General features: G+C 41.7%; 1 protein-coding gene and 1 long non-coding RNA gene across 2 annotated transcripts; one reads left to right on the forward strand and one right to left on the reverse strand.

The window, feature by feature from the left end:
* Positions 1 to 1202: 1202 nt before the first annotated feature.
* Positions 1203 to 47177, reverse strand: CHST15 (carbohydrate sulfotransferase 15). The gene is made up of 8 exons (XM_065843880.2): positions 47057 to 47177; positions 19926 to 21025; positions 18829 to 19168; positions 14785 to 14931; positions 10106 to 10262; positions 6035 to 6191; positions 2976 to 3123; positions 1203 to 1827 (listed from the first exon to the last, which is right to left on the reverse strand). Exons 2-8 carry the CDS (start codon positions 20511 to 20513, stop codon positions 1637 to 1639), a joined length of 1728 nt encoding a protein of 575 aa, XP_065699952.1. The 5' UTR covers positions 20514 to 21025; positions 47057 to 47177; the 3' UTR covers positions 1203 to 1636.
* A 2334-nt stretch (positions 47178 to 49511) lies between these two features.
* LOC139828580 (uncharacterized) lies at positions 49512 to 76411 on the forward strand. The gene is made up of 3 exons (XR_011740361.1): positions 49512 to 49881; positions 74056 to 74189; positions 75804 to 76411. It is a non-coding gene; the product is annotated as an uncharacterized lncRNA (long non-coding RNA).
* Positions 76412 to 144179: the final 67768 nt, after the last annotated feature.

A 144179-nucleotide genomic window follows, 5' to 3' on the forward strand; every position in this document is an offset into this window, starting at 1 on the left:
TAAATGGAAATATTAATATTTGACCTTGGCAGATCAGGTTAGCAAATATTCTGTACAGAGTTATCCTGATCACAGAGTGGTGAGTCTAATTCAGGGCACAACTGGCAGAAATCTTAGGAGTAACTAAATTGTTGACTGAAAAATCTACGTTTGCGAGCAGCGGTGAATTCGTTCTTATTTTCTGATTCCTGCTGCTGTGATGCTTTTCAATATACTGGTAAAATAGTCCATTCTCAGGACTCTATTTTTGGTCTGTAAGCATTTCTGAACTACAGCTAATCCATTCTGGTTGTCTAGAGCTGCTTCCCTAAAATACTTGTTTTAGGCTTTCCAAACAGGAGACTAAATGCTTTAAAGCCCTTGAAAGGAAATTATCAACAGGAAGCATTTGCATTGGTCTCTTAAAAACCTCTCTTGCTTAGGCAGACTCTGCTGACCAGTTCCACCCACACCAAGGCTACAGACTGTGGCTGACAGCAACCCTAACCAGGTGTGTTTGCAACCAAATAGTGAATTATTACACATTTATATAGAAATCTGGCCATTTTAGTCAAATAAAAACTTCCAGATAGTCTGAAGTTTCTTTATATCTACTTTTTTTCCCTTGAGTTTCCGTATCTCAACCTTTTAAACTAGATGTAGACATATTTCCTGAAGGGGGCAATGAAAAATGTGCGACTGATTCATTAGTTAATGTACCCTTTCCATGAGGATGCAAGCTACTGTGCACCCTGTCCATATATACATTTAACAACATGATTTAATAATATTTTTTAAATGCATATTTCTTTGGAATGAAGAGTAATTGTGTAGGACCAAACAGAAAACACCATCAAAGTTCTCCATTGCCAACAATGGACTTCACATCAAGCCCACTAAAGGTTTCCTGGGAAAGTATGTGGGTGATGTGAACAGATGATTTGTGTTTACATGAACATAATACCAAAGACAATGGATTTGTTATGCTAAACACTGAATGTGGCCGGTTATTTAGATTTCAGCATTCATTCTTACCTGGAATATAAAATTTTCTTTTACAAGAACCATGGCTAGGAAAGTCTGTTTATCTTGAAGATATAAATTAGCCTTGGAAATTTATGCAAATGCAATTATCCTTTATCTTTGTTTCAGAATTAAGGACACATAAAAACCTTAGTGTGAGTGAAGGCTATTTGTGAATATGCAGACAAAAATAAACAAAATTTTAGGTTGAATTCAATTAAAAACTTTAATGACTAAATTACATTGATAGTTTGAAAAAAATGAATGAATATCATATATTGAAAATGAGATTATAAGCGTAATTGTATTCTGTGTTGTAGCATCTTGGAGAAGGTTAAACTTCAGCATCCCCGTGGAGAGTGTAAGATATCATCTTCATACTGATGCTTTTCCACTTTACTCTTTTGCGGGGGTTAAAGAAGTTGCAATAAACTGATAAGCAAGATGCTTTACATTCTCACAAGGAAAATGTGGTATAGGTGTCGTGACGTGTGCTGACTGAAGGTGGGAGTCTCAGCTCATCAATCGGCTTCTCTTTGGAATGGCAAAAATGTCAATGTCCACGCACAAAAATAGAATTTAAAAAAATAAAAACTTCTTTAAGCACTGTTATTTGTGGCACTAAATTTACATATTATGTCCTCTTCCATAAAAAAGCATCATCAAAAAGAACTTGTGCCAGTTTTGTATTAAAAGGCCTATAGAAATCTCTTAAAATTGCCTTTGTTGTTGGTAGCATAGGTCCAAGACTTCTGTCTTCGGGTCGTCTAGTGTTTGATGCGGGACTCTTTGTAATCAGAGCTTCTTGCTTCTCACTTAGAGGTCCTGTGGATAAATAGAATATTATCTTTAAAATATGTCACAAAAAATGCCCATGCTAAAGAAGACAAATGACTAACTCACAAGGTCTGCCAAGGGAAGACAAATGGAATTTGTGTTAGCAGAGATGATGTTTCAGAATGTTGAATACAAGCTTAGATTAGTAAAATAAATCACTGTTAGTAAATATGGAAATAATACTTTTTCCTTTCTCATGAATTAATCATGTCTACAACAAGCAGCATAAATCATTTCTGAAGGAAAAAAGATTGTTTTCAGAAAACAGCTATGACATTGAATACAACTCCCTGTCCATTTTGTAGCCGCAATTATTTTAGATTATTTCATTTTATGAGGAGTTGTCTAACACCTTCACTCATGTGAGCCCTTTTTTTGTCTGTTTTTGAGCTTATCAGCAGGATTGAAGTGGTAACAAAGGTATAGCGATGCCCCTATTCCAAGAATAAGCCTCAGCCCTTGACGATGTACTTCAGCAGGATAAAATCCCACAGACTTTTCCAGTGTAAACCATATTCAGGAAGAAGATGCCAAGCTCTTCATCTGCTCAATCTGCCGCATTCAAACTTTCTCATCGTCTAGACCAGCGTTTGGACCAGCCAGACTATTTTGCAGCCACATTTCCATCCTCTTGCTACTGTCAAATCAACATTGGGCAACATTTTGTCTGCCAGCGTTTCTCCAAGGATTAGCAACAGATGTCTTAATCAACATAGCAAAAACACAGTTTCCCCCTTCTCCCCAGCTAGAATTGCAATCTTTCGTCATACTTAGAGTCTGGATTGGTGCGTGTTGGCAAGAGCACGCACACCACAGTAACACTGAAAGTTGTCTAAATTGCACTGGACAGGTCTTGCACCTCTGTAAGTCCATGACAAACAAGCCCTGACTGCCTTCAGAAGCAAGACTGGCTTCCCTGTGCTAAGACGTAGCCCTAGATTCTGAATAGTCTTATTAAGATCTTCTAACACCAGCCTTCCTATGGGAATTTGGGAATCTGGGCAACAAGATCAATGCATCCTTCAAGACAGACTCCCATACTTCTGGTTTGTCTCTTTATAAAGCAAAAAATGACTGAGGAGGGGGATAATAATGATTTTTTTGTACTTCTCTTAAAACAGGCAGAAGGCACCTACCCAGATCCAGAAACTGGAACACCATGTGCATGGTGTATTTCACATTTGATGCGTGATCTTCCAAGCGAAGAACGAGTATCTGATCTTTGTCAAAAACTGTCAGCCAGTCCAAAAGATACACAACATAGAGGCCAACCTGTAACCTTACCTGTAAGTACAACAACAAAAAGAAGGATTTAATTCACCTTGCAACATTTCTAGCAGTAAGAAACCAACACTCACCTCTATCTCCTGGGCAAAAATCCCAAACACGTTATTGAGGAAGCATAGAAAGGCAATATCCGAACTTTTTTTTTTAATCTTCCTCTTGTTTTCAGTGCAGCTGAAGGGAATATTTGCAGATGGCTTTTCTACTTGTTAGAGATGTCACTTTACTAAGGGCTTGGCTGTGCCCTTGCTGCATCAGCCACAGGTCCGTGTAAAAGCACGGAGACAGCCAGATGCAGAAGGATGCTCAGCCACCTTGTCTCCATGGTCCTCTGCCCCTGGGATGACCCATCCTTCATGGAAACAATGAGGCCTTCCAGCCCCTGGATGAACAGCAGGGGAAGGGAAGATGCTTAGTCCTTCTCCAGACCCTAAATCTATTTATTTCACCCTAATTATCAGCTGCACCAGATCACGCTGTGAATAGTACAAATATTCGGATTCAGTGGCAAGAATTAGACTCAGGTGTATTTGCTTTATCCTCTGATTGCAATAATTAGGTTTAGATCTAAGCTGCAGTAGCAGTGGCTGCTAGACAGTGTTAATGGTGCAATGTCTGAGTATGCACCGAGCGTGCCAGATTGTGTTAGACCAAAGATGCAAAAAGGCAGTTTTTCAGCCTGTCCTGACCTAATCTCTGTTTTTCTTCCCTCCTCAATTTTACATAACAAGTTGAAACATAAAAAGGGCAGTCTGCTGTTCTTAAAAGTCCAACCTCCAACTGTGCTTATAAATATTTTTCTAAATCCCTTCAGGCTCAGAAGAGAGAAACATGAATCCCAAGTCATAAGCATCTTTCATAAAAGAGACTTAACATCTTCAAGTCGCATTACCGCAGAAACAATGAAGTCAGATAACAATAGTCTCTTTCACTTCAATACCTAATTTCCAGTCAAAAGAGGAATATTTTAAATTATTGCTAAGTCATTATTATCCTAATTATCATTTTGATGTATGTCTAATAACAATAAGCCTCCATATTTAGCAGACATCTTTATATATGTGCTACACAAGGATTTTAAACATCTTATTTGATTGAAACATCAGCCTAACATGTAATAATACTGGCAGGACAGCACTCCAGGCCTCAGTTAATACCCCAGTTCACTGAACACTGGGGCAACGGGTGGCCCAGTGATGGGGTTTGCTTTTCTTGCTCCTGAGCGATGGGGATTAGTGAAAGGAAAACATCAGCTACATGGTATAATTTGGGATCACAGTGCTTTCCCACATAGGCTTAGAATCTTTTTTAAAGCTTTCCACTAGAAAGAGGAATTTTAATTACTACATCCCCATAATTTTCAGTTTTCCTGGGATCAGCAAGATTTTCCTCCCTATACAGTGTGTGGTACTGACTTCTTTTTCATCCGTGTTCTTCTGAACCAGATTGTCTCCTTCCACAAAGCTCTAGTGCTTCCCATTGTACATCAAAGGCATCAGTAGGGTTTCCCAAGCCATTCTCCCCTCCATAATATCCATATCTGCACTTTGATCACCCTGGCTCAGCTTGGTTTACTCTGGGTAATAAGCTCCTCACTAATTCTATGTGAGGATAAGCTGAGAAATGCCTGTTTCTTTACAGGTTAGCATCTCTCCGCAGTGGCAATGTCTACGACAACTCTCTCATTTCAGGAATATATTAACAAATAGCAAAACGAAATTAATCTGTCATAGTTGCACAATTAGCAATCTGATGAGCTTGCCAGGGAAAAGATTCCTTACTTTTTCAAGATATAGCAAACCATGCAGAAAACAGGCATAACGTGGCTGAAGAAGCAGCTAAAAAAGCCCATTGAGGAGCACAGTTAGCATTTGTGTTTATTTATGAACACCTGCTTGTGGCTCCCTGGAACGAGGCATCCTCCATTCCTTTCCAAAATATCTTCTTCAGAGGGCTGCCTAAGACAACAAAGGAAGATCAGTTCTGCACCCTGAGGATGAAGATAAGAGGAAAAATATTTCCTTCTGGTTCCCTCTCTGCTTTTCTCTCCCCACACTGGATAAAAAAGCATTTATACAAGCAGATGGTTGGAAGGTACCATGACTGGTGTCTGTGGAGGTCCTGGAGGCCACCACCAAAGACCAGCAGCTCCAGTCCTACCTGCCAAGGAACATAAGAGGAGTGTCCTGTTTGTCCTGCTGCTGTGGAGCTCAAGCCTGTGCAATACACTCCTTTATGGTTATTGTAGCAAACAGAGGAGGCACTTCACCCCCAATACAAAGAAGTATTCCCTCTAAGTCCTTCCCAGCCTGAGCAAATGGGATTGAATGACAAATGGGCCAGACATGATACTTCAAGTCAATCTCCTCCATATTATTTTGCAAAGGCTTTTTTCTCCCCCCCCCACCCCCAGCAAATTTTGAAGTCAGTTCTACACTAAAAATGTGAATTTTTGAAATACTGAGCCTGTAATACTTATTTAAAAAAAAAAAAAAGTTTTTATCTAGTTACTGGTAGCCTTTTCTTGCGAAAGAATACATAATTTATTCTGATTCTGAAGCAGTTTTGTACCACAAAGATCCTTGCCAGAGCTACTTTTTTGGAAAGGTCTGCAAAAAGCTTACACATTAAACTGTAATCTTCACTAAATGTGCTCTCCATATGCTTGCACAATAGAAAAACTGTATTATTACTGTTGGCATTCATCAGGGAACAGACTGAGGAGACAGCTGAGCCAGTACATCAGCTTTTACATGCTTACATATATATTTATGCCATCCGCTTCACAAATGAAAAGGGAGAAAGTTTTATTTCTCGATGCTGCTTTGCACAGTGCTTTGGTATTTTAATAACCTTGACACAATGTACCATTAAAGCAGCAAGGAATCAAAATATTCTAGGAAATACGTACGGGCATGGCGTTGTTCAGGGTGTTGTTGTAGACGCAGGCTCTCAGGGAGTAATCCAGCATGCAATTTTCAAACAGCTGCAGGGATTCTGCCACTTTTTCATGAAAATCTTCCACGGATTTATTAGCACTCGCAAAGTACAGATAATCAGAGTACAGTCTGCGAATGGGATACGTGTGAGTAAAAGACAGAGGAAATGAAAGCTTTATTTACATGACAATGGCAATCAGAAAGGGTACATGTGTGTAACATCACCCCACCGACAGCAACACGTTTTGTATTCGTTTTGATGGATCTTGGCTCAGAGTAACATCCACCCCAGGGATTTGTTAAGCATCATCCCCACTTTCAAGATCAGCAGCCCTTGAGAACCTGACCCTAGTAATTGTGTAAGCCAATATTTTCTCCTGAAGGCAAACTTTTCAAATCTATAAACTTCAAATTTGTGTTATCTATGAGCAGTAGCACTGGTCTCAGCTGCCATTGGTACCCCTCTATATTTGATGCTCCACACTGCCATGGGTAGGAACAATCCAGCAACAGGAACTTCTCAAAGTTAGAGGAGGATTCCCTCATTGCACATTTTTAGCACAAGTTTTACAATTGCTTAATATCACAGAACAGAGAATCACAGAATCGACTGGGTTGGAAAAGACCTCAGAGATCATCAAGTCCAACCCTTGGTCCAACTCCAGTCCGTTTACTAGATCACGGCACTAAGTGCCGTGTCCAATCTCAGTTTACAAACCTCCAGGGCCGGTGAGTCCAGCACCTCCCTGGGCAGCCATTCCAATGCTGACCACTCTCTCTGCACAGAATTGCTTTCTAATCTCCAGCCTCGATTGCCCCTGGCAGAGTTGAAGCCCATGCCCCCTTGTCCTATTGCTGACTGCCTGGGAGAAGAGCCCAATCCCCCCCTGGCTAGAACTGCCCTTCAGGTCCTTCTATAGAGTGCTGAGCTCAGCTCTAAGCCTCCTCTTCTCCAGACTGAACAAGCCCAGCTCCCTCAGCCTCTCCCCATAGGGCTTGTGTTCAAGTCCCTTCCCCAGCCTTGTTGCTCTTCTCTGGACCCGCTCCAGCACTTCAATCTCTTTCCTGAGCCGAGGGGCCCAGAACTGAACACAATACTCCAGGTGTGGCCTCCCCAGTGCAGAGTACAGGGGAAGGATCACTGCCCTTTTCCTGCTGACCACGCTATTTTTGATACAGGACAGGACACCATTGGCCTTCTTGGCCACCTGGGCACACTGTTGGCTCATGTTGAGCTTCCTGTCAATGAGTCCCCCCAGGTCCCTTTCTGCCTGACTGCTCTCCAGCCACTCTCTCAAAAAAATAAGAACAAAACCAAAATCTAAATTCAAGTCCTTTTGAGGGGTGATGCTGTGGAAACAACCCAAAACCCACAAGCAATAAAATATCTATTCTAGCATTAATCCCTGGAACTTTGATTAAACTTTTTGAAGATAAACGTGACCCAAAGAGACAAAGGAAATGCTCTGACATGGCATAAATATTAGATTGCGAATCATCCACTGAACATATTTTAACTTTCTTTCATATTTATGTTTACAAGTTATGACCAGAACTGCAGTATTTTGGAGACAGTTTTTTAACACTTGAGAAGTCACATCCCTTGGTGTGTTTTCAGCACAAATATTATGCCTCCATAGCATCCACCTCTCAACAGCATTCCAGAAATTCTAGCTACCTTTCAGCCTCTTTCAAAAAGAGACAGGTTTCTAAGAAATGCTCTAAAAAAAGTAAATTTACTTGGGTCTCATTTTATTGCTGCAGTAACCTTTTGTATTGCACTTTATTTATTTTTTCAACTTCCCTAGATTTCCACAGGTACTTAAAAATTCATCATTTAATTTAGGAAGTTTAGGCCCTAATCCAGCAAAGCACTTAAGCACAGGAATAGCCCCTCTGCACATTATTTATGTTAGTGCTCTGCAAGAACAGGATTTTAATTCCCATATGAAACAATGAAGACCCATCAAAAAGCCAACCTGACAGTGCAGGGTATGAGGATGACCTTGGGTAAAGCTAAGGGACAAAAATCCAGCCAACTTCAACTAAGTTAGGCACACAACAGTATATCCTGTTTGCAGAAAAGTGTGTATTAATACATCAACAGGACTCAGGTTTGCCCAGCTTGTCCCATGGGTGGCAGGACCGACCACTCCTGGCAGAGAAGGTGAAAAAGCTTCTTGCTGGGGGAAAAAAATCAGCAGGCAGGCATCATGGACAGCACAGGCCCATCTGCAGATTCATTTAAAAGTTTAATATGACTGCTTAGTATTTCTAATCATCCATTAAAATAAACCCATTATCTTAAGAAAAACCATGTTCATGAAGACAAGTTCTCACTCCACAGGGCAGTTGAGATTTTTCTATATTTCCTTCCATCTGTTTTTAATTCTGGGGACATCTGCCCAGAAATAAAACCTTTGCCAGTCAGGATTTTAGCTGTTCCGGCTACTTGAAGTCATTACCCTCAGTCACCATCCATTACAATGAAATAATGACGCCATTATAGAATCATAGAATCATTTTGGTTGGAAGAGACCCTTAGGATCATCAAGTCCAACCATAACCTAAATCTAGTGTTAACCTACGTCCCTAAGAGCCTCATCTACACATCTGTTCAACCCCTCCAGGGATGGTGACTCCACCACTGTTCTGGGCAGCCTGTTCCAATGCCCAACAACGCTTTCTGTGAACAAATGCTTCCCAATACGCAATCTAAACCTCCACTGGTGCAACTTGAAGCCATTTCCTCTTGTCCTAACTGACACCCACAGCATCACAAACCTGCTGTCCTCCAAATATTCTCCATTAGGGCATGGACCAAGACCCTGTGCAGCACCTACGTCTTCCCAGCAACTGCATCACCGATGGTTCCACCCTGGCTGTCCCTACTGCTTTTGCTCCAGCAGTTCAGGTGAGTGATCAGCAACAAGGGCATAGGGAATCGTAAACAAAAATAAACCAATTTATCATAAATACAGTCAGGGAGATGAAGCTGACATTTTGTCTCGCTCTTACTAAAGCTGGCAGAGAGCTACACCCATGGTACAGAGGGTGGTTAAAGCAGTCAGGGAATTTGTAGTTAATTTACGTGAGGACGCCACTTCAGCCAGCTCTCTCGAATAAAATTACCATCTGTTAAATCCTGAGGTCAGGACATGCTGTTAAAAGTTGAGAGCTGTATTTTCTGACACAGGAGATGGAAGCACTCTCAGCCCCTTTGGACTCTGCCTCCATCTCCTGCACCCTCCCCATTACCCTCCTCATCAGCCACCTTCAGAAGACACAGTGGAAAGAAATGCCCTAGAAATCTGAAGGAAGACTGGAGAGAAAAAATGAAATGCAAGTAGAAAGAAGGGCATTCCTGGCTAACACAACAGAGAACCATTCAAGAACAGCCCACTCCTGTGCAAAAGCAGAGCCCTCATTGCAAACAAAGTCAGGAAGACCAAGGATGTGCTCCCAAGTAGCCGTCGGCTGTGCAAGCCCAAATTGCCTAGTGAGGGTTTCTATGAGCGTTGCACCGCATGCTTTTAAGCTTTAAAAAAAGTTTGTATCATTTGCTGTCTCTGGAGCTAGTTGCAATCTTTTAATCATTCGGAGCAGTGTGCCTCTTGAAGACGCAAACCTTATTATTCGATGTGAAATGAAGCACTTCACAGGAGCACTTATGCTGAGACCTGTAAATGCAGTGCCCTACTCTATCTAGTGAGCCCTGCTGAGAACCAGGGCATATCAGCTCAGGTAATGAAGTTATATTGCATTTGGCAAGGTATAAATTCTCTTTTTTCAGAGTAGCTCAGGTGTTCATGCATGGCATTCACTGTGGCATTTACAATCACATGCCCCTCTTTAAAACACTATCATAATGACCTATGCCAAAATACATAGAAAAAAAGCCCTTGGAAGCTCTCATCAGAAACCAAGTAACTCTGTCAGATACCACGTGCGCATTTTTCTGCATCCAAAAGAGCACGAGCAAATAAAAATTATTCTAGTAAGAATATTTTCTGGTGTACTTTAGCAATGTGATCCTTGCTTACCTTTCAACAGGGTCTCTGAGCATGATGATAAGTTTGGCATTCGGTTGGAAGGCATGGATAAAATCCTGGATTAGGAAGGGAGGTTCTCCTTCAGTACTGTTGTCATAAAAGAAAATCCAAGCGTTGTTGTCCCACATCGTCGAGGCGCTGGCCTCTCCTGGAAATTAAAAACATCTCTTCTAGTAACTCATTTCGTTCTTTGCATTGGAGCGGAAATTGGCTGAATTTTGAACCTGGTAGGCTGATTAAAATTGACTCTATTAATTTCAGCATAGCTTGGTCCTTGCAAATTGATCTGTCTAATGCTCCCCAGAGCCAGAGCAGTCGCGCCGCCTTGTACCTTTGTGAATGTAGAGGTACAGTCTGGCTTTATGTAATTCCACCTGAAATATCACTGTCCACTAATCACACTGCTTCCTCTTAGCGGTTAACACATGCAAATATATTTGATCAGGGCTGGAATGGGCTGCTCCAGCAAGGAGGCAGGAGCTGGTCATTGCCGAAGACCCATTGTGCTCCCAAGGGTTGGGTTTAATGATCTTAAGAGAAGTGACTTGTTAACAAATTGTACAATTTGACACAAACTAAAGAAAAAGAGTGGAAACCACCACTCCGGCAGATCAATAGTGTTTAGAACATAAAGAGGAAAATGGGAAATATTTTAAAAATGGGAAATATTGAATAGAAATGGGAAAAATAAATTGGAAATATATAAACATAAATGGGAAATAGAAATAGGAAATATTTTAAAAGTGCAATGTTAAAAAAATGCACTGATCAGCTGACTTGTGTCACTGCTCTTTGAAATATCCCATTTTGAGAATTATTGATTATCAGAGCTTTCTTATGTAACTACAATTATTCATGCAGGTTAAGTGAAACGTAATTATTTAATAATGATTAGACAAAAGGTCTATAGAATAAATAGCACATTTTGTTAAATGCCAGATTCTGTTATCCTTAGTTCCTGAAGAAGCTCACTCTGAATGTAACGCAACAGGGAGTAACACAATCAGCAATGACTCTGCCAGAACAAGGTATATGATGCTTCAGCTGCTAAATAAATGATCTGATACAATGTTTTGAATTGTGTAATCTTCCCCATCTTCTTAAATAATACTGGCATTTATGTGGCACACTACTGTTTAATAAAACATATACAGCAGCTTTTTGGAAATTTCCACTCTTTGACAGTCTAATGAGAGCTAATTCTTGATAATGAGGTTTTTCAAATCAAAAAGAATGAGCTGAAGAAATAATAATGTTGTAGGCTTATAGACTTGCACATTATTTCCTTTTTTTTTTTTCCTTATTTTTCTCTCCTGGGAAAGTCCAATAAAGATTTTAAAAGATGATGGCCAAAGCACAACATGAAAAAGGAACTGGCTCCCAACTTCAGCTTAACATAATGTGATTCATTATTAAAGTCTGGGAGTTGTTAGAAAACACATTAATCCTCTGTCATGTTTATTTTGCCTCTTTTCAGAAGGAGGAGATGGGGTCCATTGGCTAAAGCTGGGTGTTCACGACAACTCTGCTTTTCCATTCTAAATTAATTAGCCAAAGCTCTGCCTAATCATCGGTGGGCTTTGACTTGTCAATTAAAACTCAATTAGCCCAGCTCCCACACTGGGCGAAGCAGAAACACAAAAGACTAAATATAGGACAAGAGCTGAGAGAGCTGGACCACAACAACATCCTGCAGCTATTCCTGTGCTATCAGAAGATGGTTTAATGCAAATGGGTATGAACAGTTAAAACACACATTGAGTTACAGAATTGTGCACTCCAGGGATGCGAGCGACCTTGGAAAGTCACTGCTACATCTCCAGGACAGGAAAAGCCAGGCTTAACTACTCCCTCAAACATGTTTGCCTAAATCATGCCAAAGTCTATAACCTCATCAAGCCATCTGTTCCTCCCTAGAATAGATATTCTGATCTTTCTTCATACTTCCCTGCTCCATAGACCTCTGATCATACTTGATGCTCTGTTGGATTTATTCCAATTAGCTCACATATAGTGACTAAACCCAAGTGCATCTGCTGACACGTGTGCTATCTGAACTAAGTAAAATCAATGTGTTTACACTTAAATGGGCAGATTCTCTTAACATCACATAAGTTGTTTTAGCTGAATCAGCTGCCACCATCAAAAATCTGCTGGTAGCGCATAAGCAAGGGAAGATCACAGGCATACAACCGGATCATGCTAAAGCATCAGCTGATACTCAAGGTGCTGCTCTAATTTAATCAGACCAGGATAGGCTGGGCTTAAGAAAGCAAATCTTCTCAAAACAGGGTGACTGTCAAGAATCAGGCAGGTGGGACACAAAAAACAGAAACAAAAACGTTCTTCTCTCTACTGACTCTTTTAAATTTCTGAAGCAGCCAAAAATACTCCTGACAATTTGACAGTGTTCCTTTCTGGTTTATAATACAGATGTAGTATCTGCAAAGAGAACAAACCATACTAAACATGAAATAAATTTATCACTGTGATAGTAATTATGTCAAATTGTTGCAGCGCAACCAAAAATATATTATTTTTTTCTTATAGACTTAAAGAACATATTATTTACTAAATTGCCTAAAGATTGGATGTATAACCTCTTCATTCAGTCATTAGTGGATGAACATAATACTGTGTTTTCACAAGGCATTCCTCTGAATTTATCATATTAATGATCACAAATATACAAGTCCCGCTCAGAATGCCTCAGGCTAAATCAGCGCTGTCCTCTCTCTTTGGTTCATCTCTAAGCAGATATTGGGGTTTTTTGGGGAAAATACAATTGTTACCCACTAAATTTAATATCCAAATGAGCTTAGCTTTTCAAAATAATGTAATATGATTAAGTTAGGAAAGGTTTATCATTTTGATTTGATTTTTCTTTCTAGTTATCTGAAATAAGAAAATGGAGGATTCTAGGCAAATCTGATATTCATGCAGATTTATTTTTAGACAAGATAGCTTGTTTTTTTTGTTTGTTTGATTTAGTTTGTGGTTTTTTGTTTTTTGTTTTTTTTTTACCAAGATCATAAAAGACTGACTTAATGAGTATAATCATTCAGGACTTTTCCTGTAAACTTAATAATAAAAGCGAACAGAACCTTAATGAAACAAGAAATGAGACTACAGGAAAAAGAAACACAAAGTGAACTCTAGAAAAGGCAGTAACAGGAGGTAAGTAATCAAAGATGTACGCTGCCAATTTGATTAGTGTATTTAATTAGTATAAGCACTTCACTCATGAAAGGACAGGAGATATTGTAAGTAGAAGGAAAATCTGCAGATGTCCTCGATGGCAATGTTTCTTAAGGCCCCATCCTGCAAATTTTGTCCAATGTTGAATATTTAATAAAGCAAATGATAGGCTTAAATGGAGGCTGAGGAAGTATTGAACAAATGTGGCTAAAGCCAAGTCTCTGGTTTAAACACCGTAAGACAACATCAACATTTCATCAAGCCAACAATAGCTTCAATTTTTTGGTTAGAATGAGGCAAAAAATGATTCTGAGGGCAGGCAGCAAAAATCTTGTCACTATTTTCTGTAGAATAATGACTTCAGGGCTACTTGAAAAGCCTCTTTTCAACAGGGAAGTGTCTCTTACACAACTACTATTACCATGGAATGTGTCTGATTTCCCTGGGTAATTTTGAGGTGACAGAGTAAGATGGGTAAAACTCTCTTCCCTTCAGTTTCCTTGTGTCAGCAGACAGCAAAAGTAGAATTTAGAAATTTCTGCTGATGTTCCTCATGGGCACAGTAAACCAATGGCACCATGGACCACAGTGGATTGACCACTGTGTGTCACATAAAGAAATCCAGGGATGGCTCCCTAGAACCCAGTCCTAACCGTGGACCCCCAGAAGGTACAATACAACAGCATTTCTAAACCATTTTAATGCTATCCAGGTATTTTAGTATCAACTGAAACTGTAAGATTATCTTCAAATAGCATCCTGTTCTGCTCTTCTAGGTTCCACGCCTGAACAGAAATAACACGCAAAATAGTTTTAACTTGCCTCTGTATATTCCTGCTCTTGAAACCGAGATTATCTTTGCTCTTAACAAAGAAGCTCAGGGGTTTAATCATTTTTATTTCAGTCCACTGTAGGGATGATGACACAAAAATTGGTGGTCCTTCCTACATGTGTCTTATGTTGGAGCTTCAGAAGAGCCACTTGGAGCTGTCACTGTCATGGAAACTGTCTCTGGTCAGGTACAGGATTTCTACAGCATCCATTGTATGTTGTAATACCATAATTAGGGTGTTATCCCAGACACACTGACACAGCACTTGAATCTGAAGCTCGAATCCCATCACTACAGGCAAACCCCTTGTAATGAAAACAAAATAAAACAATGTTGGAAGGAGTCACCGACACCATTCTCGCTCCTCTTTTAAAAAAAGATTTAATTAAATGCTGATGTTCATCAAACATTCACTGCTTGGTCAGGCATTTTCTAAACATAATCACAACTTTTCAATGAAGCAAGTAACCACCTTCCAGGGAAAGGCAAGAACTTCTGCACTATCCACACACACCAGAGAAAACCAACATCAGGGGCTCTGAGCTGTGAATCATTCACGTGTGGGAAAATGTCCCTCTTCTGCTCTAGCTATGAAGTCTGACAACCCAGAGACATTTATCAGAGGTTGGATTTGCCATACCAATTATGATGTTGTTGGTCTTGCCACGCTCTTTCACTGCTTCGCTCTGCAGCACTCCCTGAATCTGATGTGCTGCTAAGTCAAACAGATCAAGGTAATCTTCCACTGGGTAGCGATCGTGAAATCCATCCCTCAGACGAATGATTCCTAAAAACAATGAAAAGAGAGAAGTTAAAATAATAACAATAATAATAATAATAATAATAATAATAGCAGGACAAGATGAACCTCTAATGTAAACCAAGATGGCTTCATTGAGATGACTGGCACTGAGCCAGCCAACATCAGCACAAAATTGAACCGATGAAGTGTAACGCTCAGATAAAAGTGCCAATAATGAAGTAGCTGAGGTCCAAGACACTATACAATTAAGCCATAAATTCGAAGTGATAGGAAATATCTCATATGTTCCATTTACAGTTCCTGCATGAATAGCTTGCATTTATTTTCTTCTAAATTTAGCTTTTGGAATGAATATAAAAAAGACCAGATACCGCTTTCACTTGCACCAATATAAACTAAAGTAATACAGGACTCCCACTAGATTTACTGTATTGAGATTGAGAACAGGCTCTGATGCCAAATATGCAAATCAACATGCACTTAACAAAATCAAAAAACTGGTAAATCATTCATGTTTTTGTCTTTTGCAAAATGAAAACTAAGCTGCACGATAGCATCTTGTTTTTCTCCTCTCCTTCCCTACACTCCAGGATGTGTTCAGTATCACCTCCTCCCTGCATTTCCCAGCACCTTAAGCCACAACTGTGATTTTTATCCTCCTTTTCCTACTCTTCTTTCCCACTCTGGTCTCAATTCTCCACTTTCTACGCATGATCCTCATGTCTTTGGAGTCTTTGCTTTCTTGCTCCTTACCATACCACAAGAGACGTTCTCATGTGAGCAGAGGTCAAAGACAGTATTGGGAAGACAAAAGAGTAGGAGCAAAGCTCAGAGATTAGAGCAGGACCTCTCAGATCTCCCTTTCCTGTTCCAGCAAGGCCAATAATTATGAATTATGTGAGAGGAAAGCTCAGCAAGGGAGTTCCTTTGTCCATTCCCTCTGATTTTCCCCTTTAGGAAAGCGGGATGTAATGAGGGTAGAAGAAAGCTCAGCAGTGATTTTTGAGTTGTTTTAAGGCACAAAAAAGGTACAAGCATGGTGCTACCTTGCTTTATTGCCACCCCATTAATGGGAATAAAAATTGTGGCTAAGAGCCAGGAAAGAGACAGTCAAACTGGGACAAAGTCCTGTGGATGGTCAACCATCCCATCGGAGCAGAAAAGCTGTGATTTGCAAAATGGGGCCTCCCCAGGATGGCTGTTTAGCTTCAGCTGAAATTAATCAGTCTGATAAAAATCCACGGAATCGGAGAACGCCATAGAACAAAGAGACTTTCTTCTCCAGATAAGTGCTACAAACTAAACCAAGTTAATAGCCAGGAGCACGAGAGACATACCAACTATTTGGCTTATGAAGCGGGCTGTTTCAGTTTCACTTGTTAATCTATTCGAGTCTATTTGCCATATTTGTTTTATGAGGGTTTTTTTCTCTCTATTAAAAATTAACAAACAAACAAACAACAGCAACCATTAGCTAATGCACTGTTGAAGCAGAATTAAAGAACTGAGCCATCAGGAGAAAAATTTGATCTTTCACTCTCAATGACAGACAGCCTAAGACAATTGGAAGGTCATCTCTACAGATCTCCCTCCCATGAGATCCCAAACTCAGCAAGCTTTCCTCATTCTTGAGCTTTACAAAATAATTTCCAAAATTCTCATTATGCAAAGGAAGTTCTCTTCAAGGATCTGCACTTGGTCCCCACAAGACCGTGCAAGTGGAGGGTCTGTGAATATCAGCACAGAGACAGAAATTCGTCCTTGTTCTCAAGTTATATGCACCCCAGTCTGATTTCTTACGCTGTTCTGCCTGTTTGGTAGATCTGGTTCTGAGCTTTAGTGAGTCCAGTCTTGCCTTAGTGAGGTTGGATGCACTACTTCCTCCAACATTAATTCCAGACATTTATGTTGAGGCTAAAGTAGGTGTAGAGAACTATTTAGTGTAAAGGATTTTAGTTTAACCTATCAAGCTGGTTCAGCCCTTACTGACAGCATTCTCATGGAAGACACGATCTTCCACAGATGGTTTTGCAGACAGTCCTTGCATCTACACACCCAGACACAAGCAGCACGGCATTCGCACTGGAAGGCGTCCAAGTCTAAAATCCCTTTTCTTCACTGATCCGACTTTTCACCTTCAGGTCAGGAGGTAATTCTTCTCATTTGTCTTCAGTCAGCCGCAGACTGTGATGAACGAGGGACTTCTGGTTGGGCTTCAGGGGGCACCACGATGCTTCTCTTGTTTGACTTTGTAGCCAGCTCAGCTCCCCCATTCACACTGCTACCTCCTAAGAGTGCTCCTAAACTGGACCAAATTACCTCAAAAGTGAAACTGTATTTTCATCACATTGCTTTAACCCTTAGTTTACGACAAACATTTAGAAAATATCTAAAATACTAATTTTACCTACTTTCTTAAGGCATCTGCAAAGGAAGGAAATACAAATTCTAAGAACACAACAAAATCATTTCTCTGTGAGAGATATGAAAACCCAGATCTGTGGCTGAGCCTTCTTCCTCACCAAGCAGTGAGGATCAAAGCCCCCATCTGCAGGAACTCAGAGGTTCTTCTGGGCTCTGGGGCATGGGGCAGGTAGATGGAAACGGCAATACCACATGGAGAAGAAAGAAAGAATTGAAGGTACCACCCTGAAATAAAGAACAGAAGCAGCACTGCAGGTGTCCCAGTCCCTCAGAAAGTGTCTGTCCCTTCTGTAGCCATGGCAGTTCATTAGAAGAGATAGTTTCCCATTTCGAGGAAGCTTAGAAAAGCACCAAAGGAAAGCAGTGACGCAAAGATCTCAAACAATTTATCCTACAGTGCTAGGTTTTTCCTTGTTCCAAAGGCAGTGTCTGCAGCAAAGCAACAGTAAATTGGAAGCAGAAGTGAAGGTAGTGTCACTGTAAAATAACCCATATCTTCCTCTTGGAAATAGTAATATCACTGAAAAGCCTGTAGTCTTTGATACCAAAGTCACACAAAGTGAGGCACACCAGCACTTAACAGCTGACCCAGCAGTGGGAAAATCCAGAACTGGGGTGGAATACACATACATCTACATTGAAGAGGAAAGCGCCAAGTACACAGCGGAGTCAGAAATTGAAATTGGATCTTCTGCATCTCATCTAGTCTCTAACCACAAGACTGACCTTCCTTGGCACCCAGGGAAGAGAGAACAAGGAGGACATAAACACTTCAGTTGGATAAAACGACGCGCTCGGCCCCGTCACCCCCAGACACCCTTTGAAGGCGCAATCGCGAGGGCTGGATGCGTCTTGCTCCAGCAGGCCATAACCTCAGCTGTTCAAGGCTGCCTTCAGAGGCGAAGGGTCACTTCATGAAATACGGATGTCACCCGGGAAAAAAGCACTGAAAATACGTGAAGGTTCCCGAGCCTGAGAGCGCTTTCTCATGCAGAGCATCTCTGCTGTTCAGTGCTTGCCTGGAGCTGTAACACTAATGAAGCTCCTACCACAAAGCACAGCTGTATTTATTGAATTGAAGCCCCCTGCATTTCAAATCCTGACCCATCATTTATTCATGTAAGAAAGGCATTACAGAATTTGCAATATGAAACAATCACTGCTATTCTTTAAATCACCCATCACAACCTCTTCCTCCTTTTGCGAATTCACAGGATTGGTTTTATCTAGTGTTTTTGGTTTTTTCCTAGATTTTTCCAAACCACTCCAAACAAACCAAATGAAATGTGCATCATCTTGAAAAGTTCAACCCAAAACACCATTAAACAAAAGCAGGCTGAAACCTATTGAGCATCCATCACCTGCGTTTTCCAAAGCTATTCACTCCAGTAGTTTCAAGATCATCTAATATGGAGCGACTCCATAAATAGCATCCCACGTATATACAAGAAATGTCAAAGTTTAATAGCGACAATTTGTCTGAACACCTTAACTCACCAAATCGCTTTCTTGTCCACCAGTGTGGCTCTTTGATCGCTGAGAACCGAACGTCAGGGTGTAGCCTGAGCCGGTCATACAGGTCCGTTGTCCCACACTTGGGTTGGCCAATGATGTAGAAATGGGGGAGGCAGCGCAGGCGATAGTGTTTGTCCTTATAATGGTACAAGTGGTTCCAAAATACCTTCCTGAGGTAATCAAATATGGTTCGAAAGCGCTTTGAATACAGTGCATAGGAGTTTGTTGCATAAGGATCTGTGGTTGTGTTTCCTCTGTACTCTTCATACCAACAAGGATTCTTGCTATTTGGAAGGAATTTGTTAGGAATTACTGAAAACATCTGCAACATAAAGAACAACAATTTCAGTCAAGGCAGCAAAAAACTGACAGTTATACTTTTCTAGCTTAGCACAGCAAGAGAACACAACAGGAACACCATGTGGCCATTTTTAACCCTTATTTTTTTTTAACTACAAAGTTGACCTAACTTATTTCTTCTGATGACACTGGAACCAAATCCTGCACAAACAGTTGGACTGGAAGAGAAGTGCATTTAGAAATTCTTTGATTTTAAGACCAGGAGGGACCTCAGTAAACCCCCAACTCCCCTGCAAGGATTAATTTTTTAAGTCAAACATGTAATACTCAAACCAAATTAACTTCCAGTTCTTAACTCTGAAATACAACGCTTGCAATGACTGGATTTTCAAGGAGGCACACTGGTAATCAGCTATTAGAAAGGCTCCTTTCCTATTTAGCATTTAAGATGACTGGCAAATCTAAGTTAGAATGATTTTGCATGAGACAAGGTAAAAATCCAATGAGATTGTACAGCTATCAGAAGACTGGCTGATTTTTTTTGTTTTGGGTGTCAAGACCATTTATATAACTCATCTGTTTTGCCCATGACTCAGAAGGGCATGATCTACAATATCAGCTTTTCAGCTGGTGTAAATCAGGAGGTTCTAGATGGTGTAAATCATTATACGAGCATCTGAGCAGTTGCATATTTTTTAATCTCAGTAAAATAATTGAGCCAAAAGTCTTGAAATAAGCAAGTACAGAACAGTTTCAGACACACTTTAATTCATACTTACATGTGGCTCTTGTTTCCTCAGCTCTTCTAAATCAGGGCGCTGTCTTGTTATAAACTCTATCTTCGAAGTAATAGTGTCAATAATTAATTTAATGCTTGGATAATCCTTTACATATGAAATATTCATTTTAGAAGGCTGGTAATGGTCTTTCATGTCACTAAGGCTTTCATTGTCCATTAAGCTTGGATTGCTAGTAAAAGCTCCGTAATGGAAGGGAGATGGTATTAACAACAAGCCATGCTTGGCTCCAGTCAGTATGTAGGATGCCATCACTAGAGTCATTATAATTAACCCAAATATTAAGCTGCATAGCTTCCCCTTCCTCAAGCAGAAAAACCCATTCCAGCTTTCACTGTGATCAGTCCTCACTTCCAGAACCGCGAGCAACTTCATCTGCTTGCTGTCGGTGTACAAAGGGATCTTACTTTCTCCTTTGCAAACAGGACACTTCTGGTTATTATGGCAAGGTCCACGGCATCTGAAACACTGCCTGTGCAAGTCATTTGGCAATAGATGTATGCAACAGTTAATGCAATACCTCATATTACTACTGTTATACTCCTGTATTAGTGAGCCAAGCACAGCCATAAAAATGTTCCTGAAGCTTATGAGTCATCTTCTGTAAATCTGAAGTTATTTAATTCCTTGAGTGATTCTGTGGCTACCAAGGAATGTAAAATGACAGGTTCAAACCAGAATAGTTGAAAGCACTCAAAAAGTGGCATATGCCATATAAAGAAAAAATTTAAAAAAAAAAAACAAGAAAAAAACACACACACACATACACACAAAAATAGATGTACTGTGGACGCGGCTTCCAAGAATTTGGCTCAGTAAGAGGAATGTGGCGAAGTAAGAAACAGCTAGAGAACTCGCTCAGGTTTTTCCCATTGAACAAAATGAGAAGGACGAAAAATTGTTACGTAGCATGAAAATATGCAAAAAATAAAAATAACTCATTGTCCACCGATTTACGCTGGAAAGGCAAATATGGGTAGAAATTCCAAGGTATTCTTAAAACAAGTGGGTTCCAAAACAGACCACTGCTACTGGAAGCTTCATCTTCCCAGAGATGGTTTCAAAGCATTTCATTGCACAACCTAAAGAAACAAAAACATATATGTAGATACACACAGAACACTGGACATCATATATACATTTATCCTCATTCAAAGCCATAGCAAAGTACAATGTACCACACATAATTTCACAACTCTATTTGAAGGATGCCTTCTATTTGCCAAGTATATTAATTATGCCATTCACAATATTAAAACCAGGAAATACTTGGCTTCAAGTTCACAGTGAGCTGCCCTTTCCTGTCAATCACCCATTTTATTCACAGCAACGAACAGTTGCTAGCACAACTTTCCTCCACTGCTCACTAGCCTAAGAGATCTTAATCTGCTCTTTAAATCTGGAAGCATTTTTGAACAGTGTCCAGTAACACAGGTTTAAATATTCTCCCTCTATCTGTCCATGGGAACCTTAAATCAACTGCCCTGAAGTGGGCAGAACCCTAGTTAAGAGGACAATAACAGGTTCTTTTCAAGCACATAACATGAAAAGCCAAACAAAAAATCAAATGCCACAAGTAAAATATTCAGCAAATCGAATGGATTAAATAGTAGACACAAGCAAAGGCTCATTACAGTATCTCTGGTTTCTGGACCAAATGATTCTGGAATGAGAGTAACCACCTGTGACGCACTGCAAAGCCACCAAGATGCTTTCAGCACTATTAGCCAAATACATTTTGAAAACTTCATACTCACTAAAACTGGCAAGATGTGTTATTTAAATGAAAAGTACAATCAAGCACTGCAACTTTTAGGCAAGACCCTGGATCCAGCAGATCCTCTTCATGGTCTGCACTTTGGTATGGGAGAGTAGTGCAGAACCCATGGGAGCAGATATCCCCTTGCTACAAGGCAGCCACCATGGGCGGGGACTTGAGCACTCATGGGTCCCATAAAGGTCTCCACATCCACAGAAACCAGGGGCTGAAGCACAGGCAACATGCCACCCTCCTTTAAACACTTCAACACCATGATTTTTACAGCCAAAAAGTGACCTCGAATTCTTTCTTGAAGTTCTCAGTTGAAAGGAGGTTCCAAATAGTCTTTTGAGTTGAATTTTTCACTCAAAACATTGATTTGAAAAGGAAGGTAAAACATTTTTGAAGCTAATAATTCTTTCACAGAACAATATTTAGCTTTTTAAGTCAGTTTTGGTACAATGCACCACAGAAATTGAGAATAAATGTCTACATAAGTACTTTCATAGTGTTACACTATAATTTCTTTTCAAAACATCTCAGAAACAGTAGGTAGTTGTTTAGCTGTAACAATGGTGATTGTATGGACTTCTGGCAGATATACCTATTTCTGTCCTGTAACAAATAATTCAGTTCTGTACTTGTTAAATATGAAAATACCAGAATTTCTGTGGTTTAACCTTGCCCAGCAGCTCAGACCCACACAGCCGCTCACTCACTCCCCCCCTGTCCCAGTAGGACGATGAAGAGCATTAGAAATGTGAAAGTGAGAAAACTTGTGGGTTGTTTATAAGTATTTATGTCAAACTTTGGTCTTGGTTTGACATAACTCTGCCAACCTCTGGGTATGCAGTACAACAGGCTGCTTAATTACATTATCAGTTTGACAACCTACCACAGGGCAATATGACATACTGCTCAGCTAATAGAGAATAGCTGCTAGTGGCAGACATGCCTTTTTACATGATTTTCCACTGTCGTGTTCATGAAATAAAAAAACCCAGCTGTAATAAACACACAAAAGTCAGGATATAGTTCCCTACGGCCTCTCCTTTCTCTTCACCAAGATATTTTCAATAAAAGTTAATTCTCCAACCTTTTACCAGGCAATGAAGGATGCCCACCAGAAGGCCGGGATCTCTCCCAGCATACACAGTCCTCATTTTCCTCAAAATCAAGACATCTGCAATATCTTTTTGTTTGTTTGTTTCTTCCATTCAACAACTCCAGGAGTCATAACCACAGATACACTTCACCTTTTCTGTATTTCAATGGAGAAGGCAGAAGGATGTGAATTGCAGACAGAATAAAGGTTATGAGATTTGAGTTGGTAATAAACCATTTATAACTTTTTATATTTTAGCTGTAAAGCTGCTGTCAGTTCGCTGGCAGAATATTACTCTCTTTACACATCAAGCAGTGTCTTTGTGTATTGTTGAATAATGTAGCATGTAATTGCCTCCTGTTGAAATGAATGGTGAATTATTTATGATCACGTCTATACAGTATTTGTCTGTTGTACATAAACGTAGACCAGCTCTAACCATAAAACAGAAATCAGCGCAATCCTTTTCAAGCTCCTCGGCCAAAAGCAATCCTACTTACAAAAAAGAGCATCTTCATAAGTAGGAAACGTGGATATAAGAGACGACACACAGTGGAATAGGGAAAAATTGAATAGCTAACTTTGATTTCAATATACTCCTGTGGAACCCAAGGAGACCTGCACCACTGTTTCAAATCGAAGCAGATTCAAGCCAACAATTTTTTTATATGCAACAGAGGACTTAATAGCAAACAGGCAAGAATTTTCTTCTGCTAAGTTGCCTGTGCAAATATTTCTTTATATTAGAAGAGGACCTGTTGGGTGCACAGGCTGCAGGATGCTGGCAACACCTGAGGTACCAGAAAAGCAAACAGCTGCCTATTAGAGCCTTACAAGAAACCACAGAAAATGCAGGATCTACCACATCCTTCTGATTGCCATATGGGAAGCTAAATAGGGTAAAAAGAGAAATTCCTCCAAAAATAAATCATGTAAGATTTTTCATCATTCACATATTTTTTGTCCATGGAATAGAAAATATTTGAAATTCTATTTCTTTTAAATAAACATTTCATAAAATTCCTCCCCTTTCTCTTAAAGGATTACAAGGGAAGACTGTAATCAAAATAGCTATAAAAAGAAATTACTTTCATATGCTCAGTCATATAACTAAAATTCTCCTCCTCTATGAATAAGATAAAACAGATGGAAGAGATTTTACATGCACACACATCTTCTGGACATCTAAGTGTACAGTCTATTTTTCAGGTCACCAGCCTTAATATTTAATGTGCTTTCGTTTTTTCTTAATTCTTTAAAATAAAGAGAAAACAAACTTCTGCTAGTATTCTTAACGCTACATTTTATACTAGCCTTGTTACTTTTAATCATATCCAGCTTTTCCTAGCAGCACATGAAAGAGTGGCAAGCTGTTAACCTATTATAAACACACTTCAAGTCCCCCAGTAACACATTTCTCAGCTTGATGTATAACTGTTTCTCTGTTTGATGTCAGTGGAGCTACAACACTCGGTTTCCTCTGTTCACACAATTTAATTAAAATGTGGAACTCATTGGGGCCAAAAGTATGAATGCTGTTGAAAGGCATTAGACAATTAATGGAAAAGAAATATATTAATGGTTGCGATCCTCAATTCCCAGGAGGTAGAAAGGGTTGGAGTGGGAGAAATCTATTAATACCTGTTCTTATACTCTTTCACTGAGCATTTATTACCAGCCATGGCTGGGGCAGGAGAAAGGGACAGATGTGCCAGTTGAACATCTGAGCTACGATTGACCCATTGGGCAGATCACAGCCTGAAAATATAGATCTGTAGGACAAGGTAGAAAAATCACTAAATCTCAGGTGAGATGGGATGAAGCTCAGCCAAATTGTGCCCCTCAGCTACAGCTCCCACGGACAAGGGTCTCACAAAACACATTTTCTTCTTTCTTTCTGTCTGTTTTCCTATTGCTACTCATGTCAGGCACCACACCAAGGATATGTATGTTGATGTGCTTATTAGAGCTGAGAGAAATGGGCCTTTTCCCAAGGAATCTAATTACTTTTCAGCAAAACTAAAAAACTAAAGCTGTTAAAATGTGGAAACACAAGAGCACTTGACGTTCTTGCTCTGTTGCTTCCTTGTTATGGGAAGACTCAACTGTTGTGATGTCTGTAATTTCTATATGTGATGGGAAGCAGTTGCACCACAAGAAGATGTTTCTGCTGAAGCATCACCCACAGCAGACATGTGGAACATGTCCTCTGCAGCAGGTTGCCCTCACTACCCTTCTTTTTTAAATTAAAGATACAGATGCTATAGAAATATGGATAAGTGTCTTTAGAAAAAAAAAAAGATACTACTGCTGGATGTGATCTGGTTAGTAATTTCTGAAGGAGCACATGGCTCCTAATTTAATGATGATCTCTAATGCCGTTCTTTGAGCAACAACTATGTTGTTTTATCCATAGTTTCTAATCTGGAGAGATATTCTCACTGCCTAAATGCCTTCCCAGTCAAATCAGGGAGATTTGTTTAATTCAAGTCCTCAGTTTGCACTGCTGGTGTTTTTTGGAAGTCTCAGAGCAGAGCTGACCCCACGCCCTCCACAAACACTCCAGAATGAAACTCCCTTTAGTAACAGTTCACCCTCAAGAGTTCCTGTGGAGAACAGGGGTGTGACATGAGTCACAAAAACATGCAGGTCTCGAAGTGAAACGCTGCCTACAACTGTCCCATAATGAACTTCCCATGACTCATAAAGAGAAAAGGAAACATGAAAGGGCAGAGCAAGGCCAGTTGAGTAAAACCTTCGTTATATTTTCATATGAAAAACCCAAAAAAACGACATTTAGCAGCAGTGCAGCACAACCACATAATTCCTCTCCCTTTCCTCCTATTGCAACGTGGCCCATGGCAGCAGGGACCAGCTTTCTCCCTGCACAAAAGCAATTCTTCAGCCCGTGTAAGATATTTTTATGACCTCTAGACACACAAAAAACCTGCAGAACTTCACCTTTATGGATATTTTTTAGCTACCAACCTTACTGGAAGGGATAAGGATTGTATCAGGCTGAGCTGCGCAATGACTTTGCTCCCAGACATGGTTTCTTCAGATCAAGCCAAAGTATTTGTACAAGTGTAGTGAAGTATTTGTACAGCGTGAGGAAGTTCATCCTGATAGTGGACAGGTCGTACGGTTTTAATAAATAAACAGTACAAGTAATAAAAGCCTGACCTCAAAAAATAGAGCTCAGGAAAGGAGGGGAATAATAACTGTAGGTTTTCTCTGTCCTGCTCATTGTACACATTTGGCTGCTCAAGTTCACATTTTGGGAAGTAAACTTTGCCTGAACTCACATTTATTTACCGCAGAGAAATGAACAAGCTCCCAGAAAGAAGACATGTCAATAAAATGAGCATCATGAATCGCTGACCTCTGCAACCTCCTTGCAAAAAAAAACCCAGAAACTACCAAAAAAATAGAAATTAAAAAAAAAAAGGCGCTATTGCAGTGGTTTTGAGAAGCCACAGGACTCATTACAATGCTCAGCAAACTTCTGCAGACCGAAGTTATGTAAAGCTCCTCTATTTGCTTAAGAAAACTAATTAAAGAAAAATCAATCAACAAATACAACTCCCAAGAATGATGTAAACTCACTACAAACATTTTGAATGCAATCACATTTTTAAAACTAGACTATATGGTCATAACCCATGATTATACATTCAACTTGTTGAACAACTGCTGAACACTTGTTCCAGTGTAAAATATTATTTAAAGGACCCAGTTCTAAAGGCTTTTAATGCCAAAGAAAACCTCCTGAATCACCACTGAATCAGCATTCTCGCCTAAATAACAACTGGGGCTTATTCCACAACCCAGCTGGCTTCTCTCTCAAGATCTAATCCAAACACTCTCTGCTCCTTCCTCATCAATAAACTTCCAAAGAAAATGTGAGAATGGAACAAATGACACTCTCCATGTGCAAAAAAAATCAGCAAACTCCCCTAAAATCAGTGTATAAAAGCAGTCATTTCAATCAAGTAAGGACCCACGCTTATTATTTGTGCTGCAATGCTCAGGAAATAGTTACTGAGCTTGAATCACCACTCAATTAGGGTATAAACACTGCCTGAATAAACAGATTATTGGAAGCGAGGAAGAAGAGGGGGTGTGGGAAGGGGAGCAGAAGGTTGTCCTGGATCAGCCACAGCATGGACCTGCATTTCCCCAGAAACCTGTCATTACCTCGGATGTTTTGTGCAGGTTCCTGGGGATAATCCAGTCCAGCTGCTTGTGCTCCTGATGTGCCACATCCACATTCTTGGATGCATTATCACTTGATTTGCCTTGAAAATGTGAAAATAATAATTAAGCTTGCTATTACCTATTTTCGACTTAAACTAGTTTTGGGGGAGGAAAATATCACTAAAAATATTAACCACTTCTTTTTCTTTTTCCTTTGTATTTCAACTGATTTCAATCATTCTAGAACCAGATCCATCACTTATATTTGGGTGACTTGCAGAATAAAAAGTCCAGACAGGAAAATAAAACAGAACCAAAGCCAGCCAGCCTACTGATAAACTCCAAACTATGTCATAGTCTCCCAATTAGATCTAAACTAGCATACGGGTTTCAAAGGTAACCAACTGGTTCCTCCACATTTAGGGTAGGGATGAGATTGTGCCAACAATTCCTCTGCACTGACACCTGCCTTGGATCCACACAAGGTTGTTTTCCAAAAGCTATTCCCGTGCAAGATTTATACTGAAGGTTTTTGGAGAGTGTAGGGATTGGGGACATCAGCACTGTGGTGATTTCTCCTGAAAAACAGGTCCAAAAGCCCTGGAAAAAAGAAATAAATAAAATAAAAAAGCCGCCTGACCTGTAACCTCACACGTCCCAAGCACCGTGAATCTCTCACCCTGCATCAGGTCAGAGCTCACATCAATGTATTTAAACCCTTCCTCTTGTCCAAACGGGAATCAGAATTCTGTTCTCATGTATTTAGAAGGATTCTCAAAGCAGAATTTTGCCTACAGGACACACTTCTCAACTCTTGATCAAAACTTGCTGCCGATGATGTGCAACATCTCCAGCAATTCATCTTTTCACTTCACTGGGTTTCTGTTCATCTCACATAGTGTCGTGCTACAGAAACCCTGACAGATTGATATTGAATATGAAAAAATTGCACACTATAGAAAAAAAACATCTTTACATAGATTACTGTGTATTTTCTCACAGAAAAGCCATTTTAAGCCAGGTTCAAAAAGCATCACACACGGTCAAAGTTCATTAATTTTATTTCTTTAATTCTCATGGTAGCTGCAAACAACCTCCCAATATATCATACATAGTCCTTGAGGTCTTTCCATGAAAACAGAGATAAACCAATGGATCCATCCTGTGGGGCTCACAGATTCCTCTCCCAAAAATCTGGAGCTAGATTTAAAAGATCTGGTATTCAGAAAACAATCAGAAATCCCATCTATAACAGGAAAAAAAAAAACAGTCAGTCCCTCATTAAAATGATCGAATCACTGCGAGCCAGAACACATAAAATACTGATGCTAATGGGATTTAACTTTTACTCCTTGCTAAGAAAAAGTGTATTTTCTTAGATCTCCAGAAAGACACATGATGTCAAAAATAAGATAAAGACGTGCATAGAACAATAAATCACTTATTCAGTGAGAATTCTTCAGGTTGAATTTGCCATATTTATTTTCTTTTGTTACATAGAAAAAAAGAAAATAACCAAAGAGCTCAGTGTAAGGGTAAAGGGATCACCTGAAATACAACTCCAGGTGCAGAGTGGATGTGATAAGGCTGGTTTGCCACAAATGTTTTTATTCCATTTTTAATAAGATCCAACAGCTGTTGAGGTTTCATTTCTAATATAGAATATCACAGTACTTCACAATAATAGAAATTCTTACCTATATGTTCTTTCAAGGAATAAATCACACCATCATCCCACAAATCAGCCAAGTTCCTATTCTAAGTACTAACACAACGGGGAAACACGAAGCATGAAGGCTGAATCCATTATGAAGCATTTCCACTCCGGATATTTTTATTAAACAAATCCAGGGGGTTTGGAGGTGGGCAGGTGGGAAAAAATAGCGTATCTAAAGACAGCTCCCATATGGCCTGCAGTCAGGCTGCAATCGAAAATAAATAAGTGCTTATCTTCAGAAAACTCCAGAGGCAAAGAATCGGTCTAGTATTGACAGGGTTCGCTTATCAAATGCAGCTATTTTTCATTATGCATTTCTTCCTGACAGCTGCCCATCCTGCTTTATTTTCAGGCTTCATTGTTGGAGCCTCTGGACAGATATTGCTGTAATTTACTCAAATAGCTCTTCTGGAGCAACTTGCTCCATAGAGATATGGGGTTTCCCTTCATGCAAAGCTTGGTTTGGTGAGGACAGCATGCTCGTTTTCATCACTTTATCTGAACACGGGGAAATCGCTCTTGGACGGCAAATTTCTCTGTGTTGGCTGCAACGTAAAGTTCGAGTGACTGCCTGAGATTTAGGCATCTGCCATCCACACCTCTAAGGCTGGGTGAGACGAACAGCAGAGCCTCGTTGTGCTGAAGAAAAATAGATCTTGCCATTCAGAGCGCCAGCTGACTCTTATTCGAGGGAGAGATCAGCACAGTTGAATTTGCAGGAAAAAATATCCTTCAGTGATGAAGAGTTATTTTAAACAAGGGTCTTTGTCTCTTCATTGATTACTGGTCCAGAACTGGCACGTGGGAGAAAAATGTTCTGAGACTATTTCCAACAGTCCTGCCAAGCATTTTAAGCCTCGGCACACAGCAAAATAGTGGGCATTCACAGTTATGTTACTCTCATTACCATCTTGTTCTTTATACACATTTGATTTTACTTGATTTTAGCAGCTGCTACCTCAAGTCGATTTAAAGTGAGAAACATATTCTTCCCACCATCTGAAATCTAATACTTATTGCCACTTTGCAAGGGGTACACAGTGTGAACTGCTAAATCTTGTGGGTTGTGAGGGATCAGCTCCTAATTTAATGCTGCTTTTGAGGCATGAATAACATTATATGGAATAAATAGAATATGCGTAACGTAATGCCCTTAGTGCCTTTTTCTCTCCTGGTGTGGTAAAATGTTTTTGCATGCAATAATGCAAACAAATGGTATCTGCTAGGATTCATTTGATATACCTTCACGCTTCATAAATAAGCAGTCTTTCTGAAGTCAACCAGTCCATGTGATACTTAACATTGTTTTAAACACGATATTGTTGTGACTATTCTAGGGTGACAAACACACTAACAGCTGCTCATTTGATTTTTAGTGACTGAGAAGGGATTTTCCTCCACCTCCGAACCAAATTTTCTCCATAAACTTCAGTATCTTAACACAGTCATCTGAAATTTTTTATGATGACTCATAGAAGGTACCTTCTCCATGAGACATGCATTAAAATGGATGGAAAAACATATCTCATCTGTACATAAGTACCATGTAAGTACTTTTTCATGAATAGGGCATTTCATCTTCCATCTAGTGCTGAGTGGGTGAAAGGAAAAATACACAGCTGCATCCTGAAAAGACAAACTCAGTATTTGAGTCTGTCATTAAAGTTTCTTGTCAATTCAAACACAAATTAGTCAACAAAAACTATTCATTGACGCCAAATCACAACTGCGTCTTTGCTTAAAAAAGTGTTCCAAGCTTAGTAGTAACTTTTATAATTGTTCAACAACTTTAATTCTTTAAGCAACAACACAGCAGATAAATCTCAGACCATTAAAGTACCAAGGAACAACACACTTGTACCAAAGTTAAGCAGGTTCGGAGTTCCAAGTCCAGTGGAGAAGCCAAAAAGGTCTAAGCATTCTCAAGAAATTGCAAATTAGTTACCTCCTCAAGAATAACACAGTATCACCAGATACAATTCTTGCAGGTAACTTCTGGTTACAGTTAATTATGCAAAAGCTTTCTGATGGAGTATATTATATTGCTTTCAGCACCTTAAGAAGGTGTTTATTCTGCGTAAGTCAAGCAACATTTGCTTCCAAAGTCTCCTACTATTCATGAGTGTTTCATCGAAGACTTAAACTCCATCACTCATCCGTATCACATGCTCTTTAACCGCACAAAATGCAATATATTTTTACTGACCAGCTTACAAGATACCATCATTCTGAAGAAGTTTCTGTGTGGCTATGCTCTGTTTTCTGTTGATAACAACATATATCTTTATAGGCAGAGCACATACGTGATGTGGAACCGAATGCCATTTAACGACGGATTGAACACTCATTATTGTCCTCTCCTATTTTCAGATCACTACGGCTAAAGAATACCACTTCTATAACAAGCATCAAAGAAATTCCAATATCTTCATTCTGATTTCCACTATTACACGAAAAAGAACACGTTTCATCCTTTCACCAGCCTCTCTACAAAACACAGCTCTCAATACAATTTTCATAACATAGTAAACTCTAGCCTGGGAATCCTGCAACTGCGCAAAGACCCCCATTTACAACAGTAACAACAAGAAAAAGAAGCCATGCTGTGTATGGGACATAGTAAGTAAATACTGCAATATCCAAAACAATAATAAGATAAATCTGTTCCTCAGTCACTGAGTCACTGACTCCCTTCACTTGACTGTGTATCCTGCAGGTTCTGTCCCTGTTTGGCATCAGTATATTTGTTTTCCGCTTGGAAAGAACACAACCGCAAATACCTTTTCATGCTTTACACTGCGTTTAGCTGGACTGCAGATTGTAAACAAACAAGATAAAGATCAGAGAACAAACTTTGCTGAAGGTCCATGGAAAGAAACCAGGAAAAAATAAATCTGCATAATGATGAATGGCCCAAGAAAAACCTGGTCTGTGCTCCCTCACACCCTGTCTCTTCTGCAACATTTTCTGCAACATAAAGGCAACATTTAGCAAAGCAAACTACATGGTCTTTATTTGTGGTGCAGAGGTGATCCCAGGCGAGCTCTGGAAAAGATTTCTTTTTTTTTTTTTCCAATGGAGATGTTAATTACTTAACTCCTGTTGTAGGGAGGCTGTCCCAAACTAACCTTCCACTCTTCCTCTGCTTGAACCGCAGAGGGGTCAAAACTCACTTCTTAAGGTTTTGCACTGAGAAATTAATAGAAACATAGAATCATTCCAGTTGGAAGAGACTCTCAGGATCATTGAGTCCAACCATAACCTAGCCTAATTCTAGCACTAACCCATGTCCCTAAGAACCTCGTCTAAACGCCTTTTAAACCCCTCCAGGGATGGCGACTCCAGCACTGCCCTGGGCAGCCTGTTCCAATGCCTGACAGCCCTTTCCAGGAAGAATTTTTTCCTAATATCCAATCTAAACCTCCCCTGGCACAACCTGAGGCCATTTCCTCTCATCCTAACACTTGCTACTTGGGAGAAGAGTCCAACCCCCTCCATGCTCCAAGCTCCTTTCGGGCAGTTCAGAGATCAGAAGGTCTCCCCTCAGCTCCTGTTCTCCAGGCTGAACAGACCCAGTTCCCTCAGCTGCTCCTCATAAGACTTGGGGGAAAAAAAAGAAATCCCACTTTTGAAAGAGCTCCCAGATGGCATAAATATCCTATTCACAGGTTAGTCCTCATGGACTCCTACATGAACACCTCTTGGGTGCTCTACAGGGATGCTCATGCCAGGAGGGTTGGACTAGGTGACCTTTGAAGAACCGTTCCAAGCCAAACTATTCCATGATTCTACAATTTTACGGCTGGGGTTGGGATGCTCCTCTCACTTGCTCTGTGGGACAGATCGTCTCCTGAGCTGGCTCCCAAAGGACAGAGTTTCAAGGAAGAAGGTTGAGCAACTGTTCTCCAATGCTCTTCTCTGCCAAAAAAGCTCTCACTGCCGAAAAATCCCCGTGTTCCTGGGGGCAGCAGGGCACAACTCAAAGGTGAATAGAGGGAGTTAAAGTGAGGTTGTATTTTTAAACAGCACTGCTTATTGATATAGTTGGTTCTCAACAAATAGAGGAGGGCACAGAGTGGCTTTAGGGCTTTGCAGCTGAAATCAGAGCGGCACTAGTTCTGGAGCTCAGGTTCCACTCCTTGAAATAAACCATTTACTGAAGCAATTCACAGAAGGAATCTGAAGTGACACAAGTTCCATCAAGTGCAGTTGGCAGCCAGCTTTTCAAGAACAGATACATGACTGTTAATAACCCAAAAGCTTAGTTTCTGAGGCAGAAAAAAATGTCATAGAGCATTAACATTATAAAACTTCTCAGAGAACTCAAAATATCTCCAGAATATGCCTCACAAAGTATTTTGCAAGGATCTATACACTCCACCTTTAGCAGAATTAACGTATCTAACCAAAAACCATCTCCAGCAAAAATACCTCCCACATATTCAAATGAATTTCCTCTGAAATTTGTCTGTTGCCAATAGTGTTTACACAACCTTGAGTCAGAGACATGAATCTTTGATTTCACGAGATTAATGTAATAAGTTGGTTTATGCTGTTAATGCAGTCTAAGCTCTCAGACATGCAGGAGACTAAGATGGCATCAAGAGCATACAGATGCATTTGGAAGGGATATTCTTTTTCTGAAATAAACTACAATTTCCTTAACCTATGTTTGCAGCAGGGACTATGCCAAAACAAAGATGGTTCTTTCAGTGACTCAAATCCAGAGAAATGTGAAAAATGGGTCCATATTGACCTGGTCTATCAATAATTCTTATTAAGTTGTGTCTCAGTTTCATTTAATGCCTTCCACCCTCAAGTATGCTGTTAACAAAACACAACATTTTAGCAAAAAGCTATATCAATCACCATCTTCTACAAAGATTACTCCACATCCACATCTAAAGAGAAAAACATGCAATAAAGTGCCACAAAATGCCACGTCTTCCATCAAAGCTTCAGGAATACGACTCAGCAGCTGATGGGAGCAGTTTTGGACACCACGACCCCTCCACCCTGCGTTGCATCCTCTGCAGTGGAGGTACCAGAAGAGCAAAGCTGCCCCATCCCACCTTCTCTGGCTTCAACAGAAACAGTCCCAACATCAATGCAACTGCCTCATCACCCAGATGGGAGAGTCTGGCCAATGAGTTTGGCAGCCAAATTGGCAGCCAAATTGGTTATTTTGGTTGCTTTTTTAAAATCATGAATTGCTGTGGTGCTCTCCCCATGGAAACCCTCCGTCTGCCCTTTGGCAACACAATTGTTCCATGAGCTCCTCTCTTTGCTTTTGCTTTCAAGGGGGAGTTGGCATCTCAACTGTGACAATCCCCTTCAGCATCTCCAAGGTTCTTCAATATAGCAGGTCCCACAGCTGGAACAGGGCTTCAAATCGCATGGAGCCAACAAGGGAATGTGAACAGACATCAGCTCTTTGGCTCTGATGGACAAACTCTTTCCAGTGGACAAAAATGAAAACTACTGTGTGAACAACTGAGTCAGTCCTGCTGCTTTTATAACATTTACTTCACCAATACATGGAGAAATTAGGCATGCTAGAAAACGATTCATCCCAGGTCCTCACCACGGACCATTTGATATAATTTACAACTTTCTTGTATGTTTAAATCCTGAAAAATGCCTTCAGTATTCAAAACATTTATAATCAAGGTGACTGCAGAATTTCAGAATAATATGTAACCTCAGAAAATTTCAGAGTTCTCCTTAAGTGAAAAAATAAATTACGTGCTGATAATAGACCTCAGTTTCTCTATTGCATGGCTCAGTGTTACAAATCAGACTTTGATAACAATAGCAAATCATAATAAAATGTTACAGTTATATGTTTTTTCTTCCTTTACATGTGAACACTTGACTTTGAGGTTATTCTTACTTTTCCTCCTAAAGGTTACAGGGCTAAGCTATGCCAGCAAAGCTGATCTAGAACAGACAAAATGTACTCTCCAAACATGAACATTTAAATACAAAATATATATATTATTTCATTAATCTTCTTATATAGAAGCTTCTGTCCAACCCGAAAAACTGGTTTCAGTTGTAAACATTCGTGCCAGACACAGCAGACTCGGGGGAATCTCAGATTTTAATGTCCATGCGCACCAGACCCTTGGGGCACGGACTGAACTCACTTTCTTGAAGCAAATCGCAATGGCAGGTGTCAGAGTGCTTTTCAAAGGCGCTTTTCAAATTGTGAATGACAAAATGACATGTGTTACCTATACTACCATATGGCACAAAAAGGTAGAAATCCAAGAAAAATTTAGATCTCCTAACATCATGAAGAATCCCATTACATGGGGATTGAGGGACTTTGAACAAAATTCAGATATGTGTTGTACACAATAGAAAATCACCGGCAATCCAATTTCTAAATAAATTCTCTAAGGCAGACAGCATTGAATTTGAATTTCCCCTGTTAACCCTATTAAATAGGGTGAATTTCAGTCCTTCCATAAGCTCAAAAGACACAGAAGGTAATTTTTTCAAGCTCTCCTAAGCTTCCATCACACTCCCCATCCCAGAGCCGTATCAGGTCTTACCAGGGCCAATGCTGGCAGGTGACATTTTCAGGACCAAGGGTGCAAGACCTATAGCAGGGAAGTGAAACCATCAGTCTCATAAACAACTGGAGCCCTCGTTAATATAATTGGTTTCATACTAGCTGCTAAAACACTAAATCACCCCATTTCTGTTAGTTAAGGAGTGCTTTGCTCACCTCTACTTTTGCTCAAGCGTAGAAGAAAAGGTGGGAAAAAAGTCTGTGCCATAGACTTTGCCTGCAGTTAGTGAATGCCACACTAGAGTACATTTGTCACCACAGATGAGGAATGAAGGTAGGCAGTCTTTCAAAACAGCTGCTCCTGAGGACTCAAAAGGAAAACAGTTTGGAGAGCAGCCCTCACATCATTCACTCAAAGAGATGGATTTACATCCTCCAACCTGCATGAGATCCATAGAGCGAGTGTGACTCCATCCCACACTGAAAGCTGAGGTAGAAGACACATTTAAAATGTAAAAACAAACAACAGAGCTACCAGAGGGGGAAAAAAACCCCACAAGAACACTAATCATTACCCATCCAGAAATCACTCAGTTTCCTGTCTTTCTGCTCCAAGTCCAGAAAATTGAATTTCCCCTTCTAACAGTGCTGCCTTTGGGTACAGACCAAAAATAACTGAGCATGAGGTGACCATGGAGCATGAAGAGGGTCTGCACCTGTCAGTTTAGCATCTCTGGTAATGGAAGGAAAAACAACCATTCAATACCAAGACCCAGATCACCAGCCAGTGCGAGCGAGCAATTAGTCATCTCACCCTGCTCGCTGACACTGTTTCTGCTCATTTGGGTTGGGAAAAATAGCTTTGCATTGGGTACCATGTGCTCCTTTCCACTTTAGAGATATATCCCCTTCTATCCATCCATCCAGCCATCTTTCTTTACACTTTTCTTTGAAGCCTTGAAGACCTGAGGATTAACTGCATCATTCTATAAGTGGATAGTCTTCTTTAATTTTAGAAGTGGTCCTTCCCCTCTCTACACATTCTTCCACTTTGCTTTCAGTCCTGCATGACTTTAAGACTCATCTCGTTGCTTTTAACTCAGCTGAAGATGAATACATATATTTAAGCCACTGGTTAAAATGTCTCTAATGATAGTGCAGTTCATAATAATAAAACTGTCCTCCTCATAAAATGTACCTTCATCTTTTTGAATATTTAGTAAGCCTATTAATTATTTTCTTAAAGACTGAATTTCAAAATGTCACTACTGACATTTAAGGCTCTTAAAAAATGCAACTCTATCTTATCTGTGAGAAACAAATCTATACAATCTGTTTTAAGATGAAAATATTTATCAAGGAAGATAGTTGCCAATTCTGAATACAAACAGAAACAAAGCCACTTATAGCAAGTCGTTACATTTTTATCTTTTACACACCATGGGTGTATTTCTCCCCAGCACAGCTGTGCACCAAATGAGTGAGGGACCTGGGAGTCCTGGGGACAGCAGGGTGACCATGAGCCAGCACTGGGCTCTTGTGGCCAGGAAGGCCAATGGTACCTGGGGTGGGTTAGAAGAGGGGTTGGTCAGTAGGTCAGAGAGGTTCTCCTGCCCCTCTGCTCTGCCCTGGGGAGACCACATCTGGAATATTGTGTCCAGTTGTGGCCCCTCAGTTCCAGAAGGACAGGGAACTGCTGGAGAGAGTCCAGCACAGGGCAACAAAGATGATCAAGGGAGAGAAGCATCTCCCTTACGGGGAAAGGCTGAGGGAGCTGGGGCTCTGGAGCTTGGAGGAGACTGAGGGGTGACCTCATTAATGTTTACAAATATATAAAGGGTGAGTGTCAGGAGGATGGAGCCAGGCTCTTCTCGGTGACAACCAATGATAGGACAAGGGGCAATGGGTTCAAACTGGAACACAAAAGGTTCCACTTAAATTTGAGAAGAAACTTCTTCCTGGTGAGGGTGGCAGAGCCTGGCCCAGGCTGCCCAGGGAGGTTGTGGAGTCTCCTTCTCTGCAGACATTCAAACCCGCCTGGACACCTTCCTGTGGAACCTCAGCTGGGTGTTCCTGCTCCATGGGGGGATTGCACTGGATGAGCTTTCCAGGTCCCTTCCCATCCCTGACATTCTGGGGTTCTGTGATTTCAGTGTTGCTAACCAATTCGATTTTTAAGTTTTCTGCTTCTTGGTAAAGCTTCTTAGATGTTTTATTTATTTATTTTGACACAGATACTTCCGAGCCTCCTAGACATTGTGATCTTCATGCATGGTGACAACTGCTGTTATCTAATTAAAGTGGGATTGCCACAGTCACATCAGGAAAAACATGACTCCAAAAAGGAATTAGCAAGGCATAGCAAAACTGTACTGAGGTTTAGCTGGGCAACACCGGTGAGAATCATATAGGTTACAAGAAAAGGCTGCACAGAATTTTGCAAATTAAATCCTTCAAGTGTTCAAGGTAATTAATATCAACTCAGCTTTCTCCGAATTGTTTTTCATTAGATTTTAATTAAACAAAATAAAAGAAATAGCTGTGATTTCCATTCTGAGCTTAGCAGTATCCTTTTACAAACAGAAAACAGCCTTTCCACTGTTCATACCTTATTGATCCTCGATGGCCACATTTAATCCATCCAGACCTCCTGCACCTAAACCTGCACTCCAGACATAAAGCAATTACAGCTCCCCTTCTAACTCCTATAGCCCAAAATAAAGTCCTCTTTTAGAAAGCTATAAACCTCTCTTGGACAATTAATAAATACACTGTCAGTCAGCTACAGTTAAAATTACAAAATTGCTACCACTGCAATTTCAAGGCTTGCAACACCAATTTCTTCAGTAGTAAGTATTTATGGAAAAAAATAATCTGTAAGCACTAACAGAAATCAAATGAAATATAAACAGACTCCAAATATTTATCAGCAGAGGAAGTTCAAAAATATCCCTGCAAAAATAAAGCGGATGGCAGGCTAAATCCAGCGCCATTGAGCATTCTTTGAAGGATGTGCTAGGAGGAACTTCATTTGCAGTTTGACACCGCTAAATCAAATTAATTCCTTCCTCCTATTCAATTGCTGCATAAAAATCCTTGATGCCAAAAAGACAAAACTAAAAACGACGCTAAAACCACGCCTGAATGCTGCACTTGATGCAGAAGTCTGGTCAAACTCCTATCCACACAATGCAGTAACGCAATACTTTATTTAAAGAGTTAGACTTGGAGCTTTTCATTACTTTTAAGGCCTAAATATCCTCAAGAGGAATGTCCACCTGCACGGCCAGCTTCCCTTAGCACATGTCTGCAGCATCTCAATAAAAGGGGACCTCTGGGATACCACAACTACTGATATATTATTTCAAGGAGAAATATTGTTTCCCTCTCGCATACCCCCAGCCCCACCAGACATTATCTACACCTTAAGACTTCCTGGCTGAACTAAAGAACATATGCACAGAGAAGTACAGCTGAACGACTTTAGCTCCGGTAATTCATCAAGAAGAAAACTTTTTAAGACCCCATTTCAATTAATTTTTTAAAATCCTGGCATGCTGAAGTCAGCAGGAAGACATTTCACTGACTTTAATGAAGCCAGAGGTTCATCCTGAGAATTGTTGTTTGGAATGAACGCGGCATTTATATTACCTAATTTGAAACCTTCCATTCTTTTGTTAAATGCGACTTAATGATATTTGCTATTTCAGAATTCTTTGTCGTCTTTAAAAATGCACAAAGTAAGTTACTGAAATGCTGCAGTGTAGCATTTTTAGTGATTAGGGTTGGGATGTTCTTGTCTCAGTAACAGACAAGTATTTTTAATGCACAAATACACATTGTCATGGAGTTTCCATTTATTTTCTAATACTTAAAAGCCTGAGATTCTAGGAATTGTAATAGTCCAACAAAAATCACTGTTACATGTTTACCTGTATTTTCATAGTATACTTTGATATTACATAGTACACTTTTATATTATCCAATTTACTACTACAGCAAGATAAATAATTGGAAAACTGGATAGATTACTACACCCACTTAATGAGCACCATTAAAAGAAAGAGCTATCAAAACTCAGCAGACGCTTTTTATGCATTCCCATGTATTACACCAAAACGAGCTATTGCAACATCGTAACTCTGATATCAAACAACAGGAATATTCCATTTTTAAAGCTGTATGCAGAAAATAACAGCGGGTGATTTGAAGCTGTATAGAGAAGGATATTTTACCCAAAGAGTTACTGATACTGATATCTGGTTTTGTGGGGTTTTGTGTTTGGGTTTTGTTTGTTGGGGGGGCATGTTGTTGTTGCTTTTGAGGTCATTTGGTTAGTTGGTTTTTTCTAATAAATAAGTAAATGAATTAAAATGTAGTGGGGAATTAAGGTAGAACTGCATTCCAGCAGACCACTGCTAAGTTTTACCACTACAGCCACACAATTCATCAAGCAGAGGACTCTGAACTTCCCCAAAACAAACTCAAAACATCTTCAGTGTCTTCAATTTAGAGGAGCCAGATTCTGGTCCCACTTACACGAGTGGAAACCAAGAGCTGAATTACACTTGATTGACCCTAATGCAAGAGAAATCCACGTGGGATTCCCATGGATACCAATATGTATTTCATTTTACTATGCTGTGTATTTTTAATTTTGCAGATCTCCTCGGCAATGTTCAAAAATCTTCTCTGAAGAGTTGAACGCTTCAATATTTAAAATAGCCTGATGTTAGACAAATGAATTTTTCCTCTTTCCTATAATGACAGGGATGAGCTCTGGTTCCTCTGTTCCCTTCTGTTCACCTCTCACATCTCATTTCTTGTTGAAACTGGTTTAAAGCTGGTATAAATAGCTTTGCAAAGTAATTCCAATACTAAATGTCAAGAGCGATAGTGGTTTCATTCTGATTTATCCTTATCTGTTCCTCAGGCAAGTTAATCCTCAACCTGAGAGACTGTTTCCATAGCTCTATAATTTATGAAATTTTTCATCTAAATTATTTACTTTATGAATGGTTCCGATGAGTTGCTCAGGGCATAAAGCTGTAATATTCAATGCTGAAGTGCTCAAGAACATGTTTTTGTCTTTTTAAATGAAGAGACAACCATGTATCTTGTGTTCTAATTGTTACTGGTAACCTTTATTGAACAGGAGTGTTTTTACTCAGCCTTTTTCTCTGACCTCTGCGCTTGCAATAGATGTAGTTATGACCCAGATATCTCAGTGTTACCCCAGGTCAGAGCTCCAGGGAGCCAGAAAACCAGCAAAGAGTCCCTGAGCCTGAAGCACAACCTCAAAGAGTGAACCCACATTCCTTCAGGGACCTGAACTGGCATCTGCACGGGTTCAACACCCAACGTACACAGGCAACCTGCTCCTCTCCCACTTCCACAAAGCAGCATCCAAAATCCCTTCCAGAAATGGCTCCAGGAAGCCTCCTCAGGCCACTGTCTTGAAGGAAACAGCCAGCAGCACCAGAGGAAATTTTGTATTATGACAGTGGTGAGAGCCTGGCCCAGGTTGGCCAGAGAGGTGGTGGATGAACCATCCCTGGAGACATCCCAGGCCAGGCTGGACGGGGCTCTGAGCAACCTGAGCTGGTGAAGATGTCCCTGCTCATGGCAGGGGTGGCACTGGGGGAGCTGGGAAGGTCCCTTCAACCCAAACCATCCTGTGATTCTATGAATTGTGCAGCAGTAGCCCTACACATGCACTGACCAGTGACTGAAGCCAGAAAAGGAGCACAACCACCAGCCTAACGTGGTGAAATACATCTATGAAAAGCTGAGCTTGCAGAGCGTTCCTTGAAAATCCTAGAAATTTCCAATTCATTTTCCATTTAACTTAATTAACATTAAAGATATCTACTTAACATTATCTATTTAATATCTATGTATCTCAGTTGGAAGACAAATTTCTCAACTACCAAGTAGCCAAAATCGAAGAGGCTGAAAAGGAATATTAGATAAGGCATTTGACAGTGTCCAAAAAGTGTTGTTTTTAAGACCCGTTAAAGATTTTTCAGTAGATGAAGCTCCCCTGTGAAGAGTTGGCCCTGCAGGCAAACCCATCTCATTAGGTGATATACACTCCTAATAATCTATTAAATTTCCTCCTCCATTTCCTCCAATTTCCAGCTGAAGTCAAACCTCCTGTCTGCACCAGTCAAACAGAATCCTTTTCCTTCTTCGAATTAATAAATTGTGGCACTCATAGGCCATTATATCTTAGTGTAGGCACAGCAAGGTCAACACCAGGCTCTTAAATCTTCTTCACATCATGTCCAAAACCTTCCAGAATCCTGATTTCTATTGCGCTTTTTTCCCCGAGTTCTCTCCTATTTGTTGGTATCTCACTACTAATTTGATGCTAGATCTAAAGTACTTAAGTGGGTTTTTTTCCCCACAGTGCTCCAAGACCTGAACTTAAACTAGGCATGAAGAACATATAAGGACATCATCATCTTCAGTCATCTGAAATCATCCAATATTGCAAACTCACATCTAAAGCGCCGCCCACTTTCATTGCACTCTTTCAACACCACTGTCTACCAGGCTTCTTCCATCTCCTAAGTACACATGTTGCAGATAAATCTCTATTATTTTTCCTATGTGCCTTACAGAAGTTCGCATTTTTTTCAAAGCAGTCTTATCTTGTTTTCTCGGTACATCTTTGAACCTCACATTTATCTTCACTCTTTTTGTTTGGTCTCACAGTTCTTCCTGGTTAAAACTCACCTGTAACACAATGACTGCTGTTATTTGAAAGAAATGTCCTTCCCTCTATTCCACATAATCCTGAGCAGTTCCTAGGTATAACTTAAACTTGGCAGATTTAAACCATGCACCAATATATTAAAAAAAAATAATGGTGAAAAAGTCTATTTCAATCTCATCAGTTTTTCTAATTTGACGGTAAGATAGCAGGGTACATTCACCCACACTGAACATCAAGGTTTTTTACAGGAAAAATATCTCCTTGTGAAACATCTCTTTCCCCACTGTAAGGCATGAAGCAAATTAAAAATGTCAGTTTGAGTATTTTGCTATTTAGGTACAGGTTTGCACCTTGTACGGTGCGCACTTCACAGGGAGGAATAACCTAGACAGTCGGCGTAAAAAAATCCATGCTTATTTTTAAAATGTGCATATTTCGTGAGTCCAAATGACAGCACAATACATTTTAGAATAAAAAGTATGTATTTAGTAGCACTTGGTATATAGAAGTATATTTATAACACAGTCACTGTAAATTTTAGGAAGTATTGAACCATTAGATCTCTATTCTGCAACCCTGTCAAGCAAGAGCACTGAATGAACTTGCTGCCCTTTAAGGAAAAGCCAGAATTATACCAAAGGTGCACAATTTAGGGGTCTACAGCCCTAGGACCTACCCTGACTTCTGTAGTTCAGATTGTTTTCATAGTTTGTGTTGAAAGCCCAGGCCGGGGCTGCCCAGAGGTTTCAAGGTCTTTCTCTCAAGCGTTTTTAGTGTCTTGTCTTCTCCAGACTGTGGACACCATACCAGATCTGAAATCTTTCTTGCTTTTTGCTTCCATCTTTGCATGAATTTCCAAGGCCTGTGGCACTTCCCTACCTTTCCATCACCACATTTCTCCACATGAATACATTCATTTTAAAGGAAACCCAGTACACAGAAGGCGGGCGCCTTGGCAGCCAAGTGCTCTCCACCATCCACATTGCTTCAGGGGCTTTGGCTGCTTTCTGCAATCCAAAGGATGAAGGCTTGTTGCATCAGGAGCTCCAAAAATATTTCAGGAGCTGGGTTAGCTTATGTGTCCTACCTCATTTTTGGCAAGTTCATAAGGAAAGCAGCAGGCTTTGAAAACCTGTGTTTCAGCCTGTCCAGGTTATTGTGGGAATTTCAAGAAGCTGGATCTGGGAATGGGAAGAAGAAGGGTGATGGACTGGGGCTGGTGTGTCTGTGATTGCTGCAACAGGACAGAGGGACAGCATTGGGACAGAGCCTGGCATGGACCATTCCTGTTCACATTCACCATCACATCTGGTCTCTCATCACCACCACAGCTGCCTCGTCATTGCCAACAGCCACGGGCACCCACGTGGACATCATTTTTCTTCTTCACAAAGTATCACGTGCATCACCTGGTCATCTCCTGTTACAGAGGATGCCACGCTCCTTAAGACCAGTGCTTACAAGCCACATTCAACAGCTGCTGGAAACCAGGTGTAACACAAATTAATAAATATTCCATGGCAAAGCAGCATTAACTGCTTGCCCCTGAAGTGCTGTTTAGTGGCGTGTCAAGCACAGCTGTGTAATCAGAGGATTACAGAGCTCCCATTGCAACGCGCCTGCCGCCCTGCAGCTCCTCGGTAGCTTTCGTGTCTCCCTCGCGTGTAAAAATCAAATTGAGCAACCGGGACGGAATTGTAATCGTATCTTTCAGCCCAGGAAACACAAATGAAAAGGTCACAGGGACAAACAGTGTGACTGTACAACACACTTTCTGTTCAATACACAGACGGCTCTACATATTTTTAAGGGAAGGGGTCAACAGGGCTATATGTATTTAGTTAATTGTAATGAAATTGCAGTAAAGGTGGAGAGATCAGTATAATTCAGGTTGCTTTGAGATAAGAACTTGTAGGAGCTTACAGATCCTGTCCCCTCGTGTGAATAGCAGTATTTAGACTCCAAATCTGGCACCGCACTTCATCGGTAAGAAAAACAGTGCACTTCACTGAAAACCATAAATAAATAAGAAGTACTAATTTGTGGGGGAAAGCAGAAAAAAAATTAAAAAATAATTTTTAAAAAGCTCTCTTATTGGAAATCTACCTTGTTTTTCCACAGCACTTTGGATTCTTCCAGCTGAGCAATATCACTCCAGCCAAGGAGTATGGTGGGAATTCAGAGTTATCCCTCACTGTGTGAGGTACAGAGGAAAATAGGTGGGTTAAGGGAAGAATTGAAGCCTGAAAACAGCAATTAAGAAGTCCAGTTCAAACCAGGATACAGCTCCTGCAAACTCTAGAGGATGTCAGAAATGGGGGGATTTACTGAGATTGTGGGTTTTACAGCCTTTAAGGATACAGTAACTGTAAGTGTAATTAAGACCTAAGAGGGAGAGGGAGCGAATTGACACCTGTTGAAGTCATGGGTCTATTCATCCGAGTGATGTATCTGCACCAAAAGAGAAACACAGGTGGATGTTCTAACTTCCTAAATCAATACATCATTTAGGCAAGATCAGGATGCTGCTGCTGGCTTATCTCTAGAGAACAGTATATCGGAACAACGTTAAAAACACAGAATATAATAGTAACAAAACGCTGAGTTACGACATCTTAAAATTTGCTCCTATGAACATATGAGGAAGCACTCAGCATAGGAAAAACAGTTAATAATAATAAAAAGAATTCTGTTTCTAATCAGCAGAGGAATTTGATAAGAAATCCTCATTGGGGAGTTCATAGTACCATGGTCAGCAATACATCATGAACTTCAGAAGATTTTGCTGTCACCCACCTAATAACTTGATCTTAAATACTAAAAAAATACTTTCGAGAGATACTTTAGTATTGAGACACAGTCCATCTTTAAAAACACATGCGATAACATTGAAATCACCTGGGCCACAAACAATCTTTGCCCACTGAAATGCCTGGTTCTCACAGAGCTCCTGCCACAAGTTGCTTAAAATAACGTCAAAATATAAGCAGTATCTTATTTGCATCTCTATGATTATGCCAACATAATCCCCTCCTTGCTGATGCTGCTAGTGGATTATATAACTTCATCCTTCCACTTCAATCATATGAAATGATAATCCAAATACAAGAGTCTGCTTCAACCTTCTCATTTATTCAGTTTTCAGATATCTACTTTTAGTTTAGCAAAGAAGATAAAATCTATTACTGTCTTCCATTGCATTAGGGGAATTAAGTGTTTTGTCATTTAAATCTCCACTGTTTCATCATGTTCCTGTTACCAACCACCAAATGAAACACTCTGAATTTGTGATTAGTCCTCCTATTACAAAACCTGAAGCATAAATCTATTTTGTTATTGATTTCAGAACTGCGTGATGACTGCACTTAACAGACCCAGGATCTAAGTGCCTTTTTCTTTAAAAAAAAAAAAAAAAAAAAGGTAGTTTCACTACTAAATCTTCATACAACTGGTTTCCTCTTTTCTGCATTCAAATTGATTTTCTTTCTTTTGGCATGTGACGAGCCAGATGAATCCTTTGACTCAATGCCCAAGAGTGAAATGGCACCAGCAGCAGCAGAGAAGCTCTCAAGGCAAGAGATGTGTGAAAACACTTTAATTACTGGCAAAGGAAAAGAAGCTTCAAGACAACTATTCCATCAGTATTTGTAAGTGAGTGTATATAGTGTCTGTATATAAAATACATATATCAATGTATATAAATAGCATAGATGTAAAAACATATATATACCTCATATACATGTTTTGACCTCTTATTGATGGAAATTTCCCTTTTTGCCAAAGATCAAGTAGTCCCCAGTCAGTATCAAGTGCTGTGCTGTTCAATTGGGTGTTTGTTTACGCAAACGAGCGCATATGATTTTCAGTTAAACCTTAAAAATATTTACTCTTGACCAACACTTCCAGCAAACTTCTGAATTTTAAGCTGTAATCCGCTCAGCTGGCTAATCTGCTTTTTTTAGACGCAAAATACAAAAGGCGCATGTTTGTTCTACGGGACATGATCATGATTCTTTTTGTCTGGCTACAAATTCAAGAAGTGAAACCATTCTCATGTCATATGCAAGTAAATCAATATGCAGATGCCTTTAGACCACAGAACTATATAAAAAAATACAAATACATGTGCATATCTAAAAGTTTGGTGGGTGTTTAGATGCACCATCCTAGCAATACTATCCTATCCTACTAACATACAAATCTAGTAGTGTCTGAGAAAGTCAATTCACTGCGGAGTATGGCTGTAGTATTATAATGAAGCAGCACGAAAAAAAGACACTACCAAAGTTCAGCTGGTGAATCGTTGCTTAACAGACTCTAACCATAATAACCCATCCCTGAACCTTGCCTGCATTCTCAGCAAAAGCACGCCGTGAAGCTATTTTTAACAGCCCACAGCTTGCATTCAAGAAATACCCCTCTTCACCTAAAAATATGCATCAGTGAATAGCAACATCCATCCACGGCGTAATTCGAGGTAGGATGCGCTGCCGGAATTAAATTAATCTTTCAGGAAAATAAAAAGCAGTTTCACAAGTGTCTTCTCTCCGCAACCACCGTAAAACAGTGCAAATTAGGGACCGAGCGGTTCCCCGGCAGGCAGCAGGATCTGCCCGGCGAGACGACAGCAATTGCATTATCTTTGTCATCGTTCCGTCCTCCCCGGAGCACTAACCTGTTCAGGGGCACGTTTTAAACAAGTGTGTCCCCCCCTGCTCACTCTGCTGCGAAGCACCGGGGGATGCTGCACCGGGGGGTGCCCCAGCCCGCACCCCCGGGACCCGCTGCGGTGCAGGGGACACTCCCGACCCCGCTTTTGCTGGGAAGGCACCGTCAGGCTTCACAATGGACTCAGGCTGGGGAGCAGCCGGAGGTGTCCCCGCACCTCCAGAGCCGGCTGCTCTGGGCGGGGGGGTTTAGAGCACCATGCGCCCCAGGGCTCCGCTCCGCCGTGCCGAGCCGCACCGCCCGCCGGTGCCGGCTGCCTGCCCAACTTCCCGCAAAGTCCCACCACCTACAAACTTGGGGAGCAGCAGCCTGGGGACCCCATCCCCGACCCCATCCCCGCGGTGCCCTCTCTCCCACCGCACCGACCTCCACCGGCTCCGCTCCGCTCGTCCGCCCATCCGCGCCCGCCGCCTCCGCCGGCTCTGCCCTGCGGGGGGGCGGAGGAGGAGGAGGAAGAAGGAGGAGAGAGGGAGGGAGCAGCCCCGCGCCGCTCCCCGGCCGCGCTGCGCAGCCCGAGAGGCGGCGTGCTGCCGCTCGGCTCAGCCCCGCCGGCTCCGCGGGGGCGGGGGGGTCCCCAGCGGCTCCCCCGGGAGGGTTTGGGGGGGGATTTGGCAGAGCCGCTTGGCTGCTCGGCTCGGTTCGGCGAGGGAAGGGGCGTGGAGCCCCCCCGCGGCTCCGGTGGGGAGGGATGCGGGGGTCCCGCCGGGTATCACCCCCGCGGGTCGCCGGTCCTGGCAGCACCAGCTGCGGGCTGGGGTTGCTTTGGGATGGAGATGGGCCTCGAATTCGAGCTGTGCCAAGCAAACGGCATCCCAAAACCAGCATCCCAAATTGCGGCGGGGGCAGTCAGAGGTCACCCCGAGGAGACACATCGCTCAGACGCTGCCAGGTCTCCATCGCTTGAGTCAGTCAGACTTTGGTGCTGCGTAGCTCGCAGACACGCTGCCATGGTCCGGTTTTGAAACAGCAGCAGCACAAACATTGGCTAAGAAGCCAAAATCTTCCCCTCAATCAGTTCATTCTTAACCAAGAGAATCCTACCATGTATACATAAATATAATGTATATGTAAACGTATAGTCTGCTTATTAAGTCAGCCATGTGATATATGCACATACGTCCTGTGACGTAGCGCACACAGTTTCACATGAAAGTTTAATGCAGCGCTTGCAAAGCTAATGGCATCAGAAGTGGTTGTGCAGCTGTGAGTGCCTGCAGCTGGCCAAGGTTTGTGTGTGCATGCTGGAGGAGGAAAGCGCTGCCTGTTTCCTTCCTTACACTAAGTGAACCCACTGTTGGGCTTAAATCTGCATGTTTAATATGTAGCAACCTTATTTCTAAGAAGCTGGGGTGATGAAGCATTAGCTAAATATAAAAGAACAGGGAATACCGTGTTTTAGTATTTCCTTTTGTGATCAAGTCCACCTTTGGCTGTAACTTTCAGAAGCATCTGAAACTTACACAAATTCGTGGGAATCTGTTTTGAAGCAAAACCATATGTAACTTCATAGTAAAATGCAAAACAGAAGCTTCCAGATTATACAGCTATGATTGGGAGCCAAACAGTTTAAGGGTTTCAAATGGGTGATTATATACCTGTAAGACCATATAAATAAGAGACCAACTTTAAAAACATGTACAAGTTTCCTACAGCGCAATGTATCTCTGTTTAGGTGACATCTGCTTCTCACCTAATCCTTTGTTTAAGAAAAACTCGCAGAATAAAACACCTGACTAGCTGAATCCTGTGATTTATAAAATATTCATGCATATTCAGTGTTCCTGGTCTGGGTTAAACATGCTGCCCTGCAAGGCCTTTTTAGGCCTCCTGGGATGCTCTGAATAGCAATTATGTTCAGCCAGATTTCTTCATAATTATACTCCCTTCCTTTTTATGTATTTTTGAAAAAAAAAAGAATGGAAGAAACTGTCATGAAAACCAGATCTTCATTCCCTGGGGAAGTCTCTGTTCTTGCTGTTCCTCACCAAATATCAGCTGGAGTATCTTGGTGGTATCTACACACAGTAGCTCAAACTACCAGGCACTCCATAAAGGTTGTGCCTGCCCGTCTCAGGGACACTTAGGAGCTATCATCTTCAACACGAACCGGTAAGATGGGGAGAGAAATACAATATTTTATGACACAGGAATTGATTGTGTTACCATGAACAAGGACAGTCAGAAAAAGAACAGTCAGAGTAAATAAACTAAAAAATCTAAAAGTTAAGAGTGGACTTGAATTCTCCTGACTCAGGATGTTCAGAAAGGGAAGAAATGAAGAGATTTCATTATAGGAATTATAGTAGAACTGTCTCAAACTAGATTTGTTTTCATAAAATGAAAGCTCCTGACCTTCACCTCTGTAAACAATTTCTGCTGATTGCCGTACTTACTCTGCAATATGTAGGGGATCATCTTCCTTTTAAAACAAGTTTGTGCACGTTTCTTAGCTCTGCTTATCTGGTAAAAAAGATGAGAGAGCCGTTTAGCAGTGTTGGAAAGCAGGCACATAACTCATAGTGCAAGCATGTGAATTTTAAAGGTGATTTATTTCACACAGGGGAATCGCTACTGACGGTGGTTTGGGGCAGAATCCTGGCCAAGAGGTCCGGTGGCTGGGTTTGACAGCAGCAGAACTGTGCATTTATAGCCAGATTTAAGTCTGGGATAAGCAAATCAGATTGTGTCCTCAGAGCACCGCTGTAATGGGATGCTAATCCGGGGTCACAGCCTGCTCTTCCTCCATGTGCCTGCTACAGCTTCAGCATCTTTTGGTTATTCTCATGAAGAGGGGTCAGAAAGGCAGATGTTTCTGCTTTTTTGCTTCATCTCTCCCAAATCCAAAAAGCAGGGGAAGTTCATTGCCCGCAAGCACTCGGGAAACTTTTGCTTCCCACTCCTGCTGTTTTTGGGGAGCCCTTTTCCCATGACCTCCCATCACTAGGCGCCGCTTCCCAAAGCTCTGCTCAAGGGATGTTGCTACAGGGCATCAGCAGAAACCGATACCCTTACGTCAAATTGTAATCTCCCCAGAAACGGATGTGGGTTGTGACAGGAAAAGACAAAAAACTTCCCCAAAATGTCTCTGTCACCCTTCTGCCGCAAGCTGCGAGGAGCAAATGGACACACTGAGTTCCCCAAGAGAGCTGAGAAGCTTCAGGATGCCCCTCCTTGGTCAGAAAAGCAAAGGGGTAAGTGGAACTGGAAGCAAATAATTTACTGGGTGGGGATCTCTAAATTCAGCGTGGAGTTTCCATGCAGTAAGTCTGAAAAACCACAAGGTGATATATATGTTGTACCTCGCGGTTTTAGGACTTACACGGCTCTGCCGCTGAGCCGCTCTGCTGAGCGGAGGCGCAGCAAAGCCCAGTTTCACGCAGACTTTCGATCCTGTTGCACACTCAGTTACTTCCTAACACAAACTGGGGTTGGGACGTGCAGCCACAGCTCCCCAGCACCCATGGAGAAGAGTATTTCATCTCTTCTTCCAGCTGGGTTCTGCACTGTAAGTTGGTGCTATGAGAAAACGGCAGAAAGATTTATTCTTCGTAGTGGTCTGTCCTCTCATTTAAATATTCGTACGATTCTCACTGAAATGAATGGAATGTTATGTTTTAAAGAAATGCATTGTTACTTTTATTTTCCCCATGGTATCCTGGCAACGAGGCACAGTCCTAAAATACAGATCGCTAATTTCATATCTTATACATCCTTTGGCTCTCGGTAAAGGGTATATCAACCTTCAAATACTCAGAATTCTTTTTTGCTGTTTTCCCAGCTTGGATTGGGAATTATTCTTCTGGGTGTGCACATCCCTGGACTGCATCTAGGAGTTCTTGCTCAGTCTTTAGTTGAAGACAATGCCTTTTTTCCTAGAATAGGCAAAAATTATTACTGAGAGATGATTAGATAAACGTATCACAATTTGGTTTCCCAGAAATGGTCTGTTAGATTGCAACGACATATGTCCAGAGACAGGTTCCTTTTGCCTAATGCCATCCTTTTATCCCAAGCTGTATGTCCTTCAGCACCCTAAAGAATTCCTTTTTATTTGTAATATTTATGCCCTCCAAGTACTTGTTGAAGGGTATAATTTCCCTCTTAGTCATCATTTAGCTGAGCGATACATATTAAGTTCCTTTAATCTTCACTCATAACTCAGTCTCTTCAGACCCTTAATCATTTTTATTGCTCTTCTATGAATTTCTTCCAATTTGTCTGCATCTCTCTGGCAATGAGGTACCCAGAATTTAATGCCTTATTTTAGGTGTGCTCTCCCTGCAGCAATACAAAAGAAGTTACCTCCTGCTACTTTTATCTGCCACTGATTTAACAATATGCTGGAATCACGAAGTAGCTGCGAATCAATTAAAATAGGTTTTAAATGGTTCAGCGCTCAGAATTACCATAATGCTTTTGCGGCACCACATGCAACAAGAAAGCTTGAAGCTGGGTGAATCCTGCTGCTTTTGGAAATACGTGTGTGTGACTTCAAGGGCAGGGAAAGCTTTTGAACCTGATGCATGCACAGCACTGGGATTCTCTATAATACGCATAAGGAGTTACGACTGAGAAGGCAAATGGAGATGGGTTCAAGTTGGCACCAGAAATAGCTCAGAAGTGCCGATGGCTGGAGGGTTTCATGCTGCTCCTCCTGTAATTCTTAGATATGTGTCCTTTTAGTACTTAAAAGGAGCCTATAAGAAGGATGGGGACAGACTTTTTAGAAGGGCATGTTATGACAGGACAAGGGGTGCTGGTTTTAAACTGAAAGAGGAGAGATTCAGGCTGGACATGAGGAAGAAATCTTTGCCCCTGAGGGTGGTGGGAGCCTGGCCCAGGTTGGCCAGAGAGGTGGTGGATGAACCATCCCTGGAGACATCCCAGGCCAGGCTGGACGGGGCTCTGAGCAACCTGAGCTGGTGAAGATGTCCCTGCTCATGGCAGGGGTGGAACTGGATGAGCTTGGAAGGTCCTTTCCAACCAAAACTGTTCCATGGTTCTGTGACACCAACCAAGGGCTCATCACAGCAACAGTAAAACCAGGCAAGCCAGCAGCCAAGGAGCTTGACATTAGGTTGGTTCAGGCTCTTATATAAACTATTTGCTTTAATTAAAAAGTTTTTTAAAAGTCTTTAGAAATCTGTAACACATCATGAGCTTTGATTAAAGTGTTTGTGATAGCTAAAAAGCAGAGTAAATGGGGAAAGATGCTCTAAGATTTCTCTGGTCTCTGCTAAAATGATCAGGTGGCCTCTCTGTCACCGTTGCGTGTGACTCCTGATTAAAGACATGGGTCGTTGCGTCTGAAGCCAATGGGAACTTTGCTTCTGGCTTCTCCTCTCTCACATGAACAATCCTGTTGTTTCCTATTGCTCTTGTGAATTAGGAGGGAAGAGCATTACCCTTGGAGCCATTGCATTTCTGCTATAGCATAATCTTTTCCTTTTCCCCTCTGTGTCATATATTTAAACTGTCACTCTCCAGATCTATTATGCATGTTAAAGTATTTCGTCACTGAGCCACTGGTCGGGAATTGTAGCTCACTGGGCCACATTTTGTGCACTCCACTGCCCGGAGTTTTAACTTCCATGTCATTTATTGCCTTTCCTCCAGCTTCTGAATTCAAAATGAAACATTTAAAATTTGATCAGGGATGTGTTTTAATGAGTGCTTGGATTACATGTGTGCCTTATTTCCTTAACTAATTTTGACCTCAAGAAAAAACAGATTAACTGCATTTTATAATCTCTTTCCCCTGCATACTCTAATCTTTCCTCTTTCCCATCTGTTGCTTCTCATTCGTGCCTAACCTTGAAGTCCCTTTCAAACCCCAGACTTCAGCAGAGGCTTCAGAGTTGAAAAAAAACACAGATTGTGGCATGAAGCAAATATACATATAATATATGTGCATGGATGTGCCTTCACATATGAATCTTTCTTTGTGAATTATTTACATTCTGGCTAAACACCCCAGATTGCTGAACAAAAAAAAAATTACTGTCTTTTTTAGCTATAATGTATAAATATTTCAAGTACCAAGGCTGATTTGTTAACGTTGAGCTCATGGGATAAGTGCTTACCGTATGGACTTGTCATTTGTTGCAATAGAAATTCCTGTATAAAGAGCAAACCCTATATGATAGGAGACCCAAGGGGGACACCAGTGTCCCTCAAACCTGATGAGAAGTTGCTACCTGGCCAGTGTTGGGGTAGGAGGGACGAAATGTGGAGCGCAGCTATGGGGTCTCACTCTGCCACGCTTTTGCACACTCGGTTTTGGCTCAGATGATACCTGGCTCAGTCAGTGACTGTTCCCGTAGGTAGGATGTCACCAATGACGTCAACGCATGAGATCAGCCTGCTTTTAAAAGCAGAGATGGCCATGACATGCTCCTTTCCCTCTGGACCAAAGGATGGGTCCTGACCCTGTACAGCTGCAAAGAGATGAATTCCCAAGCACACTTATGCTAGCTTAGCCTTTGGTTTAGATTTGCAAATAAAGTCATTTAACTTGCTGGATGTTGTGTGAAAAATATCAAGATAGATCAACTGTCTTTACCTTCAAAGTTGTGAAAAACATTATTACAAAGATAAATCGCGTACCTCTTTGCTGACGTAAAGTGTTTTCTCCAAGAGTTATTCTTTCTGCTAATTTCAGAAAAAATGAATATTCCTTTTTTTCTGCCTTTTTTTGTTTTGCTAACTCAGGCTTTGTTACAAAATCATTTGAATTTGCAATGATTCTTCTGGTCCACCTGCAATGATAAACACTGATAAACGCTTCTTTATTATAATTTTTAATGACTATTGTAGCTACTACAGAATTTTGACTTTGGGAAGAATACCAGAGGTGGTAGAAAACAGAGAGATAAAAGTCAGTCTCTATCATACAAGCTGAAGAAATAGTTAAGGGAGGGATGAATTTCATACATATATTATCTATTCTTAATGAGTATTTTTTTTCTATTTACATAATTAGAACAGCACCATACTTGAACCTGTAAGGAATCCCTTAGTTTCTCATCGTGCTGGTTACATCCTCTCTCCCAGTACCTAAAAGCTGAAACATAACAGCAAAGCTTCTGCACACTGGGAATATCTTGCTGAATCAGGCAGTTTGGTGCAAAGCCAATTCCTGTGCCTCCCGTGGTCTCGCATGAAAAATTGCTTTTGTTGAATAAGCGTTGACCATTTAATATACAACGCTCATGACTCACCATATATTCCAAGAGCACTTTGAGATATTACGATACTATCTCTGTATTTTTACAACCTAAACGTATTCCCTTGAGATTTATTCAGCTTTGCATTCTTTTTCTCATACACATTTCCAGGAGTTTTATGGGGGGAGCAGAGCCTAACCATTGCAGGCAGCTCGCTTAATTTAGCAGACTCCTGTCCTTTCCAGTTCACCCACCTGCAAAATGGGAATAATAATAAGCACTTAAGGGAGAATATTCACATGTCTAGCTTGAGACCTCTGATGTTTGGCTCTCCAGACACTCAGCAGAGAGAAATAGCTTCTAATTCAGATGATTTGAGTGGGTTTCTAATGGAGCCTGATTCTGCTGCTGGAAGACCAAGTTCTCAGCTCAAGCACCCCTACATCAAAGCCACACACTGAGCATCCTCTTTCCTACCTCATCCTGAAACCATTTCCAAGCTCAGCTTTCCACCATGGAGCAATATCTGATTAACTCAGTGGTTTTCCAACATGCAAAGAGGAGCGGGTTGCAGAATGAAGATCACGCATACCCGCGGTGATCAGCGAGGGAGAATGAATTAGTATTTCAGCAGCACTTTACATGTATTAAGCTCGGTGAAAGTGCTATTAATTATCAATATGGTCGGTCATTATTATTCATTAGTGGTTAGAGCAAGCTACCAAGACTCAAGATCTTTGCCTTTCAGTCTCAGGGCTGCGACTATGTGATATCGAGCAAGTCACATCACTTCTCTCATCCTCATTTTTCCTGCCATTAGGATATCTGCCTCATTCTTAAGTGTGATAAGAACCTTAATTAGGCTTGAAAAGAGCATTGAGAACTTCTGGTGAAAACTGAAATATTAACATCAGGCATTGCTATAGAGCAGGCGAGACAAGAATCTCATCCCTATTCAAAGAGCTTGTGCTGGTGCCATGGAGCACATCAATGGCTCGTGAATTCTACCCAGAACTACTGAGGACAGAGAAGCACATCGAGCCAGTTCTCCTCAAAGTGAGAGCCAAGAAGCACCACCGGGGAGTTTGGATTTGGAAAACCCATCTCTCCGCTGCTTTTCTTCTAGTTTTACAGGCAAACTGCCCATTGGTATGCATAAATGGATATTTAGCCATCTAAATATCTGCTTCTGGACACAAAAATACAATTGTGTGTTTCGCATCGAAGGACTGGCACAGAAATCAATCTTTATTTCAGAAAAATCTTCTCTTCAGCGTTCAGTCTTTGTGTTGATTATATTAATTAGATCCCGATTACAAATGAGCCTCATGTCCCAGAAACTAATACGCTTTGCTCAAGAACAAAGACTTTCTGCATTTTATCATCATTTTGTTCATTAATTATTCGGCTTTCCTGGCAACGATGAGAAATGTTTATTTCCCTGGAGTATTTCTGGGTGGTAAAATTACCATGTTAGTCGTGGGCAACTGGTGCTGTATTAACTCGCCAAGGTGATATTGCCATATTTAACGATGCTGTTTGGAAACCTGGCCACCTGGTTGCCACAACATCCTTTGGCTATTATTGATTTATTCAATTCCCTTTATGCTTAAGACAGCGGCTGCCAGCTCCTGACTGCCTGAAAGCGTAACAGCCAGACAAAAATGGAAACATGACAGTGACACAAACACTACCGAGAGGTCTTAGTCTGCATTTTAAGGACTGTTGTAAATCAGAGAGGTGGAGAAAGATAGATTAGTAATGCCAGTGCAGGGAGGTGAATGTCTATGTATTCCATCCCATCGTAAAACCCAGCTACCTTCCCCAAACTGGAAAGCCAACCCCAAATATCTGAGATGAGATGTGTAATATATCCACACATACATCCTTTTTGTCAAGACGTGATTATGGCTGAATGTGCTAATGCAGATTTTTCTGTGAATTTGACCACATGCTTTGCTCTCCCAAAAAACTGTACTTAAAAAAGTTACTTTAATGCAACGTCAGGCTTGAGATCTGCCATCTGCTAAACCAGGAAACCTTAAATTCACTATCAGAACCAATGCTTGGCTGCTCTGCAGTTGCCATCTCTAGTTTTTTAAATCACTGTTTATTCTGTTAAATTTATGCCTTAGTGCGTAAAAATGTCCACAAACTATAAAAGCAAATGAACAATGTGACACGGGTCAGTGTAGTAAAGACAATAACTTTAAAATTATCAGACTCTAAAGACTTAAAAATTTCAAGGCTTAACCTTACGTAAACCCTTGGTTTTTAAATTTAAAATCTCTACGCCTAGTATTTCAAGTCTTGCAATATCCTTATTCCTTCTGACTACACTTTCAGCAAGCTGGTTTACCTCTCATGTTGGACTAACAAAGTACCGTATGTTTGAGAGCTGTTTATTCAGAATAGATTATTCTTTCTGTTGCAGAACATATGACAACTGGTCTCAATTGCTCCTGTAGGAGTTTTTAAGCCAGCACTACACATGCTGTAGTAAAATCATGCAAAAAGCTTTGGTGCTCAGTTTCACGTGCTCCCATTCTCAAATTCAACCTACATATGAACAACGAAAAATGCTTGGGAAGTATACGGGGATGCAAGAATACCTGTATTTGATTATTTACTTGGAGGTGACGCTCCTTTTTAAGAGGGAGCAAACTTCTGTGTGGTTGAACCATTTATTAAATGAGTTCTATAATGTATTAACTTCAACAAAATATTCTTCTCTGATAGGCTGCAATTTCAGGATTTTGTCCACTTGCCCAGGATTTCCAGTGGTTCATCGCAAGCAAGAGTCTGAGGGCAGAGTTTTTGCCCATATTCTTTTACATAATTAAAATACATTGGAATGTCTTTGAAGTTTTCTGGAGTTAATCTCTGTAAACTTGAGCCTTTCTTGATAGTCTAAGATTTAGGGCAAAATGAGTGTGATGACTTGCTTGAACATATTTTGGAATGGATATTTTGTTTGGGGACCAAGTTATTTATTATTGCACTTGGATTTTGTTTGCAAGACTTGTAGTGTCAAAAAAGGTATTAATCTCTTCTGATCATCTCATGAGTTGAGAGCTACGTCTAAAAATGATGGGGCACAACTTTCAGGAACGTTAGTGATGGGTGTCAATCCATGTTTATAAGTGAGTATGCAACCCAGATGGGATAGCTCTGCTCAGAAAAGAAAGATGACTCTTCCAATAATATTTTAGGTATTGTAGTAGTTGGCATCCTGATTTATCTATGAGAGAAGGACATCCGTGGAATTATGGGCTGGAAAAAAGGCTGCACAGCTACATACCTGTGTGATGGAGCTATATAAGAAGTCAGATCCTTGTGGGTCCCTTCCAGCTCAGGACATTCTATGATTCCATGAAGCAGCCAGACTTCTGGAAAAGTTGGATGTGTCTCCCACAGCAATGGACATCGAACATATGGATCATTCACAGCTAGTCCAGCATTCTGGGCTGTGCCAGGACAACTGCTCTTGCCTTGCACTGATGGGCTCAGCTGGTGTACAAACCACAGAGAAAAACTATGGAAAACTATGGAAAAGGAAAATACTCTGATGAGAAAATGCAAAACTGCCTAGAAAAACTGCTGTAGCACTGTTGCTTTTTTTTTTCATTCTGAATCAAAAGGAAATGTCAGTCTGACCCATATGCTGGGATCCATGCAGAAGCCCAGAAGACCTATATACATGCTGGAAGACAAGTGCCCAGATGGTGCCTTCCTTCATTCATTGCAGTCCTGGTAGGTAGCAGAAATACCTCAGGGCAGAACTGGGGCTGAAAGAATAATCTTAATAAAACAGACAGCAGTGATCTATAATAGGAAATAATCACTGAGGTTTTTTTCAAAAATATCTAAATTTCTATCTCATATACTTTTCTTCCCAACACTGGCAGAGCTTTCTTGTACTGTAAAACACTGAGAAAATGTCCCACTTACCGGTGTTCTACTGTAGCAAGGTTACTGTTAACTTTATTAATATTTACTTTCCTTTACACTACCGCAAAGTCATTAATGTGATACGACTGCCATTATCTTTATAACAATAAGTATTTATTAAAAGCATGTACAGTGAAAATTGGTAATACGATGAAGCATCGCAAAGTAGAATGCAATGAATCCCTTAGGAAGAATAATAAAGATTTCTGGCTCTTTTTATTCCTTCAACAACTTCACAGTATAAAAAAAGCAAGATAACAATGCAGGTTTGAAGCTGCTTATCAGAATTGCAAGTGCTCTGAGTGTTTATCCTCACGGAAAGCTGGAGGGATCCATTTCTAGAAAATTACTATTGCCTGCCCTTTTAGCAAGAAACTGTCTTGCTGTTTCTGTTTAATTAAACTGCCGCTGTCAATTACTACCTGCAAATAACATAAAAGTATTGAATGGTGAACTTGGGAAGGCACTCAACAGTCACCAGGGCGTTCTGAACTCCCTTTGCACTCCCTGCACATTTATTGAAGGTGGGAGGTCTGTTGCGAGATAAAATTCCCCATTTCCATCCATTCTCCGCTTCCTTCAAGAAAATAAAAATAATCTCCCGTTGATGCGGCACCTCTGATTAAAACATCAGCATTTCCATCCCAAATTGCAATATTGATTTAGTCCCAAATGCTTTGTATTTGTTGAGCCTTTCCTGTTGTCCTGGTGGGGTTTTCCTCCCGGGGGTGCAGAGAAGAAGAGACTGCTCTGCTCGGCTCTTCTGCATCCCTAGCATTGATCCAGAATGCCCTGAGTTGGAAGGGATCTGCAAGGATCATCAAGTCCAGCTCCTATCCCTGCATAGGACAACTCCTAAATAATCAAAATAAACAAATAATTAAAATAGATAATTAAATCAATAATAAAAATCATTGGCTTTTAGCTCAGGTATTTAACCAGGCTCCTCTTCTCTTTACTGGCACGTCCTTCTGTTTTGAACTCTAACCAAGGTTTTATTCCTGATTTTTTTTGTTTTCCCCAGGAGGAAAAGCAGTTGAATTTTTAATTTAGAATTTTTCATTTCTATAGAATTTTTAATTAATATAGAATACCCTGAGTTGAAAAAGACCCACAAGGATCATCAAGTCCAACTCCTGTCCCTGCACAGGACAACCCCCAAATAGCAAAAATAAATAAATAATGAAAATACATAATTAAATAAATAATGAAAATTGTTAGCTTTATGCTCAGCTATTTATCCGGGCTCCTCTTCCTCTCTTTCCTGGCACACCCTTCTGTTTCCAATTCTGTAGTCAAGATTTTGTTCCTGATTTCTTTTTTGTTTTCCAGGAGAAGAAGCAGATGAATTTTTAATTTAGAATTTTTAATTCATATAAAATTTTTAATTTATATATAATGTCCTGAGCACTGGAACAAGCACTGGAGCACTGGAACAGGCTCCCCAGGGAGGTGTCACTGCCCCAAGCCTGACAGTGTTCAAGAAGAGACTGGACAACGTCCTCAGACACACAGGGTGACCTGTGGGGTCGTCAAAGTAGGGACAGCAGTTGGACTCCATGATCCTTGTGGGTCTCTTCCAACTCACAGACTCATGGAATGTCCTGAGCTGGAAGGGACCCACAAGGATCTTCAAGTCCAACTCCTGTCCCTGCACAGGACACCCCCACAAATAATAAATATAACTAAACAATTAAACGAAAATAATAACTAATAGAAATAAACAACACAAATAAATAACAGAAATAGTTAGCTTTATGCTCAGCTATTTACCCAGGCTCCAGGGTCGGCGTAGAGCGGTCCCAAATTACAGGAAGACAAAGAGCCGTCCTTTCTTTCCGCCCGTACGCCGTGTTCCCTGCAGCTCGGCTGGAGACTTCCTCAGGCAACAAGGAGTCCCACAGCTGGGTCTGGCAAGTGTTGCTGCAGGAAAAATTACAATCTATGTTGTTTTGTTTTGGTTTTCTTTAAACCAGTTACCAGCTGAGCAATGGCTCCTGGTGCTTTCTGCTATTGGGGAGATGAAAAGGTGACCTCTGATAAACTTTCTGGGCCAGCACCCTCTTACCCACACTGCACGGGTTATTAGCTGCTCCAGAAGTCCTCTCCCTTATTCATAGTCTTCCCTTTTTTCAGCCCAATTCTAGCAAAAAAGAAAATAAAAAAAGACTGTGAGGACAAGTGTTAGTGACTTACACGGTATTAAATGAATTGGATGCAATTTCTGACCAAAGTAGCTGAATTCTTGGGATGATATAACCAGAGAAGCTCCACGGTCAAGTCGTCTTCTTTTTTGGAGCGTAATTTTTCTGTAGGGAGCTCTTTCAGTGGGGTTGAAGGCACTGTGCTCTTTCCAATGGCTATCCATAAAACAATTTTTCCCCATCAGCTTAGGATGTTCAGGATAATCAACTCTGGGGTAAGATTTTCCATTATGTATGTGGGCTGTACAGTGTGTACATGGACTCCAAGCCGTGTTTTCAAGGTGTACAGAAACATGAAAAACCATTGCAGTAGAGTGAAATGTGAATTACATTCAGTTTTCCTCCTGTCTGGTTGGCCCAGCGCAGTTCACTGATTTTATTTATAGATAGACTGGGCCCATGTTCAAGTATTTACTTTAATACCTGCTGATCCCACACACCTGTAAATCTTTATTTTCAGTCACTTTTATAATGCTCTTATTGCAGGAGGGCATCTAATGTCCCAAACTACTGGAGATGGGACAAGATCCTGGCCCAGTCAGATGTAGGGACAGGATCAGCCCAAGGGGAGATACTCTGCCCTTTAAATAATAATTCCATCAGTTCCAGCACCTCCATCAAAACCATTTTCATATGTACCTTGAAAAAACTGCTCCACTAAACATTTCCTAAAGGATACTGACTTTACTCTTAAGGTTCTGAGCAGCTTTTTCCTACTGCAGGTATTATGCTTAATTTATGTCAGAGACGTTACTTCAAATAATAAGAATATGAACATGATAAAACATAGAGGTGGAAGAACCACAGCTAAAGTGACCCATTTATTTTGTGTCCCAAATGGCTTCACTTTTCCCTCACTCTGAATTCTCTCTTCTCACCATATAACAGATTTAGTTTTGATCCATCCTGGCAGAATCAACAATGTTTTGTAAAAGTTCTTTTCAGTCTGAGCCCTTTTTTTGTGATAACAACTAAAACAGTACAGAAAGAAGATTTGGATTATATTTGTGTGTGACTAGACTATTGATCTCGCAGCCCAGGAGAAAATAAGATTAAATGAGTGTGATTTTTTAAACCTGACCAGGAGGAGGGGGTCAGAATGAAAGCCAAGCACAAGTCAATGAGGTGTGTGATTCTGCAGGGACTCCAGCTCCCTCAGAAAATCAAGTTGCAGTGTTTATATGATGTAAATTCAACTTCTTGAACTCACTGAGGACCTGGTTTTCCCCAGGGAATATTTTCAAACTTCTTAAATTTACCTTAGTCTGGTTACCTACATGCTGTGTGGAGACTGCAGCACATCCTGGTTTGCAAAGGATGATCCCTGTCTGGAATACCTCTGTTCCCACCCCTCATTCACCAAAATCCAGCTTCGATCCAACTTATCTGACCAAGGGCTTTCCCTTGGGGATGGTGGAGAAGCACTCACAGCAGGTTCTTCTCTGAAGTTCAGGTCTCTACCCTATAAATCCCACGTAGATAACACTCTCCATGGCACCTTGTAAAATAAGCAATTTTCTGCTACCAAGGAAACAAATTCTTTTTCTCAATCGTATCTAAACTCCACCAACATGGTGACAGACACAGCATTGCATCTGAGTTTGTTTTTGACAGCCTCATACATTTCTAACCCTGCCAGCAAGAATAAATGTATGAAGCTTTTCACTTTAAAGAGCTCTGGAGCAAAATGGACTTTCTGGGACCTGTTTCACTCTTGTCTATACCAGACTTCATGCCCTAACATTTCCCACCGTTTCCACCACTGCTTTATTGTAAGGGTGAGGTAGAATTTAAGAGCCAGGATCAAATCCAGACCAAGATGCCTTTTGAACAGAGGAAATGAGGCTGGGATGAGAAAGACAGACATCAAAGATCCCAAAAAATATGTTTTTTCACCCCCAGAACCTGTCAGGACAAATCTCACTGTGTATCATCCCCCCGAGGCGCTGCTGGGACAGAAACAAGGACCATCTGCTGCATCAAACAGCCTCATCTTGCACCGGGTGTCACGGCACGAGGGATTCAGGCACCAGCACGTTCAACAGCGTCCTTGGGAAATCCTCTGAAATCTCAGTGCAAGAGAAAAGCAATCTGGAGGATGCAGCCATGACCATGCGCGCTGTCCCAGCCCTTGCTAGGACAGACGTGGAGCAGGACCTGGAGAAGTGCACATTTGTAGCAGTGTTTGACATGACATATCAATATTTTACTACATTTTCTGGTTTCCTAATGAAACTGTCAAGATTTTGATTCTCTAAGATATCAGCTTTTTTTTTTTTTACTATAATACTATTGTTTCTTGATTATTCTATCGGCAAATGTCTGCATGTTATTCCAGTACGAAATGAGAAGAAATGAAGGAATTCCAGCATTTGCCTACAAAATGAAACTGCCACTTTCTGAATAGCTCTAATCAGCTACCAAGACATCTGAAAATCATGTCCTATGTTCAGCCATTATGAGCCTATGCAGGTATACAAATTTATTTCTCAGAGAGAGAGGTTTATGGGATCATTCGTTTCAGAAAGCTATGTAATGTCTTTCTCTTGTGTTCGTTTCTAGAGCAATCAGGAGAGTTGACTTAGTTGTTAATTGTTATGTTTCTGCTCTTTGCTGCATAGAGTGCACCTTCCACGTATTGAGCTGCTGCCAGCAAAGAGTTCAACATCAGCAGACCCTTCCAGGGTGTTTTAAATACAGCCCTTTCCTTTTTCTTTTAAAGCTGAAGTTAAATTCAATAAATCTTTGCCTACATTATCAGAAATTTGTTTCATATTATGGGTGCAAAAATGACTTGTTCTCCAGCTCAGCAAAGACAGATCACTCAGTGTAAATCTGTTGTATTAAAGCCCATTTCTCGCTACAAATAAAGAATTCCCAGTAAGAAGAAAACACTTTCCTTTTCCTCCTCGTTCTCACAGTTCACACAAGGTGTAGCCTATGCATTTAAAAGCATTTGTGTTTCAATATTCGAAAAATAAAGCTTAAGTGGATAGATACAGCAGTAGGCTCCTATAGCAGTGAAAAGGGCTGGACTGAAACCACTCTACATAATTATACTGGGATACTGGGGCAAATTCTCTGTATGAGAGAGACATGTAAATTTTTGTGTAAGATCTTCAGGATGCTGATGCACCCACTGAGAAGGGTGATGCCAAGCAGGTTATTGTGTATCTATCCAAGGAGTATCTTCAGTCCTGGATCTGAATAAATGTGTGAGGGACTGTACTAACCTGGAGATGACAAGGATATTGTTTAACTAGTTAGAGAATGAGAGTAAAATATGCCAGATCTCAGAATTGACCACTCTTCAGTGGTGCTTTTCCTCTGATAAAATGTATAACAAACCACTTTTCTTGTGCCCGAAGAGGAAACCCAGGGCCCATGTCCATGAGAAAGGACCCACAGTGCCACTCAGTCCTACCATGAACACCAATTAAAATTCTTCCATAGGCAAACCAGCTTTGCATTGGTTTTGTTTTATTTTCAGACTGCTATTATAAATAATAGCAAAGGAAAACAAAGTTTTTAATTTGTGCAAATGCTTTGACAAAGTTGCGCTTTATCCTTGTACAAATATTACTCCTGTAATGCTGCCAAGGAATGGCCTTGAGCATCTGCAGCCAAAAAACCCCCAGACCTGCTCTCACCTGATTCCATGAGACCTACGTATAATTCATGTTTGCAGCTGGCATTCCAGCTCTTCAAAAATTGTCTACGAGCACCTTCTGACTGGGAATCCAGCCTGCTGTTCCCTCACAGAATTCTGTGTAGCATTTCAGGGCTGGCCATGGCAAGTTTTGCAAGCAAAAAGTACTTGTATTAGGCAAGATGAAAAAAATGGAGACAAAGGGCAAGCTTTCAAATAAGCAGTTCCCTTCTGAATATTTGGACTTGTGTGCCTGAGTGCTTATCTGTTCTCTTACAGGAATCCAATAAAAGATAAACTCTCTCCCCCTAAAAGCCATTGCCTCACTTAAACCCTAGACCATCATGGCTAAAATACAAAGATCATGACGGAGACAAGAAGGGAATCTGTTTAACTAAAGAGGAATAACTTTATACAGAAATCTAATATTGCATAATTCCCCATTTCAGCTTCTCAAGTTGTTTGCAGCCTGTGGTCAAGTGGGGAATGGAGAGAAACTCCAGGCAAATCCAGTCGCAGATGCCACCTGCAGCACGAGCCTCAGCTCTAAAGTTTCTGTTGAATCTCTGACTCCTCTATCTCATTTGATAGCAAACCCTGTTAGGTATGAGGCTTTTCCCAGTGCCTTTGGAAACTTTTCAAGTGAGGGTTCAATTAACCTGCATGAAAAGCAATGTGAGAATAAACAGAAATTGAGTGATTTTGGAGAGACACAGGCTGCAGCTTGAAAAGCCGCGGGCGTTTTATGATTCCGCCATTGCGTAACCCGTGAGCTTGCAGATTTGGAGATAAAATTACAGACAGAATTGAATTTAAAAATCCCAAAGGACATGCTCCTTGATTTTTCATGAGGTGTCCAGACTAGACTTTTTATTCCAACATAGTGCTTACATTCCAACCTAAAATTCAGAAAGCCACACGTAGGGTTAACTACTGAACAACTACCGAGTATTTCCTGGATGGCAGAATCACCTCTTATGCATAAGCAGGCTAAAGAGAAACCTCCAATAAAGCATAAAAATCTTCTAAATTCTGCTCCTGAGTCCACGGGTTGGACCATTCTCCAGCTCATCACTGCTTTAAAGATGTTTTTGCATAGCAGGTATGTGCCAGTGGTTCATTACTCTTAGAAATATCTGCAGATGATTTTGTGGCCATAAAACCTTGAACACAGAACAGAGGAAGTTTCTGAACATGCCTTCTGGTGCCAGGGAAGGTAAATTCTGGGGAGCACTGTCTGCCAAAGAATTTTCAGTTGCTCTGCCATAGCCAATGCTTTTAGTATATCTGTAAAATAAGTCAATACACATTTTAATTAGTAGAGATGGCATTATAGCATCTTCATACATAGAAAAACTGTGGGCACATCATGACGTAGGGTTTTTTTCCAAATCTCTAGTATTGTCCATGTATGGTAAAAATACTAGTTATGGTTCATTGTAACGTTGCATGTAAAACTTAGTTATTTACAAATTCTGGTAGTCCAAACTAAAACAGGCAAAGAAAGAGAGAGAGAGATCTGTTTATGATGGAAATTCATGTGAAATCTGAACTTAAAAGAGAAAATCTTATTTTAAAAGACAAGGTACGGTAGTTAAAATGCCCAAATACTTCTTTGTTTCTGTATGCAACCTGATGTTCCTTGTGAGTGCTGTGACACTCCAAAGAATAACTTCCCACCTGCCAAGAAGACAGAAGATTTCATCGCTATAGTCCTTTGGCTGGTTTTCCATAGTAGTTGTCATCTTCTGCAGAAGCAGGAGAGCAAATTCAGGTCTCCATCCCTCAATCGCGTCCATGGTTCACTTGTATAACTTTTTCACATCAGCGGTAGTTCAGGGAAATGAGAGAACTACAATTGTCACTTTTAATAGGTTAAGTTTTCTCAGGTTAAAGCAATGTGTAGGGAATGTCTTCCTACTAATTAAAAAGTTCATCTCCACGTATAATAGACCAGGACAAATGAAGCATATATATTAATACAAATATAAAAACACCAGTGCGAGATCCAAGTTGTCTGTCTATCTAAACATTTCTGTGTCCCATCAGTGGCTTCATTATTTAGATTTGCCCCTCACTGTCTGCTGTGGACACCTCCTCCATCACTGACCAGTTAAGACCAACCCTTGCTGTGGACAGAAGTGACACAAAATAGAGAAGTTTCACTCTGAGAAGTGAATTCTGGCACCGGAGACAACTCGATCTAATGAAAGATATGGCTCCTTTGATTATGCATTACTTTTAGGGTCCTTTTCAAAACTCCATTTGGGTTGCAAATGATTTGTAATTTGTACTGCCAAGATTTAGCCACCCTAGCAGTAGTGACTTCTTTCTCTCAAGTCATTGCTACTGGCTGGATAATCCAAGACAGCAAAGTATTTAAAAAGAAAAAAAATGATTGAAATTATTGCCAACATGAACCAAAAAGAAAAAGAAGAAATATGGCCTGAACCACAGATGCTTAGACACTGATGTTTGTTTGTTTGTTTTTCTGAGTGTATGAGGAACAGAGACATGGACAGGTTTAAACAGTTTGCCAGTAGAGAGGAATGTCCTTTATGAGTCCACCTTCTGCTGCAAAACCCCAAACCCTGAGATAATACCTCACCCAAATGTTTCACTGTACTGCTATATGTTCTACATATCTCTTTGCCATTGAAAGCCTTTGCTAGGAAAATCTAGTAGAATTTCAGGGACAAAGCTAGGCTGACAAACTTTAAGCATGGACAAGGCCATTGCTTCAAATTATCAGTAGACGTCACTGTGGCCAATCCATTGAAATAGTTCCATTATTCTGATTTTTAAGGTCAGGAAATGGTGAAACAGTGAAACTGTTGCAGGAAAGCATATTTTAAGTAATGCTGAACCAAAAACACTGAGAATAGCCTGGAGGAGATCAGCGCCTTTCATCCAGTTCCAAGAGAGTCTGGAAACACTCACATTTAAGTTTGTTAACCATCCTCTAACCTTTTCTCCCTTCTCCTTCCATCTACTGTGGTCTCTCCACAGGCGCCTCCTTCCTGTTTATTAGTTTACTTTCTTTTAATAAAAATAAAAATGAAAAAACCCACAAACCCATGGCTCCCATGCTGTTACTTCAGCTGCGCATCTCTGTGCATCCAGCCAACACCTTCTTGAACCTGTCCAGTTATCATTGCAGAGTGCTTTCCAAGTGAAAAAAAGAGAAATATTTATATGAACAATATGTTCTTGACACTTGTATGGTATTTGCTGTCTCCAAATATTTAATTTTTAATTTTTAAAAAGTGCTTAATCGCCTTACTGAATTCATTACATGCTGAGTCCCTTGGTTTACGATTTGAAAACTGGAAGAAAATGGGAAGTCAAATTGGTCTTGTCCTTTCTTGCGCTCCTGGTGACTGGGTACCACAGCTCTCTCCCATCTCCATCCCCATCTGGGTTGGTAACTGGTCTGAGCACAGGAAACAAGGCAGAAAATGGAATAAATCTTGATTTTCTTTATCAGGTAAGTGTGCTTTGGAAGGCTAACAGAAAGAAAAGCACAATATCTGAGTGCTGAGCTGTAACTGGATGCACAAGAGGCAGATCACTTTTAAGAAGATGCCATCGCTTTTGTCCCTGCTCTTATTTAACCAACTTTTTAAGCATACTGATGTTGTTGGTCCTGTTAATGCATTTTAATTCCACTCTTAAAGTTTTTGCATGCTTATGCATAGTCAGGGACATTGCCCTGATGAACTGTTCACTGGGAAAGGGCGCAAGAAGCCGAGCTGACCATGGGAGCGGGAGGATGGTTTCCTTTTAGAATCAAGTAAACAATAATAATGCCACATACCATGTAATTACCACTGTTCCCGCTTTGTGACTGTTGTCTCTGCAGGCTGGATTTGTTCAGCAGGTAGAAAAGAGAAGGGGGAAGGAAAGAGCCATAGATGCTCTGACAACTGCACATCTCCTCAGCTAGCCACTCATCACCTAGAATCATAGAACGGTTTGGGTTGGAAGGGACCTTCCAAGCTCATCCATTCGAACCCCTGCCATGAGCAGGGACATCTTCACCAGCTCAGGTTGCTCAGAGCCTGGTCCAGCCTGGCCTGGGATGTCTCCAGGGATGGTTCATCCACCACCTCTCTGGCCAACCTGAGCCCAGGGTCTCGCTGCCCTCAGTGTAAAAACCTTCTATCTAACCTGTGTCCAACAAGATGGTAAAAATACGGGGCAGCAGGTTCAGAGAGTTGCGGGGCTAAACTGGGATGGGAAAATTCAGCCTTATTTTTCACTTCTCCTTGAGGATCAGTCTGGAGTGAGGGGTTGTCAGGCCCCTCGGGTGAGTGGTGTGAGAAGCACCAAGAGCCAAATGTGCCACCATCCCACCAGAGCGACATTCCCAGGAGGAGATCAGCTCTTGTGCGGAAAGCCAGCCGTTTCTTATTGCGCTGGACTGAAGAAGTGCTTTTAAAGAGGGTCATTGCCACTGCGACTGATTTCAGATGGTAGAAGGAAAGCAGCTTGTGCCTTCCCCAAACAGACCTTGGAAAGTCGCTCTCGGGTCAGCACAGGCTCGTTTGCAATGAAGCAAAGTGCACTGAATGCAACCCTACCTATAATTAAAGACCTGTGCTTTCCTACATATGTATTCTTAAAACATCTGTACGCATAATTACAGTACACCATTTAAACAGCTTAGCATGAGGCAGACGTTCTTTTTCACCAGGAGATTGCTTTTAACAACACGGTGTACAGCAGAGTTCGCAGATAAGGCCAGAAGTTCACCTAATTATCTCTCTCTTGGCAGTCACTGTCCTTAAATTTACATTTTCATAGCGGTACACCAGGCTTTCTGTTTTGTTTCATGATGACTCCCATTCCTCTTAATGCTTAATTCTCCATGCAACACTTTAAAAGTTAAGCATACAGCCCCAAGCCTGGGCTCTGTCTATGCAATTAACCATGAAGAACGCTGTGGAGCTTAGTGCCATTTCCTTACGTCTTCCCTCCTCATTGCTTTGACATGTGCTGTTAGCACTCTTTTGTTAGCTGAGAAGAATATCTAGTATCTGTTTTGCAGGATTTATGCTGTTTTTGCCAAAATACATAATGTTTGCATGGGATGTGGTGTCTGTAGTGTGGCAAAGGGTATTCAGAAGGAGACCAAATGTAATTTCTGGCCCACTAAGCCCCAGTTTCTGCAGAGTTTGGCTTTCTCCAAGTTGTGGGGAAGTATTTAATGTCTGAGATACATTTGTTCTCACCTGGGGGATTTTTCAGCCTGGAAAAAGAGATTAAGGAATCAAATTCAGGATGTTTAAAAATCTCGGCTGTTTTCCAGTGACTTTTTATTTTTAACTCTTTTGAGTTATTTTCTCTTTCCTGCTTGTCTGAAGTGTCACCCCATCTCAGTTCGGTTGCTTGCAACCTCCTGATGATGAAACCATAGCTCCATAGCACTGATCTGAGGTGCCTTTTACAATGTAGGATCCAAAGCTGAGGACCCACTTGGGTACAATTTTTGAGGCAGAGGAACCAAAGTTTCTCTGGGCAGGAGTCCAATTTTTACCCCAAATAAAAAGACTGAAAAGATCTGTTGGATAAACCGGGTGATCCCACAGGGATGGGAGGCTCTGGAGTTTCTCTTTCTGCTGGAGAAGGCACTGCTAGGCTGGAAAGTACAAAGCAGAACTGTGAAGGTTTCTGCCATCACACAAAGTCTATGACATTATTTTTTTAGCATGGGAAACAGACAAAAAAAGAGAAAGGCAGCTGCCCAAATAAGGAGCTGGCTTAGCAAGACCATGTTTTATGAACAAACTGTGGTCTTGCAGGAAGAGGGCAAACCTGGGTTGGGGAAGAAGATACAGAGAGGCTTAGAAGTCAGAGATACTGGATGTTAATATGATTGAGAATGGAGACAGGGAAATCAAGACATCAGTGCTTGCAAACAGCAAAATGGCATCACCCTGAGAGGTTAGAAGGAGAGGACACAGATGGACAAGGCTGCTGACATTCTGTGAGGCTCCTTCTCAGAGGAACAAAGTGTTGGTCCTGCTGCTTTCCAAACAGATGAGCCCATCGCAGTCCCCAGCAGCTCCCTCTGCTCAGGCAGCACAGCAACTTTGGTTTGTCTGTGTGGATTTTTTTGTCTCTCCTGATAACAACATTCAGTGACAGACGATCCCACGTGTGACCGCAACAGCTTCCTGGGGTGAGTCCCCTCTTGCGTGTGCCTTCCTGCGTCACAGCCCGATTCTCATCATCACCGACCCCAGTTGCACAATCCAGCCCCTATCTTCCAGCCAACGGAAAAGCAGTTCACGTCCAGCTGGTTTATTCCTGTCACAGATGTGAAATGTGACAACCCACAGATCACGCAACTTCCACTGCTCCAGACTCATGGACCTCCTCCCCTGTCTCTCTGATCAGCGGTCCAAGCCACCAGCATCTTCTCCATCAAGTGAAGACATCCTCAAGGTGGGATGTGGGAAACCTCCCAAAGATATAGAATCATAGAATCACAGAATAGTTTGGGTTGGAACAGACCTTCAAAGGTCATCTAGTCCAACCCTCCTGCATCCCTACAACCTCTAACTGCATCTGCACAGACCCCATGGAGGAAGACACAAGGGGCCACGAGGCTGTCAGCACTGATGCTCTTCTGGTTTGCAACACGCATCATGCCCCAATGGGCCAGATTTTATCCTTAGTGAATCCTTATGATCACACCCAGGCCACTTGCTACAGCACAGTCACTATCCCATGACATCAAAGGTTGGGAGAGTGAAAAATGGGTCAGATGGTCCTGGTGCCAGCTGTCCAACCTCTCTGGATGCTCAGGAGAGAGGAGCTGCCACAGCACTTGCATCTCTTGCCCTGACAAGGGGAACAATCTATCAAATGTCAGGTGATGAGTATCCATCCAAGATTTTAGGTTTAGGCTTTTTTAAAGAGTCAATGGGGAAAAAAAAGACGGCAGAAATGGCTGCAGGGATGTTTCTCTCTTTGGACTCTATGAAGAGCTTAGAGAGTGAGCTTAAATACAGATAAACACATAAATGCCTGAAGTTAACTAAGATGTGTGTTGCTCTCACAGGATGTGCTGACTGTGACCCATTGTATTTGCTTTGTCCCCACGCACCAAAGCCTCCGAATATCTATATTAGGGATTAATTTCTTCCCTGGAGTTTTGAACATGAGAATTGTATCCTAGTAGTCATACTGACAAGATTTCTACACATCCTTACAAAAAAAACAAATGTAAAGATTTCTATTTCACCAAAAGACTTGGACTGGCAGAAATGACACTTGCCTGTGTCTGACAGTGAGACATATTTCAGGGTGTTCTTCTGAATAACAGAATATAAATAGATCATATTTTCATACTAATCAAATTGGGAGGCATTCCATTATTTTCTTGTCTGTAAGACCAGTGAAAGCTAGAAAGCACATACATTTGTCCAAATAACTGTAGCTGCATTCTGTGTGAATTCTGTTTGGAAGCAGATGGTTATGAAGACAAGTCTTATCAAGTATCTTTAAAGAATGTAACATATACTGTATAAATAAGACATGCCTAATGTCTTGCTGTATTCCTGAAGGATCTGAATCCTGTTGTGATTCAAACTACAAGAAAACAGAGCTTCTCCTTCTATAAATGGAGGCAGAAGCTATGTTAAAAACAGTTTTTCTTTTTGCTGTTTCATTAAACATCGATTTTCTGTGAAAAGATTTTTCTATGCCCATAATAAAACAGGATATTCTTCAGCTATGGGTCCAACTCCTCCTCCCAGAAAACACGTTTAATAGTTTCAGCACAGGTCTATGCTTCAGGTGGTCTGGTTCTGCTCCTGTACTTTCTTCTGTTGCACTGTGTGACCTTAGAAAAGTCAGTTCCTGAAACTCGGTGTCCTCCTTGAAAAATGAAAATAATTCTCCCCCAGCTCACAGGGAGGTTATGAGCCTTAACAAAGCAGGGTGAGTAGATATCAGTATGAAGAACAACAGAGAAATACCAATAAAAGAACAAGTTCCCTTCTTGAGACTCCGGAAGAATTCAGTATTGATCTCAATCTCCAAGAAATGCAGAAGGGAAACTTCTGTTTGCAAAAACAGAGAAAAGCATCCACATCACTACACAATGTAGTTTCACTATTGACTTTTTTCCAAGGATCTAAAGAGAACATCCTTTGCAGATGTTTCTTTGTTTCATGAGTCACATTTTTAAAGGCTTATTCCCTAGCATTGAAAAGCAACTTAGTTCTACTTTGGGGTTTCATTCAGCTATATAGGAAGAAAAAATTTGCATCCATCAATCTTTTATGGTCATCTTTGATCTGGGGGCCATGGCGATCAAGGGGATGTGCTGGTTTTATTCTGCTGTAGTAGGAGCGATGCTCAGTTTTTCTAGGGATCTGGGGTTTTTATCATTAGACAAGATAATATTAGCAAATTACTTTAAAGGTATTTAAGGCTCAGGCTATTGCCCCTTCACCCATCCTCACTGTTGTCACCTAATGAAACACTGACCCTTTGGGCTGAGCAACATGATGGTTGCACAGTGACCAGCCAGATTGCAGCAGCACCAGCACATTGGAAAGAAACTTGAAAGAAGAAATGTTTGTCACTCGTTAAGGGGAAGAAACTGGTGGACATTAGGTGTCCGATGGACTGCTATGGAGAAGAGGCATCAACTGTGATAAGATTGAGCAACACACTGAAAAGAAGACCCTGGGTGCAGTGAAGAGTCATGAGAGAGGGTGGCAGGAAGGCATGGGCAAAGGTGAAGAGAAGAAAAGGATGAGAGGAAGAGGGACTAGATGGCTTGATGCTGCAAACATATGTAAAATGTCAAATAACACTACTGCATATGCAGGAGCAGCTAAATTTAGATTTGGGTCAGTTTTGCTTAGGGAACAACTTGAACTTCAGTTGGACTTTGTTGGTGTGTTTGTAAAATCTAGTCAGTCATGCATGTCTTATGAAAGGGAAGCTGGAGAACAAGAACAGTATGGGAAAAATCACTTGAGGACTCTGATCCGTCCAGGCTAATTGTAATTGCAAGAGGTTTTTATGTTATTGTGCAGCAGTTGATTACACAGGTAGGGATTACAAAAATCCTGCTAGGTAACTTTGACCATATATGGAAACTGCTCAGTAGGATATTTTATCAGAAAAAAAACCAAAACAAAACAAAACTGTATGAATTGTGTCTGAATTACAAATGTTATTAGAAAGGAAAACATACCACAATATGATATGATTATTCTTAAGAAGGATAAGGAAGTCCAAGCAGTGGGCTACGAAGATGATGAGGGGTCTGGAGCATCTTTCTTATGAGGAGAGACTGAGAGAGCCGGGGCTGTTCAGCCTGGAGAAGACAAGCTGAGAGGGATCTGATCAAAGCCTATGAGTATCTCCAGGATAGGTGTCAAGAAGATGGATCAGACTCTTTTCAGTGGTGCCCAGTGACAGGATGAGGGGCAACGGGCACAGACTGAAGCACAGGAGGTTCCGCTTGAATGTGAAGAGAAACTTCTTTCCTTTGAGGTGCCAGAGCCTGGCCCAGGCTGCCCAGAGAGGCTGTGGAGTCTCCTTCTCTGAGACATTCAAACCCGCCTGGACACGATCCTGTGTGATCTGCTCTGGTGACCCTGTGTTAGCAGCTGGGTTGGACTGGATGATCTCCAGAGGTCCCTTCAACCCCAACCAGCCTGTGATTCTGTGCTGTGATATTGCAGTGAACCATCGGACTATGTTACCCCAGTCAATGATTCCTGCTGGGAAGTGATAAATGCAGCTCCCAGACCTAGAGATGAGCTCTGATATCAGCTGCCACCGGGCAGGACGTGACCGGCTCTCCCAGCAGCCAGTCAGATAACATAATAAAGATTTCTAAACATGCTCACCTCTTCCCTTTCAGCAGAGTCACAGTCATCTCTTTTCCTCATCAGTCTGGAGAGATTTTATTCGTGACCACACGTTTCACAGCGACTATTGGAATTTATTGGATTCCAGCCCTGCAGTACGAAAGCTCAGTCAGAGTGGACTCCCAGTAACTCTGGTTTTGTGGGTCCACATAAGGATGGATAACCAGGATAATTTCTGGTTTTCTCCTGGTTTCTATTCTGGCAGTTCAAAGATAACTGTGTAGTTTAGAATGATATTCTAGTGCTGTTGAGAAAGCGTTTAAATAAGCCCTTTCTCTAAAGTGCACCTAATATTTCCATGCAATTTTCCTTTGGGTCTGAAGTGTTCTCCGGCTACAGAGGTTTTCTTGGAAAGCTAAAGGGGAAAGTAAATTAAATTTGACTGTTTCTTAGTTACCTGACCTTTCATATTCTGTGGCATTGGGATTTTCCAATAGTCTAGAATCTTAATTAGCTTCTTCTCCCATAATTGCCTTTTCTTTTCCTTTCTCAGCCATCCTACAGCCTCTTCAGTTGGTTCCTGAGAACTAGAGATGAGGCATAATTCACGGTGTCATTGCCGACTTCATTCTGGTCCAGTGCTGAAATAAACTGAAAAATTCTGAAAATGCAGCTGAAAACCTGCAGGTATCATGATTTATCCATATGTCTGTCTTTCAGATTCTTTGGTGGGCAGGGATGATCTGTACGCCTCTTTTGTTTCTCAGAATTATTGCTATTACTGTAACAGACAAAAAGGAGAGGGTTTTTTTTATTTTTATCTTTGTGTGCAGTAATAGTTTCTCATATACCCCAATGGCCTTTCAGTTGTAGCCAGGACTTTAACCCTACACAAGGCAAAACTCATTAATTTTTACTTAACTGTGCCTTTTATCTTGCTACTTTTCACAAGCTATTTGTTCCTTCCTGAGACAGCTTCCTCTTATGAGGCAGATGTTTTTTTCACCTCAGAAATTAAACTCCAGTTCCAACTATAGACAGTTTTATTTCATATGCTAAACTGTCACAATCAAAGGCAGAATCTCTGCTGAACAGGTCTGGAAACATCTGGCGCTTTTCTTGTGACTTTTGAGTCTAATTATCTCAATGCAGATTGTGATTGCTAAGTACGAAATTAAACTGCCCAACCTCAGCAGTCTTGGAGAGTTTGGGGTTTGGGATATTTTTTCTCCCCCTTTGTAACTATTTTCCCCACAGCCTTAAATCATGTGGAAATGGAAACAGTAAAAATATGTACCCAGAGAGCAGGCCACATGTGCTGGCACTTTGAAACATCACCACAGGAATTTCTTGCTGTGTTTTACAAGAACCGGCCGCTTTGTGCAGAAACCAGGGACCGTGGAGCAGTCGGGTATTGCAAACAGCGACGGAAAAGCTGCGCTTGTGGGGAGACTCTGCCATCGAGCCCGTTCACACAGGCAAGGGGTAGGGTAGAAATGAGGAAGAAATTGTTGCCCCTGAGGGTGGTGAGAGCCTGGCCCAGGTTGGGCAGAGAGGTGGTGGATGAACCATCCCTGGAGACATCCCAGGCCAGGCTGGACGGGGCTCTGAGCAACCTGGGCTGGTGAAGATGTCCCTGCTCATGGCAGGGGTTCGAATGGATGAGCTGGGAAGGTCCCTTCCAAACCAAACCATTCTATGATCATATTATTCTATTAAACCCAGGGATGTGAACCTCCTGGTGCTGCAGAAAAAGGAGCTGAGTGTTTCTGCTGCAAAGGTCTGTCCTGTGCTGGATGGAGTATTTCTGATCTGCTGCATCTGTGGTGGTCAGGGGAGCTGTGGAAGCCCAGGCCCTTCTCACTGTCTTTATTTATGTCACTCAAGTCCAGATCTGTAAAGCAGTGGCCACAGATATCACAAGAAAGATCGGTCTGTGATTCACTCGCTGCCCATAAAATGAGGGCAAGGAGCTACGTGACAAGTACATTAAGATCCTGTGACACTAAGGTAGCACAGTTAGAACTATGGATAGAAGGTGAAGCACAAAAGGACATAGAAACAAACTTCATTATTAAACTAGAGGGAGGACAACGTGGTGTCCAGCTTCATCTGCTGATGATACCATCACTCCTATAAGCTTTGTTAGGGAAGCATTGCCTCACCTTGGCTGTCTATTCTGAGGACAGATGATTGGCTTGGCAGCATTGCCCCCAGAAAACTCAAAGAGAATGGATTGAAAATGTGTCAGCTTCGGAGAGACCAGGATTTATGGTTTTTTCCTCCCTTTTTCCCCAAAAGGTGCAGAAGTGCTGAAGGACAAGACCCAGAAACAGAAACTGTTCATTTATCATGTACAGAGAGTCCCCGCGGCTCCAGCTTCAGACCCACACCCCAACCTCTCCTCCTTCCCTCGCCTTTCTCTCTGCCAGGTGGTGTCTAACACATACACCCACGCCGAGGAAGGAGAAAAGGAAAACAACAACAATGAATCACAGTGAACCAACTGATCACTCCATACATCTTGGAAAAGACCAGGCGGAGACTGCTGGTATTCCTGTTTTCAAACAGGAGTGCAGACGTGAAGGTGAGGACCAGGTGAGAGTGAAGGTTCAGAAGATGGGAAGGAAATCCTGAAGGAGGAAAGGATTTGCTCCCTGCAGACAATCCAAATAATGTGGTAGATAAAGGGTCAGTCAGGGCAGCGGTTGCCTACGTTCAGTGAGGTTTTCCAGTGATAAGTGTATTTCTAACGCTGAGGCACATGCCAGGAACACTCATTATTCTAGTCAACAAACACCTGACATTTTTCTGCGCTACTTGATTTATATAAACCAAATTGTAGCCTGGGAACCAGAAAAGGCTTTCTGACATAGAAATAAAAAATAATAAATTCTAATAAAAATGAAGGTAGTTGAAAAGCCAGCTTTCTTTGTAAATGACAGATGGCACTTGGTTGTAAAGGGTGAGGGGAGGCGTCCATTAGCACTACTTCTTATGCTGAATTCTTTGTTTTAATTATGTAAATGCACTCAGACATCACAGCATAGATGCAGGCTTATGATAGAAACTATTATATCTTCATTATTTCACTAACGTTCATCTTCACTCTTTAAGATATTAAAAAGGATGAGTCAGAAGCACTTTATAGGAATGCAGACATAAGCATAACAAAAGGAAATGGCCCTGGTGAGACCCAGCATATCACACATTGTGCTGCCTTCAGTTTGCACATGAAATTTTCATATGTGCTCTAGTGTTGATAGGTGACACTGGAGCACATAGGCATAAACTTTTTAAAATCCCATGTGCAGTTTAAGGAAGTCACTAGCAGCGTTATGTGATGTCACACATACCTTCTGAGTGACTCAGGAGAGACTTCAGTGTTTTTACTAAGAGTATTTTTGAGGGCCCTCTGGATTCACCAAGGCAAGGTCAGGTTGCACCGCCACAGCTCCATGTGTCAAGATACGCAGCTCCCAGGTGCTGTTCACACAACCTGTGAGCAGGACTCAAAGCTCCTTTATCCCTTCCCCTCCCCAACACACTCCCCCAGCCCCTGTACGCATCCTCTTGTTTGTATAGCATGGCATTTCAGGCCCAAATATGCTTCCCTTGGGCTTACATCAAAGCTTTATGATGACACATACAACATCCACGGTTCTCCTGCTAGTCCTGCCTGTGAGAGCTAACCACAGCTCTAGTCGGGATTTTGGGAAGGGGAGATCCCATCTTTCTTCTTTGTGAGTTCACATCTTTATGTTTGGCATTTTCATTTGACCCATGATCCTTTGGGCAAGAAGGTTGGGATTTTTTTTTTCCTTTCAATGAACTTTTGGGTCATCTTTAAAGACAAATTAATTCATCAAATTTTAAATCAGAGGCTGTGTTCAACAGGTCTCAAGGCACAGTAAATGGATCATTACTCATAGAATCATAGAATCATGTAATTATAGAATAGTTTGGGTTGGAAGGGACCTTCAAAGGTCATCTAGTCCAGCCCTCATGCAATAAGTAGGTCAGTGTGACTTGTGCAGCAGACCATCCTTCCATCATGTTCTGACTTTCTACACTGTTCAATACTGATGGTGGTGTCTCCATGAATTTCAGTCTCTGACCACCCCTCCCCTCACGAAATTCAGCTACAAGGTAACTGAATTGTGGTGAGCAAACCACATCTGCAGAGGATGAGGGTGACAATGAAGAGGAGGATGAGGAGAACTGAACCCCCAGGTGCAGGGATTCATGAGCTCCAAGAAGAGGTAGGAAGACCAGAGATGCAGCAAGGGGCTCATCTCTGGCCAGGTCACATGTGTCCCCCAGCAGCTGCTGCTCCACAGGTGAGTTTAGCCATCAGGACTCTATGCTGGCTCCACATCTGCTTTCCCATGGTGCCTCCTCCATGCCAAACACCATCCATGGCCATCGGCACTCTGTTGTGCATGTTTATACAGCCAAGCTGCGAGGAGGCTTGAGAATAATGGACACTTCAGTGTCAATCCCAGATTATGTTTAATGAGGTTCCTGCTGTAAAACAATTTTCAGAGGTGGGTTACAGGACAGTTCAATGTTTGTGTACAGTCCTCTAACAGAAGGCCTCAAATCAATAAAAGAAACAATTCACTACTCACCATATAAAAATACAAATGTCAATTTAGCCCTTGAGTAAGCCCTTGAAATTCTATGTGAATTAATTGTTTAAGATCCTCTTATTGCCTGCACCTTCCATAATTTCAACCACTTATAATACTGATTTCATAAAGTCATCATCATTATTGTCACAGGTTTTCTGCCTAACAAAAAAGAGCAATGCCCTCTCACTGATTACCCCTTATCACTGGCCCTGATTTTCCACAAAAAGCATAATCCCAGTTAGTTGAGGAGGGCAGTGCAAGTGGACACTGGTCTGTCAGAACTGCAGGAGGAGTGCAAAGGAAAATCAGCAGAACGGCTCATGTCTTGCAGCCAAAGTCAGTGGCCTAACAAACCTGGCTTCTCAGGTATCACAAAGAAATCCAGGAGATTAAAGACCAAGAAGGATATGAGTATTTTCTGTAAAAAATCATCTGGGTATAAATAGAATTATCTGAATGGAAGGGTAGCACAAGATCAAATGAAGATAGATATATATATATATAGCTATATGAATATATATATATATATATGTAGGTCTTGAATACATTTAAGTGTAGAATTAGAAAGTCTCTAATCACTGAACTGCATTTCAGAAACCCTCCATCAAACACAGTGGTGGAAGAAGAAACCTAAACTGTTTTAAGATGGATCTTGGCAGCTTTCTGGGTGGGATTTGGTAATGGAACAGAAGGAATCCTCAAGTTAGAAATTAAAGGCTTTGAAAACTGGTTTTCCCTACAAGGAGCTGAAAGGAGGGTGGTTGAGTAGCTGTTCATGGATTTTGATTGAACTGTAGTTAGCCTATTAGTTAATTCTGTTCTTCTAACCACTGGTTACTAGAAAGACCACAAGGACTCTTTGACTTGGAGGGGGCTTGCTCACCTTCGTCCAAATCAGATGGTCAAAGCCATCAAATATGAAATGGACATCTCACACCACAACTTCTCAGCTATTGCAGGCATCCTGGGACATTCTTATTGGCCTTGGTATGTTTGAATTCTAGTGGCTTTAATTTTTTTTTGTACTAATCATAATGATTTATTTCATAGGCCCTTAAAACACTCATAGAAAGTGAAATTTCCAGTTCTTTCCTGTAGGTGAAATTGCTTGCAGCAGACTGCCCACTGAAAGACGAATGTTTGAATTATATCAATTTTATGATGTCTTTTATTTAAAGGGGTCCTTCATTTTCATTTGGCTTCCACAGATTTTACTATTACACTGATCTTGCAAGAAATAAGCAGCATTTGCAGGACCTCAGAATTTTAATTATCTTCTGCTCTATAGTCAAGACTATCCCAGGATAGAACAAATCCAGAGGGAAAAGATACAAAGAAAGAGAAGAACCATTACATTACCCCAAAAAAAGAAAAAAAAAAAGAGAGAAGATACTGTAGCCATTATTATTTTATTCTGCAGAACTGTACCACTATGTCAATAAGTTTCTGGGAAAGGACTTGGCAAATCTGAAATGAATTCCAGGCCTCAGCTAATGAAAAAAGGCTGCAGGATCATTTGCTTAAGGGAAATAAAAGAAAAAGTTGCTCAGAATAATTTGTTTTTCAAAAAGCTCCAGAGAAGTCAGACCTGAAGACTATTTACAGAATTTCCATAAGACTTCGTACAGGTTGCTCCTTTCAGCTCCCAACCCTTTTCACAATCTCAAGTCATTAAACTTTTGAAAAGAACAGGCTTTTACTTATTTTGAGAGTTTGCACTCTTCAAGTTTGACAAAGATGAAACCATAATGTAAATTACAAACTGCATATATAAAGCCCACAACTCACTGACATCACTTAACTAGTGTATTTTAAGAAGATAAAATATCATTAGAACATTTATTATCTTCCAGGATCTTAAATTGCCTACAGTTTATTTGTTTAACATATAACTAAATTAAGTTGTACTTTGCTGCAATCAAAACAGTGAAAGCATTTGAAAGTGGGACAGAAGAAGGTCAGTGTTGGAAGATGAACATTTAAGAGTAGAAGCATTGTACTATATACCCTGCCATTGAAAATCTGTTGAAAGTCTGTTTTCAGAACTCAGTATGGGAAGAATTGACCTTGAGGTGCACAAAAGGGTTAAGGAAAACATGAAAACTGATAAAAGTTTGTCTCTGATCGTGCATGTGCATAACTGGTAATTTTGCATTCTCCTGCTTTAATCCGTATTTACTTCATTTACATTCAAGGGTTCCTTCTTGTACTCTTACTGCCAATTTCAATCTGCTAATGCAATTCATACAAATACTTTATTGCTTTTTTCTGGATCATATGAAGGCCAGTGACTTGAACCCTTTAGGATTTATGTGTGTGTTCCTAGAAGACTTCAGAGATGTGCAATGGCTGATAAGATAGCTGTCATTTTCACTTCTAATAAAAGGGGGTTTGCTTTCAAAGTACGTTTTCATTTTCACAACAGAGGCTTATTTTGGCTCTTGAGTTTTGAACACAACATGCCAGAAGCCCTGTGTTTTCATAATAGCAGTTAAAAAAAAGCATACATCTTTAAACATTTTTCAGCAACCAAGTGTGAAAAGTTGAAGGAATCTGTTAACATATTGATTGCTTTGAGCACTGCTTTAAATTAGCTTTCTGTTCCTCTCCATATGGTTTTCCATTAAATTTAAATAAATTAAAGTTCAATTATCTGGAAGAGAGGTGCAGAGTCCTCCTCAAGCTGTTGGATGAATTACTACCCAGCCTTCTCTGTCAAGGAATTAATCAGGACATCTGCCTTTGGGTATTGCGGATGCCACCGCCACCTACCACTTTCTCTTTTAGACAAGATTTCAAGGTGGGTGCCAAGCACATTTTCAGAAATAGCCCTGCGATTGGAAATAACTTTCTCTCTGCACTATTATGTGAGTCATGTCTGTAAAAAATAAAAAACAAAAAGAAGTTCATCAACTGGAGAGATTCTGCATTGACACACACACCAGACATAAACAGGAGGATACGCCACAGATGGCTTCTTTCATTCTGAAAAATAGAATAAAATAAAAAATGCAGTTTATATCTGCCTGCTGGATGCTCAGCATGCATGGGGGAAGGTGAAGTGAGAACAGCACCCTCACTATTCTCAGAATCGCGTCTAAACCAACCCATTCCATCCAGTCTACGTTTGGGGTCTATGCAGATAAGAGGTTTTGCAAGAGCTTCAGAAGAACATCTGGAGGATACAGAGTGAACCTGGGTTGTCCTCTTTCAAAATATGGTTTGTCATCTATCTGCCCCATGTCCTTGCACATTGTCCCAGCTCCAGCCCACAGCACAGCAGCCCTGGCACCAGCACCTCGTGAGAATCACAGAATCACAGAATCACAGAATCACAGAATGTCAGGGGTTGGAAGGGACCTCAAAGCTCATCCAGTGCAATCCCTGCTGGAGCGGGAACACCCAGCTGAGGTTCCACAGGAAGGTGTCCAGGCGAGTTTGAATGTCTGCAGAGAAGGAGACTCCACAACCTCCCTGGGCAGCCTGGGCCAGGCTCTGCCACCCTCACCAGGAACAAGTTTCTTCTCAAATTTAAGTGGAACCTTTTGTGTTCCAGTTTGAACCCATTGCCCCTTGTCCCATCATTGGTTGTCACCGAGAAGAGCCTGGCTCCATCCTCCTGACACTCACCCTTTATATATCTGTAAACATTAATGAGGTCGCCCCTCAGTCTCCTCTTCTCCAAGCTAAAGAGCCCCAGCTCCCTCAGCCTTTCCTCGTAAGGGAGATGCTCCACTCCCTTGATCATCTTTGTTGTGTGAGGAGCTGTTTGATCTCGTGACAAAAGATGGCAACATCATTCGAGATCTGTTCCTCTGGTTCTTTTTTTCTCTCTTCCTTATGCAGGAGAGCACAAAATGTATCCATCTTACAGCTTCTGTCAGTAGTAGAGATGATTCCCAAAGGCAAAACCACCTCATTACAGTCACTGCCTCAAAAGTCTCATTTGCCTCAGAAAAAAAAAGGAAAAATGCAGCTGTGAAAAGAATTAGCAGAAGCAAGAATAATTTAATGGGAGTGTGACCTATGAGAAAAACACTTCCTAAGGAGATTTAAGGCCAACGCTATCTGCAGGAGGTTGGGTACCTGTGGTGGCAGCAAGCCACAAGGTCAGGGTGATGTGCTGGTGGGGCCAGCTGGGCACAGGGACTCCATGCTGGGATGAAGCTGGGCAATGCTGGCTGCTCAGAGCAATGGGAAGGTGCAAGATAGAAGGGTCTGGCTGTCTTTCGAAACAATTAGAGCATCATAAAAATAGCAGTGCAGCAAAACAGGGCTGCCAGTAATTTCACATGGTGGTTATCTCTATAGTATAGCTCTGTGGCTAAATAAAATTAGAAAAAAAATAAAACAATCCTAAATTAGGGAATATACGTTGTGTATGTCATGTTGAAAATGAGACATGCTCACCTTAGAGATATTATAAATATATTGTGCACATCTGACATACTATTTTTTTTTCAAATCACAGTGTATCAGGCCTTTGTAAGAACATATAGTGAAATTTTTCAGAGGTGCAGACTGCTCAGCCCTGCACTGCCATGAATTATCCATTTTCCTCTTCCCTCTGCTCAAAATGGGACTCTCAGCTTTAAAAGCCTGTGCCCTGCTATAAAACTTACTGTACCTCCACCTCCTCGAGACTCACCTCCAGTGGCCCCAAACTAGTTGTTCCTTTCACTGAACGTGCCATTCATCCCAACCAGCAGCTAAACAGTTTTACTACGTGAAAATACATTAAATGACTGAATTACTTGTTTTCAAACAAGTTGCTGTGCAATTGCTCATTTGACAAGAACCCCCGGTGCCCTGCAATGTGCTCTGCACACATGGTAGCTCTGAAGGAGCCCTGAGCAGATGGGGGTCAGTGAACAAAACACCCCTTTTAGTGAGCCTGGGCATATTCACCTCGGAAAAATACAGAGAGGCTATTGTCTATTGTGTCAAGACTCTCTATTTGTGTAAGAGGGAAATTATTCATAGTAATGGGTCTATCCAGTTGATAGCCTCCATTTTTAAAATTCCCAGAGTATGCATTTATTCGAAGAGATAAGACAATTAGAGAGGTTTAAACTGGCTTTTATAGGACTATTTAATTTCCCAATAGCACTGTAAAAATTAATAAAATCAACTGCTGCTATTGTACTGAAAAATAAACAGACTTAGCATTAAGGGCTGGGATTTTTTTCCAAGGTTTTGTTGCTGCTGTATTTTCTGTACCAACAGGTACAAATGGTTTTTGTTCCCCGAGATCGGGGTCACTCATAGGAACGGGGCTGCAGCCCAGATGTACTTGGCACCCTCCAAAGCCCAGCAGCAAGAATGGCCATGGAGCATGGGGCAGGAGGAGACACCGAAGCCATAAGAATGACCAAAACCTCAGTGCCGCAATAAGCATGCCTTGATCAGTCATAGAATCATAGAATCACAGAACAGTTTGGGTTGAAGGGACCTTCCCAGCTCCCTCAGTGCCACCCCTGCCATGAGCAGGGACATCTTCACCAGCTCAGGTTGCTCAGAGCCACGTCCAGCCTGGCCTGGGATGTCTCCAGGGATGGTTCATCCACCACCTCTCTGCCCAACCTGGGCCAGGCTCTCACCGCCCTCAGGGGCAACAGTTTCTAATGACACTCATCTTGGCTAATGTACAGCATTGCCACTTCTGTACATCACATCTATGTGGATTTTAGTTGTGATTTGTCCAGCTGGGATCCATATAAAAGAATCTCTCTTCAGCTGGGTTAATTGCTGTTCTCAAATACCTGTATTCACTGCTTCTCCTGTGCCACGTAGATCTATTTAAATGGGGTGGATGGCTGTGCGAAGATGGATGCTGCTCTTCTTGTCTACTCCTGAAAATGAAGTTTTCCATTCCTGTAATATAGTGCTAAAAGTCTAACTCAGTCTTACAAAAGCAGCTCAGAGGTAGAAACTGTCTGAATCACGCACTGCAAATTCTTCGTTACATTGGTGGGGAAAAAAATCCTTTCACGTAACCTCGCTCAAGCTGCTTTAGTCAATAGTCTGTCATTTCTTTCCCCTTGATAAGTGCTTCTTCCCCTGAAACCTTACTGCTTTCTACTACTGAGATGTTTTCAACCTGTACTTGGAGCAGAACTTATTCCCTCCAGTATAATTTTCATTTTAACCTTTCCTCAATGGTCTAGAAATAATAGATTGCTAAAATTACTTTAATAGATTGCAAATTTAAACCTCATAGAGATAACCACCTAGACGATGTTACAACTCAATGATAAAGCAAAGAATAACAAATCTTAAAGGTTACTGAACTAAGGTTTAACGGTTAAAGCCTGCTGAAATATTGGGTACTGTTACGGCTCTGCAATTAAATAACATTACCTACTGTTACAGTGCCAGGTGCTATTCAATACCCTCAAGTCTGAAATTGCTTTATTTAATGGTAATTCTGAGGGCACCAGCTACCAATGGAGGAAAACAAATATTTCCAATATTTGGAAATATTTGGAATATCTGGGACTCTCTCCATAACCTTCTGGGTACTGGAAGGATTGGGGCTGTCAGACAAAAACTTCAGGCTAATTATGTGTCTTCATTATTTGGAGTTATGACTGTAAAACATGGCAGGCTGGTTAAAAATTCTTTGGGAACAACCAGAAAATCTTTGTGAAATGGTGGAAGTAATGGGGTTTTCCTTGCCTCCGTAGTAACCAAGGTACTGTTTCTTATGGAATATTTTCTGGAGATTTGCTTATTTTAATCCAAAACACACCATGTAAAGAGGTCCCCACCCCTGTTGTCTACAGCAGATCTTAGCAAGCTGATAGATTTTGTCTAATTGCATTGAAATTAAAAAACTGTTATCCCACAGTCCTATTTTTACAGTGGTCTCTGCATAATTACATGAATTATTCGTTACAAAAAGGTGGTGAATTTGGGCATCAGCCTTTAAATAACCAGCAAGGCTGTGAACAAGGAGAGGATGAGGCCAGAAAAGTGGGGGGCAAAGGGGGAGCAGCGATGCTCGTGCTAGGGAAAGTGCTTCAGCCTCTCACCCATCCACAGCTTCACCCTCACCCAGGCCTGAACCAGAAGAGCTTCCCACTCTGTGTATGAAAACTGGACAGGATTACAGGTCAAGAGAGGCACTTCGGGGAGACTTTTCAACCACACTGTTTGAATGGAGGTTTAGTACAGATTCATGCACACACACCCCCCAGATACATGAATTGTTTTTACTACATGCACAGCCCCTTTCCCTGCTCCCCAGATACACTGGCTGCCCCAAAAGATCCGTTTCTGATACAGAATCACAGAACATCCTGAGGTGGAAGGGACCCCCAAGGATCATGGAGTCCAGCTCCTGTCCCTGCACAGGACACCCCACAGGTCACCCCGTGTGTCTGAGGACGTTGTCCAGTCTCTTCTTGAACACTGTCAGGTTGGGGCCGTGACACCTCCCTGGGAGCCTGGTCAGTGTCCAGCACCTCTGGGTGAAGGACCTTTCCTCATGTCCAACCTAAACTTCCCCTGGCACATCTTCTGCCATTCCCTCAGGTTCTGTTGTTGGTCACTAAAGAGAAGAGCTCAGCCCTGTCCCTCCTGCTCCCCTTGTAGAGGAAGCTGTAGATCACAAAGGAGCCAACAACATGTTAATTCTGACGCACAGAAAAGCTTTGAAGGTCTTTTCTATATCTTTTATATGTTCTTCTGAGCTCCTTGCAGAGAGCTTTGTGGTAAACAGCGCAAATAACTCCAGAAAGATGACACAAAGCATTCTCCATCAACATTTTTAGGCCTTTAAAACCACTACAACCTGTTTGGAAAATGGGATGCACAGAGCTGTGGGCTGTGATAAGGGTTTGCCTTTAGCCTTTGCCTAGGGCTACATTAATGCACCCACAGCCCTGCAGCTCTCCAGTGCCACAGGGTCCTCGTGTCCCAAAATTCACCCAGCAAAGTCACGTCCACCCTTTACACTCCCAAAAACCAGGTGAAGCCTTGGGTGCAAACCCAATAACTTGTGCCTCTAAGAACAGGCACAAATCTGGTTCTTTTAACTGCCATTCCTGGCGTATTTCAAATGCCTGATTTCTAATGGGTTACTCGTGGTGTAAAATACCTTCTAAAAATACTTGGTAATTCCAGTACTTGGGCTGAAACAGCGTGGTGCTAAAACATCCCCTCTGTGTTGTGACTTTTACTGTTCCAACCAGCAGCAAGAAAGGCCCAGTAGCAGCCTCCTATACTTGGCATCTCTGTATTTATCTGCATACCATTTATTTTTAGCTTGCTTTTCTCATACATAAGTGGGGAGATGCTGCATTGTGCTACACTGGGCTTTGCTTATTTATCAGTCCTGGCATCATGGAAAATAACACTTTGTCCAGTTTATGTACTCCTCCCATGTAAATGCTTTAGCATACATATCCTAAAGGGTTTTCTTCAGTTTCCATGTGATATCTGTAACTATTTCCAAGATTTCTTATCTCCATCAGCAGTTTTCAAATGTTACTTTCCAACTTGCGGAAACAGAGTTGCTCTAAAGAGAATGGAAAAAGAAGTACATTTTGTTTTAAATATATTTGCTCCAACTTTTTTAAGAAAATATGAGTTTGAGGTCACTAGTGACTATTTCTTCCAAAATTCCTCCCTGACACAAGATTAACAAAAAATATTGCACTAAATAATCTCATGGGAACTACCTGAGAAGGGAAGACTAATTCTGAATAGCTTTTAAAGCAATCATTTATGGTCATGCTTGAACAATAGTGTATCAGGGTTCCCACTTTCCCATTGCTCTTCTCCATACAAGTGCAGAAAAGAAATTTTAAAAAGTGCTTAGAGTAATACCTGTCTTTTTTCTACCCAAAAAGAAAGTCATGTGAGGTTTTTTACTGACCCTGGAAGAGGCAGAGTAGGATTACTGAGAGCTGGAGGTTCCCCGTGCTATAGGTGCTCCGTTTACATTGCTTGAGCAGATGCAGAGCTCACCCACATAGCAGGGTTACGGCAGCTTCTCAGCAAATATTTGAGGTGATTCAAATGAGCTCCAAAAACAAGCTGCTGTATTGACCTCAGCAGAAATAAACTGTGAGAGAATGTACAATGCATATACCACATGAAATAAACTCATCACAGATGTGCCAGGAGGATGGGAGTTCTGCAAACTGTTTTCTTCTCTCTGGATAATTTCAAGCCCGACATGAGGAAGAAATTTTTTCCAATGACAGTGGTGAGAGCCTGGCCCAGGTTGGGCAGAGAGGTGGTGGATGAACCATCCCTGGAGACATCCCAGGCCAGGCTGGACGGGGCTCTGAGCAACCTGAGCTGGTGAAGATGTCCCTGCTCATGGCAGGGGGGGCACTGGATCAGCTTGGAAGGTCCCTTCCAACACAAACTTTTCTATAATTCTGTGACACCCTCAAGTTAATTAAAATGTCGCTGGGACATTCATAGCATGAATCATGACTTTAAAGTGAGTTTCATTTTGCAAGGCTCTGATCCTTTCGAGGAGAAAGTTCAGCTGTTACCTGCACCACTCCATCCTCCGTTTGGGATCAGCTACTGACCAGAGCTCACCAGACCATCAAGCTGCTGTGGTCCATCCAGGCATGGAGCCAACAACTCCTCTTTGTGACAGCTCATCTTCAAGGCTGAAGAAGAGCTGCCAATGCTTCTGCATGGTGAAAATCCTCCCAAGTTGTAAGTCACAGAGTCCTGGCTATCTGAACAGACACTAGTAGTGTCTGGTGACATCTGCATGACAAATCCAACCTGCTGGGTATCATCTCATGCTTGACAATTTCAAAAACGCTTCTGTAGCTTGTGATAATGGAAGGCTGTCAGTCACAACTCTCCTACGCCTTTCACTCACATCACATACTTGACTTTATCATAAATAATAGAGGGCTAATTACCGTTCTGATGTGATCTAGTCCAAAGTTGCCCCAGAAACGTCACTGTCGCTAAACTGATTGCCCAGACATGCCTCTAGTCCTCATAACCTTGTCATTAGTGCACAAAATTTACAAGCAGTGGAATTAGACTCTCCAGTGATCACATTTTAGTTCAAGTCAAAAAAATATACATTTTGGGGCAGGATCCACCCACACTCTGAGTTGATCCTGAAATATCATTTTCATCAAGTTTTGGCACATAAGGCAAATCCCTGTACGATAGTTTCAGGGTATCAGTCAGTAAGGCTAAACAAACATTGGCAACATTTATCTTTTTCCTTCCACTATGTTTAACTTAGACATAAAAATAAATGTGTCTTAGCCTGCAGTGTAATATTGAAAAGATGTAAAAGGTAACAGAGCCTCTTATTGCACTGTTCAGCCAAAGGGTAGAGATGGAAGAGTTTCCATTCTCTCCCTTCTCTCTCCGGTTTCTTCCTCAGCTCCAGGAACTGCTAACCTATTGCAAAGGATGAGTTTTAAGGGGTCACACAGGTCCAACCACAGATAAATGTGTGCCATCTAAGAAACCCAACAGCAGATGAATGTGCATCATCCAGGGAAAGCAAGTCAACCCCAAAACACGGTGTGCACCCAATGGTGGAGGTGGAGATCAGAAGGTCAAAATTTGGGCTGTGGTTGGAGCTGTGAACCCGTGAACTCATTGGAAAACCTGACATTAATTTCTACCTTGGTTCTGCTGGCCCCTTTTGAAAAGCACGGCTCTGTTGCTCATCTTGGACTAAGTCCACGAGCACACTCGGATGCACAGGAGAACACTGCAATGCTGTGGGCGATCGCTACGCAATTGCCATGCCATCACTTTACCAGAAGTGAGCTTTTCTCATTGAGAAAACAGTCATAAATGCTCAGTTTGCAACGAACAGGGCTGGCAGCAATGGGGCTGTTGACCTTGCTTCTCTAAATACATTGTTCTTGTGAGTTAAATAAAAGATGTGAACTGCATTTGAAATATTTCTCTACTGCTGCAGTGTGTAAAAGCTTGCCCTCGTACATCAGTGAATATTATCAACATATTCACTCCAAGATGCTGATGGAGTTGAGTATTGTAATGTCTATGTACGTGAAGATGTAATTTTATGCTGTGTGTTAATTTATAGTTAGCAGGCTAGATTCTGCAGACTTGATTCTACCATCATTAAAAGAGAGAAGTAGAAGAATAATGGATTTTGCAGTTGTTTGTTGGGTGGAATGAAAATGTTCTGTCCAAACCAAAACTGCATATGGACTTCAACCATTTGTAAACACTTGCCTTGTTTATTTCCAATAACAATGCGGCTCTTTTTTCTTTCAAAGAAAATTGGTTCAGAACAAAACCCAACAAGTGTTTTTGCTAAAACATTAACACATTTCTGTCGGTTTTGAAATCAGCTGAGCTTTGTTTCCAAACAAACAAATCTGTAGGTAACTTGACTTAAAATTAGCAAGCGATGAACCTGTCTTTTTGATCAGAATTACTTTCCCATGGGTGAGCAAGCCATGCAGACAAGCAGTGAATGTCCTCATGTCCACTCATATAGGCAACAAACATCCAACCTATTCAGTCAAATCAGCAGAAGCCTTGGATACCCTGGTACTTAAAGTACAACCTTTTGGTGGTTTGAGACAGCCTAGAAGTTTTACTTCTGTTGGGTTTAAGGAGCTCTGTCGGGGTGCACAAAGCAGAGCACGGTGGGCTGCATTTGCCTGTGGATATACACTAAATATCAGACACGTTCCTGACCATGACACTTCGAAGTAGCAGAAAATGGATGAAAACCTCTGGCTGAGGTCTGGAGTTTTGCTCAAATTCAGACAGATTCCTCTCTTTCCCCCACTGTATCAAATGTATTGATTTTTTTCAGGCTTTATATTGCAGAGCTACAGATTTTCTGCTGACATTAATTTCTGTCAGTGTCTTTTTTGCTGGAATTAGTGCCCGATACACAGGGTGGGGAGCTGATACTCAAGAGATGCAAGCTGCTGGGTATCTTTGCAAACAAAATCCCAAAAGCTTTTGATATTTTGGTGTAAGGCACCACAAAACCGTTTGTGGGTTGTTATTATTTGGGGAAGACTGTGTGACTGCAGAATTAACAACTCTCATAATTCATTTGTGAAAGGGGCAGCATCCCTGTTGCTGATGCAGCTTCACCATCAGTACTTCAGTGCTTGATATCATAACTTCAAGGATCAAACCTGGAGCTGCTGATTATTTATGTAGTTGGGACTGCCTTAAGCAAAAGACTTGGATGGGCCTCTGTGTGGGTGAGGAGTCAGTGATTGAGGAGCTTCTTCCTCTGCTTAAAAGGTGCCTACACCAATTTGAAGATGGAAGGCTAATTTTGTGATACCTTCCACATTCTGGTGGTGGATTTTTCTATAATCTCATTTTTCAACTGAGGTGAAAAACCTTCCTCTTCAGATAAACCCATTTCAGCTAAGTAAAGCTGGAAGCCTTTCTATTCTGCCTGATTTTAATACCTCTAATTTATCAGTTGGGGACTTAGATATAAGTCACACTGTAGCTTCTCTATGGTTTAGATAAAATTTGAATGTTGAAAGGTTATTGCATGCTCTCTTTAAAAAGAACAGATTTTAGGTCGTGGTTAGAATATTTCTTTCTATTAAAAAATGACATAAATCATGTTTCCTTGTTATTTTGCAAGACAACGCACTGTTGGCTCATCTGGTTTGCAGAGACTCCCACGTCTTTCTGGGCTGTTTGCTTTGGGGCAGCTGGAAGGCGTGAGTGACTGCCATGCAAAGTGAGCATGAAGACCACGCACAATCCTTTCCTCTGTGAGTCATTCCAGCCTGCTTGCTTTCCCCCTTCCTGCAGCCCAAAAAAATGGGGTAAAGCTGGGTACAAACCATAGCAGCACCAGCCGGTGCTGGTGGCTGTAGGAGCAGGTAGCCAAGCCCAGCAGAGACGTGGGTATCTGTGGGGTAGGTTTGGAGATGGGACTTGCTGAAATGGAGCACGAGGGAGAGGGAAAAGATCAAGAGAGCTCAGAGCAAGGGCTGGGATTCCCCGCCCAGACATGGTTAGCAAAAAAAAATGTCATTGCAAGCTGAAACCCTCATTTTGGTTATGCTGCTGTTTATAGCAGCCTTAGTTATATATGTTGGTTTTAAGATGCTGTCCCTGTGGCCCAGGAGGATTAATCCATTCCATTTGCTGTGGAAGAGGAGCCGCTTCCAGAGCCAGCAATGATGTTCAATCACCGCTGGCTCTCTGGGGTTGCTGGAGAAGCAGCCCAGCACCAGTCAAGCCAGGTATCTTACCACGGACTATCTAGCTGCCCCTCCTCATAGGTGACCAGCCTCAAACACAGCAATGCACTTTCATATGGTGCAACAGATGGAGAAAGCTGCTTTGATGTTTCTGTTCTGGTGAACTAAACATTACACAGGCACCACTGGTGTTTGTCTTTTTCTTCCTTGATGCGTTCTCAGGATCTCCAGGTGCATAAATGCTCTCCATCAGCCTCCACAGCCTTGTGCACTCCTTCCACGCTATCTTCTGTGGTTGCCTGCAGCATCCCTCCTGCTAGAACATCAATGGAAACCCTGTGTGATCCTGAGCAGCATCATACTTTCTGCTATTCTGGCTAATTTGGAGCATGCATCTCTCAAACTCTTTGTAAAACTTTAATTACAGAAAAATGATGTCTCTTAAATAAAGACTGTCTCAGAGGAAAACAGAGCTGACAAGTTATTTTGCTTGTCTAGCTGTCTAGAACTGTTTGTCATAAACAGATGTGTACAGCAGACATTACAGCAACACTTAAGAGATTAACTCGCATTAGGACTTCAGGCTTTAACTTGTGCCTTGTTGCACAAGTAACTCGAGCGTGGGATGACTGTTCAAGACGGTTGTTGCTGCAATTGTTCATCGTTTTGAGCTCAGCTGTGCCAATGCTGTGCCTTTGTTCGAATTTGTGGTGGTGCAGGTGGTTCCCGGTGCTGCCACAGGGTCCCGCGGGTGCTGGGACTGGCATGGGGTGGGGATGGAAGTGCCCAGGTGGGACCTGTCCTGCCTTCACCTGAGAAAGGGGAGCATTTTCTCACCTTCCAGGCCGGCTGCAGATAAATCGGTGTGACATCCTTACACAACACTGGGGTGTCCCACACTTGCCAGGGAGGGGACATTTCCAGGCTATGGAGGGCAAGCAGAACTCAATGAAACGAATCACTGCCTTTCTCATTTACTAGCCTGCCCATTCCTTTCCACTTTTGCAGACAGAGAGAAAATGACCATTGCGTTAGTGACTGATCACAGAATCACAGACTGGTGATTGAAGGGACCTCTGGAGATCATCCAGCCCAACCCACCTGCTAACACAGGGTCACCAGAGCAGATCCCACAGGGTCATGTCCAGACAGGTTTGAATGTCTCAGAGAAGGAAACTCCACAGCCTCTCTGGGCAGCCTGGGCCAGGCTCTGGCACCTCACAGGAAAGAAATTTCGCCTCATATTCAGATGGAACCTCCTGTGTTGCTCTCATTGTCCCTTATCCTGCTGTTGGGCACCACTGAAAAGAGTCTGCTCCATTCTCCTGACACCCACCCTGGAGATATTTATCAGCATTGATAAGATCCCCTCTCGGCTCTCTCGGTCTCTCCTCATAAGAAAGATGCTCCAGAACCCTCATCATCTTTGTAGCCTCCCCCAGATTCTGTCAACTGGCTCTAATGGGCCAAGTAAAGTGATTTTATCATGCCCACCCTCTCCTAGCAGATAAGTGTCCCCGTGGCAGAGGGAACCCCCTCTCTAACACTTACACTTGGCATCACCAAGAGGAGACAGACCAGGATCAGGACTTTTCCTGGGATTTATGCAGAGATCCTGGCATGGCTATACTCATTCCATGTGTGCCAGAGTGATAAAGAGGACCCGGACCAACACAGCTGACAAACCATCTCCTTGTGCAGCTGCTGAATGACAAGCCAAACTATTAAAAATAAAAAAAAAAAGAGGAATAAAAGAAGTCTCAATACTTCTGCATCTGTGAACACTAATTAGTACAGTGATTATAATTATGTCCAGAAAAGCAAATATAAAAAGGGATTATATTTTTCTATACTCAACCCATCTTATTCCTTCGCGTGCTCAGAGCAAAATCTGCTTGCTTTAGCATCCTGCAGGACCGCTTTACCAAGCACAATTCCCCTTCAGAAAAGTCTGTGGTGTTGAAGAGAGGCAGATGCTGCCTGTCTCTCACTGGGCAGGTTACAGAAGTGTTTTATCTGAAATTAAAAACCAAAACAAAACCATTTTTCCTATTATCAGAGCAGTCATAAGAAAGCTTAAAAAAAAGGTAAGTGCCTTTGGAGCTGGTGCGTGAGCCTCAGCACAGCAACAGCTTGTATGTGCAGGGCTTAAGAAGGTTAATAATTGTGGGGGTTTTAATGTCATCAGCTTCCAAGTGCTCCCAAAAACAGCAGGGCCTTTCCCTGCTGGTCATGTAGGTGCCTTTCAAGACCTTGGAAAACTGCTGGCTTCAAATGGAAGAACTTCCAGTTCAAGAATTAAAGGGAAAAAGCTAAGACAGATTGACAACTTTCTGCTCTATCACCTAGAGGAGGCTGGGATAGGAGATGGACTTGGTAATTAAAGCAGGTTCACAGACCACAGACTGCTCCACAGCTTGACTGAGCCAGTCAGGAATCCATATAATCCACGCCTTTTCCCTCCTTTCAGCTACAAAACCAGGTTTTCTCTTTCATGTCAAGAGCATTTCTTATATTCAACTACTTTTCACACCTTTCCACGTGTCCCACCTTCTTAGGGTGAGTTCACTCTCCTACACAGCTATGCATAGAAAGAGACTGAGACATTTTACAGGTGCTTTAGCATGCATTCTTGCTCTGTTTGTATCAGATTAAATGGTTTTTCTCCTTTCATTCTCCTCACACACAGAATTTCATAACTCGCTCACCACACTGAATGATGTTCTGAATGACTCTGGAAAGCAACTCTCGTGCTCTCTGCAGGGTTTTTTGTGCTAAATAATCCTTTCTGCCACTCCTTAACAATTCTCTGTGCAGCATGTCCTGTCTAGTCATAGACTATCTTGGGCAATCCCTCATGCTATCCCTCACCTTAATTCTTTTCACTCATCACAAAGCCCACGTGTCAGATTTTACCCAACTTTTGTTAACTCTTTTTCAGTCTTTCTGAATTCCCCAGCTTGTTCAGTAGGCGTTATTGTCAAGTATGGCCATTAGGCATTTGTACATGCTCTTAGAAATGCGACTTTCTGGTGTTTAGCATCAGGCTTTTGAATTTGCCTCCCCAGACCAGATTCCCTCAGTGAACCCTCTCAGCTCCCTTCTGCAGACCAACTCCACAGGCTGAAGATCTCTTCTAAAGGCTGTTGCTTTTTTTCTGGTTTATTTTGTTGATGCCTGTATAGAATTTCAGCACTTCAAAATTAGATTATTTGACTCAGTTTACTTAGGATACAGCAACTCCAGGAAAAAAGGAAAAACAAACAAACAAAAAAACCCAAACACTTTGTGACATCTGTGTGTGAATAACGGAATTCTGAAGTAAATCCACCTCCTCAGCCCTCTCCATTGGCTTTGGTATAGCTTTATCTGCATATGGATGACTTAACACAGGAGGTACATCTCTTTACTGATGTGTGCGATTGATTCTCCATGCAGCTTCAAACAGAAATCAAGCTTTTCCCTCATTTAACTCAAATTACCCTGCAAAGCAGCAGACCCATATCTTACAAGTCAAGAAAATGAGATGCTGAGAATTTGCTGAGAGATTGAATCAATGGCACAAGCAGAAATATTAATAAAACATTGCTCTCCAGTTCCTAGTTCCCTATCTCTGTCATATTGACCATAGTCACAGGGAGCCTACCAAGAAGTCACTTTTTTTCTGTACATAAATACTCTCTAACTAACTGATTTAGCAAAGGCTACCTGAACTGGGAGGCAGAAAATCTCATTTGTGGCAAAAAGGAATGATTTCTAAGTTGATAATGACAAGGAAGAGCACATCTCTTGTTAGGTACGTCAGGGTGATCTCACCCCAGCTAAGCTGATGCTGCAAAGAGCTGAGCTTTTTTAGCTGGTTTCAGAATTGAAGGAGGCCATGAAACTCTGTGCCTCTAGTGCCATAGGGATGCAGTGAATCCAAAGTTCCCAGTTTTTACATGCCTTTATGACTTCCTTTCCTAGCTCCCCCTGCAGACAAGCCAAGGTCTACTCCTGTGTCCAAATTCTGAGACTCATCTAGCAGGAGATCAAGAGTGCCATTGTGATTCATGGAAGTAATGCTGATTCATACCAGATACAGATCTCCAGTTTCCATAGAATAGTTTGGGTTGGAAGGGACCTTCAAACTCATCTAGTCCAACCCCCTGTGCAATGAGCATGGACATCCTCAACTAGATCAGGTTGCTCAGATTAGGAAAAGCCCTGATCACGTTTCCAAGGAAAGTTGTCCTTGACACACAGGATGGGGTTGGGTCAACAATTCTCCAGGGCCCAGGATCTTGCACACAGCTAACACAAAACCACACCACAGCTGACATCAGTCCTCCAGCCTCTCCCCGTGAGGCCACCTCCATTCTTCTACCCTTCAGCCTTAACCCTCTACACCAGGTACGGGCATCAGCGCTCACCTTACACCAGCACACGCTTGGTTAAAAGGGAAAGTCCCTAGAATCTCTTGCCAAGCTCCTGCATGACCTGCATACATGTGTGCTGGTTTGGCATTGACCATCATTTGGTCTCCATGCTTCTGGAGGCAGGAGAGCTGAGAGCTCTGTTCACCCCCAGCTGCAGCACCCAGCAGGGCTTCACAATTCCGAGTTCATCAATAATACTTGAACTTTCCCACAAGGGACTTCAAAACCTCCCCCTCTCCATTCATTAGCTATTCTTCTGCAGAAGCAATTAGCTGACTACAAATCGAATTAGAAAAAATTAAGTCGCTTTCAGGTTATTCATAGGAAGAAACAAAACTGAGAAATGGCAAGTTACTTGAGGGAATATGTCAAATACAAAGCGTTTTCCCATTTTCTCAGTTCTCTGACATCACTGGGAACTGGGAGCTTGCATTCTTAATTGGCCATAACTTTTTCTTCTTGTAGAAAATGGGGTATTTAACAGAAAGCTCATTTTTTTCTGAAAATCTTCTTTGGGATGTAGAAATGAATGTTAATGTATGCAAGCCCATTACTGAGAATGGTAATGAAGAAGTCATGGCCAATGGTTAAGCTTAAATTAAGCACGCTTCAGAAAACAAACACAACTCTTCCAGAATTCCTATTCAACATTGGTAACGGAATAAACGTCCTAATAAAGTGTTTTCCCTGAGAAGTAATAAATGACTGTATTTACTTAGACCTTTTGTAATGAAAAACTTTTTCTCAGACAGGAAAACTGTGCTTTACACGAAAACTCAATAAATACAATCATGCAACAGTTTTCTTGAGACTTGTGCAAACATGTGCTCAACAGGCCAGTGCGTTGGAGTCCCAGTCCCACATAATCGCATGTGTTGAACTCAGAGAAAATATTGCTCAAGCACCAAAAACACATACGTAGTTTTCTCTTTCTGTATCTCATCTGTGTAATTAAAACTCTTCCAAGACCTCAGTAGAGACCTGAAAAGCATTGATTCATTTCTCACTGGAAGCGAGTTTGCTCATGCCATAAATTGTCTGAAATGAAATGTAACAAATTTCCACTTGCAACTTCTTGAGAGATGCTATGGTTTTTCATTTATTTGGAAGGAGGGAATAAACTGACACAAATTTATGACTTAATCTGGAAAAAATGCACCAAGTATCATTACACTGATTTTTTTAAGTAGATGCTGACCATCTAAATGCTCATATTGCCTCCAGAATTAATATCCAATACGCAATCCACATGCACACCTGAGCTGATGCGAGTTGTTTTAACGATGCATGCTGGATATACACTTTGAGTGCAGTGCTCGTGACTAAATTTAAACAAGTTTTCCCTGCTTGATTCCTACCACAGCAGCATTCACCTCCTCAGATTGCTGCCTCGCGTCCTGTGTGGTGTTTCAGAAAGCTCAGCGGGTACAAAATCATCCTGATCCTTCTTTCCTTTACTCCTTAGAGGACAAAAAGGATGCTCAGGCACCTTCGCTGAGCATCAAAGCAGACTCCCCAAACAGCACTAAATTTTGCTTAGGGTAATGAAAGCCTTTACACAGTTTTGGTGACACTTCATCTGGAAAGAGAAAGGCAGCGATTACAAGAGCTCTCCCAGTGCTCCACAGCACCGGATTCATTGGCATGCTCTGGCTGGTGATGCAAAGCAGCACACAAACCTCACGTCTCTGTGTTAAGCCAAGTTTATGGCTCTTTTGCATTGCCAGCACAGCGTAAAGCAGCTGGAGAGCACCAGCGACTTTGATCCCAGACTATAGAAGAAATTCTGATTATTGAGCTGACATGATGCCAGGCGATCAGATGTTGCTTTAAACACAGAAGAAAGCACCTCGCGAGGAGTCTTTGCCCTGCCTCATCCAACATAGGCTGTGTTTCAGAGGAATCAAAGCTCGACAGTTGCATTTATGCAGAAAATAAAACCAGCAGCCCCCACGGTGCAGCCCTGTCCTCTGAGCTCCAAAAGCTTTATCACTGAGCTCCATGTCACAACAAGCGTGAGGAGATCAAAGCACAGACAACAGAGCCACCACATCAACACGGAGATGCCCCAGCCAGGACCCACAGGATGGCAGGTGGTGGCTTTTGGAGAACCTCTGAGGCTGTGACAGCCAGGGCATGGTGCTGGGTCCCCCCTACATCCATCATTAGGATGAAAAGAGAACGTCACCCATCCATCGGGACGCTCCCGGTGCAGCTGCTGTCGCAGGTGATGACCGGTCACACCGTTTCAATCAATTCAGTCTCCAAAGCACAATTCAGGGGAAGATCATTAATGTAGCAAAGATGTTATTTGACATCTCTGTAGGGAATGTTGTTTCTATTTCTTCTGGTAATATTTTACTTCACCACATTATAAAAATGAGGGGAAAGAATTATTTGGGGTTTGTGGCATTTGGATAGGTAAGTTTTAAAATATTATCCAAATGTGAAATCATTTTGTTTCGGTTTTCTAGTTCAAAACAGAAGCCAAATGAAGATCATTCAAGAGAAAATGCTCTCTGGCACAATGATGGACTGGAATGCTGATACATTGTGCCACTCCTGCTAAAACTTGGGCTCACAACATGATTTTCATGTATATTTTATACCTTTACTTGCATCTTTGACATTTAATTAGTTTCCTAACAATATTCAAAGAGGAAGTTTCAGCTCCTGAGGCAATTTGGAACAAGTTTGGCAAAAAGCATCTGCATTACTTAAGGATTATGTTTTTACCCTGAAACTAAAATACCTTTCTGTCTCTCCCAAACACCGAACTATCCACATAATCACAGAGCCAGACTACAAAATTATCTCCAAATATAAATGCTGAGAAATCCATCAATTAAAATAATGTAATGGAAATATTCTATAAAGTACACCCTAGATCATCTGCATTCACAAAGACACTCATTCCGATTTCCCTTAATTCTGTAATTTCTCACATTTCATTAAGCTTTAATCAGAAGACTTAAGTCATAATCTATTCAAAATTAGCTTTAAGCAGAATATGAAGTGCAAGTAATGCTAATTTGTAATAGCTTGTATACCCTTATATCTGCTGAATAATGGACTGAAGGAATCATTGTATTGCCTTCTCATATAGTCCAAAAAGAGCAAAGGCCAAAACTTCAAATTTATAAAGTACACTCAGCTATAAATATATTTGACATGTACCTAGATCCTCTAAAAGCTGTAAAGCTACAACAAGACTTGGAAATATTTGTTAAGTATAGTGCAACTCACAACAAAACCAAGCTGCAAACTCAAATTAGCTGGTTTTTGTTTCTTTGTCAACCTTGTGACAACAAGTGATATGATTTGTAAGCATTTATTTTGAAAAGTTCTTAAAAGATATAACACTTAGAGGGGAAAAAAAAATAACCAACAGCTCCTTAATTCATGCTGTGAGCAGTGATTTTCTGAATTTCCTTCCTTTTTTTCTCTCTCAGAAATAAAAAGACTGACTCTCAAATAGCAACACAGCCAGAATATTAACAGCCAACACGCAGAGACACAGATTGAAAGCCCCGTGATCAGCACCTGTTGTGGAGTGGATCTGGTTTATTACTTGTTTGGAGCTGATGGCATGGACAGGGTGTGTTTTGTTGAAGAACCTGTGGCCGGCAGCAGGAAGGGAACCAGTAACTGGTGCCAGTTCATGAACTGGTGCCCTGTAGGGAAGGGGAGGTGGCAGAAGGTGAGGAGCCTTGGCCAGGAGAAATGGGGCACAAGGGCCGAGGAGATGGAGGAGGAGCCGGGAAGGGTGGTGGGTTCCCAGCACCAAGCATCTACCCAAGCCACAGAGGGATCAGAAAATAAGATCTCCCCTAGGAGTGCAGATGGAGGTGACTGTATGGGGCTGGTGGAAACCACGAACCACCAAATCCAGGCTGAGAACAAGACTGAAGGGGAAAAAATAGCCTACCAAGTAGAGGAGACATGTTTGCAGATGATCTTATTTCAGTCCATCCCACCCAGCAGATCTGATTTTGTGCCCTAACTAAACACAGCTTCAGAGCTCAAAAATCCCACATGGTGATCTACATAGAATCATAGAATGGTTTGGATTGGAAGGGACCTTCCCAGCTCCCCCAGTTCGACCCCTGCCATGAGCAGGGACATCTTCACCAGCTCAGGTTGCTCAGAGCCCCATCCAGCCTGGCCTGGGATGTCTCCAGGGATGGTTCATCCACCACCTCTCTGCCCAACCTGGGCCAGGCTCTCACCACACTCAGTCTCGAAAATTTCTTCCTCACGTCCAGCCTGAATCTCCCTATTTTGGTTTAACACTATTACCCCTTGTCTTACCACAACAGGCCCTGCTAAAAAGTCTGTCCCATCTTTCTTACAGGCTCCTTTCAAATATTTCTTGTGCTCCAGTTGAGGACTTGCCCTTCCAGAAAAATGAACCCCATACAAAACATAACAACAGTCTCTTCACAGCCCATAAAGGGCTATTTTCATTTTTGAAGCTTACAGACGACCCCAAGACAGGCAGACCCCATAAAGCACATCCATGAGCACAGCTCTGATGGGTTTTCATCACCCTGATTGAACCAGCTCGTTATAACACCACTCCCAAACCCAGTGGAACCCTATTGCCTTCCCAGCTGCGATAACCAATATTACCATAATTGTTTCATTGTGCTGATGAACAATGGGCTTTGGAACTCTTGGTGAACAAAGTCTTTAGAAGCTTCTGGAAGATTGTTCCATGCTCATGTAGCATGATATGTCCTCATGTTGGTCCCACGCTCACCTGGGGGAAGGAGAACCTGGGGCCTCCAGCTCTGGATATGCAGAACTCTGAGATATACAGACCTCTCACACGTGATCTAACATAAAAAGTTGTAAATCTGTAATTTGTCCTGAGGGCTCGGGCTGCTGACGTGTTTGCTGGCAGAGCCCGCGAAGGAGCAGAGCCATAAACGAGGCACTTAGGCAAGAGGGACCTCAGGAAAGGAAAATCCTCAGAAACCATTTATATTCATTTAAACAGGAGAAATGTTCTCTTCCTGGACTGTGACACTGTGTCTGTCTGGTATCGGGTTAGCAATTCCTCCAAGGAATATGCTTGAGAGGAATTCTGCTGTGAAAACAGACTCACTCAGGCTTCACTTGTGTTTATTATTTGCACATCATACTCCAGCTATCTTCACCCAGAACTGCATATAAATTTGTTTTATTTTCTCACCATAACCAGACCCTAGAAACCAGGCGAGAGGCGTCCTTCCAGCCATCACCTCCATGTCATCCCATTGTGACTGAGCTGCTTTCATCAGTGGAAACTTGCTGAGCCATTCAAACAATGCATAAAACAAGCAGGAACCTGACCACAGCCTGGGCTGGGCTGTCTCTGGGGAGCTAAAAGACAGAGGAAACCTCCTTGTCACCCTGCCAAACAGGGGAATGAGCACACACCACATGAAAATGGGAACGGGTCCTGGTTTTTTCCATGGCAGAGACACAGGCTGGATTGACCTGAGTGTGAAGCAGAGAGCGCAACTTTCAACATCAAATCGCAGATTTGTTCTTTCTCTAAAATGTTATCGTGCAGATAATCACAAAAAACCTCCACTGATTGTGTAAGATTATCATAAATCATATTTTAACTGTTAATATTTTTAATGAAGGGAGGGAATTCAATGGGCACTGTATCAGCACAAGGGAGAAAACAGGCGTACTGCTGAAATCTGAAATGTAACAACCAGTGTATCAGGAAAACAACAAAAAATTGCCTCAGATTAGAAGAAACGAAGGAAGGAAAGATCCTCCTCCATCAGCCATGACAAGGCTATTTGGAGGCCCACAGGGAAGATGTGTTATTCTTCAAAAGAGAGACAAAGGCAACCAGAGAAGCTCAGTCTCAAATCTCACACCCATGTCAATGGGGACTGCCCCATCTCTTGCAGTGTTTACTACCAGCAGTTCAGGCTGAGTTAAATCTGCCTGTAAGAAGAACACTACAGACCTGCTGGGCCTCCATGGTCCAATGTCAGCAGACAAAGACAGAGGGGTCAGCACCAAGACAGAGGAGCACAGGCGTTCAGGCATTCTGGAGATGCCGTTCTCCCTGTGCTACACCACTGCTCTCACCAGCTGCACCGGGTCATGGTCAGCGGGGTTGCTGGAGGAACCTCATGATGCATTTTAAAACTTATATTTGAACCTTGAATTTACTGAGGAGAAACTCAAGATGTTGTGAATAAAGGTTCATTGGGTGCCCCTTTGTATCTAGCGAAGTCTGTGGACACGATCACTCATCTCTGGGATGAAGCTCACAGAATAGCAGCACAAGGAGTGATTGCTGTGATCATCCATTCCTGCTGCATTCAGCCAGCACAAGCTTTGCTGGGCATTTCTGCAGCTGGGCGATGCACCCACCTTCAGGAAGACCATCCTGGTTTGTGGCGGGTGGTGCCTCCAGGATCGCTCCCTCAAATTCCCTGGGTGCCGCAAAGCTGGAAATCAAGGTCCAGGACACAGCTCAGTCAAGAGGGGAAGATACTTCAGCAGAAGAGAGAAGCAACCTTTCAGGTTCAAAATCTGCACTTGAATCTGTTTATTAATCCCAAAGCGTAAATCAGGAGAAGATGAGGGGAGGAGGGGAAGACATGAGGAATTTAGAGAGTCTAGGACAAAAATAGCACTATTAAACACTTAATTTCTTTTTTTGGACATTTTCCCAGTGACTTTTAAATCTCCCTCAGTGTACAGAGGAAAAAAAAAGTTTATATCCTTTACTACTCTTTTATGTACAATCTTTTAGAAGACAACCTTGCATAGCGTTTTTGTATGGGACCTTAGCACCAGCCCCAGCTGGCATGACCTGCCCGCAGCCCCCCAGAACAGCAACACGAGTGGGGCTCCAGTTAGTCCTGCGAAATAAAGGAAGAGAGAAATCCCACTCAGAAATAGTCCTAAAAGGACTGAGGGAGGATTATGGTAACTTTAAATAAAATTTAAATAAAAGTGAGAGAGTATGCCAGCCTTTGTTCATCATGGGGAAAATGCTTATACAGCACTTTTCCCCAAACTTTGACAGCTCTAGCAGGTATAGAGTGTGTATGAGAAATATATGCCATTTTTCTTCCATTAAAGAAACATCTGCCATCATTACTCGACAACCTAAAATTCAGTACCTGATCTTCATAGTTTATCTCCGTGCTTATCAAGTGTAAATTAGCTTATATTTGTCTTCTTTACTGAAATACAGTTAGACCTGCATGTTCTTATGTTATAAAATATAGTTATTCCTGCGCATATAGAAGCAGATGCTACTTTCAATGTTGAAAAACATACATAAAATAGAGCAGGAAAGGAATAAAGTGACTGGGATATATGATGATAGCTAGGGGAAGTGAAAGCACAACTTTTGCAAAAGAAGTTCTAGTGGAAAGATTAATTATTATTGCAAATTGTTTCAGATTGAGATGCCTAATAGCTTCAGCAAGACAGGTTTTCTTGGACATCTTGGCAAAGCCCCTTTAATCTGGTTTCCATAACCTGAAGAGATCGAACGGGTGGCTGAAATACAATAGGATGATAACAGGGAAGGAAGCCAGCACCTAAATCAGATTTGTGCATAATCAGCTCGGCCGATTCAAGCCTGTGAAAGCTTTTAAAGGCTCACATGGTCCTAAATGGTTGACATGAAAGTGTAAGAGTGTATGTCCATAAAATATAGTTTATTTAACTAGCTACCCAGTAAATACAGTTAGGCTGGCAGGCTTGGATTGCAGAGGACTGGTAATGGACTGGAGGGTCTTATATTTATAGGTCTGCTCCAGTTCAAATCCAGTTCAAGCCATCAATAGCTAAAAGCCGCATGAACTCAGTCCAAGGTAACTGAGCTGCAAGCGGGCAGAAGCTCCTGGCCCATCAAGTACCAATGTGGACAGGAGCTCGCAGGGAGGGAGCACAGGATTTTGAAGCTGAAAGCCTGGAAGATGCAAACCCAGCTGGCAGGATGGGGACAGTGGCACAACCCCCGCCAGAAATCACATCCCTGGGAGAGGGGATGGTTTTTACCCCTCCACAGGGTGTGATGCCTTCAGGGTGCCCAAATCCAGCCACATCTGCCCCCGCAGACAGCGCAAAATGCTGAGCATACCTCACATCTCGGAGGTTTTAGCTAAAGGTGCTGTTTGCACAGTTTAGATAAATACAGCCCTGAGGATGTGGTTTAACACAGGAACGGGGCAGCGGCAGCTCCGTCCTCTGGCTGTCTGGTGTTGCCGCTGCTCAGTGAGCAAAGCGCTGGTGCAACAACGTCCACACCGCCCAGCCAAAGCACCACGAAGACCGCAATCCTCCAGAGACCACGGCTCTTTAAAACCAGCGTTTCAGCAAGATGCAAGCAAAGACAAAAGAGCACGCTAAATCTGTCCTTGGTCAAGAAAAAGAAAAGGTTTAGCTCTTAGCTAAATAATCTCATGACGAGGCTAAGCGATGCAAAAAGACACAAGCAAATGTTTCTGTATGAGAGAAGGAATATTAAGTGTTCCATGACCGTTACTTAAAAGCGGTCTATAAAAAGATGAGGACAGACTTTTTAGCAGAGCCTATTGCAACAGAACAGGGTGTGATGGTGTTAAACTAAAAAAAAAATGGGAAATTCAGATTAGACACAAGGAAGAAATCTGTGACAATGAGGGTGGTGAGAGCCTGGCCCAGGTTGGGCAGAGAGGTGGTGGATGAACCATCCCTGGAGACATCCCAGGCCAGGCTGGACGGGGCTCTGAGCAACCTGAGCTGGTGAAGATGTCCCTGCTCATGGCAGGGGGGGCACTGGGGGAGCTGGGAAGGTCCCTTCCAACCCAAACCATCCTGTGATTCTGTAAGATGCATTTAGACACCGAAGCCAATGTTGGTGGGAGTGCACTGTAACTCACCTCCCACTCAGGAAGAGAAATGGAAGAATTGGAATCTAAGGTCAGAGCTCTCAGCCAGAGGACGTGATGAGAGGAGACAATGAGATGGCTGATCAGACAACCCCTTTCCAGGGGCTAGAGCAACGAGAGGGAATTTCAAGTCCAGGACGGAAAAGGAGGACCGTACCACCTTTCTGGCCACCAAATATTTAATGAGGTGAGAAGGACTCAGATTCAGAGTGGAAAAATGCAAAGAAGCTGGAGTACGGGTGGGTGGTGAGGAGGGAGGAAGATGCAGGGTGGGTTTGGTGGGGAAGGATAAGGAGGGAGTCTGTGAGGTAGGGAGGGGGCACAGAGAGATGAGCAGACACTCAGACAGCCAAACCGTCACTCCAGACAAAGCCCTGCTTTGGATAGAACTGACCAGACTGTCTGGTCACTGTATATATAGGATGGAGCAGAAGCTTGCAATTACATTCCACGTATGCGGTTTACATATAGCCGTGCTTTGTAAGCCAGCACACATCAAGGCTGAGCGTCTCTGTGGGCTTTTTCCAGGGAGTGGGGTTCTTATCTCCTCTTAGGAAATGAAAACATGGGCAAATTTGCTTTTCCAGGTTGAAGAAACCACAGAAATGTGAAAGACATTTGTATAAATAATGTCACACACAGAATTCCACCATTCTTTTCCTTATGGCTTCAGCTGCATGAAGTGAAGCGTTTCTTATTAGGAACAAACGTGTCTTTATTTTTTTCTTTCAAAGCCCCGAAGCAGATTTGCAGCAATTCTTCCTATCAATAAACAAACTAGTTGGAGCTCCTGATTCACAGCTTTGTCACAACCAGGTATGATGGTCACCTCGTTTGTGGCCAGACGGTTGGGAATTAGAGCTGATTTAATAGAGGATCTGAGCTGAGCTCCCACCTCAGCCCTGCATGCGTGACTGGTTGATGCCAACAAGTGCCACCTCCTGCTCCTACTGCAAGGGCATGAAGGTTACAGCAGAAAAACAGAACGGTGCATTAATAAAGGCTTCTCAGTCTGTGCCAATTGCAACTCGAATGTTCCTATTTTCAAAGGATACAAGACCTTTTCTAGCGATGACGGAAAACCAAACTAATAGTAATCCTTCGAAGTGGAAAAGACTTGCAGCTTGAATCAACAAAAAAGGTGAGAATATTGCCTTCGCTCCAGTAATGCCACCGACTCCTGCTGCAGCCATCACCCAGTGGAAGAATGTAGTTTTCATGTTATAAATAAGAAAAAATACAAATTACAAACAGGAGCAACAAGTGAACATGAGAATTTCAGTACTAAACACATTGCACTCTGGCATTGCAGACCCAGCTACATAACATAACACCGATGATTCACGTGGCTTTAAGTACCTATTTTCCATGTGAAATCCGCAATGTGTCACAGAGCGAGAGCTCTTGCACGCTACAGCTTTTCCATGAAAACAGTTCAATTGATTTCAGCATGGAAATGGATGGTAACTTCCAAACAGAAAGTTTAACGAGAAAAGTGCTCTTTTTAAACGAAACTTATGGAGAGCTTTCTTTGTGAGACTTGAAATGAAATACAAGTTACAGCACAGAAAACAGGTCGCAAGACTCGGCCACTGAGGAAGATAACAGCTCAGATCTTGTGATATGTGTCCTCAGCTTGGCCTGACTTTTCAGCAGCAAACAGCGGTTTAAGCACAAAGTTCTGACTGCCCCACTTGAGACATGCGAGTTCGCCCTGTTTGAACACAACAGGCTCATCCTTAACCAGCATTTGTCAGCCTGTTGACAGATTATTGACCCTCACAGCTTATTGTTGTCTTCCTTAAAATATAGCACCATTTCCTAGACCAGGAAGAGACCGCGACGGCAGAATTCAGCCAGACCCAGCCAAACCCCCAAGGAGATGGCGAGGTTTTTAATTCACCCCAGAAGCTACAGGGAGTAGGTTTTATCCCGTATGTTCTCAAAAACCAGAGTCAGCTTTGAGCAACGGGCTGGTGGAGGCCACAGTGTTTGGTATTTAATGTTGTAAGCAAAATAAAATTCCCCAGAAAAAAAGCTGTGCTTCGATATCATTTTTGTTCTTTTTGAGATGCAAGAAACCTGAAAAGCCAAGAAGTCAGCAAATCGTTCACTTTTGCAGGCACAAAACTTCACCATTAAACACTTAAAATAGTTATGAATGGTGTTTCCGTGACTTAAGTTCCTTCATACTCCTCTGTGCTTTCAATGTGTGAAGGATGCTTAGTGCTGGTGATACAGTTATTTTCATGGGGGGATGTTTGCATGAACAGAAAACCTTCACTTCCAGCTTCAGAGGCTTCGTGATGGGCTATTTTGAGGTAATTCAGGCAAAGGCTGAAACAAGCATCCCTTGGTGTACATGGTGGTAGGAGCAGATTAGATCAGATCAGTGCTGCCAAGGTCCAGTTGCTGGAGTTCTGATCGTGGGAACATCACTTGCAGATAAGTCGGTGCTAAAGCTGAGAACAACGTGGCAACAGAAATCAAAAATCCAAAACAAACGCCACAGAGATTGCTGCAAGTGACAGAGAAGGAGAACTGCAACTACTGCAAGAAATGCAATAGTTTTTCCAAGAGTTTGCAGCCAAATTAGCAGAAGCAAAAGAAAACGCCTACAAAGGCAGTGGCCATAAACGCTGGTAGAGAGGAATTAACTCTTCCATTAGAGATCAGCACAACCTGGGTGTGCCACAAGCTCTGGGCTGGTACTCAGGCAAATGTCACACCAGAAAACACTTCTTAAAATTGACAAGGAAAGAGAGGCCAGTAAAGCAGAAATATTATACGGGCAAGCAATGAGGTTATGGTGCATTTAAAATACTATGTTCTCAAGATCTATATGACTGTTGCACAGGAATAGAAAAGCATCATCAGATGAATGTGGAAATAGAAAATAATTGGTGAAATTAATGAAATTTGCCAAAGGATTCAAACGAGGAAAGATCCACGTTGATGGACCCAGACATGTTGGAGCTGCAGTCCAGATGCCTTTGCACTACAAGGAAAGGCTATGTTTTAATGCTTCCTTAATAATGGTTCTCCCTACAATTGCACTTTTTTGACAATCCCACCTCAAAACAGACCAAGCACAGCGTGTTTCTCCCAGACACAAAGTCCTGCAAACACCTCTCTCCACTGCCGGTCATCGTTTTTCAAGACAGGACCCTGGGTATTTCAGATTTCAGCACAAAAGACTGATGCCAGATATTCTCATGCAAATCACCTGGGAGGAAATGGAGCTGAGTTTTCAAATAACACCCAATAACAGACCTCATCTTCGCATCCTCACAGAAGCTTCACAAAGCGTGAAACACCACCGACTTAAATTCTGCATAACAAAAAGCTGAGAAAAGCTCTGATCTTACATGGAACACCATGAAAGATGCACCAGAGTCAGATTATAACAGGTGCACAGGAGTTTTCAAGCCTCTGGCAGGAGAAAATATACTTTGCATAAATGATAACCATGCAGAGACGGAGGCTGCAGCGACCAGAAAAGTTGTGGCTCAGCTCTGCGAGATACAGACTCTGATAAGAAACCAGAGCAATCACAGCTCATCTCTTCTGGACGGGGAGCCAGGGGCTGCAACTTGCAGTGATAGCACCTGAAAATAAAGTGGAAAGGGCTGTCAGAAACAGCCATGGGGATGGAGACGAGGTGCCTTTTTATGAGAGCTCTAAGAATATGCACAGCCCCTGGAAGGAAGCTGAGTATCTGCTATGAATTGGAGATGCTGTGCACAGCAAAGATACCCCAGGGCTGTGAGGAGTGTGCAGGTGGGTTCAGCTCTCACCATCTTGAAGTCTGAACAAGCAGAAGCCCAAACATTCAGGCTAGTTCTGAACTCCATCCCCAAAATCCACCCCCTAGTTCTCACCGCAGCGTGCTCAATCTCTCAGGCTGAATTTAGCACCGTGCTCCAATCTTTGTAGTGAACCAAAGCCAAGGCTTAAGCTTCAGCACTCCTAGGCTAGGGAATCATCAAAATCCAGATCTGAATGTGCCCATATGGACCTTAAAGCTCTATGTCATCCTGAAGCAATGGTGGATTTTTTGGCCATAAACCTGATGCAACAGGCTGTTTCAAAAAGCCTGTCTTGGAGAGGAGAGAAATTATAAGCAAAGCAGTAAATCCCTGAGCACCTTGACTGCTGAAGAGAGAAGGGGTCTGGGCACATGTGGAGATGAATATCCAGTCAGGTTGAGGGGTCAGGAAGGACAAGTCAGAGAGAGCAAGTAGGAGAGAAAATGGGATTATATGGATTATCAAAGTGACCAGCAACAGTGGGGGGACCATGATGTGCCAGAGAGCCCACAAAAAACAGCTGAGGACATGAAAGAACAAGAAGAATCAGATGAGGGCTTGCTGCTCTTGCAGTGAGATGTTTTCCTGCCCAAACACATCAAATGTTCCACACAGGAGGCAAGGGCAAGGAAAGAGAAAACATTATTCTGGCCACATGGAGAGCTCCGCTACCCAAAATCTAAAGTCTGAAAAGGACAAAAATCTTCAAAGGCTGTGTCCAACAAACCTCAAACGAACCAGCAGCAGTAAAGCCACTGCCTTTGTAGCTGTGTCCTCCCACTGTCACCCCATCAGGGTCAGGGCTGCCTCCGTCCCCAAAAGCAGCAGTTCCAGGGACAGCTTGTGGATGAGATCTGACATCCTGCATCCCTTGGCCAGCATCAGTACAAGCATCACAGGCTCATGATCCCAAAACTGAAATCTAACAGCTGCAGGTTTACTTCACCTCTAGATCCACAATGATTTATGATAAATTACTTCTCTTGACAGCACTGGTTCTGCTCTCAGGCCAATTTAATATTGTGAAGCTATTTCTAGGTTGTGCCAGGGTATGGGGAGATTTCAGCATGTAAAAATTCACAATAATTTTTCATCTGAATTGCCCTGAGCTGCCAGCAAACAGAAACACCGCCTGAGAGAGACTTGTTGTGAGAATTATTTTAACACAATGTTGGGTGTTTTGTATGTGGTGCCAACTCCTTTTGCAATAAATCAGCAATTCCCCAGCACATGCCTCTCGGGAGGTATAAAATCACCTGAGAAAAAATGTTCTGGCCACATGCCTACGCTGTAATTCTTTCCAAGGGTACATCACCACCCACATGTAGGACATGCAGGATGAGATGCTGCTCCTCATCAGCTGCTGGGCTTGGCCAACGCTGAACCCAGAGAGGGGTCTCTGCAGAAATGGTTAACAACATATCCATAGTGCTCATAAATAGTGGGAGCTAAACCCCTTAAACAACACGGAATGACTGCCAGTGATTTTCATAGAATCACAGGATGGTTTGGGTTGGAAGGGACCTTCAAAGCTCCCCCAGTGCCACTCCTGCCATGAGCAGGGACATCTTCACCAGCTCAGGTTGCTCAGAGCCCCGTCCAGCCTGGCCTGGGATGTCTCCAGGGATGGTTCATCCACCACCTCTCTGGCCAACCTGGGCCAGGCTCTCACCACCCTCAGCATAAAAAATTCCTTCCTCATATCCAGTCTGAATCTCCCCTATTTTAGTTTAAAACCATCACCCCTTGTCCTGTCATAACATGCCCTGTTAAAAATTATACAGGGCTTCATACTAGTCCACTGGCTGGGTTTTATACCTAGGAGACCCAGTTTGCTCCTGGCAGAGCAGTTGTCTGTCCTACAGCAGCACACTGGGAGAATGCAGAAGGAGCAGCCCAGCAAAAGCAAGCTTAATTAACCATTTAATTTTAGTGTGGGCATTTACACAGTTCATTGGTTACCTGGCTGCACAGACTCCTGCAACTACTTAACGGTATAAAATGATCCCAATCTGAGATGTTCTTTGCCAAGACCAACCCCATAATAACTATATTGCTAGAATGAAGTGGGCAAACAGGCCACACCAGCAAGACCACCACTTGGAAGCTTATAGGATAAAAGGTGGACAGAGGAGGGCCCAATCCTGAATACTGTTCTCACTCTTGCAATTCATGCTTGTTTAACTGTTCACATGAAAACTTACAGGGATAAAAATGCCATACCAGCTCCCCATCCTCACTACATCTTTATCATCTTACCATATTATCTATAAGGTCAGCTCTTGCAAAATATTGCTCAACAGAATGATGCCATCTTCTGCAGCCGAATAGGTGATTTAAGAACGAAAGAGCTGTGATTTAGCAAGATCTGGCCTTTGGTTTTTGCGGGAGCGTCATCTTGAGTCATAAACCTCATGTTGAGGAGAAAAATTATTTTTAAAACTGCATTCTTAAAACAGGATGCAGTGTCACATTAGCTTATGTCATCTAAAATTCTGGTTTTAACAGCATGGTTCGTATGGCAGTCAGAATATTCTGTTCTGAAGCTCAAGTTTCTAACAGTTTGGTTTTCCTTTCCAGTGCTTTTCTGCTAGCTAAGAAAAGCAGCATCCATTGGGTCCCAGCCTATTTAACCCTTCAGAACTGTGTGTCATCGCCAAAGGTTTTACCATTGCTTGTTTCCTTATTCTCTTCTAAATTTCATGTTACGTGCCACAAAGTTGAGAAAGCAATTCTTTTTTAACTCCCTCGTTTTCAACTTACACTAAAATACTACCTGAAGTTTCCTTTCCATCTATGATCATACCAAAGAGAAGTGTAAAATGTTAATCAAGAGGGGAAAAAAATCCCACTATGTTACAAAGATTTCACTGAGACTGAAAAGCAGCCTCACGTAACTGCACAGGAAAAAGGCAGAAGTGGTTTGTTGGTGGGATTTTTGAATATTGTGCCCTCCGTCAGTCATGGGACACCTCAGAGGACTTGCCATTCCTCTGGCTTCTCCATCTCAGGATTTTCACCGCTGCAGCAGCACCGAGCACATATGGGATGGATCCAGCACGGCCGAGAATACGCCAGAGGTGGATGCCAAGTCGTTTTGGCACACCTGAACGCCCAGCTGAGCAGCCTTTGTAGTGCACCGCAGCATGAAATGGCCAATTTGTCCTCCTTGCCTACGTTGCAGCAAGGTGTGAAATCCTAAAGAGGAAAAGCAGCTTTCTCAAGTGCCTTTGGGAGCCGGCGTTGAGCCAGAAGAGCAGCAGAGTGAGGTAAAAGCTTTACTTGGGATGCCTGAGATGAAGCAAGGTGCAACTCGGTAAAAATGATGACAATCAGCCACGGAACTCAGCACGATCCACACCAGGCACAGCAGCATCTCAGCTTCACGAAGATCTTCTCCCAGCCTTAGAAATCTGATAATGATCCTACCCGCCCCATGGATTTCTCCTTTCCAAGCTAATTTTCTTAGTCTACTCTGTGGGAAGATGTCACCGTATATAAAGTGAATTTTTGTGGATTTGTGGAGGATTAGGACTTGCAGAATAGCCAACCACCACTCTGTTGTGGTGGGGAGTCCCGGGAAATTAGAACCATAGAATGTCCTGAGTTGGAAGGGACCCACAAGGACCATCAAGTTCAACTCCAATTAGGAAGAGTCAGAGAACAGCATGGATAAGCTGCTTCTACTTTCTTCACTCTGCTCTTGGTCTCCGAAAGGCTTCGCTTCCTTCTCTTGCATTAGCACAAGGAAAAAAATATAGCATGATTTTCAGGCTAAACATGCATATGCGAGATTCGTGCTCTAGTCATAAATCAAATTCCAGGCATTAAAGCAGATGGAAGTGCCATTTTGTAAGATTTAAGGCTCCAACACAGAAGTGGGTATGAATCTTGTTGCGAGTGTTTCAAGGGATGTTTGCAGAAATTGTTATGAGAAAAAAAACTCGCATGTGGTTGGAATTACCCAAGGGAATGGATTTATACTTAAAAAAAATAATAAAATCAGTCATGGTTGTGGTGGAAACAAATGCCTTGTTACAATAACGGTGACCAAGATTCAGAACTTGTTGCCCTTTCACAACTGCCCTTGCATGAAGTTGTCACAAAGGTCTTCTCCTTTTGCAGGGAGGTTATGAGCAAAGAGCAGGCTTGACCTTTCACAGCAGCTTCCATAGAAGGTGGCACAGAGTCTGTTCTTCGATGACAGTGGCTTTGTGCTGCTACGGCCTGTGTTTCAGCGGAGTTATTCAGAGCTACACTTGCAACACAATCACACCCATTTTGAGGGGATAAATGCACACTTCGAAGTTATTTTAGGTAACAAGAAATGGGCTAGACTGCCATAGATAACTCCTTGCCTGTAATTACAAGCTAAGAGTTTGCTGCATGCAATGTAAAGAAAACCTCCTGATGACAGGAATGGAGAAGTGATTCTAACTGAGGTGGAGATGCTCACACATTTCTTGGAACACACTCCTCAGGCATGTCCGCATTTGCGTTGCTGTTTGAGCCCAGGATAATGTGCTTTTCTGATCAGACATGAAGATTGAATCCATTACACACTCCCAGCCAGATTGCCAGATGGCAAGGGAAGCCTGATCACAGTATTTCTTGGCTCACGGTCCATGAAAGCTGAAGTAGAGGGATGATGCTGGCAAATATAAGATGCCAAGTGGACCTGGCTTTGCCTGAATGCCCCTGCCTACACAGCACCAGGGTGGCTCTAAGGGACATCAATACTGCCCCAGGAAAGGCTCACCAGGTGATCATGGGTCCACCCCCATGCGATGGAGAAGCAGCCATCCAAGAAAACTCAAATGCAAAAGCAGAAAAGAGCGAGCAAGATTAGATCCAGCAAAAGAACGTATCAGTGTGTTAATGAAAAAGGGATTTCAGCCATTTACTTGATCACCCACAAGTCTACTGGAAGAGACTGCAATAATTTAGGAGCAAAATAATTTGAGGGACTAGTTGCAAATGGCATTTGATGGCTTCTGTTCTATAAACGGTGCTTCAGCAGTAAGGACAGGGCATCAAACTTAAGGCAGGTATTCACTGAAAGCACGTGGGTTTCAAGTAGCTGCTAAAGTGAATTCACAATAACAACCTGATTCTCCTCCACTACAGCAGGCCTAGGACTCACTAATAGTTTAGTATTTGTAGGTTTATGGTTTTAATTGAAACAGCCTGAACATCACACAGGGTTGGCAAACATACCAGGGACTGGCACACAGAAAAACTAGAATTAGTTTCTGATTCTGCCACTGACTTGATAATGGATTTTGCATAAATAATTTAAATTCCCTGCCTTGTTTCCCTATACTGAAATTAGAATTATATTTTTAAAAAGAAAATGTTTTTATATCTAACAGTAAACACACTGCATAAAAAGTAGATAGTGTGTCCCATTTACATGCTACAAATGTTATGCAGAAAAGTAATTACAACCCATATAAAACCATTATAAGTAAAGTATTATGAAACATCTGAGCATTAAAGAACAAACTTCCCTGAAACAGCTGAGCTTTCTGCTAGTATAAGTTTAAAAAATTAGTTTTAGCCTTAAATCTTATAAAACAGGAATTGTACACGGAGAGCAAATCAAGCCTTCCATGTTGCATGGCTGTGGGTTTTCTCAGTTAATCATAATGTAGATTGGATGTATGTGTTTTTCATTTATATTATTAAAGCATAAGCAGACCCAAACGTACACGTGCATGACACTACATCGGTACAAGGAAACTCTTCCCACAGTAAGAACCACTTTCCAAATCCCCAGTAATGGGGATTCTAAGGAGCAATTGCCTGGAGCGCTCCTCACATGGGTGTTACGGGAACCACATTAAAGTCTGGGATCGCATGTTGCTGGTTTTTCACTTGTGATTACAAAACTCCTCAGAGCATTAGCGAGCACAGCCAAGCAGAAACTCCGGCACTGCAATCCTATAACCCACTTGATGTAAATTAGACAGCCCTGAGGATAAAGGCCTGTCCTGACCAGTCAAAAAAAGATAAACTGGTTTTAAATAGTACAATAGCAAGTACTTAGCTAGGTTAACACCAGTTTCCGTGGGGGATATCACTAGGCATGGGAAAGCACTAACAAAACAAGGGCAGTGGAGCTCTGTAAACTCAGGACAGTGGTGGCATTCATGGTGGCAATGGGATGTAAACCAAAGAATCAGAGTTCCAGAGTTAATATCATATGAAAGAGCTGAGGTACTACGGCAGAGAAATGAGCTCTCTTCCTTCCTTTGAATATTTAGATTTTGCTGCTGAAGCCAGTTAATGTTGCTCAGAGAGGTGGTGGTTGAACCATCCCTGGAGACATCCCAGGCCAGGCTGGACGGGGCTCTGAGCAACCTGAGCTGGTGAAGATGTCCCTGCTCATGGCAGGGGTGGCACTGGGGAAGCTGGGAACATCCCTTCCAGCCCAAACTATTCTATGATTCTGCAAACAAAGTCATTGAGGAGACTGAATTTTCCATTAAGCTTCTCTTCTTCTCCTCTCCTCCACATATGCTCTGCTGTTTCAAGGTCAGGCCAGACATGGAATGCAAGCATCACTTGTGTCACCAGAACATCTGCTATGGGGTATTTCCAGCCCATCCTGGAACAAAAAAATATCTGAATCACGCGAGAAAACTGGTTCTCACAAAATCTTCAGGCAAAATTTGCTGATAAGCATAACTCTGGCTCAGATAAAAGAGCCGGGTCCTCAGCTGCATCACCTGGCATCAGTCCACTGAAGTTAATGGAGTTCTGCTGCTGGCTCTGTGTCCAGGGAGGGCTGCCAACAGCTGAGATGATGTGAAATATCATTGTTAGAAAGGATGGGGAAAAAATCCTCTTAGATTGTATAAACAATTGTGGGGTTGGGGTTTCTCAACCTTGTGCAATTCATGGGGCAAATCAAAGGGAATCACTGCCCATGTTTCTGTGACACAGGGAAGTTAAGTGATCTCCAATGTCCCCTCCTGGGCACTAGGAAAATACACAGTAAATAAATTTTAGCAGAACAATGTTATCAGGACTTTTTGGGAAACGCAGTGGAGACCAAGCCTTGTTAGAGACTGAGGAGTTTGATACTGTCCTTGTGAATGTGACCAAAAATTATTCCACAGGTAATTCTTGGATCTGGGCTGTAGCACCTTCTCCAGCACGTGCATTGATGTGGAAACGGCAAATTACTTAAGCAAAGTACATGGTTACATACTTCTAGGTTAAATTCTGACTGATGTAAAGGAGTTTTCCCAGTGGCTTTCACATTTGCCATGCTTCTGAGTTTGAAATACATTGCTGAGGGTCAGAGCTGGATTCAGGGAGGAAGAAGTAAAAACTACCTGTTATTTGTCAAAAATCCTTCCTGTCATTTAATTCCAGGTAGTTTGTCATATTTCAACCGTTATTTATATTTGGTAGCAACTCTCTTCACAGGTGCCTGTGCCCACGTTACAATTATATACACACCTCATCCCTTCAACATGATTATTGTTTCTGGTACAGTCTGCAGCAAATCAGACCTGGTCCTGAACATCTCATGCTGTTAGCCTGATGAAATCAAGAAAAAATGTAGCCCTTGTTTGTTGAGGAAACAAAGCTGCTTCCAAAAATAAGCAGGAGGCACGAAAGAGAAGCAAAGATGAAATAGCACTCTGAGGGAGACATTTCAATCATTTTAGAAGGATTTTGGTGCAAAAAACGACAACAGAAAGAGAGCTTTTTTCTCTAAAGAGAGATATCTTCTATCTTTAGTGTAGTCAAATAACTTCAAATCCCACAGGAGGAAGAAATATTAGAGGCAATCTCAGCTATGGTAAGGAGCCAGACTCCTTTCCATGGGTATGGATTTGTTCCCCATGGAAATGTATTTTAAAATACAGGGGTTAAAAAAAAGACAAAAATTGCTGGGGCAAAACCTCATTTCTGAAACTGCTCACATCTCTCTGCTTCCATACACCACTAATGCTCATCCATCCCTCAGCAACACAGGACCGTGTTCACCATCACTGCCAGGTGACATTAGATCCTCCATCCAGATCAGGAGTGAAGAGAGGTGGGACAAGCAGCTGCCATCTGGGGTGGAAGGTTCCTCTGCACCATCACATGTGGCCGAGACTGCCCATGTTGTGTGGTAGTTGCTCTTACAGGGCTCTCAGGCTGCATTTAAAAGATTTGTTTGACCTCTCCTTTATCCTCTGGTGATGATTAAAAAGAAAAAGCACACCCCAAAACACAACTGCAACATGATGAAGCAAAAAAATGGATGGATCTCAGGAATTCTGGACTTGGCTGCTGTCTCTGACATTGGCCTCCTATATAACCCTGTGAGATCACTCAGCCTACGTGTTCCTCTGTCTGTCTCTTTGATTAGCCAAAATACGATTTCCCTAACTGTGGGTTGAGGACTTCGCAGAAATGATGGAAACTAAAGCTGGCCTGAGATGATAGAGATGCAAGTAACCTCCCCCTGCTGATCTATGGCTCCTTTTTTATCCCCCCTCTCTTTAGCATCTCGCACACCTTAACATCAGAAACAACATCCTGACAATAAACAGAGGGACCGCAGTCACCCCTTCAAGTCACATCCTTGCTGCATTTTGATCAATGAAACAGGAATGCTTTCATGTTTGTCCAAGCTGACTGGTGGGGAAAAAAAGCTAAAGGCTGGATTTTCAGTACCCAAAGCAATGTGTCCAGACATATTTACAAGCCAAATCACAGCAGCAGAACAGTACAACAGAAAATTCTCAGTTCATATGACTACAGCCCATGGGCACAGCCATGGTGGTATCCATCAGAGACTCAAGCACCTGGTTATAGAAAGCACAAGGTTCTAAAAATCAGCTCCCAGGCATCCAGTAGATTTTTTGTGATGAACTGCATCACAGCTCTTTAGTTAAGAAAGATGAAATTTCATCGAGAGTATTGTTATGGGTCTCACTTTAATATCATTTGCAAATGTTCCAATAAAACCCTCAGCCTTTCGGCAAGTCTTGCTCATAATCCCATATCATTGATTAGTTTAAGCAAGCTACGAATGGCAAGCTGTCCGACTCTGCTTGTTAATGCAGGCATCTTCTCTCATCTGCTGTCTCTTTAGAATAACAATGAATGCAGCAACCTTAGGCTTGCCAAATGCACTTCAAGCTTATGAAACACTAACTCTATGTCAAAAATAGGTTTTTTGCAAGAGTAGAACTCCAAAGTCTAACAAAAACATAAGACAGTTGCAGCGTATCTGAAAAAAAATGCAGCTCAGACCCAAAATTCAGATCTAACTTCTCTTTTTCAAAGGCTTTGGAAGGAGAATTTTGGCTGAGCACAGCAAGAGAATCAATCATGAATCTGGCTCCCAAATGTCAGGGCTCCAGCATCTGGCATCTCCCAGCATTCAAGAAGAAAGACTCTCTAAAGACTCTCCAAGGCCTAAGCAAGGAGCCCATGCAGTTGATCTCCATTTAGTTTAGAGGGTCCATCATCCCTAAAAACATTCAAATCAGGCCCAAAGACAAAGGGAAACAAGGGAAATACCAAGTCCTTAGGCAGCAGCCTAAGTCATTAGCCAAATGCATCAGGGCTGGCCCCATCTCCGCCTGGTTCCCAAGTGACGGGGGGTTATTACTCTTCCAGGCTCCATCCACTGCCATTATTGCAACAATATAAAATGTAATCACATTTACATAGGATTTTCAACCATCATTAAGAAACCTTCAGTCTTTAATTGCAGACATCAGCTCCCTTCCAGCCTCCAGCTCAGGCTGACTGGCATATCCTGCCCTTTGTCCATAGCCATTCACAGAAAACTTCAAAGAAATCCTTCTTAAAAGCTCCTCCTGACCATCCTGCCTTGCTTCTCTCCCAAGGGGGTGCAGGATAACAGCAGCTGAAGGTTTGTTTCCTTTGTACTGTATTGCCAATCACTGTGACACCATTAATCACCAGTTCAGGTACTGGGAGGCACTGGACTAGCACAACATTTGTGGCTTCAATCAGTGGTACAAATATCACAGAAGGAATTATGACACCTCCAGGGTAGTCACAGGCCCTTCTTCAGATGCTTAAAGTATTTATAGACTTCCTCCCTCAAAACTGTGTTATAAATAACCGTGCATAGTTAGGCTAATGATTGGAAAAAAGTCAATACCTGCTAAAGTCCTGAGTTAAGGATGAGAGAAAAGGTCTTGTCTACAGGCTTCATGCTGTGAAGCGTGACTTGGACTGCACATATGCATTGCTTTTACTCTTTCCTTTCCCTTCTTGTGTCTATCTTCTCATCAGGAGGACCAAAGCAAGAGTGTTCATTTAAATCCTAACGCTTAAGACATGTTGTACTGCAAGAAATCAGATTTGAGGTGCTTTAGCATGTTCCACCATATTTATATACGACCTGTGGGGTAAGAAATGCTTCACTCACCTTTGGTTTTACCTATCTTCAAATTCCCAGGCTCTCTGCAAAGTGATGCCATGAGTGGGCATCACATTAATCCCCATTAGAGAAGTTAACACTGGAGTTGCAGATAGAGGTAGTTCTGCTTTGTGGTTTATTTTCTCAAGTGGTGAATGTGCTCCTTCATCAACAGCCTTGTAGATTCGCTGACCTCTTTATGTACTACACTAATAGATCCCACGTTCAATAACCCCCTCAGAAGATCAAGCAATAAAATCTTATTTTCTCTGGAAATGGTATCACTTGTGTATCTTAATGATAACGCTGTGGTTTGTTGTTTTACACTGCACTGGAAGTACCGAGATCAAAGAAGTAACACAAGATTCAAGATTAGATCGAGCTTTGTAAGCAAGCAATGTAGTCTTTGTCTTTGATATGCAAACAAAGAGTCATTAAACAAATTCGATAATATCAAGCTAGTGAGAGGCTTCAAACACACGCTGAGCAACCACTAAATAGCTGGAGACAGGCATTTTGATAAAGCAACATTAAAAAGATAAATAAATCCCAATTTAAAACTTTGGAATTAATTCTAGCACAGATCAGAAAGTCTCAGCAATTGTGCCTGTCAGTAATTTGTCTCCAAACACATCAGGAAAACGTGGAAGCAAAGGTGAACCTCATGAGATTATTTTTTGTATCAGCAGCAAGTTATATAGTTGCAGAAGTATTAATATTTGTGGATGGACAGCACCCAACTCTTGAACAGAGGAGAAGGTTTGAGACAAGCTTTTGAGGTGATCTAGACAGCACATGTCAACTTTGCTCTTTTTAACCTATTAGCCTTTTGGAATATATATCTATAGAATACCATGAGCTTAGTCAATCTAGATACTCAGAAAATGTGATTTATTGTACAAAAAATAAAAGTAACTATTGATCAGTAGCTGCAGTGTATAAAGAAAAACGAAATCTCTGCCTCAGTTTCTCTATCAAGGAGTGAATAAAAGCCACTTTGAGCTCTGAGTGAAACCTGCTTTTTCATTTTTGAACATTAATATGGGACCTTCTCTGTGCCTCATCCTGGAGGCAGAGAAGAGCTTCCCCAGCCCAGGCTTTTGTTCCATTTATTTAGCATCCCACGGGCTTCGCCCAGGCAGCTGCAGGTACAAGGCTTTGCAGTTTAAATAGGCAATAGGGGCACCTTATACCCATTCAAAGGGGGTTTTTTCAGGGCAGCCACAACAAATCAGAAGAGTTTTAGATTAAGGCTCTGGAATAAAAGCGGTGTTGAGGCTATTGCAGCCGCACAGGCTGGCATGCAGACGAGGCTGTAATCTATGGAGGTTTTTTATGTTTTGAAGGCACAAATGAGCTTTGATTGTTTCAAAAAGGAGACACAGAGAAGAGGGAGATTGTCACCACGATGTGGTAACCCATTCTGCTCCTAGCCTTTTTCATGCAAAACCCCACCAGAGCTCAGCTGACAATTTGCATTAACTCTGTACCTGCCTGTGCGGCTGGACCCTGCACAAAGCGGAGCAGAAAAGCCGAGTTCATCCCAGGCCAGCGCCCACAGAAACACAACTATTCCCCCAGTTCAGCGCAGTGAGAGGCTGGGATGTCACAAACTTCAAGGACAAACAGAAGCAAAGTGAAAATACAGAAAAAGGATGCCTGGTCTAACTCTCCCCTCCAATACAAAGCACTGCAGGAACCATCGAGTGCTGTTTTCCCTGGGAAGACTGAGGCCGCAGTATTTCTTGCCTTTTTAATACAACTCTTTATTGCATGCAGTACTTGTGAGCCTCAATTGCTCCTAATGCACAACTGGAGAGAAAAAATAAATACATATTGATGTATGAATATGTGTTATGGGTGGTCCATGAGCAGCCCTCAGTACCCTGTACACACACCAGTGTCTTTGCCACCACTTTGTGTTTGATGGGATTTAGAAACAATATCGACAGAAGCAAGGAAGATAATTCATCACTCAACCACAACCAAATATACATCCACACTCTTAGTGCAACACGTGGAAAAGGCTACATCCTCCTTTTAGTGTCCATATCATCACTGCTCCAGAATTAATGTTTGTGCCAACAGCATTAATTACCCTCACTTTGATTTCTCCCAGGGAAAAGGCAGGCATGCGATAGAACCACTGAAACCCTTGCAGTCCCTTATTGCAGCACACTTCTCAAGCCCAGAAAAAAACGTGATAATCAATAGTGATTGATCTCTGCGCTTAGTCCCGCTGCCGCTTCTAAATCACAAAAAGCACTTCATCAGATAATGCATCCATTTAAATTTACCAAAGAAGAGGTAGTTACGCATCGGCTTCAGGGGCTAGATATGCAAGAGTGCACTGACAGCTCCTAAAAATAGATGGGAATAATTAAATGCCTAAAAATGCAATGCAAACAGGAGTGCTGACACAGATTTGACTTTGCTGGCTGAACATCAGGCTGAGGAGCATGGATTAAACAGACTTCAAACAGCTGGACTCCTGCCTGCCCCACCATCCACAGCTGGGATCAGCTCCCAGGTTTGGGTGCAGAAGCTTTGTTGGGCTTCTGCAAGAAGAGGCAGCATATTTATCTTCTCAACCTGTTCATTAACACATTGGGTGATATAAGTTTAAAACCCAACTCCAGGTGTTAGTGACAACTTAAAAATAAAGTCTAAGGTTCCTGGCCATGCACAAGCTTGTATATGCATTGCACATATAGTAACAGAATTATTTCTAATGGTTGCTATTGAAAACCAGCCCCAGAAAGCTACCCAACTTTTGAACATTACGAGAAAGCTTGCTCTATATAGTTTGTAAAGATTGCCAGGCTGTATCATGAGGCTGTTCTGGGAAAAACAGGGAAAAAGTCCAAAACAGATCTATGAGGAGCTTTTTGCAGGAATGTTATCCCAAATTCTGCCACTATGTATAATCAGGATGGTGGTCAAATGTGCTAAAAAGAGGAGTTCAGATTTACAGTGCCCACGTGCAATTTGGGTTCATGAAAGAGTATTAAATCATTTCTCAGGAAAATAAATAAATTTCCTAACGGCCATGCAAGACCATACTTAAATTGTATTTTATTAGCAAAACCTAGGATGGGCTCTAAAAAAAACAAATGAAGCCTGCCTATTGTCCCTTGGCAGTTGCCTCTATATTTGATTGTAACTTGAGAAAGATAAATAGCACTTACTTCATCAGGAGAACAAGCATTTTCTCTGGTAGCCACTGAAACTGCCTATTCTCCATTGGTTTGCATCAATTTATCTTCACTGAATTCTGCGGAGCCCACCAGTCCACAACGCTGTGATCTGCACTTTTAAGGGCACACGCTTGACACCACATAAATATTATATGCTTTTCTTTGTAGCTCAGAATTGATTCATTCTAGAGTACAGTTTCAGGGCTGAGTAGAACATAACTCATCTCCAACTGGCATTTGTCTCTGTGAATAATACACCAAGCATCCCTACACCCAGTGATGAAGCCTCTCAGAAAATGATAACATGTTTTTCTTGCTCGTGCCATCTTAAGCCTACTCGTTATTTGCCCTCAGACCTTGTCTATTCCAACAAAATAATGTTACCAATTCCTTGCCCTCTTCTCTCACGCTTGGTTTTGTATTCATCAGAAATTGCCTGAACCGAAAGCTGGTGTAGTCAAAACGCTAAAGTACAGAAATACCTCCCTGGGTAGTGCTGAACCTGGTTGGAAGAGGATACAAAAGCCACAGCTTGCAGCAGGAAAGCCAAAAACCCAGCTGCACGTTGACTGTAAATATGGGTCCAGCACCAAGAGAGGAAGTGAGATTTGATGTCTGAGTCTGGCCCCAAGCTTCCTCCTAGAGGCAGTGAAATAACTGTGATCCCCCAGGGTTCAGAAGAGGGAACATCTAAGAAGAGATATCCATCTTCTATTCCCATCTTCTTTACTCCTATCCCTTCCCCTTCCTCTGAAATAGTTTCCTGTTTTCCCTAGGAATTTTTTCCTGATGTTTCACAGGTTGCTGGTTTCTGGCATCTGCTCTGGTCACCTTCCTCTGCATGGAAAGAAAACCTTCATCCCAGGGGACCATATGCCTGCAGGGACACCTCCCTCCCTGCTCCTCCTGGGGCTGGGTCTCCTCAGACACATCCCAGGAGAGGACCCAGTGACACCAATTTAAAAATGCTAAGGAGTCAGCTATCATTTTTAGCACATTAAATGAAGTGTGAATTGTAGAAGTTAATCTACAGATGCATGGTCAAGTCCCTGTTATAGTGCTACATATATTATAGAGGTCATAGCCTGCAGAACATATATATTTTTTTCAGAGCTTGGCTTTGCTTCCTCCTAAGGGATCAATAAAATAACTCAGATTTCCTTTCTATTGTAAAGGTGTTGTTGAGAGTATCTTATCCTAAATAGTGAACTGCTGGCACTACATATTATATCACCTATAACCTTTATAAGAATAGATACTTCCTATACCATCTATAAAACAAATGTTAACTAAAATGAAATACCAGCAAAACAGAGCAACAAACTTTCAGCAGAGTCTCCTTTTTCAAGGCTCTTTGTGAAATTTCTTTGCCCCTCTCCACCTTAGGAAACTTCAGCTCAGTGCACAGAACTCAGGAGAATTTGTGGAAGTCAAGACAGTCTTGTTGACGTTGACCAAGTTGCTAACACAGCTGCTTTGCAATGGAGGTCTCACATCCTTAATTATTAATATAACAGAGAAGCTTCTGCAGGAATGCCTTGATAGTATGAGCTTATTTCCCCTCCTGGCTTGCCTCAGAGAATAGACATCAGGCAGCAAAAAAAAAGGAGAAAAAGGTGTGCCACAAAGTAAGCCTACTACCAAAACAGAAATCTACTTTAATCCCATTCCCAAAGATGACTCATGTTTTTCATAAGAACTTGAAAGTCAAGGTTCTACCCTTTAAAGCCTTCATCTTCTTGCAGCATTAGTCTCATCGCAATTTTCCACGTAAACAGGAAAGTTTTAATTACATAATGGGTACTTCTGCTGTTTTCCTAAGGATTCCTTTAATCAGATGCAATGCTTAAAGAAAACTGTCTCTTACTTAAAGATCAGATTATTGAATAATAAGGCTTACTGTTCAGAACAAGTGAAGGAACATTGCAGTATATGTTAATTTAGTGTCATAATCCACAGCTCTAGGTAATACTTAACACATTCAAATGACCCTGCCCAGGTTCAGAAAACATGAACAAGCTTAATACTCTTTTTGTAACATACCTGTGCAAACCTGCAACACAAGCTCTACTTAAAACTGATTAGAAATATTGACGTCCAGTTAGCAACAACAGCCATTCCATTAACCCAGAAAAAAGCAGAAAACCACTATAACTGATTTCCTACCTTATATATAGCTCTGGTGTTAAGGCATGTTGGGAAATTGGGGTGGAGACTTTCTTAAAAGAGCCCCCACCTCATCCTTCCTGAAGATTGAGGTAGATTATGTTAGAGCTTTAAGGTGCAGGTGGTTTTGATTTTGGGTTTGGTTGGTTTTAGTTTCTTATGCTAAGATGAGTGAAAAGAAAAAAACTTATATTTGAATATAAATATCTGCAATGGTGTTGGTGGCTGTGTCTTGCTATTCCTTATTTTGGCTGTTGTTGTGCAAAAGGCAGAGGAAGTTCTAGGTAGCCTGTAGCTGCTTATTTCTTTGGATATTTGTCTCTTCTATCTATGTATCTTTTTTCTTTAAAGAAATGAAAGAGCTGCTGTATGTATTGTTTAGATACACTAAATAGCAATTGGTTTCTCTTCTAATCTGTCAGATACAAGCTTTACAAATTCTCCAGAATCTGGTTCCCTGTAACACTTGTCTCAGAGGAAGGAATACTTTGGGAGATTTTTGTGCAAAGCTGCTAGGTCACCCTCTGTAGCTTCATTTCAGTACAAGCTAATCAATGTTTGCCCATACCTGTTAATTTGCTGCTTTGTGTATCAACTAAGAACCTGTGAAACGGGACCAGGTGGTGCTTAGTGGGGTCTTTAAAAAGCCATTGATAAACCCAATTAGGAAAAGCTTTTGCAAAAGAGAGAAAGTAAAGACAAGTTAATAGGCTGTAACGGCCTAAAGAATAGCTAAGGAACTGAATAAAAGAGACAATTACTTCTGAAAGCTGGTAGAGGTGTCCTAGCCTGCTGAGGCTACACGTTGTCACTGTGTGCCATCCCAAGAGCAAGAAGGTGACAACATTTGTGAACCTAAGTCATATAGGCTGTCTTTAGTAAAAATCAGGCTGAGCTGGAAGATGACTGACAAAATCGAATGTATTGGAGAGTTCAGGGTAATCCCTCTTTATAATGCAAGTATTTGGTGCATGTTATTAAATGTTCTATTGTATAATAAAAAGTACGGTGGTGTGTATGTGGCAGCTTTGTGAAACTGCTTAGTGCCTGGCAGCATTAATAATAGAAACAAAAGGGTGTCATACCTTTAAAATGAAATCTAATCTAGCCTGACATGGTGTACTGTTTATGTCTGACCTTCCCACCTCCAAAATCCTATTAAAGAAATGAAGAGGCTTTGACTTACTAAGATGAGCAGCAGCAGACCAGCTTAAGCTGTTTTGCTTGAGAAGGCTGATGAATGACTTTTGTCATGAAAGGTGCAGGGGAGAGAAACTGGGACACAGTGGCAGGTTACTGGGGAAGGAGAGCATTAGCTTTCAAGAGAGGGAGTCTCTCTTGTATTATATGACTATGAGCTGGGATCTCCCTGAGGAAAGGGGCTTTACCTTTGCTGGTGGTGGGAGGATTCCCTTCGTAGTAGCCAAGAGCTTTGGGTGGTGGTGAGCCTGTGCCATGGCACAGAACGGCAGAAGGACCTCGGGAACAATGAATCAAAGTGAGCTGAGATCATATCTGATTGTTCTTGTCAGATGTGAAGTTCTTCTCCCTCACTGCTTGTCACTGTCCAAGCCCAGATGGGTTTCAGTCACCTCTGGTTTGGGTGCTGTGGCTGGTCCCACCCTGCCCTTGCACTGCATGGTGTTCAAGTGAGGAATGAGAATTATCACAGAGCTGCAAAAAATAACCCTCTGGGATCATTGGACGGTCTCTGTCTCTTCAGCCAAGGAAAGACTAAGAGGATATATACTGGTGAATACTTAAAAGCCAAAGGTAAAGAAGGAGGGAATAAACACTTACGACTACACCGGAAGGAATAAGAATGATTTTGGTTGGAAGATACCCTCAAGATCATTGAGTCCAAGTGTTAACGCAACACTGTCACTGAACCATGTCCCTAAGAACCTCATCTGTGTGTCTGTTAAACCCTTCCAGGGATGGTGACTCCAGCACTTCCCTGGGCAGCCTGTTCCAATGCCCAACAGCCCTTTCTGGGAAGGAATTTTTCCTAATATCCCATTTAAACCTCCTCTGGCACAACCTGAGGTAGTTTTCTCTTGGTATCCAAAACAAACAAAAGCCAAGAGTGGCCCTGAAGGAGCCTGGACTCTGGCTTTGTTAGCAGAGCCCTTCTCTTGGTGGTGTGCCAGACCAAGGACCAAGACACATGCAACTTGTTCCCACCTCTCAACTGGTGCCATTTTATGTGCCCAGATATGGGACTCGTGTCCCTTCCCCACCCCACAGCCCCTGCCCTGTCATCTCACCATTAGCCAAAGCCTCAACCCTGGGCACATGGAGATGCTCAGGCAGTGAAATGCAGCTAAATTGCAAAACCCGAACAGAAGAGGGAACATTTCAGGTAGCAAAGTTGAGGTATGTCAGGGTTTAATTCGGTTCATTGTGGGATTTCTCCAGCAGGTCTCTGTTTAATTCATACAGCTAAAAACAGGTTGTCATGGAGAGAAGCATTAAACTACTTCAGTAACTGGTTGCTACCTGTGCAGACTATAAGAAAGTGTCCTCTTGGCTTTCAAACACAGTTGTAAAACCTTAGGAGCATGCAGGTTTTAAAGTGTAGTATAGGGAGTGAGAGGGGACTCTTGACACCTGCTTCTTTTTGCTTCATGAAAACTATGGCCATAATAAAAATTCGACACCTTTTTAATGCAATATCTCACTTTTTAAAACTTAAAAACTCTTGATTTAGTTCAACTTTTTTTTTTTTTCTTTGCTAGTATAGGCTGTGACTTGTCATTTCAATTGTAACTAAAACTCTAAAAAGGCCCCAAGGTGTCATATTGTACAGTCAACACTGCGTGGTTTTCATGGCTTTGTAAGTGCCTTGAGTTCATCAGAACACTAAATTATTGCTGATTTGGATTGTGGGTGCATATCACTTTACTGCTCTCAACAACTACCAAATACAGATTAAACAGCGGATGATTTTGATATTGAATAGATTCAGAACTTCAGTACTCGAGATGAAAAAAAGAAGTTTATTCATTAAAGACAGTTAACACTTAAAAGGCGCAGAACTGCTTTAGAGATTGGAATCGCAGAAAACACCTGCTCCAAAAATGCACATTAAAAGCAAATAGAGATATTCCTAGCAGCTTTCCACAATGTTTGTGGCTCTGTCCCTACAGCTGTTGTGAATAATTTGTTTTACTAACTTCTTTATCACCTTATCCCACTCTCTGTGGGGAAAAAAAGTTTTACTTATGTTAATTAACAATACAAAATGATAAAATTAAATCTCAGCAGATCTGTCTTCATCCTCCTGTTGTCTAATGATGCTGCAGCATGTAAATCTCCCCTATTTTTTCCATTGCTGCACCAGAGAAACCTGTGAAACATTTCTTTTGAAAAGCAAGTGTCTGTAACATTTATTGCTATAGAAAAAACCCGGTCTGTGTTGTATGGTGCTGTTAGTTTGAGAAAATTCTCCTATTACTTCATGAAAAATTAAAGAACAAGGTTCCAAGAGGGCAGCTCCAGAGACAGGTGTACTCAGAATTTTTTTGATAGTTATATTTGTGCTGAATCCATGGTTGAGTTATAAGGAGCAACCTGGCACAGGTGTGATAACAGCTCAGCTAATTTAGTGTGGAGGGCTTATGAAGTTTTTAAAACAATTAAAATAATGACATAATTGAGGCCTTCATGCTGTCTGGATTATTTGTTGCTGGAGATAGAACCATCTTTCCATATCATGATAATAGTTAGCTGCTTATCTATCCTCAGTATAGTTGTGAGACTTTGTTTCTCGTACAGAAATGTGTTAATTAGGGTGGGTAACACATGGCCTCTTTTAGCTGTACCAGTAATTTCTCTACGCACACAAATTCTTCTTGCATTCTTTATCATGTGCTGAAATTAATCATTAATTTTCACTTGCAGCTGCCTCACATATGATAAACAGCAAGTTCCTTTTAAATAGCCAGGCTCTGAATACCAATTTTTCATCAGTATAATTGATAAAATTCTATTGTACTTCTCAGTGGAGAAATAGATCAAAAAAATATGTAGAAGTGAGTGTACTGTTTAATTAATTTGCATTCTAGTGTGAAAGGTTTAAAATTGCAGATGCATGAAACATCTATATTTGCACCAAATAAAAGCTTAAAATACAGTGATGAAGTATAGTGTACAAATCAGTGAGAGATCTGATCTGTGTTGTGATCGTAGAAGCAGGTTTTTATGTAACAGAAAACCCTTTTCCTACTAATTTCTGGATGAAATGTATGGTTTTCTCTGCTGTGGCTCATAAAATACAACTTCATAGTGTCAGGCTTGGCTACGGTTTGTCTTGACGTGGATTTCCTTACTCTAAGGAAATGACAGAGTTTAATCCCATCTAGACGATAGCTTTTATTTGAAGATTTTTTTTGGTAACAGAACCTAAAGCCAGCTCAGTTCACAATTATTACATTGTTCATTTTACGACAGGGGTCCCACCAGATGTGCTCTACTACTGCATAGGGCAGCCTCCCAAAACCACCAGCTTTCCAATCTTTTTTCCATTTGCCAACAAACTGCCTTTGCTTCTTGCTTTGATTTTTCTCTGATTATTTGCATTGTCCAAATGAATGTTTAAATGCCGTTCTCAGATTTGTTGCATGAAAATATCAGTGGAAATCCTTTTGTATGCACGTGGCTGATTTCCCAGCACAAGCCTCCTGGTATTCAAAGTTTTCCTCTTGCCTTTTCCCCAAAGGAGATGTTTCTTTTCCATCAACAGCCATAAACACCAGTAGGATGAGGAGTTCCAACTCTTTCCATTTATTACAATAAACCTTTTTAACATAAGTACAATAGTCATGCTGGATCTATTCCATTATCACAAGGAATAACAGGGAATGTGAAATTCGGGATAACTAACATTAGACAATTTTGCAAAGTTTTCCCAGTAACGTGACTTTTCTGCCATCCCATTTTTTCAATATATTCCAGAGGGAGAATCTACAATCTACCAATAAGTGAATTGCTTCTGGTACAAATCAGGAAAAGTTGGACCCACCGAGCTTTACAAGCATTTGCATGTGGTTACATCCTGCTGATTCTAGTCTTAAATAATGGTCTCAGAAAATAACCCACAGAGTGAGCTTGTAGAGTGGACTGGACTCCTGGGTTTCAGAGTGATCTAAGGAGAAATTATTTATTAATTCTCTGTGGAAAAAAATGGAAAAAAAAAAAAAGGCAAGTCTTGCTTTCATTTAGCTAATAAACTTTTAAGGTCTATTCTGAAGTTGGCTTCTTTTCCTAAATTTATGTTCTTGTTGGGTGTCTTTTTGGGACTGGTCTTGGATTACCTCCAGGCTGAAAGCAACATGAAAGCTTTTATTCTTTCCAAATGTAAAACTTTGGTGCAGTCACCCAAACGTATTGATGGGAGTAAGGAAACTGAAGTGCTTTTAGATAGCTTGATAAATTCATAGAGAATAAACAAGGTAAGAGTATCCTGGAGTTTAACACTTGTTGCTGTGATAAATCCATGTGCGGCTCAGCTGTTGATAAATTCGTCATTTATTTGTTGATAACGAGCATTTGTATCATACTTAGATTCTACTAATCCCCTGCTTCAGGGCTTCTCTTGGTTACTCATAGGGAGCAAGGAAATCTTTCCTCCACCTAACTCTTTTTCTGAGAGGATGATGGAGGAGGGAGAAGCTTTTCTTTCTCCGAGTGTCTGCAGAAGACAAGCAAGATAAGCTGATGCTTCTCTTGATGCTTGAGTCTCCAGGTGGCTGGTTGATGTTTTGCTGGGGTTGAACTGCTCATCAGAAACTCAGCACCCTTTTATTTGCTCTGAGCTTTGCACGGTCGCTGCGTCCAGCTGCATCTGACAGCCCTTGAGGTTTAATAAATGCTCGGCGTGTTAGCATTCCCTGTGCATTATGTATCATAATTGTTGAGCTTTCATGAGTTCCTGGCACTCTCCAGAGAGTGAAGTCTCTGTTGGTAATTCAGTGAAGCATAAAAATGTCTGTTTAAAGATCTATTATAAACTAGACTGTGTGTTTGTCCATTTTCAGTTTACTGGCCAGCAGAGTGTAATAATACTTCAAGATGAATGATGTCAACCTTACAGATACAAACAAGTTGGAGCGATAAATGCATTAGTCAGGCACTTTGCTGAGGTGCATAAGGTGTTTTATTACTGCAAAATCTAAAGCAAAAACTAAAACGAGGGATTCGCAACTCAATTTGGAACTATCAAGAACAAGATATTTCAATGGAGACTAAAGCTCTTCAGCAGAAGTGCTCCGTTCCATACTGTGAGGAGGATAAATGATGAAAATGAGGTGTCTGTATTGAAGCAGAGGAAATGTAGTAGAATTCTGTTGAATAAAGAGATAAAAATGACAGAAGGTAGAAAAGCCACAGCTTTGAAGCCGGTTTGTACTTGACTCAGAGACTGTGGATGTAGAATAAAAAAGAAAATATGGAAGTGGAGAAATGATGAGGTGCAAAAAGTAACAAGGAGCAATAAAGAGGTCAGTAACAAAGAAGGGCTGGAGTGGTTAATGAATGCAATTAAAGACTCCAAAGAAATTCCGAGGTCGTAACAGTACAGAATAAGATACAAATTCACCAGATGATGAGGAATAGGAAGTGTTTCCTAATATGAGTAAAAAATCAGTGAAGGGGACCGTGGGCTTTTGAAGGCAAAGACAATAATTTGTAGACAATAGATTCAGCCTCCTTGCTTCAATATTCATAAAAGATACAGAACAGATGCCAAGAGCAGATGTACAGTTTCCAAAAGCAGAAAGAGAAACATTGCAGAAAATCATTGCTGTAACAGCTGATCAAGAAATAAAACAATCTCGGCAGTGGGGAAAGAAGCCAAAATTAAACAAAGATCCATCTCACCATTCAGAAGAAATCCAAAGAGGAAATACGAGCGTGGGTCACAAACGTTAGAACAGGGGAGCAGGGATAGACTAAAGGGATATTAAACAGGGGTATTAAACTCAATGCCCCAGAGCCTCATCTTTCAAATCAGAAAGAATGCAACAGAATGGAGTTTGATTTTCTGCTTTTCTTATAAAGGGCTTGAGGTGTTACAATATTATGAACATCAGGGGTTTTTAAAAAAGGGAAAAATAAGAACTTTGTTTTATTTCCTCTGAAACCTCCATTTTGTGACTCATAACTTTCTGAATAGTGTCTTCCCTGCACTGCCCTGTGTGTGGATCAAATACATAATAAAATAATTGGTTTTTTCCATTTTGGCACATTCCAGCCATTCAGCATTATGTTTTCAAGATGAAGAAGGACGTTTTTCCCCTTGTTTTTCTCATGCTTCGTAGACTTTATAACAATAAAAACGAGCTGGTAGCTGAGGGGAATTCTAATTTGTAAAGTGACCGTCACAAAAGTAAAGCATCACGAACTAAAATTAAACTTGAGGTTTGGGCTTGTTTCCAGTGGCAGGATCCTATTACTGACGATGACAAAAAAGCAGAGTAAATCAGAACAAAGTTACCCACACAACTAGAAAGAGCTGCACAAAACCTTATAGATTAGGTGGGGACAGTTTTAATGTTTTAATCTGGAGCACCAGTGAGTTAAAGGGAGCACTGATGTAAAGTTTCTGGGGAAAATGCTTTTCTGTCCAAAAAACATGCTCAAACTAACAAGACTCTGAGGTTCAGCAGTACTTCACTTAACTCGGGTGGATTGGTTTGGATTTCTTTGGAAAGCAGCCAAAGTACTTCAAGGAGTTAAAGTAAATTCTTAAACTTATCAAGAGGAAAATAAGGTGCATTGTGATATCTACAGAGGGGGGGGGAAATGGCAGTATGTCAAATGTCTTTTGAAATAACTTAATACATTAAATTTATCTACTAAAAATGTCAAAGGTGAGGATGGAGTATGGAGAAAACATCACGTCCTTGCTGCCAAGTGACATCTCTGAGGGCAATGGGTTACATAGGGGTGACAATGGTGTTTGGCTGGTGGAGGATTTTGGATACATCTTTATCACTGTTACTTCCCCCATGATAATTTTGCAGTCAGAAAAACATTGTGGCCATACTCTGCACCTATGCACCCTTCCTAACTGCTACGACTGAAATAATTCTCTTTTATTTGCATAGATACACAACGCAGGTTAATATTTCTCTATTAATAAGGTACTTTGGAAGAAAGGAACCTCAGGAGGATTTGGAAGGACTGGGGCACTTGCACTGGGCACTGAAATTTTGGGTTGTGTTCCCAAGAAGTGGGCGCATCCAAGAAACAGAGTGGAGATGTTTTTCTAAACCTTGGCCAGTTTCAAGGACTGAGAAGGAGAAACCATTTATGGCAAATGAGAATCCACCCAGAGAAAGGATAACATCATGGCCACTTTTGTAAACAGGTTTTGAAACAAAGTTGAGAGGAATAAAAATAAGATTTAAGAGAGAGGGAGGATATCATCCAAGTAAGTACTACGTGGGAGGAAGTCGTGTTGGTCTTTTTGCTCAAAGAGCAATAACTCCCTATCATTTCCTGCACTTTATTAATAACTACTGTTTAAAAATATTTTATTCCCTTTAGTAGCTGAGATGACTCATCAGCTCCTTTTTCATTGTTAAAGATGATGTCTTCCAGTCTCAGCCACCAGAACAGTGTCCCCAGGGACTAGCATGGTGCTAAACCAACAGTATGTCCTATATTGTTCCTCCAGATCCACCAATCTAATTATTCCCATTAATTTTAACAGACAGCTAAACGTCTATGGTTATGAAAAAAAGACCATCAGAAAGCAATGCCATACTCAGAGTTGATAAAAAGGATGTGAATCTATCAGAAGCAAGAGGATTCTTGCTGCGTCACGTGGAGGTGTAGGGTTATTTCATAGAATTATTTCAGAGTTTTGTCTGTCCTTGCTCTCAACATTCATGAATAAATAATCTTGGGGAGACTTTATGCTTTTCTAAGCAGTCTGTGCAGAGACCCTCATGCCCAAGGAGCAGGTACCATGCAAGGGGGCAGGTGGTCCTATTTCTGGGCAGCCTTGGGACCTGCCAGCCAGATGAGGGTTTAGCACAGGCATGGGCCGTTTCTGTCTGCAAGCCCAAACAAACAGGGAAAAGCACTGATTTGCTTGAGGTCAGGGGAAAGATGTGGGACCACCTCAAGAAGATGACACCATGGTCAGAGCAGGTAGCACCAGGAGTGTGTTTGGGGTAGATGAAGCCCAGCGTGTTTTGACAGACAAGAGCTGTGTTAACAACACATTTTTTTTTCACCCTGATGTTTTTACCCCCTTTGAGGGTCAGAAATCTAAGCGACAGGCTACACTGCTCCGTCTTCCCCCTTCCAGACGAAGAAGATAATTCCATCCTCCTGCCCCAAGCCAAAAGCCCATAGTTGGGAGGGGACACTAGTTAGAAATGGCTCTTCCCAACAATACAAAATGTTGCCTTCCCACAACCTTTAAGTCCCTTATTTCTATTCTCTTCTTTACCCCATGTCCCACCACAGAAAGTGATGCAAATTGTTTTGTCACATGCTGTAATACCACAGACGATGGTATAAGACCGCCAGATTTTCTCCTCCTGTGAGGTTTCTCAGTCAAGCCCAATGGAAACCAGAAATGTCACCAAGTCAAAAAGGTGCTGTGAGGACACTCTGCTAACTGCTGGGTTTCAGGCAGAGAGGATGATTAAGTGTAAAAGGGTCAGTGTATCATGCTACATGAGGCAGTCGTATTTTAATTTAAAAGTAATCCTTTTTGTATCATATTGACCTTATTTTCCTACTTGTTGCCTGTGCCAGTACCAGTGCTGCAAGTAGAGCAAATTGAGCTTAGGGGATGGTCGCTCACCAGTTTTACTATTTGAAGTCTATGAGAAAGGAAAATGTGGTGGATTCTCCATTTTTTGAGGTCTGTGTTTCAATGCACCAAGACAATAACACCCTGAGAGGCTATACTTGAAGTGTATTTTATGAGCTGAAGACAGAATAATTGACTTGGTTTCTTTAGACTTTGTTGTGCAAAAGATCAAAGAAGGTGTTTATAATTGTCTTCTAGGAACCTGACCAATGTCACAAATTCAACATTAGTAACTGTTGTTTACCACCCAAGAAGGCATAAAGATGGTTAAAAGTGACGTGTAAACAAAAGGAAAATAATCAGCAAAAAAAATTTACTGCTTTCCAAGTGCAAAATTTGTTTGAGATTAATTATGAGGAATGCTGTGCATAGTTTAATCCATACCAGATCTCCTGGTGAGCATATAAACATGTGCATGCTATTATTGCTTCCACTTAAAAGAAAATTACCATCGCACTACAGAGAAACTTTTTGATGTAGAGGTGGGGATGTTGAGACCTGAGATCCTACTGCAGTAAAGACACGGTCCCACCACAAGAAATGTGAGCCAAGCTCACACACAACCATGCAAGAAGATGTTTGAAGAAGCTAATAGCTTGCTTTCCTCAAATGAGTTATTTTATTGTGCATAGCTCCCAGGAAGAAGAAACTGAAGCTACATATCTTCCCCTCACCCACAAAGAAAGCAGCAGGTAAACTTCTTCATGATATCAAACTATGGCTTTTTATTTCAAATTTGAACATTTCTTCTATTCAAATCTAAATACAATGGACTTGATCTTCGATGGGCTCATGGGGCCCATGAATGTCAGATCCGTAACCCTGTGGAACAGATCATCATCACTCCCTATTGTTTTCTACCAGATGAAGATCTTCCATAGAAGCTACATAAATAGCCCATTCATAAAAGCATAAGAACATATTGTACCAAGACAATAGCCCTGCAAGACCAGCAACATCCCTGGTGAAGTTAGCAGAGTTAAACATACAAAGAAATTGTCTCTCTCCTCAGGCTCCAGTGCAGAATCCCAATAACCCTCATCTCCATTTCCATCACCATTTCATAAAGACTGGGAAAGATGAAAAGCAAAGGCTTTAGCTACCTGGAGAGCTCCTGTGTTCATGGTGCTGAAGGTACTGTGATAACACACAGTAAAATAGAGCCTATCATCTATTCCTCTTTGAGGGGATTTCTTTAACATTTCAGCTTTGGACGAGTTACTGATTTCATTATTCATGTTCCCATTTCATATATTTTTTCCTTAATTGGGGTTGACTTCTTTCGCTTTCTACTGTACATTTGCAGAAGGGAAGTAGATGGAGCAGTGATTCAAGATCTGCTGAGGGCAGTTCCTTGGGCATTGTCTGTGGAAGCACTATAGCACCAGGACAGTATGAATTTAAGCTGAAAGACGGTTTCCTCATAGTGCCACATGCATGGGAAGTAACATTCACGTATGCTTAGCCTTCCATCTTCTGTAACTACTATTTGTCTTCTGCCCTGCTTAAAAATTGAGGAGACATTGAATTGTTCATCACAAGATGTATTTTCAGCCAACACGTGGTCACAACAGGAGTTTTCTTTGGTCCTTACTTGAAAGGAACTAGATGTGGAAAATGTAACGAGGATGTGCATCTAGTCCACACTTACATTTACATATCTCCAAGTCCTTTGCCTTTTTCTTCAACATAAAATGTAGTATTTATCATGGCATAATGCCTTTGTGCCACGTCACTGAGCGCATCATGGAAGATCACAGTGGTGACTTATTGGCAGAACACTTCCCAAGGTCAACGTCAGCCTTGCCTTTCCACAAAGCAGAAATGCTCCTTCTACCTGATTAGGCATCATTGCAAGTGAGCGGTGGGAGGCCAAGGGTTGTCTAGTTAAAATGCTGATTAGCCTGTCTTAAGACAAACTTAAATTGAACCAAGGTTGAATGATCCAGAAAATAACAAAGTGTGTCTAATTAGAGTGGAAATGAAACAAACTGTGCTCTGGTTTTTTGACTGCATTTTATATGTTAATGAAAAGTGATAAGCACTGTGCCTGATATTGTTAAAGATCTTGAGTGGATGAGTCTCCTGTCTTCGGCCAGATGCTGCTATTGTTTGCACCAACATAAACAAGAGTCTTCCTTGGTACGGATCCAAGGAGCTGAGGCCTGTCTTACATCACGTCAGCCCAAGTATAAACCTTGAAAAGCCCAGGCTTTTTTCAGTCCTTCACATTACAACCAGAACATTTTGACCTCTCCACTTAACCTTAAATTAAATTTGCCTTTGGCTTTTCTGGGCTGGAGGGTCAATTTACAAAACATTTGGAGTTACTTGGTTCCCATCACTATAAAGTTCAGAGAATGTCAACTCACAGCAGTACCACTGATCCCAGCTTCACGCATCTGCCCATCGTAGAAACAAAGAATCATTTTGGGTGGAAGAGACCTTTAAGATCATCAAGTCCACCTCTAAACGATGTCCCTATGAACCTCATCTACATGTCTTTTAAATACCTCCAGGAATGGTACCATAATCATACATGTACACTGTACATTGGCTGTGTTAATTACATTAATTTCATGGTTTTACTTGTGGAAGTTTCTTATAACCAAAATTTTCTGAGGCTGGAAAGGAACACACAGGAACTTTTACAGAAGTCTCTCGGGGGTGGACTTGGAGTTGAAAAGCATCACCAGATGAAAAAAGGAGGCATCGAAATGTGCTGCTGTAATAGAAATGTGATGAAAACTGCAATATCAGCACAGAGTGCTGGTGAAATTGTCCAGTTATTTCAATATCATGCTGTAGATTTCTCTGGTGTCCTGTAACCCCATATTCTGGGAGAATGGGCTTGAAAGAAAAAAGGTGCTGCACCAGCGATGCTTATGATTCAATAAACATCAGCCTCTCCTGCAACAATATCTCTCAAATACACAGCTAAAGGGACAATACATTAATTTCCAGGTCTAAACTGAAACAGTGTAGAATGCTCTTTCCTGTTTTTAATCCTAAAATTATTTCCTGTAGATGCTGAATATAGCACTTACTGCCCTGAGGGCTTGGTGTTTCGGTAAGAACATCCTTGACTTTACCTCTGAGTCTGGCCAAGCGCTGGGCTGTCCCCTCACCAAGTACACAACTGTAATACATCCTACAACTAGGATCTGACTCTTGGTTTGAATGACCTGTTGGTCCAAAGAGGAACTACTCTGAGCCAGCTCCTTTGCCTTGATGAATCTTACAAAGCTGACCTGTACTTTTGTGAACTGAGCCAAGACTTTGTCCCTCCTAATCTGCTCACTCGGGGTGAGGAGCAGCAGTGCCAGATGTGGGGTCCAGCGAAGGGCTGGGCAATTCTTAGAAAGGTGCCACTTGTGTTCTTGAATGCAGTAAGATTTTCAGGCTAAAAACATTGGGGATAGGCCAATTATTAGTTCTCTTTCATTTTTTTTTTTCATGAGGTGATTTGACCTTCTGACTGTGGAGGTTTGTGGGCTGTGCAGCTGTGCATGGCTGGGATGTCAGCATTGGCACACACAGCTGCCAACATTGCTCAGAGGTCAAGCTCCCGAAATTATGAGCAAGTTCAGGAGGAGAAGGAAAATACCTAAAGCATGGAAAAAGGAAGGGGAAAGAAAAAAAAAAAAAGCTCAAGCTTAAATATTTGTGGCAGATCCTAAATTATTGTGTGAAGTGCTAGTCTCTCCATAGTAGAGATCAAAGCCAGGGCTTGACCAAGAACCAGGCTTAATTTCCAGCTCCACCCTCAGCTTCTGCAAGGCCAAACCCATTCTCTGAACACTTGACAAAGCAAACCTATCCCAGGGTAGAGTTTTTCCAGCATGCTGGGAAAAAAATCTGGCTACGCCTGTGGACAGCGTCAGCCATCAAAACACTCAGGGGCCTCTCATGTATTTGTAAGATTTTCCTATGATCTCTTGTTTGGTTTTCTTTTTTTAGATTTTTGCCTTGCTGTCAAAATGGCAAACACACTACATGTGTTTGCTTTATTTCTCTCTTCTTGAAAAAATCTCAGCTGGGGTAGCAGAGAGATGCAGAAGAATGGATGAGGTGGCATGGAGGCCACCTGCATGGCCATGCCAGGTGTTCCATGGCCATGTACCAGCCTGCAACACATGTTTGGCTCCATCACCATCAGCACAGGTGAAACGTTTTTGGAGGCTGAGGATATCAGCCCATCCCCTTCCTGCTCCCTCTATCCCAGTTTATGTTATCCCAGCTCCAGGTAAGAGCTTAGAGCAGGAATGCCCATCTCTTGCAGGGTTAGAAGAGCTTCCCAGGACATCACTTAACAATCCAGCTCCAAAAGCCATGTAAAGGCTTTGAGCCATTCGTGAGCGAGTGGTATTTTTATCTATATGGAAATGTTCAGACCTTGAAATACAGCCTGTATTTCTGCATTAACTCAAAGTGAATGATATCATGCCCTTGGATTAAATCACTGGGGATGATGATGGTAAATCTGGCTTTATATTGATAGTGTCATCTTATTGTCCCTGCTCTGTATCTCCTTCACCATGACAGCGAAACTCCAGCACACCAGTGTTCCAGCATCCATGTCATCATTTAATGCAACCATCTCCGGTTTTATGGAATAGATGGCTCAATCTTAAACAGATTAACTTGCTCTGAGGAACTATACAAAGGCAATTTATTTTCCCCTGGATACGCACACAAATACACAGCCGCACAAAGAGGTGACTTGCATGCACATCAAGCAGAACATGCGTCTTGAAAAACCCAAAGACCTGGAGAGAGGAACGGAAGGAGTAAGTGGAAAACTGAGCCCAGCCTCTGGGGATTTCATTAGGCTAAATAATAGTTCTCTACATCCATTTATCTACAGCCTAATTCCAGGTTTATGTGGAATAAGACACAGGTGACTCACTAAATAGGATTTGTTTGTCTCTCAAACACAAACTTCTGCAAAGTTCACAGAATTAAACTCTTATTAATATCTCTCTTTTATATGTACAAATTTACAACAGCAAACAGCAAATTCCTGAAGACAGAGTAGACATCTGTCCCTAGAATACAAAATGATATCACATGAATTTCTGTGTTTCAGCTCCATTTAATAACAACCTATTTTTCTAAGCCAATTGGAACGGAGTTTTTCTAATCCACTAGCAAATTTATTCTCTCCTAATAGAAATCAATATGTCCTGATGACTGGTTTGATGCAAAAACTGAAGGAAACCAATGATAGTCTTTCCACTGACCTCAGTAAACTTGGACAGAGAGCCTGAAATAAAAGTTAATGTGTATCTGGAGAAATAGTGGGCTGGAAGAGAAGCATCATAGATAAGTCTATTGCCTAAAATTGCGGCAGGAATAGTATTTGTCTAATGTTTTGGTATGGTTACATTTTAAAATACATTCTCTGCATGGTTAGAGCAAGCATTTTCCTTAAATGAAAAAAGAATGGAGCTGGTCAAACTTCTCTGTTTGAATACTGATGGTATTTTTCATTTTTATGCCCTTCTCAAGAGCTTGTCCAGAATAACATGAGATTTTGCTGAGGATATAAGGGAGTTTACACATTCAGAACAGATCTATACCATTATGACTTCAACGTGCAATGCTGAGGCAATAAAATTTACAACTCTCTTCTTCAGTGCTTTAATGAGGCATTGCCAGGCTCACTGTATATTTGCAAATGTCTTAACAGATAATGATTTTTAAAAGTACTAGAGTACAGCTGCCAGCACAAATGGCCATAACACCAATTATCTTTGCAGGATTTAGTCATTATGCTGAATCAAAGGCAAAACTGAATCATCAGCCAGTTTTCTCCTCCAGTTTGTGAGGGAAGTAAAGGGAACGCATTTCTTCTGGACACATCTGTTAGCTTTCCTCCCCTTATGTCTCCATTGCTGGCATAATCCCAGCAATTAAACTGAGCCTCCTGATGAGACTTATTATTTTTAATCCGTCTTGTTAAAGAGCATAAGTGTTTTCACTAATCCATCCTTGGCATGCCTGCTTTTCCAAGCATACCTCTTCTTCTAAAGGGAGCAAGGGTGCTTTGATAGGACTACATGGTGGTTGTGTGTCTGACTGACACCCTACTTGAATGTTCAAGTGACCCTTAAGTTCTCAATCACTGGGTGGGACACAATCTCAATCACTGGGTGGGACACAATCTCAATCACTGGGTGGGACACAATCTCAATCACTGGGTGGGACACAATCTCAATCACTGGGTTCACCCAATTGTTCTGAATCACAGTCATGTGGGACCAGATAGAGATGGTGAATGTGACTGGGTTTAGAAAAGGCATCATGGAAGTGTTTACTTGCATCCTGTTTTCTTGCATATCCTTGCAGAAGACAGGGGGGTTGGACTAGATTACCTTTGAAGATCCCTTCCAACCCAAACTACTCTATGATGGTTCTAAGACTCTCCACATCCAAACATGTACGGGGCCAGAAAGCGCAAGAAAAATAGGTGAGATGTCCTGTGTTGCCTACCTCCAAGGTCTCCCAACTCTTCCATGTTGTTCAGCCTTCACAGTGTGAGTCTGTCTGCTTGGGGGAGAAATGGCAAATCATTGAAGCCTTCTGTCTCTTCTATTTCACTGCTGAGAGACATACCAAGCCCAATTTCTAGCTTGTTTAAGGTTAGGCCAGCTAAGTATGTGGGGTTTTGAAGTGTTTCAGAATGGTGCTAGTTTTATTCCCCCTAAATTCTGAATCAAATAACAGAAAGTAGCAACTTCTCTGTTTCCCTCGAGAAGGACAATCGTGACACACTGACCTCTCCAGCTTCCCCTGTCTGCTGTCTAGAGCCAAGGGAGAACTTTTTGGATGTAATTTTTCCCACAGAAACTTGACTGGCTGAGGGAGCATTGACTCCTGTGAAGAGGCAGGAGGAGGAAGGTACCACATGAGCACGCAAAGGTTTCCCCATGCACCACCTTAAGACCACACATCTCCAGTCCTCATGGCCTCTAGGAGGAGCTTTTGGCAGAGGCCGGAATCAGTAGCTGAAAGCTGCTTCTGGTTTTTAAAGCACGGGATCCTAGGCTTGGCCTGCCAGCTTCTGGGAGGTCTCTGTTTCAGCAGCTATGCCTTTCTAAGACATCAAGGGCCGGTCTGCTAACCATTGACTCACTTGCCCCACCAGGAAGGTCAGATGCTTATTCATATGTCACGGTGAAGTCATTAGTTATGAATTTCCATCAGGCTGCACTGCAGTTCACCCAGTTTCCGTGACCTGACTATTTATCTAGGCAGTTCCCCTGGGACATGGAGCTGAAGCCATGGGGAGATGTCAGTTCTGCTGCGGCTCTGCCCTCTCTCAAGTTATCCCTTGAGCCGTCACAGTTTGTTGACCAGGTCTCAAGGAGCAACCTTCAGCACCTCTTCTCACTGCTTCCACAACCAACTGGACAGCTAAGGCAGAAAACTGTTTATTAATTTAGCTTCTACATCAGGTAGGAAAGGAAAGGGTGTGACAAGCTCACTGGTTTAACAGCCTTAGCTGCATGGGTGGGTTTAAGGTATGTGTTTAGGTAAGAGGTAAGATCCAGAGAATAATTTTTCCTGTCTAATAAAACAGATAAAGGAGAGAGAAACATTTTCCTCAAAACCTTCTATGCAAGTGTCCGTGTTTGTTTATTGCTTTGTTTGTGTTTTTTTTCCTCCAAAATAGATCAGCCTTTTATTTTAGCTTCATTTGCTTGGATGCATTTGATACAAAGACTTTGTCAGCTGTACATCCTTGTTGGGTGTATAAATGCAACATCTTTAGGCTGTCTGATTCCTCTTCTGTCAAGGGACAGTAGCTACATGTGAGGCTCTAAACAGTAGGACTTTGCTGATTTACTTTAGCTGGGAGATCCTGAAGGGAATTCATTGATCCTGTGGGTTACACTCAGTAGTTTCTCTCCAGTCTCATACCTTAATATTTCTTCTTAATCTTAATACTTCATAAATGCATTTGCTTTAGTATAAGGTGCCACTGCAGGATGAAGGTTGTCTTGAGATAGGCACTGTATAAAATCATGGAAGGCAGAAGAATTTCCAATCCAACCATAAAATACAAGATGAAGTGGGAACCAAATAGCTTGGCAACTGCCTGCCCAGGACCAAACAACACTTCTGGAGGAGAAGGTCCCTCTGAAATGCACATTTTGGAGAAGGAGCCCATAAACAGGTGGAATGTGAGCATTAATTCGTGGATTGCAACATCCACTGAAGTCGTAGAGAATACTCAACTCTTTTATGCACTCATGTTGCTAAAAGCAAGCGTTGCTTTCATTTGCAAACCCACAAATCCCATGAGAAGTATTATTCCCCTGTTTTTCAGTGCTAAGAAGTGTGTCTGTATGAGAGCTCTCACAAATATTGCTCTAAGGATTCTGTAATTCATTGTAACTCCCAGATCTAATAACCACAAGGTGATTTTTCACAGATTTCTAAAATTGGCAAGCTAATCTTTCTTGAATCAGTCAGAAAAACAATACTGTTCTATCTTTTCCTTATTTTTTCTTAATCAACAAGCACAATTACAAAAACATATTTGCCCAGACCAGGATTTTCAGATTCCCTGACAGAGTCATTTTTCCATCCTCCAGAAGTAAATCCGAGTCCTGCTACACCAGGGGAATGTCAACTGATTCATCTTCCACCCCTGACAGCCATAACTTCCATTTCTACCTATCAAAAATATGTCACAGGTGGAATGGATGAAAAACAAAGATACTCTTACAAGCCTAAACCTGAAAGACATTTATACTGAAGAGAAGAAACAGTGACACTGTGGTTCCACTCCCCCCGGGGAACAGAGCATCGGCTCCAGAAACTATCAACCTTATGCTTATCGGGAGGTCCATCTGGGTACCATTTACTGCTGTTGTTTAATCAGCTCAGAGGTTTACCTGTGCTGGAAAACAGCCATGTGTGAGTGGAGACCATACGTATAAAAGTCATTAACATGTCATGGAAAAAAAATGGTATTTGTAAGTCAAAAAGAGTAAGCCCTTTCTGCACAAAGGTTATGGACGCTTTTAATTCCAAAGCCCCACATGCCAGGGCTGCAATAATTGATGCCACAGCTTGACAAACCAGATCAATAATTAATGGTGAGTTTGCTAGTTTTGAACAAAGCAACCACAGCAGGAGTTAAATCCATTTGTGCCCTGTCATAGGACCAGTGCACTTTTAAAGAGACGAGGGGAAATTGGCAGGACACTTTACAAGAAGTCTGGTGGATGTTTTGAACCTTTAATAACAGCTTAGTTTCATTTAAGGCATGCCACATAATCAGGTTACTACAAGCATAGGGTGGCTCATCTGACAAGTGGTGTGTGATGGATCTCCTCTACACTAAACACCTTCCTTTTGGAAGTGTCATTAATATATATATATTTTTTTAATATATATTTTTAGCTCTGTGCTATTGGGGGGCTCAGTTGTTACACCACACACTTTATCAGAATTAAAATAAAAATCCAGGTGTTACTGAGTGAAATAGTAACACAGGCAATGTATATTATATCATTCCTATTTGGTGGGAGTTAAGGGATATTATAATAAGACACTAACCTTTTAAAAGATCTGCTTCCATAGAGCATTCCTGCACCTGAATGGACCTCACTGCCTCTGCTCTTTGTTCTTATCTATTATTTCCAGCCCTGCTCACCCAACAAAGATTGGTTGATTTGAAATCAGTGTCAAGCTTGTTATGTTGTTAATCCCAGGTGTAAAGTAATCAGGAGTTAATCCTCAAGATCTCCCTCAGTGAAATTATCTTGTATCAGCAGTGGGTTCCGGCCTTGTGTAAGCAGGTTGGGATTTGACTAATTTGTTGTGATACAAATTAGACACGCAGCAGTGATCAGTTAATGTGGCAAATGCGTTATTAACAGTAGCACATGATTAATGCATTGTATTGCAATGTGATGCTCAGGGCTGGTTTTATTGGGAGCACTGACCACCCTCCTCGTGGTGCAGGACACACTCTGTTGTGCCACCATTTGGGGACAGCTGTGTTTTAGAGTGATAAGACAAGATGTTCCATCAAAGAGGAGGCAACTGTCAGGAATTTACATTTTTACCATGTGAATAGAAGGCCAGAGTAATTAGAGCACTGGACAGACTTTTC

The sequence above is a fragment of the Patagioenas fasciata genome, chromosome 8 (genome assembly GCF_037038585.1).
Source record: "Patagioenas fasciata isolate bPatFas1 chromosome 8, bPatFas1.hap1, whole genome shotgun sequence".
Classification (NCBI taxonomy): domain Eukaryota; kingdom Metazoa; phylum Chordata; class Aves; order Columbiformes; family Columbidae; genus Patagioenas; species Patagioenas fasciata.

Coding starts and splice junctions, on each gene's coding strand:
- CHST15 (XM_065843880.2), bottom strand. CDS start 20,513: ATGGCTGTGCTTGGCTCACTAATACAGGAGTATAACAGTAGTAATATG. Junction 19,169..19,925: donor TGAGGAAACAAGAGCCACAT/GTAAGTATGAAT, acceptor TTTATGTTGCAG/ATGTTTTCAGTAATTCCTAA. Junction 1,828..2,975: donor GTTCCAGTTTCTGGATCTGG/GTAGGTGCCTTC, acceptor ATTTATCCACAG/GACCTCTAAGTGAGAAGCAA.